Source organism: Camelus dromedarius, chromosome 6, assembly GCF_036321535.1.
Source record: "Camelus dromedarius isolate mCamDro1 chromosome 6, mCamDro1.pat, whole genome shotgun sequence".
In the NCBI taxonomy this organism is placed as follows: Eukaryota; Metazoa; Chordata; class Mammalia; order Artiodactyla; family Camelidae; genus Camelus; species Camelus dromedarius.
Window position 1 is genome coordinate 35,625,273 of NC_087441.1, and position 144,179 is coordinate 35,769,451.

Genomic DNA, 144,179 nt, shown 5'->3' on the forward strand with positions numbered 1-144,179 from the left:
CATCTTGTCTTCCTCTTCCTGGCTTGGCTTTAGCTTTTAAACTAAAAATAAAAATAAATGAAGGCAGAGAAAAAATTTTTACAAGCAAGTGTCTTAACAAGAAATAACTATAGTCTCATAAAGTTTTATCTTTTTTGATTTGTTGCAATTTGAGATGTAATAAAAACGTAAGGCAAGGTTTAACACTATGTCCCTTAATCTAAATACAGTACTTTCTTACTTACCTTCATCAGTGGAACTTACAAGTTTCTAAATTTTAGTACATGAAGAGTTTTGGAATCTTAGAACTGCCAGTCTCTGCTAGGATTCCCCTTAGAAGTTTTTCAGGGGGACTGAGACTGCACATAGGAAACTTGGCATCACTTCTAATGCTACCAAGTTAGATAGTGTGTGACAGAATGTCCAGTTTTTCAACAAACACTATTTTAATAAAAACCTAACTTGAAGATAATCACACTGCAATCTGAAGTACAACATTCTGTATCAGATTGAAAATTGTACATAGAGTTTTGATATTAAAAATATGTAGCATTTTATCTTTAAATACATTTTATAGGCTAAGCTTTAAACATACTCTTGGTACTTAATATCAAGTTATGGAAAACAGCATGCTAAGTTTTAATTTTCCAAATAAACATATACTCTGCAACCCTTAAATAAGAATATGTTCTGTTTCCCTGAAATGTATTCTGTTTTTAAATCAAAGACTTACTTGAAAAAATGAGGCTCTGCTCCTCACAGTGGAGGGGGAGGGTGTTTAATAGTCACTCTTACGTGGGCAATATTAAGACAAAAATATTAGAAATCTCTTAACATGCCAAGCTAATGTTTAGTAGTTTTATGAAAGGTCTATGAAGCATCTACAAACAGTTCTGTAGACTCATTTTTAAATTGAAAAAATCTTGCTTGTATACTAGAGAGAAGTTGAATGATCTGTGAAACTTGTTAGGTCTTTGGAAATTAGCTGTTTCTTGGCTAAAAAAAAACATGCCACTCGAGGTCATTCCTTCCAACTGAGTCATGAACTTAAGGGCAAAGCATGCTGTTTAAAGGCCAGTGGAGACTGTGATCCTTATTTTCATGATACAGTCTCATGTTTTGGATACTCCTTTTCTGATGAAATTCAAAGCATGTTTACTTATCACGATCTGGGAGCTCCTTATGTGCAGACACTGCATCTAGTTTCACCCTTGTATCTCCCCAAGGATCGCCATATAATAGGGGCTAATCACATGTTTATCAGGTCGAATTCATCTAAGGTGGGCTTTCTTCTCTCCTGATAATTTCACACTGGACTTCTACCCTGTTTTCTCTGTAGTGTGCCTGCATTAGAGCACCACTTACTGATTTTTGCACTACTTAACAGGAGCAAGATAGTACTATAATTGCCTACTCGATTCTGAGCCTGAAGCGAATAAACGGTAAAATTTTGGAAAGCTCCAGGAGGGGGTAGGAGGCAGAAGGAATGTGCTGTCAGGCAATTTTTCTGTCTGTTGGGGGATTTGGTGCAATGGAAGAAAATACAGGATTAGAAGTAAAATGGACTCATTTTCAAACTACTGCCATTCCCTAGAAGTGATAACTTTTCACTGAGCTTTGGTTTATCATCTGTATAGTGGGAAGAGTAAGGTTTACCCTTTGGGACGTCGAGAAGATAAAATGTTACATGTAAGACATTCAAGATAATGCCACACACACACACAAATGGTATTAGAATTTGAACTAGAAAGATGATGGTGCTACAAAATAAGAGATTTTCTTTGTAGGTCACATTCCCAGCTAGAAGTGGCTCAACCTGTCAAAGGAGGTTTTAAAGTGCTCCCTCCCACTTCACTGATATGTAAAGAAGGCTGCCCCCATCCAGAGAATTCAGTGGCCATTGAGAAGACAGTTGAGTGCTCAGTCACTACAGAGAGCCACTCCCTGACCTTCCTGGGATGGCTAGTCATGTCAGAAGCTGCATTTCTGATAAGCATGTTAGAAACAAGCAGCATCCCTTAAAATCAAACAATAAAGATGATATCCTTGGAAATCTCTCTGACAAAAGACAGAGCGTAACCCACTGGCTTGTAAAACAAAATCTAACCATAAACGCAGGTGTGCTTCCTAGGGTACAACTCCTTGAGGATAGTTCCTCTCATGAGGACAGTAAGGACCATGTCCATATGAAGTAAGGACACAGGTTATATACCCCCTTTATTAGTCAGGGTTCTCCAGAGAAACAGAACCAATAGGATGTGGGTACATCGTATGTATATGTATGTATATGCTCAGAAGTTCCAAAGGCCTGTCATTTTTGTACTGTCTTCATCTTTTAGCTGAAGCTGACACAATGTCTTTTAAAACATTGTGGTCTTCCTTCTTGTGAATTTAATTTCCACCCAGTTAGACAAAAGCCAAACTAACATATTTCTTCAAGACAGTCCCTCTTGATCTTGGGTTCCCTGGGCTGGAGGTGTGTGTGAGTTTGTGAATCATCAATGTAATAGATAGTAATTGAAGCTATGGGTGTGGATGAAACTGCTTGGAGTGACAGAATAGAGATTAGAAAAGTGCTTATGATCAAACTGATGCTGTCCAAAAAAAAAAAAAAAAAAAAAGTTTAACAAAAGTAAAAGGTAAAGACAAATTATGTCGTTTGTATTTGCAATGACTATGATAGGCTAAGATTTGATAGCCTTAATACATAAAATGTTCTTATAAATGAAATTAAAATTATTAACATATCAGAAGAAAAATGGTCAAAAGGTAGATATATAGACAGATAGATCTATCTCCAGAAAATGAAATACAGATGTCTCTTAGTAAGGTATCAATGCTTTGCAAAAATTTTTTTTTAAAAAAACTGAAAAAAACTAAATTGAAAAGATTCCTTTGAAGTATTGAACTCAAAGTCAAGAAAGGGTGAGGATAGATTGGCACTCACATATACTACAGGTGGGGCTGTATTTTTTATTAGTATAATTTAAAATTTTAAAAAAATTGTATAATTTTTAAAGGTAACTTTCCATTTACCGTTATTACAAAATATTGGCTCTATTTCCTGCGTTGTACAATACATCCCTGAGCCTGTCTTATACCTACTAGCTTGAACCTCCCACTCCTCCACCCCTACACTGCTCTTCCCCCCAATCACTGGTAACCAGTAGTTTGTTCTCTGTGATTCTTTTATGTTATATTCACTACTTTGCTGTATTTTTTAGATTCCACATATAAGTAATGTCATACAATATTTATCTTTCTCTGCCCGACTTATTTCACTTAGCATTATGCCATCCAAGTCCATCTATGTTACTGCAAATGGCAAAATTTCATTCAATATTTGAGCAATATGTAGAGTAGACATTTAGAAATGTGAATATTTATATTCCTAGAAAATAAACTTAGTGTATTTAAATATTTATGTGAGGGAATGTGAGCACCATTTTTATACAAGAATGATAGTTGAAGCTTCAATTTTAACAAGGAAAAATCAGAAACAATCAACATTTCCAACAATAGAAGCATGGTTAAGTAAATTATGAGACACATAGGATTAAGGATTAAAAACTAATAACAATCATACTTTAATGAAATAGAAATATGATGACAATATAATGCTAATTGAGGAAAGCAAGATACAAAACCATGTACAATATGATTCCAATTTAGTTTAAAATATATACACATTAAAATCCAGAAAGAAATATATCAAAATGTTAACACCATTTATCTCTGTGTGATGCAATTATAAATGCTTTTTATTTTCTCTTTATTCTATCTAGTGTTCTTTTTCATTTTCCCACAATAAGAATGAATTACTTTAATAAACAGAAAACAATAAAAACAATAAAAAATGAACCCAAAAGTTGTGGTACTTAAAGGCTTTTCTTTACACAACCGCACAAGCAAAGACAGTGTCCAGTAGTAAAGCCCCTAAGGAAAAAGTGGACATCCCAGCACAGATGGCAAGATAAAAATGCAATATGGGGAGCACAGAAAGAGATTCAGACTGAATCGAAACAGAGACAATTCCCTTAGGTGGATGGTTTTCTAAAAATCTGGCACAGAAACCACTTATCCATACTAGACCTGGCCCAGAAGCATTAAAAGAAACCAAACAGAGCCGCTCTGGCTGAAGACAGAGACGGGCCGGGGCTCTGCTGCCTGCACCTTCGATCCCCACTCTCGGCCTTCCCTGCCTCCCCAGGCCCCGACAGAGGGCTCTGCGGAGGCATGAGGTCTAAGAAACACAGTTTGAAAATCAAGAAAACCTAATTATGCTAAAGTATATGATCAACATCTCCCTATTAAAGACGACCTGGAAATCATCAGAATCTGCTGTGTAATCTTCATGACTGACTACATATTACAATGTAAGAAAACTTCTGCCCTTCTCGTGACGGGATATGTTGGTTTCCTAATCCACAGATTCATCCGCCCTCTCTAGTAATGTCTTTGTTAAAAATAACATTCTAGGCGGGGGAGGGTATAGCTCAGTGGTAGAGTGTGTGCCAGTACCTCCATTAAATGAAAATAATGAATCAATCAATTACCTCCCCTCCAAAAAAGAGTAAGTAACATTCTAGCTATTAACATCTATAGGTTTTTGACCTAAAAGGATTCTACCTCATCTTCAGAGTTATCCAGAGTAAGAAAAACAGGAAACAAACAAACAAACAAACAAACAAAAACACATGAGCGCATCTGAAAAGGGCTGTGGCACTGAAATGCTGGATCGGCTCCCTCACCCTTGGTGCTTAATGCCAGAGGGAGAAGAATGCTCCTCCCTGCACCCGGGCCACATTGCAGCCTGGACGGGGCACATGACAGCTGCAGCAAGAGCAGAGTCAGCCAGCGACACTATTTCAAAGCTGAGCTTAAACTAGCCGCTGCAGCTGTGGTAAGCAGGGCCTGGAAACCACTGAAGCATTTAGACAGGTTGTATTTATTGAATCAACGTAAAACTTCTCGGAAGTTTCAACAGATTGCCTTTCCTCGCTAGGGTTCCAGTGGCTGCTGTGAGGGCATCTCATCCCACTGTATGGAAAACTGTAGCACAAAAGCACATTCTAAAACAACACTGCCCAATGTGTAACCATCAGCCACATGTGCTTTTTAAGCTCTTAAAATGTGGCTAGTCTGAACTGAGACATACTGTACATGTAAAGTACACATCGTTCAAAGATTTAGTACAGAAAGAGGATGTAAAATAGCTCACTAATAAATTTTCACATTGATTACATATTGAAATGATACCTTTTTTTGTATTTTGTTTCAATAAAATATATGACTAAAGTTTTTGCACCTGTTTCTCTTACTTTTTTTTTTAATGTGAATACTAGAAAATTTTGAATTACTTAAGTGGCTCACATTTATGGCCAGTATTGAATTTCCACTGGATCGTTCCATTATAGAACAAAAAGAATTGGGGCTGAAGTTGTTAGTCCCTCTGGTCTTATTTGGGATTTTTTTGTGAGGAGAGGAGAGGAGAAGAGAGGAGAGGATTCCCTGTTCTATGAATAAAGAGAGAAAAAACAGCTTTGTCCTTTTGAGTCTTTGATATATCAATTGGGATTTGAGTTTCTTTGTGGAAGCAGGAAATACCAGTTACATTCCATAATAAACGAGGGAGATGTGGACTAGCCCAAAAATGCACCCAGAATGAGCCTTCTGTTGGCTTGTGCAATGGTTAGGACTCTGCTGAGTCTTTTGGTCAATCTGATTCTGTTTTGTTGCCAACATGAAAAGGAGAAAATTATCTAAACAGATTGTTTGAAAGGAATGTGGGTATTGCCCATCAAAATGAGCTCAGGAATGCTCTATATGATGAGAGCTAGTCCTAACTGTTATTCAGGGATATGTCCTCTTATATTCTGGTCTAAACGTTTATGCAGAATACTTTTCTCTAAAATTGAACATTAATCTTCTGAAGCCTATGAACATAACATTAAGTTATGTATTTCTCCAAGCATCTTCACTCATCATTTAAGTATATTTTAAGAGTCTGAGTAACATCATAGTAGAGTTTAAGGTAGAGTTTGCATTACACAGTCCCATACCTTCAAGGGCCTTAGTATTTTCATTTGTTTATTCAACAGATATTTATTGAGCACTTACTATGTCCCAGGCACTCTGTCAGGCAGGCATTAGGGATGGAAAATAGAATAAGATCACTGACCTCCTAGAAATTACAGTCCAGTGTGAGAGGTGGACTTTTATCAAATAATCATGAGTAAGAGTTCTGAGGAGCAGGAAGCAGAGAGACTTCACAGCTCAAGTGGGAGGATACATAGATGGAGTACAGCTTCTCCACATATAATGGGAGGAGTGATGCCATAAAGCCAAATAGCTACCAAAAAAGCCTGTGTATTTGGTATAAAGTGTGTGAGAAAAGGGGTTGGGGGTAATAGCTCAATGGTAGAGCATGAGCTTAGCATGCGCAAGGTACTGGGTTCAATCCCCAGTACCTCCAAACTTGACTAATAATAACAACAACAACAATAATAATAATGTGTGAAGAGAACAAATGTAGCTGGGATGCCTAATATATCCCAGCTACATTATCTACAATAATCACATATTATCTAGACATGGCTAACAGAATGGCCAGGACTTAAGAATAAACTCATCCTTTAGGGCTGAACTATAGGTTGGTACAGGGGCAGGCCCAGCCGATAGCAGCAAAAGGAGATACCTGGCTGTATAGACTGGGTTGTTGTCACCATCCAGGAAATTCATGATGTACAAAGACTGGGCTTCCATACTGGCAGAGATCCTTCAGTAGATCTACATAACAACTCAGGGTACCACTGCAAAAATTTTAACCATGGGTCAAGCTAGCGTTCTGGGCATGCAGGATGGCGGAGATGGGTCGTGGAATGATGAGACTAAAAAACCCAGCTGCAGGAGCTTTGCTGTAATATTCAGTAACAACTTTGACTTGGAGAACATTGCAGAAGCCCAGTGGGCAGTACCAGCTATGAACTAGATTATATTAGTAAGTGTGAGTGACACCAGAGCACCATGACCAAGGGCAGTCTGTCTAGGAACATTGCTTACTACCAAATTCCCTAATTTGGAAGGGGAGGTAAGCTCAGAGAGTCCCTAGTTTTTTCTGCTTTAGATCTGTGTTGCCCCCAAGTGACTCTGATACACATTAAGAAAAAAATGCTCATTAGATTCAAGTATCTCCTAGATAGATATATTTTTGTGTGAGACGTTGGGTGAGGGACTGGGCTAGAACTATTTCCTTCAGAGGAGACTCTTCTCCATGATTCTGATATGTACCCACCCCTAGAAAAGTAGAACTGCTCTAGGGACTGAAGGGGAGAATGATCAGTGATCTGATCACCAGAAAATTAGGAAATTAACTATAAGGAGGAGGCGATGACAGACAGAAGAGATACAAGTCATGATCGTGAGCAAATTGGTAAGAAGATGGTAGTTTATTTTTTTATTTTTATTTTTTGTATTTTTTATATTGAAGTATAGTCAGTTTACAATGTGTCAATTTCTGGTGTAGAGCATAATGCCTCGGTCCCTCAGTCATACATGAACATACATATAGTTGTTTTCATATTCTTTTTCACCATAGATTACTACAGAATATTAAATATAGTTCCCTGTGCTATACAGTATGAACTTGTTTATTTTATGTATATTAGTTAGTATCTGCAAATCTCGAACTGCCAATTTATCCCTTCCCACCTGCTACGCCCCTGGTAACCATACGTTTGTCTTCTATGTCTGAGAGTCTGTTTCTGTTTTATAAATAAGTTTGTTTGTCTTTTTTTTAGATTCTATATATAAGTGATCTCATATGGTTTTTTTCTTTCTCTTTCTGGCTTTCTTCACTTAGAATGACAATCTCCAGGTCCATCCATGTTGTGGCAAATGGCATTATTTTATTACTTTTTATGACTGAGTAGTGTTCCATTGTATAAATATAACACAGCTTGGATTGCAGGGACCCTCCATGCAAGTTTAGGACATAGTACTTTAAATAGGCTTTGAGAGAAAATCACAATTTAGAAAGTTGGAGGTGACAAGAATGCCATGTGTAATAAATGTATAGTCATTTAAATTCATATAAAAATTTTAATATCTGATACATGATATATTCACATTATAAAATAAACAATATGATTTTATACTTTTAATATATAAATCAAGGGTGTAAAAGTATGTTTCTTCTATTCCCTAACTATACACAATTGATCCTTGAATACTGCAGGAATTAGGGGCACCAACCTTTGAAAATTGATGTATAACTTATAGTTAGCCCTGTGTATTCTTGGTTCCTCTGTATCCACACTTCCTCATCGATGATCCAAAGTTTTGCATCCACAGATTCAGTCAACCATGGATCATGTAGTACTGTAGTATTTACTGTTGAAAAAATCCACATATAAGTAGACCCACATAGTTGAAAACCGTGTTGTTCAGGGGCCAACTGTATTCTCTAAACCTGGAATATCTTGCTTACCAAGTATTCAAATTTATAGTAAAACTCATTCATCAAATCATTTTAATGATTTAAAATCATCAGTGTATCTTTTGTTTAAAGAGCTAAATGATGCTCCTTTCTTAGCTGAGATTTTACATAGAAAATTATTTCAAAGACTTTTCCATTAAAGTGAATCTCTCTCCAAACACAGTCCAATAGCAAAGGACAGTGGCCTTTTTTCATAATCCTACTGATAGAAGTATGAAAGCTGGGTAGAGAGAGAGAAAGATGAGAGAGAAAGGGTGTGTTAACCATGTTTCTAGCTTCCATAAACTTGATGATTTGAAATCTGCCCTATATGCATGTGCCAAACACATCTTGTTCCAAATAACCTGACAATTTTGCTGAGTCACCTTGCCTTAGCTTTCTTTGCTTTCCTCCCCCTCAGGAGGAATCACCCTCCCAAGGCCACTCTTTTCAAATACTAACCAAACAATTCAGAGTCTACACCCTCAACCACCTCCCTTACCAGGTTCTTGCACTTCTGGCCACTATCCATCAGCCTTAATCACCGCAGGGCCAGATGTGAGACAGCTAGGGACAGCCCCTGTGCTCCCAAATCCACTGAAATGATTCAGACTAGCCAATCCCAAACCTGTTTCCCCGGCCTCACCTGTTTCTTCCCATGGAAAATATGATAAAGACTCTTGCCCACAGTTCTTTCCCTCTGCCTCCTGACTGCTCTGCCCCCGGTGGTGCTACCTTGTGGCCCTCAATGGCATGACATGTGTTCTGTCACTTGGGATCTGTGTGTATAATAAACTGTCTTTTCACTGGCCATTGCTCCTGCTCTGTTGGCCTTACCATACCTAAATAATAATAAGCCATATTAAAACAAAAAGGAGGCAGGAAGAGGGGACAAGGGGCGTGGTTACTGGACAATTCTAGTTCCCTAAGTTAAGAATCTGTGTTTTGTCTGCTTTGTTCCACCCAAGAAGGGTGAAATGGTTGCCTCTCTTCAAAGTCCAGTCAGGAAACAAGTCGGGCAAGCGGCTGAAGCACAGTTAATAAGCAGGACACATGCAGGAAGGGAAAGAAGAGGAAAAGAGAAACACAGGGTGATTGCTGTCCAGCTCAGCAAGTGCCACTGCTTGGAAGACTCACAGGAGCAGTCTGGGGCAGGATGGTAAGAGCCGGGTCCCTTGAGGTTTCTCCATGGGTAGAACTGACCATGGGCAGTGGGGAGGGGACAGAGACAAGGCTCTCCCTGTCACTTGATGTATTTCAGATTCTGTTGACCTTTGAGAGTGATCTCAGGAAGATATCCTCCTCGTTACCTCTTCACATGGTGCAGGGATGGTCAGTACCTCCCAGGGAAACATTTCCCAATAAAGCAAAGCTTCCCAGTCATGCCTGAGTGATGACTACCACAACCTGAAAGTTAAGCCCCATTTGTGCTGTCTGTGCCCCACGTGTCTCCCACACTCTTCGACCATTACCATGTTTTACCTTCATGTGACTGTGTGATCTCCCTTCTCCCAGCCAAGGACATTTAAACCCCAAAGAAATTCCTCAACACCTGAAATAAATAACAGGATCTTTAGTGGGACTTCCAGTTCTGTGCTCCAGTGCCCAGCCCCTACTCCCCTCCCCCGCAAAAAATCTTGGAATTGGAGTGGTATGTTTTCTGAGAAAAATCACATGTGCTGAAATTCATTAATTTTAGTGCTTATCATGTTTACTATTATACCATTTCCCAACCAGTAGAAAAATAGTTCATATTTAATAAGTAGTATGGCTGTATTGATGTGTCCCCTGAGTATAAGCCCTGATTTATTCTATTTAAGACAAACAGACTCAACACTCCAAAGAAGAGAAAGCTTTTATCAACCCAAAGAGATTTTAAATAAATATATATACATACATACATCGACACATAAACAGATCGTGTGTCTACACACACACACACACACACACACCAAACTGACACTACTCCAACTGTATCCACTATTTCTGAATACAGAAATCTCTTTCTTTTCACAGACTTGCAGTTTTGCAGTCCCAATGGTAGAGGTTCTCCATGCCAACAGGAGTGCTCTTCCTTGCGGCATGAAGGCTCTTTGTTACTGTGTTCTTGTGCTACTTTTCCATTCAGTATGTTGCAGAGTACCACAGCTATTCTCCATTCTGTCACAAATAAAAGAAAAGCAAACAGTGCTTCAGAAAATTGAGAAAATTGATAGAAAGAAGGGAATTTGTAATAATTTTACATTAAAATATTATGAATTCTTTTATTTAGAGAGAATTCAAGGTTGGGACCGTTCTGGAAAGGCTGCAGAGTCCTTGAGTATCAGGTCCTACAGCAGGGTAGAAGACATCTGTTTCCCACTCCCCAACACCCTTTGCTTGGTAATAACACAATCATGTGCTTTTAGGGGATCTCTCCACCCTTGCTCCCATTTCTAACCACCAACCCTCTCACTCTCCTCAAACTAATCTGATAATCCACCAGATATATTTGGGAAAGAGGAATGGTTTGTTTCTAAGGTAAGGAACCACTGTGCCCAGGTGTAAGCAGCTAAGAAAGACCGAGATGGAGGGAATGAGATTATGAGCTAATGTTCACCCCTAATTTAAGTTTACTCTCATCCATGGCTTTTGTCTACATCTTTCCACTCTGTTCTGTGGGGCACCCATTCTACTAAGTGCAGACTTCAGAGTTCCCCAAGATATTTTGTCACCTCTTGCTCTATTAAAAGGCTGCCTATGTAATGATAACACAATGTTATTCTCTGCCATTTCCTATATAGTCTTCCCTTCAATACCACCCTTAGACCTCGGCAGGAGGAGCCCCTACTCTGAGCCCTACCTTTAGAGGGCCCCAATGGGCTCTCTTTCAGCTGTCCTTCTCCCAGGGGGTTAAGTACCTATAGGGCCAAGCAGTATGCTTGTCCTTCCCCTCCTGGAGCACACTCCAGCCTCCAGGGACCACAGAAGTTCATGGTCCCTGCATAGGCCACTTCCTCTAGCCATACTCCAAAAGCACCAACCACACGACTGGTGTGTACAACTCTAGGTCCAAGGGGGCGGGCGGCCAGGAAGTGGTTGTTTGTGGAGAGTGAGGGCAGAGCTTGCAAAAGTGGACTGAGATTGGGAAGAAAAAAGGCGTGTGCCGTGTACTAGAAACCAGCATGGAACTCTAAGGAAGTCCAGATTTTTAAATTGGAACTGAGCCAAGAGGTGAAGGTGATTTTTTTTTTTTAATTCCCATTATTCTTTGTGGGTTTTTCTATATCATTGAATTGCCCTGCTCTTTCCATCTCTAATCATCTGACATCTCAGAATTATAGACAATCAGCATTATAAATTCTCCCGAGGGGATTCATAAGTCTAAGGGAACTTTACTCTGTATAAATCCATGACATTAATTTGAGTGTACCCTTGCTATTAACTGGAACACTTAATGCTTTTCTGTCTCCTAATGCAACTCAACAGAGTGAATGTTGAGTACCACTTACTTTACTGAGCACCTGTTATGTTAGACATCAGAAATTTGAATGACTAGGATCTGTTTTCTGCCATTGAGGGGTTCATAATCTAGTGTGTGTAGTATATGTTTTTAGCATGGTGTTTGTATGTGTGCTACAGAGTCTACAAAACAATGATTATAATATGTAACTATGAATGACTGAAGATTAATTAACCATAATTTATAATAATTTGGGGGAGGGAGGTAGGTAGGAAGGTCTGGCAAGGGGAAGAATGGGACTTGGATGGTTTCTGAGCAACAGTAGTAGTGTTCAAAACAGCATGCTGTGCTCAAGGAATACCAAGTAGCTCTGTTTTGCTGGGTTTTACAATTTAAGGGATCGAGAAAGACATGATTAAAAACTGGCCCCAAAAGTCAGGAGTCAATTCATGGAAGACCTTGGATGCCCTTGTATAACTAGGCATTGAGAGTTTACCCTATAGATTAGGAACACAACTTGAAGACTTTTTACAGAAAAGGGACATGGTCATATTCAAATTTTAGAAAGATTATTTGAAGGCAGAGGTAGATTTAAGGCAAGATTGATTCACAATCCTGGGTGAACCAAGGGTAACCACATAATTGTTGCCAAACTGGCACACTTTGAGACTGAAAAGGGAACACTATGATCATCCCACTTAGAAACGAGGTATAAACTGGGACCGTCTCTGGAAAACGAGATGTATATTCAGTATAATCTGAGGGGATTTAAGGGCACAGGGACCACTTATGAATTTTCTGACATGATCTAAGTTTTAGACAAAGAAGCTCCATGAAAACAAAGCAGTGGGGATAAAAAGATGAATTTAAGAGATGGTTAGAAGATAAAACTGGGAATCCTTGATAAATGATTGAAAAGGATGAAGAAGAGGAGAGCATCTGTGCTTTCAGCTCTGACATGTATGAAGTCTGGAAGATATCCCAGCTGTCCTTACAATAAGAAAAAGAAAAACTGAACAAACCAAAAACCAGTGAGTTTTTGTGGACCCATCAGAGAACTGAAATCACAAGGCAGACCTCCGCCCCAAAATCTGGCAAGACAGAAGAACCTAGAGTCATGGCTAAGGTATGTTTACCTAGGAGGAAGCCTCTGGAAACCTAAACGAGTTGGAACACAAATGGGAATTTTGATGAATTACTGGAGACTGAGTGTGGGCTGGAATGAGCATAAGAAACTTTTGAAGGGCACAGTGTTAGGGGGACCACCCACACTTCCTGGGTTCTGCTTCCAGAAATCCTACCAGGTTCTCTTTTGTGAAAAGCCAAGAAAATTCGATTATAGCTCTGGCAGTGGGGAGGGAAAGGCATCAATTTGAAATAGGTGCAGAGCTCTACTGTGTTCTCTGTCACAGAGGCCTATGTCCAGAGGAAAGAACTTTGTCAGAGCCTTATCTAACCTGTGGATAGGGGTCTCCTGCCCGCTCTAGCCCTTCCACCTGGAGAGGAGAGGAAAAAGGTGAAGAAGCACCTGTGAAGGGCACAGCCCAGGAGCTAAACCCAGTAAAAGACTGTGGTTTAGTCATAGGGTTATAGATTGCATTCCCTCCCCGTATCTTACCACCACACCCACAAGGCTCCAGTGCAATTAACAGCATTGAGTTACCGGTTAAAGAGCAGCAAGATGCAGATTCTATCTAAGGAAGAGTTCTTAGGGAAGCCCAAAGTCAACAAGAAAGACAAAATCTAGGAAGTTGAAGCCTCTGACATCTATAGCTAAAGTAAACACAGCCCAACCCAACGCCTAGCAGATTAAGTCTGTTTACTTCAATTCTTGTTATACAATACATCTTAGCTGTCAAAAAAAAGTTACAAGGTATGCTAAAGGGCAAAAAAGAATAGTCCAAAGAAACAAAGTGAGCCTCAGAACCAGACAAGGGTTTAAATTGACTATGGTTAATATGCTAGAAAGCTCTAATGGAAAAAAAGTAGGAAGCATGCAAGAACAGCCTGATAATGTGAGCAGAGAGGTTGGAAACCTTAAGAAAGAAATCCAGAGGAAATCTAAAAATCAAAAGCACCGTAACACAAATGAAGAATGAAGATGAACCCATGATACGCTAGATACAGTTGAAGAAAAAAAACATGAGCTTAAAGATAAGTCAATAGAAATTTCACAAACTGAAATGAAAAGAGAAAAGGAATGAAAAAGATACCAGAGAACATCAAAGAACAGTGTGACAGTTTCAAAAGATGTAAATAGCTGTACACCAAAAATTAACACAACATTGTAAACCAGCTATACTTCAGTTAAAAAAAAAGATGTAATAATGCATAATTAGAACACTGGAGGAGAAGAAAAAGAGAGAAGAAATATTTGAAGCAATAATGGCTGAGAATTTTCTAAAATTAATGGCAGATACCAAAACTCAGATCCAGGAAGCTCAGAGAAGCAGGATAAATACATAATATACTAGCCATATGTCAAAACTGCAAAAAGAAAAAAAAAAAAGAGAGATAGAGAAAAGAGAAAAATCTTGAAAGAGAAGGGAAGGTGAAAGATTAGTGATAATTCTCAGGCATCTAGTACGGGTGGCGCCGACAGCACAGGAAAAGCAGGCCAGAAAAATTTCCATCTTGAATTCAGCTCTAAATTATTTTTTTAAGTCAGTGTAACTTCCACAGCATCTGCTGGTACCCAGGCCAAGATCCCCTCACTCCAGACCTGGATTCCTACTCTGGTGTTTTAGGTCCCACCCCTGAATTCATTTTCTCCCTTCCCTTCTATTGTCCAGCTTGAGTTCTGCCTTATACCATTTTTTAAAATAATATTACTCCTAAATTCAACATTTTTTCCATTGCCACTGCTTTTTTACTCTTTGGGATCCTTAAAAAATGTTTAAATAATAAGGTAATTTGGTTCCTTTGAAGAAAACTAAGAAAGTCGAAACAGTATAAGAAAAACCAAATCATCCATAATCCTGTAGCCCAAAGTTAATCATGGCTGGTAAAAACTGATGTATTTTTTCTTTACTTAAATAGCCATGCTTCTCCTGCCTCTGAGTCTTTGCACATGCTGTTCTGTATGCCTGGAATACTCTTTTCTCATTTCCGTGCTTTCAGGACCAGTAGCTGAGCATGGTGACATGAACCAAAAGAGCGGTAACCTTGGCACATAATTCAGGGCATCTCTGCCTGGTGTGTGTATATATCAGAAGAGTAACCCAGTAACAGTACACAAACACTGGCCATCACGCTGTGCGGGCTGAGTCCTTAGCATCAACACTATGTGCCCGGGAGAAGCAATGGCAGAAGGAGCCTAAAGGCAGACAGTTCTCTCTCTGCTTGGCTTTGGAATCAGGCCAAACCCTCACACTCACTGTCTCTGGACTGGGTAAGTTCCGAGGGGTTTTGTGTAATTTTATTTTGAGGGGAGAGAAGGGCTGAAAGAGAGCTGTTATTGTTGCTGTTGTTGTTTTCTTACAAAGTGTAGGGGAAAAGTGACTGACTGGGGGAGCGGTTGGAAAGGACCGTATTATAACCATATCTGTATCCTGAACTTTAATGAAACAGGTCATGCTTGTCCGTAGTCTGTGCGTGCTCTTCATTCTCCTGAAGCTCAAAGGAGCAGCCTGTCTGTGGGAAGCATTCCTGAAAGCCAAATGACTACTCCATCAGAACTTAAGCCAAGTGCATCGCTGTCTTGTTCTAACTTAAAAACAAAACTTGTTTTTCACTGCTTTCCAATGCTAACGAAAATCAGGAAACTTCCTCTTTTTCTTCAAATGCATATTCCTTCATTCTTCTGAGTTAAATTTTTCTCACTTTCAGAATTGCAAAAGAAAATGCATAGCCCTTCATTAAACAGACTCAGTAAATAGCACTTCAGTTTAAGAACAAAGCCAGTATTATGACAGACAAGTCATGGTATACAATATTGCCCAATTAACTCCAACAGGTGCAATTATAAAAGATCTCTTTCATGATGCTGGTTGATAAATATTTAAAGATATTTACCTACTTTGCAAATAGATCTTTTTCTGTTTAAAGTCTACAAAAATATTAATTTCTAAAAATCTTGTAACTGGCAATGTGGTTACCAAAGTACATTAGAACATTTCAACGGGGCCTGTTGTTTTTGACTGAGTTCTCACAATTCTATTGCCTGTTTTGTAAGCTGTCACAGCATAATTTCTTTCACCCCTGAAGCTACCACAGTAAAAAGGATACTTCTTTCTCATGAAAAAAAGTGTCACACAGTTAAGATTTTCATGGTGTATCCAGTTGTACATTAGAAAAATTTTTTTGTTCTTAATTATCTACAATACCGTACAGGGAAAACCACCACCGTGATTACTCAGGGAACAGGTAAGCTTCCCCATGTTCCTTCTAAATAAAAACACTGCAGAAGAGAAAAAGAAGAAACGCTCTAGTTTATTTTGAAGTAAGCATCGGAAGAGCTTGCCTTATGGGATGGTAAAAAGTCCCACTTGGGTTGAGTTACCCAAGGTAAATACGCCACTGCACAGTGTGGCGGGGCTGGGGGGAGAGGCAGTCCTTTCATACCTTTGACAAGTTTGCAGGGCAGTCCTTGGAGCGTCAGAGGCTATGTTCAGCAACTTGGCTGGGACAAAGTCAGGGCCAGATCCACAATCTCAAGTGGATGCAGAAGGAAGAAAGAAAATGCCTGGTATTCAAGAGCCAACTCTCAGCTGAGCTTCAGGAGTGCCCTTTCTGGTTTTCAGGGATAGAGAAATCCAAATATGTTTGAGAAAACATGTATATTTCTATTTTGAGTGGAACACGGCTTAGTCCTTCTTTGGTTATCTGGTCTCCAATCTCCAATTTCTCCAATTGGAAAGGGGGAAAAGCAGATAAAGAGAGAGAAAGGCTGCCACGAGGCAAAATTTTTTCTCTCTCCTTTTTAAAAATTTGTGTTGTAATAGAGGTCAAAACTGAACTTGGGCCTGAAAAGTATTAGGATGGCAGAAGAAGTCTCCGTTGCAGGAAGTGGTGATATGGTGATAGATGTCCTCCTGATTTTGTTCACACTGTTGCCCACAAACTCTTGCTCAAAGTCCTGCCCAAGTCTAGCTTTGCCATGAGACGTTCCCAGACAACCTCAGCCCAAAGCGATCTTCTAGATTCATAGCACTGACCGCTGACAATGCTTATTTGTCATTAAACACGTAGGGCCTTAAATTATCATTTGGGTATGTTGGTTTGAAGTGGCTTTGAGACTTTCTGGTGAAGAATTTCACCAGCAAAATGAAAGCCACTCAAAGAAAAGTTCAGTGCAGAGATTTAAGGGTGGAAATCTTCAGAAAATAGGTGGTGATTGGAACCAGAAGAATGAATGTGAGAACACAGATAAAGGAATGTAAAGCAAGGAAAGAAGAGAATGTAAAGAGTGTTCTAAAGAGCACCATTACTTAAGCATATAGTAGAAAACTTAGTGAAAGAAAATTTCATGTTGTCAGAAAAGCAGAAAGACTGTTGCTTTCTCTGTGCTTTTAGCTTTCCCAAGGAGAGAGGAAGGAATTGTGTTACTGATGATCTCAGTATTTTCCAGAACATCTACCATAATTCTTTTGAATGTAGTATATGCCCTAGATATTTATTTGGTGCACAAGACATGAGGAATAAATTCACATAAACATTACTCTTATTTTCCTTTTAATTGTTATGTTCTTAATAATCATCCCAGTGCCAATCCTGTTCCAGTGTATTTATCTCATCTTTTCTCAGAAGACAGTGAGTGGCCTCCTTGGTTCTTGTTCGTGGCAGACTCTCACCTCTAGGGGGAGCTCAAGGAGAGGAGTACTGAATAAAGGTCAAGTCTAAGACCATATTGGGTCAGGGTAGTCGTGGATCGTGTTTTTGGTGAATTAGGAAGGGATTAGAAGGAATTAGCCTCCTCTGGGCTGAATATTTAATTCTTTTGAAATCACACCTTTTAAAAAATTTCACATGACAAGAAACAGATCCAGTCTTGACTCTCACTTGGAAAAATTATTCTGACCTGGCAAAACTAAACAAACCACCAGGGCAGAACCTGTGGGTTAAAAATAACAGCCAAAAGGCTACATATAGTCAGTGACACTTTTCACTCAAGGTATGTGATTCTGTGAATATCTGTTTGTGTGAACGTGTGTGTGTTCGAAGAGTTGAACAACTCTGAAACAGGCACAAACCTACCACTTCCCCACATTATCTACTACTCCATTCATCTGGTATCTGGCCCATGTCACAGATTTTTATCATCTTTTTGGTCACTATCAGCAATTGAGTTTGCAAATATTATTTACATTTGTAAAAGTCCTTTTTTATAACTGACCCTCTCAAAGCTTTCATGGTTAGTATTTAAGTGTTCAATCTCTCATAAATTGCTTCGTTTCACATCAGGAGAAGACCAATTTCTGTTGCTTTCTTTGAAGACGTGTTTTGCTCCACGTAGGGGAGCTTAGCAGGATAGGCAGGAACTCCTGTGCACACAGTCTGTCCTATCTCTTGCTTTTGGGTTCAGTGTCTCCACTTACTGTGTCCACCTCAGCTGAGTTGAAATCCCCGGAGCATCCCTCTTAGTGGGAAAAAGTGTGGATCCTTCTTATGGACCGTGAGTCGTTATTTTATTATTGTCACCAAAAAATTTAACAAGAAAGACAAGTAAGATCTGAAAACAAAGTATTCAGTACTACATGTTAGTCAAACCTTGTTTTTCTTACACTTGGAAAGAAAAGAAAGGGCCCTGAAGTAAAAGCCTTCCTCTGTGGTTCTATGACCACAGCCAAGGCAGGAGACTTCACATCCCAACACAAATGAGAATTACAAGCAGGCGGGATTAGCAACCTCCACAAGGCAGGCACGCTGCCACTGGTCTGGATTTCCCAGTGTAAAAAGCTCTTCTTCTGTTCTAAAAGGACAAACATTTCAGGTCTCACCATGGGTAACTGGGAAAATAGGGTAGTAAAGGGTCTTCCAAATGGTAAACTACCTATTTGTTTGATAATTATTTTGCAACGTCAGTAAACAAATCTGTTTAATTCATCCATCCAATCAAAAAACCATTCATCAATTTAAAAAAAAGGTTACATAATAGAAAAATACATACTGAGCACTGTGAAAGCAGTGTCATATCTTAGGAGTCTTAAAAAAAATAAAAGAAACCAATTTATGCCATCCTGTTCTCCTTCAAAAAAAAAAACAACAACCATTCATTAAGTGTCTACCATGCGTGGGGCTCTGCACCAGCACAGAGGCATAAAACAAGGTCCCCACCCTAAAAAGTTGATAGTCTAGCACTTCAGGCAAATGTGAATGGATTTCCTGTTTTCACTGTGGTTCACAGCAATGTTTAGTTTTGAACCCATTTACTTGAGAGAATTGTGAACACATTGGTCATAATCTCTATAGGAAGTACCTAATATTAGTTCCCAGGTATGAGGCATTCCAGACATATTTTTAAATGGCGATTTGCAGAGTCCCATGGCAAAGATTTTAAATGGATTTGATCAAAAGTCAAAAGGAGCCCTTTCACATGCTCTTGCTGAGAAACTTGGCATTGCGACTGTACCTAATTGAGAGGCTTTTCTGGCTGAAGTGTGCTGGCTGCAAGCCCAATCACAGGACCCCTTGGAACAATGAGTAAGGCCATTAGTTTGCATGCCTAATCCCAAGTGACCTTGTACGGGTCTCCCTCTCTCTTGGGCTTTGCAGGTCCCATGGTTTGGTAGCATGGGAGAGTGACACATTAATCCTGCTCTTTCTTCTCCCTCATCCTTACAGATTGCTACAGGCCACGGACTGTCCTGTAAATGGAGACTGAATCATCTTTTTTTTTTAACAACTTGACAGTGAAGCTTACATCAGAGCATGTTCAAGTTACAGGTGTTATTAACTTTGAACATGAATCTGTAATTTTTCTTTTGTCCTTGCTAATAACTCCCTTCCTTTTTAAAGATAGCTTTATTAAAATATATGCCAAATGTAACTAGCTTCAATATTATTAATTTAAAATTTTTTTTCTTAGTTACTATTCCTTCTTCTTAGTCATTACATTACTGGATTTGAACTTTTTTTTCCTTTAGTATCTACAGTGACTGATCAAATGCAATAACCAGCTGACTTAAACACACCTAGAGTATTACTTAATCCTTCAGAAATCCCCTCTATACTTTTGTCTTTAAAAAAGCAAAAGCAAAACAAGACAAAGAAACAAACAGACTCCATACAACAAAACCTTAATTAAAAAAAATTTTTTTGAGGGGGACATAATTAGGTTTATTTTTATTTATTTAATGGAGATACTGAGGATTGAACCTAGGATCTTGTGCATGCTAGGCATGCACTCTACCACTGAGCTACACCCTCCCCTCTAACAAAATCTTTAAAAGCAATAATAAATATGTATATATTTTTCCTTTAGGTAAAAGTAAAACCGAGGCAAGTGTAAATTATCTGAACTCCACTCTCCATTATCATGAATTGTCTTTGACTATTCCCTCTTGCCAAATTGTTTGTTTCTGGTTGTGTGGAAGATATTTCTATAAAATAACTTGGAAGAAGCAGGAGAAACAGATCTTTAAATAAAATTATTGTATATGGTTGTCTAAGACCATTAGCAGATGGGTAATAGTAAATTTGTAGGTTCAAAATGATGGAAGCAGATTTTAAAAAGGGGTTCCCAAAGGGTTTTCTGATGAGAAAGTTATCTCCCTGAAACCTGACTAGGGTTAGAGACGTTTGACTGACTCCTCCTTCTGAGGACTGATTCCCAGTGAGTTGAATGAGGCCATTGGAGAGTAACCACTGGCACAGAGATCTACCACTATAGACTTTAAGATCTTGCCATAAAGTATTATGAATTACACCTGTTTAAAACTTGTGAGGAAGAGGTCCCAATATAGGATTAAGTGGGAAGCACAGTTTTGTCCAAGAAGAAACCAAAGTGAACATTACCTTGAGATTTTTTTTTTCCAAGTAGAATTAATATTGTTAGTTTCAATGGACAATTATATATATCTTTAAAAATATTTTTGATTATTTAACCTGAAACAAATGCAGAAATGGCAAGTGCTTTCTTATCCTGCAACAATAACAAGTTTTGCCTATGACATTCAAAAGCCATTATTTCTGCAAGAGCTATAGGCTTACTTTACCCACATACCCAGTACTCCCCTCCCCCACAAATCACATCCCAACTTGGCCCTCACCCCCCCCACCCCTGCCCCACCTTCCCAAACAGGTGAGAGTTAAACTTGGAACAAATAGGATCACAAAGACACATACATCATTAAAGAGACTTCATATAACTAGATTCAAAATCCTAGCTCTGTAGTCAAGTTTCTACTGTCTGTATAAATCAGTCTTCTGCTGTTTGTAAAAAGGAAGTTTTGTTCTTTTTTAGTGCTGAATTTTAAAAGATGTACAAGTTTGGTAGAAAAAAATTAAATTAAAATCAGTCAATTAAATTGAGTTTATTTATTGAAAGGTTCATCAGAGAAATTCATTACATGCTTTTTGAAGTTCAAAACCAAAAAGCTAAATAATGGTATAAATGTTTTATCCTTTGGGGCAATTACGTAAATTATCAGGAGGAACTGAGTAAGAAAAGGCTGTATGGAAGCAGAATATTGGCTGATGGTTGTTGCATATTAAGTCACCAGAAGCTTACAAATCTGTTAAAAGCCAGGACATTTGTTCAATTGTTCAAAAAGCCAATTGATTTAGTATGGAAAAGAATCTTCTGCTTTTAGTGTAATCTTTGCATTTGTTTTTCCTTTTCTAATTGTAAGAATTTATAAGCTACCTTTCCAAGAGTTAAAATATTCCACCAGAAAAAAAAAAAAAAAGACGACTATTACTTATTTACAAGTAAAGACTCTAATTATAAGAAATTCCTTTATGAAGATTATGTCCTGAGTTTTTTCACATCTTTAGTCACAGATGTGTACTCCCTCTGGACAAAAACCAGGCGGCCCATTTCTGAGTGCCCTTTATCAGTTCTGACACATCATTGCTCCTGTTTCTTCAGAAGTATCACAGGATGTAAATGAATAGTGCCCCACCTCACTGTAATTAGTGTCCTTATCTAATAAAGGTGCCAGGGTTCCGCTTTGTGCTCTGCCTGAACTCACAGCCTACTTGTTTGTGGGAACGGAGAGGTACTGTCATCAAGTTCTGCCTTGTGGTTGCTGCCACCCTGGACTATTTTAGAGATTTTAACTCACTCATAATTCAAGGTGGCAAAAATGGAAACCATTGTTTTGGATTTTGAGTTACGACAAATGAAAAATGCTATGAAATATATAATAAATTATAAGAATTCTGAAATGGTGATTTTTTTCCATGGAGGCCATGAAAAGTAAGACAGAAAAAAAAAAAAAAAAACCAGAAAACACAGCCTTTGGCAAAATTTAAATTCATAGCTTTTTGATAACCTATCTGAAGTGTCTGTATCTTGTTTTCTGGTACTATAGTAACACAATTTTTAGTTTGCATTAGATGCATTTCTGCATCACGATTATTACTGTCCCTCTTCACCATAAAATTTCTTCCTAACGTTTTCTCTTCTCAGTTTTCAACTTCTCTGATTCATCTTAAGTCCCATCCACAAATAGTGAAATATGGTGTTCCTAAATCCTTCAGACTTGAATTTCTGGTTGCATATCATCTTCTCCCAATGATAACCACACAGTATTGCACCACATTTTCCCCTTCCATCTTCTCTGTTAGACTTGTGCTATCCTCCACAGTAGCCATCAACCACATGTGATTATTGATCCCTTGAAATGTGACTGCTCTGTATTAAAAATGTGTTCTAAGTATAAATTGTGCTCTGAGTCTAAAATGGATCCCCAGTAATTAGTATGAAAAAAGAATGTAAAGTATCTTAATCATTTTAATACTGATTAAAATGAAACTATGGTGGAAATATTGGCTTAAATGGATTATCTTAGTAAAATTATTTTTACCTGATTTTTAAAAACTTTTTTAATATGGCTACTAGAAAGTTTTAAATGATCTAAGTGGCTCACATTATGTTTCTATTGGACAGCTTGGGTTAGAATATCTTGAGTCCCTAGATAATATACCCCTGTGATTTCCTATATTCCTTCCTTATTCTGAATTCTTTTGATGCAACTCCTTTTTCACTTGAATTTCTCATCTCTACACACTTTGCAGCTTCATATGTCCACACTGTAGGCTCTGGGAACCCTCTTAAACTTACATTCTTGTATTCAATAAGCATGTATTGCATGACTACTTAGTGTCAGGTATTTTATCTAGAACTGTAGGCAAATCTGGGGCTGGAGCATGTGCTGGAAACCACAGGTACATCCTGTGACTAGAGATGAAGATGTAAGAAAGAAAGCTATGCGATACAAGGTACCCAATGCAAAGGAGCCCCGTCATGAAATGCTTGCATGAAATGATGGAGTTTGGTTTCTATACAGAAGGTGGTGGGTGGTCACTGAGGACTTTTAAACGATGGAAGATTTTTAGGAAGATTAGGTTTTAGCAGGATAAGAAAAGAATTAAACAGCTATCATAACCATAAAAAATATTTTGAAGCCTCAAACTAAAGCAGGGGCAATGAGGATAGTTGATTTCAGATTTCAGTGTCATATGAAATATAGACTCTGTAGAACATGCTAACTATTTAAATATGGATAAGAAGGGAATGAGACAGGTCAAGGATGAGAACTTGCCTAAAAATTCTACTTTGAAAGGTAATGGTCCCATTTACTGAAACTCAGAATATGGAGACTAGAATCTGACAAATTTCAAGTCTCATCCACTGAATCTGGGCTTCTTAGAAGGTACCCAAGTGAAATTATATGTTAGCAAGGGACAGAAGAGTATAGTACACAGGATTAAAATCCAGATTAGAGATATAAGTGGTATCAAAACATGAGAGTTAAAAAAAGTAACCATGGGATAGAATGGAAATTAATAATTCAAACTCTGTAAATCATTTCTTTGTGAAAAACTAAAAATAAAATATTTAAGGTTCCACATGTAAATATATTTACACACAAAAAAGTCCATATCCTGAAATGCTTCTGAGACATGGAGTTATAAATGATTTTTCTTTTCTTTTCTTGGCATCATTTTCTAAATTGTCTATAATGGACATGTATTACTTATAATGCTTTTCAAGAATTTTGTTTTAACAACAAAAGAAATAAGATTGGTATATTCAAGTCAGGCACTTTCAAACTATACTGAAATGCTTATGGTTAAAAGAAAACATTTTCCTTTGACTACCTCCAATCCTATACCCAGCACAGAATCAGTGTTACAAGTTCAGCTTGTATTCTTCATGCACTTTTCCAGTTCATTTACAAACATGTGAGAGAAGCAGTTTTTGTCCCTGTGTTGTGTTTTTAGTATTGGTTTATGCTTCATCATAAATAGATCCTGAGCCCTTGCTTCTCCTTTATCTGAATCTCTGCTTAGAAGATTTCTCCTTGTCCACTGGTTTTAAATGCTAGTCTCCATGGCTGATGACGCATACATATGCCAAAGCCATGACCTTCGCCCAGAGCTCCAGACTCACTCATAGTCCTTGTCTGTTTGACACTGACACTTGGCTACATACTAAGCACTTCGAACTAAATATGTCCATAATAGAATCCTTGATGCCTGTTCTTTCCTGTGGCCACAACCCCAAACTGTTCTTTCCGATCTCAGTAAATGGTATTTGCTTTCATTCATCCAGGCTAGAGCCCCAAATCAAGAAATTTTCCTCAATTTCTCAACTTCACATCTAATGCATCAGCAGAAACTGTTGGCTCTACTTCTAAAATATATTCTATATCCATCCATTTTTTTCCATCTCCACTGCCATCACCCTAGTCCAAATTGTCACGTTCACTTGTCTGGATTACATCATAGTCTACTTCCTTTTTCCTCATATCTTCTTAGAAAAAAAAATGGTTTCCATGCAAAACAAGTGATTTGTAAAAATGTACATCAGATCATCTTACTCTTTGATTAAAAACATCCAGCCGTTTCTCATTTCTTTCAGAATAAAACCCAGACTTCCTATCATGACCTGTAAGTCCCTCCGTGGTACATGCCTTGATCGCCATCTTCCTGGCTGCATTGGCTTTCACTTTGTTCCTAAAACAACAGCAATTCATTCTGGCCATGGGACCTTTGCATTGCTGCTCTTTCTGTCTGAAAAGCTCTTCCTCCAAATGTAAATAAGCCTGACTCCTTCTCTTCAAGTCTAAACCCCAGTGTCACTTTCTCAGGGAGTTCTTCCCTAGCCCTGTGCTCCCTTATTACACATGACCTTATACCTGTAAAGTATAAACTTAAAGCAATGCATGTAATCAACAAAGAACACTGAGATTATTATTATACAGTCATTACACATGACTTTGCCCACTTGAGGTTTTGTCACAAATGATTACTATTAAAAAATGCTCATGAAACAGATATTTACTCACACTACACTTTATAAAGGAAAAGAGGAAAAAAGAGAATCTTTTCTTAGTCTATTAACTAATCTGGTCTTACTCATGAGCCTGCCCCAACTCCACCATCTAATAGCAAGAAAAAAATAAAAAAAGAAGTTGTATGAATTATATTCCACTTTAAAACTTTATTCAATCCAACTGTTTAAATAGTCTTTTTAAATTTGGTTTGGTACAGTTATTCTGTTTTTTTACATGTATCTCCTCAGCTCCTTTATTTTCTCAAGTAGGAGAGGGGAGGGATTTACATCAACTCAAAGCAATATGGAAAGTGGGATCTCTGGCTTCATGCTAGTTCTTGAGTAACTCAACCATGTTTAAAGAATGATGATTATAATCTTAGCATTGTTCTAAATTGATTACATGCATTGCTTAATAAAATCCTTGCAACAATGCTGTAAGGTGAATATTTTTATTATCCTGGTTTTATAGTTGAAGGAACTGAAGCAGAAAGAGGCAGTGTTGTTTGTGCCAAATGACTACACTATGAACGGCAGAGCCAGGAATTGCACCCAGGCAGTCTGCTCTATAAAACCCATGCCCTTTTGGCCACCATCCTATGCTGCTTTGTTAGTGTACTGACTGGATCCCCTGAGCTATAGTTGGCTCTCTCCCATCCCTGTGCTTTTTGCTGGTGTCTCTTGGGGACAACTATACCTAGTGAACTTGTGGTTGAGTCTTCTTGGCTTGGCCGGGGACTAAGTTGTCAGTTCAGCATTCACATTACACAGGACTAGAGGAAGGTTCAGGAGGAAAAACAAAACCTTGTCTCAGCCTGCCTAGGCCACTCCACCCACTTACCCAGTGTGGGCCAGTCTACATTTTTGTTTGGCTAGTATGTTCAATGGGATCCTCCTAGACTCCTAATGGTGTATGGGATCAGAGCCCTTATGTCCTCCTCCATTAAAAGCCCATATCTGTCTCACTCCCCTGTTTATGTCTCATCTTTCTCTTTTTCTGCCCCTAAGCTGCTGGGCAAAGGGGATGGGCTGGCTGCCTCCTCTGTAACATGGATTTTCACTACTCCATGTCTTCTATCTTACAGTAGTATTTGTCACCACCCCCTTTGCATGGACTACACCAACAGAATCACTGTGATAAAACATGTTTATGAGGGAAAGGGATAAAAACACATTGGTTTAATACTTGTCAGATATTATCCATACCTCTCTCGTGTGTCTCCTCCCATAAACACAAGCTAACGGAGCAAAGGCTTCGGCTCCTTGTCTGTAGACCAGCTTGCTGACTTCTAAATCTTGGTTGTTTACTCCCTTAAAGCTTGTGGTCTATTTGTCATGAATATGACCCTAATAAAGACCCATGCAGTGCCTAGAAGAATGAAATACACTGTAAAACCTTTCATCCCTCAAATGTTTGTCATACTGCCAGGCCAGGTGGACTAATAATTGTGCTTGCGTGTATCAGCAAATGACAGCACTAACAGACGAAACTACTTCAAGTAATTAACTTACTCATAGCTTTTTTTTCTTTTTTTTTGACAGAAAGAGTTTAGAAAGACTGAAGTCATGAAGGGCAGGAAAGAATGAGGCAAGTAGAAAAGGTTGCCAAAACATCACACTGTCTGCTTGAAAACGGAAAAGATAAGGTCAGCATGACTACAAACACGTACACACACACACACACACAGAGCCAACCACCAGAAAAGAACTGTAGTTAATGAGTGAATAAAGGAATGAATGAATAACCTGATATATACACTAATGTTAAGGAAGGCAATGCAGGGTATATGAGACAGTTATAACTTGTCTACTGTGTTCGTTTTCTGTGGTTGCTGCAAAAAATTACCGAAGTCTTGATGACTTAAACCAACACACATTTATTCCCTCACAATTCTAGAGTCCTGAAGTCCAAAATCAAGATGTGGGCAGGACCATGCTCCCTCCAGAGGTTTGGGGGAGAGTCCATTTCTTGAGTCTTCTACCTCCTGGTGGATGCCAGCATTCCTTAGCATTCTCTGGCTTGTGGCTACAACCCTCCAATCTCTGCTTCTCTCTTCACATCATCTTCTCTGTGTGTCACATCTCCCTCTGTCTTATAAGGATACATGTGATGGCATTTAGAGCTCGCCTAGATCATCTAAAATAATTTTTCAGGCCAGGAAAGGAGGGGACACAGGTAAAGAGAATAGCAATATCTGATTTTCTGGCAATATATCCACCAGTCTCAAATGAAATGGCCTTTAGAACTTTCTAGATTTCCATGGCCAAGGAAATCCTGGTCTCCAATGTTCTAGCTCTATTATAAATGTGCTTACTACTACCCTTTCCCTAAATTTCTCAAATTAACTTACCTTTTATCATTTATATGCTCATGTGAAATTAATCTCTTGGTGATTTTGACCATTATAAATTAATATTTACCAAAATATGCAATGATATAACTACCTACAGTCACAATGCAAATGAGGCATAATTAATACACACTCAAAGAAAGGAGAGTGGAAACCAGTAATTCATGTTCATGTGTCCAGTTGTGTTCCACTTCCATCCCAATCCCACCCCACCAGTAAAATGTAGAGGGTAAAGGGAAAAATAACTATGCATGTGTGACTTTGGTACTGCAGATTCCAGGGAAAGTTTGGCACTACTTTTGAAAAAATAAAAAACACAGATGATCTCTAAATGAACACACAAATAAAACTGAAATAATTACATTGAATCACATGGATATTTTTTGTAAGATTTCTCTTCATTTAATTTACATCAGTTATCGTATCAGTGTGATGCTGGGATAGAAGGAGACCCCATATAAGTCATCTGGTTTGCATGGTAGCTCCATAAGCACCAAGAACAAAGGCTCCTTCTATTACATTGTTCTAACCTTCATGACGTGTGTCTTCCATCTGGTGTTCAGTTGATGGCACAACCCTCTCCTTCTCATTACTCGAAAAGACACAAGGACTAAGGGGAGGACATCCCTTTAAGGGAAAATCCAAGAAGCACTTTTCTGCTCTAAAAGCCAGAACCAAATCAAACAACCACAACCAGCTTCAAGGGAAGCTAGAATATGTACTCTTTATTTTGCATGGCCTTGCAAGAGTTAAAATTCCATTGCAATGTTTGAGGAGAACACATATAGGGAACACTCACTCTCCCACAGTCCACCCTTTTGCCCACCCAAATATCTGTACTCTTCTCACACATAGAGCACATTCAAGCCCTCTCCAAGTCTCATTCAGCATCTGCCAACTTATAAAATAAAAGACAAATTATGTGCGCCCTATCCTTGCTCCAATACCAAATTTATAATGGTAGAATGGGACTAGGATAACTCATACAATCTCTAATTTTAAACAACTAAAAAGAGGAAACACTGAACAGTCATTTGTCCATAGATTGTCGAGGGCTATTGGTAAGAACTGCAAAGATTCCCTGCCTTACAGTAAGTTCCTTTTATAAGCATTCTGACTGCCCTGATTCTTCTCTCTGTGAGAAGCCGCTGGCTTTGCCTACTGTAAGTTCTTTCCTTGTTTATTATCCTCTGAGTTATGTTTGAAGGCTGCTCTGCTTTTGTAGTCTGATTTCTTCTGGTATGGAATGATCTGATTTAGAGCTTGAATAATAGTAAGTCTTTGTAAGCTTAACTTGTAGATTCTTTGACAATATAGTGTCCTCAAAAACTTAGTAGGTTTCCTTTGTTTTTGCTTTTACTCACTTTTACTTGGGAGTAACCACAGCTAAAGTTTTGGACATAATTTTAAAACCCGAAATCGCTATTTTTTTATTTCCTAGTTTCTATGTTCTGTTCTCCCCCACCCCTGCACCTTCTTAATGTAATGGATGCCACTTAGAGGCTATTTGAAACATTCGCCATGGACGAGAAAGCAATATCCTTAATCTGATCTTTACCACTTGGCTGGCTTTCAATATGTAGCAAATATTGTGAGGCTGCAAATCACAAACATAAATATTACACATCCAGGAGGGTGATGATCTTGAGGGGGTAGTCAGAGAAGCATTGCAAAGAAAATGAAACCTTGAAAGGTGAGCAGAAGTTAGATGAAGACAGACTAGAGGAGGAAACAGGGTCAAGATGGAACTTCTTTTAAGGATAGGAGAGGTCTGTCTACAATATAAGCTAAAGGCAAAGGTGAGGAGAAGGGGAATGAAGGTTGGAGAGGGGGGAAACAGGGTAGGGTCTCAGTCCAAGAAGAGAGGAAACCATGAACATGGCAGAGGGATTGACTTTGATCATGAGAGAGGGCTCCCCCTCTGAGACTGGAAAGCGTGCATGTAAGTCAATGTGTCAGAACTGGGAAAAAGAGAGTTGAGGGATTTTATGCTTATGGACTCAATTTTGCAGCTGAGTGTAAAAGAGTTGTGAGTGAGCTTGATTTGTAGTCTGCGGCTCTCTTCACATTCTCTGTCCTTACACAAGATTTAGATCAAGCCCAAAGAAATGGGGGTTAAATGTCCTGGGAGAAGGCAGGAATATAGGAGAATGAGCAAGACAAAAACCTAGAAGTTGCTCCCAGCAGACGCTGCGTGGGGGCTGGAGTGCAGTCGCCTACATCTCTAAGGGATGCTACCTGGAGAAGTTGGAGCCTGATGCTGCCTACTTTCCCTCTCTTGAAATCTGCCATTACCTCCTGCTCTTACAGAATGGAGGTCCTTGAGTTCCCATTCAATCCATAATCAATAAAGAATACTCAGCAGGGGCAATCTGGCCCTAGTTATTTCTGAAAATTGGACTTTAAAAATCAATAGGATTTGACCAAATTTGTGCTAATTTTAAAATAACACTTCTTTGACAGTTGATGGCACATTGAGCACATTTGAACCGCCATGCCTAATAACCATTTTGTGGTGGTAATGTTTAAATCATTTTCTTATACTAAGTTTATCTGAGCTTGGTCGAATATAAGCCAGTAATAATACCATTTGAAAACCAGAAAGCAAAGGAAAAAAGGAAAGAATGAGAGAAAAGAGAGAGACAGAGAGGAGAGAAAGAAAAGGAATGTTATGAACATAAAAATTAACATATGAGCTGAACTTGCAGAATCAAAAATATTTCACCTGGGAGAGAAAGATTTTCTGAGCAGCTCTCCACAATTGCTTGTGTGGGCAGGAGTTTCAGAGTTGATGCCAAGGCTTTTTGGAACCCATACCAAAATCTTCTCTTCTTTCCCATTCTTCTTTTAAAACTAATTCATAATCTGAGTCTTTTGAGATCTATAATGAGGGGGGAACAAATCAAATTTGAGGAGAGTCTGGCACACAGGCAGTTTGTGAAAATTAATGCTAAGACTCTACAGAATTTCATTTCTTATTAGAAACACCTGCAGCTACTTCTGTGACCTGGAGACTGACTAAGGCTACAGTACTGAGTTACTTTCATACGGTTACCTAAAGAAAGCACAGTATCTTTATTTGAAAGCACAAGGTACATTTTTTTAAGTTTAGTGGTTTGTCTGACTATCTATAGCCCATTTAAATCATGTTCATTCTTGCTCTTACTCCTTCCCTCTAGAAAATTTTACAAGATTTTATCAATAAATGCAGTGCTTAGAAAATGTATCTAGAGTTAAGCGCATCATGGTTTGACTTTTTCAGTGTCTGCATTTTAATCTTTTCTTACCCTGATCAACAATATGACATCAGTTCAAACTTCAGACCAACACAAAGAAATCCAATTTCATCATTCTCCCATTTTTGTCTTTGGCCTCTTTGCCAAGGGGTAACCTCCGCTCTATGTAAAGGTAGGGTGAGTACATGACAACATACACAGTTACTCCCTGTACGCACAGACACACTCCCCTCCACACACACACACATACACGCACAAACACAAACACCAGACTCCTACAGAAAGAAAAGAAACACTAAAACAAACTTCTGTGACAAATTTCTCAAACTGGACCCAAAATAACCCTTCTGTACAAAAACCACCAATTCAATGCAAAATAAATTACCATCTGGTTACTGTCAGGTCTGCAAGTGCATGAAGGAAGACTCTGTTTTCATACTTGGATTTATTTTTCTTTCCCCAAACATGCTGGGTTTCTTCCCCACCGTGTGTATTGTGTCTCAAAAAGGCATATTTGATCCTCCTTGCTCATATCGTCTTAGCAGAACTGTATCAAAGCACTAGCACTAATTTGCACTTGTCGCTCCAAATGTGATGGGCTACATTCACTATTTTACATGACAGAGTCTCAAATTTTGACAAAGGCCAGCTCTGAAATAGCCTTTCTTACTGGTCTTATGCAAACTAAGGCCGTAATAACTTTACCCTGCTTTGGCATAGTGCTCTGGTACCAGAAACACGGCAATAACAACTCCAGAAGGGAGCGAGGCCCTGAGCAGTGCCCAGGAAGGGTCCCCAGTGGCCTTGTTTGAAGTTGCTCATGATGTAAAGCCTGGTCTCCACTGCCAGGTTTCCCAACTCCCGGAGTGTGAAGGCCTCACAGAGCTTCCCTCGTGCACAAGCCCAGCACAGCTGCTTTTATTTCCCTAATAATGAGAAAAGCAGAAACACATCTGTTTCCATGCTTCGCTGTTGACAGTTCACCAAAAAATGTGCATTCAACGGTTTTTATGCAAGTAGACAGAGACATGTTGGGTCCAAAACACAGAACGGTTATACGACATTTTGGTTTTAAGTTTATGCAAGAAATTCAATTTTTACATTTTCCGTCATGCTTAGAACAAAACTCTCTTCAAATTCTGACAATATTCTTAGTGAGGTTCCAGACTATTTCCTGGAGGGTCACTGCAGTGTGTTGAAGCTCATTTCTACTTTTTATAAGAGTAAATTTTGAGATAGTTATTTAACAGAAATGAATTATGCAACGTATTTCAGTCTTCAAAGCGGGGAATGGTAAAAAGTACAAACGCACATATCATGTGCATATGATGTAACGGAAACATGTGAGCAAAGAGATAATTGCTTCTTTATTGTTACTCGGCATATTTGCATCTGATCATTCTTTAGATTCTCTTCCCCTAAAAAACCCAGCTTGAAAAAATGTTATTTCTCGTTGATAAAAACTTAAGTATAAGAAACATTCAGTTTAACAGATGAATATTTTTCACAGTCTTGGAATAACAAAACAGGCAGTGTGATTTCACCACTCATGAAGGCAGAGACGAGGAGAGTGGGGAATGAGATATACAGCGTGTGAAACTGTGTATCCCTCAAAGGAAAGACATTTTCAAACATGTCTTTTCAGGACGCCTGTGTAGATGAGTGTCAGGTGAGTAGCTGTGATCAATGGAGAAGGTTTTGGGAGGAGAACAAAGAAATGAAATGTTGTTGGCTTTCATCTTAGAGTTTGTTTCAACCACATCAAATAGACATTTAAACATATATAACTATACACTATTTCATACCAATAATTATGTCATTATGATTAAAATTTTGGATTATTAGAATAAAAATATCTTAAACACACAGCTTTTTGACTTGGGCTATTAAAATTCAGTTTCAGAAGTAAATCTTCTGAGCAAGTTCTTCTTTTGTTCTTATTAATTTTAGCTCGTTACACCTAATAGTAGCATTTAATTAACTATCAAGATGAAGAAGAAACATAGTCTTTTGTTTCAGATGGAGAAACTAAAGAACTTAAAGGGAAATCTCATGATTATTCATACAAGTCCCAAAAGTTCGTACTGCAGAAGAACCTGTGTGTACCGAAATGAACAGCTGAGAAGAGCTGAGGTGCTTTTCTAATACACGAACAACTAACACATGTTCAAGGCATTGGGTTACTTTGAAGTAACTTAACTGCAAGAGCCAATTAATACACAAACATCTAATGCTTCTGGAGCAGAAGAATGCAGAAATATTCAAGCACTTTTTAGGGTAATGTTTTTTAAAGATTCATTTCAAGAGAAGTAGAAAAACGTTCACTGTTGGAACATGCTTTAGTCTATGTCTACACTCCTTTTTATCACATCAGCCACCATCTATGATCAATATTCATTTCCAAATCCTCATGCACCACTTGAACATGTTGAGACTCAATTTCGGGTACAGTGCCTAAGTTCTTGGGACAGGCATTTATTAGCTAATGAACCAGCAATAAGTAGTCACTGTCTTTTTATAACTGCTTGTTTAAAAAAAAAAACTGTATTATAGTGAAAATGTTTGCCATGTATTCACACCATGTATTGTACCCTGTACAGAATGCACAGATGATACCTTGCTCTCCAGATGACTAAGATTTAAATTTAAAAAAAATCCGAAGTCCATTCATAGGGTTAAAATGGAAAGACTATAAAAAGAAAGAAGTAATATAAGGACCAGCTTCCCCAGTTGTGAAGTAGGTGTGAGTGAGAGACCAGCAGTGATATTTCTGTTCTTGATCATAGAAATGCCTGCATTTTCCAGGAAAGGGAAAATCTAGAAATGGGAGAAGGAAGTCTTAAGCAATGTTCCTCTTTCAGTTTTTTAACTTCCCAGCCTGCTTCTTCCTCACCAGTTCATCTTTAAGCATTTCCTCCTGTGCAGAACGCTGTTCTCTGCAACTTCTTTCTGTAGTTTTGCTCATACAAAGTTAAGACTCCCCAATTGCGTTCTGCTAAACATTGTTCTCTGTGATGATTCATCACTGACAGAGAAGAAAGAGTCTTTCAGAAAGGGTTCTGCACTAAGAAACGAGGGACTTTAATTCTAATCCTAACTTCTCCTTTAGTGCGGAATTTATTTTGGCGAAGTCCACTGAACTGCTCCATGACTCAATTTAGCTCATTGATAAAACGAGCGCAATAATATTTGCGTTGTCTTACAAAAATGTTGAAAATAGAGAGCATTTTGTCCATTACATGTGTTCTATATTATTATTGTTAGTAAACCTGCCAAAAATTAATTCTAAATTTAAAACTAAAAGCCACAAATGAATTTTTTCAATTACTCAGTCATGGAATTTTAAAACACAATTAAAAGATCTCAAAGTGACCTTAGGAAATAAGTGGTAAAACAAACTGGTTTTGCCAAATACTGGGAGTTATAAAAACTTCACTCTGCCCTGAGCCATTCTGGTCTTCTTCCAGTTCCCACTCCCAGCTTTTTACCTAATCAATGAATTTGCTGATTTAAATACAAGTCGAGGGAAAAAAAAGTCGTGAGTAGCTGTTTTCTATGGTTCTTGCTTCCCTCTCCAACCACATCTCACAGCACTTCCCTGCCTCACTGTACTCCAGCCATAATGGGCTCCTGCTTTACCAAGCCTTTGCTGTGGTGTCAGTAGCCCTTTGGAAGATTCATTCTCCCTGGCCCCATATCTTCATCTGGGCAACTCATTCTCATGCCTCACATCCCTGCTCAGACATTACCTTCACAAGGAGCCTTTCACAACCATGCTATCTCCATATAAAGATGTCCCACCCATTATTCCTTATCACGTCATTCTCACAGTGCTCACCACTTTTATCGCTTTTTGTTTGTCTGGTATATGAACAAATGAAAACAGAATCATCCTTCATTCCTCTCTTTCCCTCACTCCTATGCCTGATCTATCAGCTAGCCACCTCTGTCTCCAAAATGCATCCAGCAAATGTTCATTAATCTCCATCTCTACTGCTATTATGCTATCTAGTTATCAGCATCACTACTTCAGACTATTGCAATAGCCCTCTAATTGAAAGGCTGCGCCCACATCTATCCCTACATTCATTTGTTTTGTAATAGTCATAATTATCCTTTTAAAAAAATTGTCAGATTCTTCATGTACCTATTGAAAAGCCTCCAGTGTTTTCCCCGTCACTTAGAAGGAGATCTAAATGCCTTACCATGGCCTGCGAGACCTGTCCACTTCTGTGACATCACCATCCGCCTTCCCTCCTCACCCCGCACAGCTGTACTTCTGTTGGCCTTCTTCCTGTTCCATCAGGGCAGTCAGTTGTTGCCTGCGCTTGAGTACATGTCTCTCTGGCCTTCACATGACTGGTTTGCTCTCATCATTCAAGTCTTATCTCAAATGACACCTGCTAACATGCCTTTCTTGACCATCTTCCACTTTCTGTCACTTTCCATCACATAACTATGTTACTTTTCTCCACAGCAGCTATTGCTATCTGAAATAATACTATTCTTTTATTTGCTCACTTGTAAGTTTTCCATCTCTCCCACTTAATATATTAGATTTTTGTGAGCAGGGACATTCTCTGTCTTACTCACTAAGATGTCCTTAGTACATAAAATAAGATCTATCAAAATAGTAGATGCTCAATTCAAGTATTAGCCAAATAAGTAATGAGTGATTTATTGCCTGTCTTACAAAAGTGTAACTTCCATGAGGGAAGGAACTTGCCTATCACATACATTGCTATAGTACCATTACATTACCCAGCCCAGGGCTTGATGAGTACTTATTAGTTATTTTTAGATATTTGTGGAATGCAAGAAATAAATGACTGAGCCTGCAGAAGATAATAAATGTAAGCTTTTCTAGGCCATAATTCAAAATTTATTTGTAATGAATAGTAGGGTAGCAGAAATTAGAAATGTTATTATCTTTTGGCAGCTTATACAAAGGGCAGGTAGCCAAGATTTCCTCTGAAAAATGTGATAGGGTCAGTAAGTATAGATTCTTATTTCAGGCCAAGGTACTCAATCTCTTAACTGCTAGGATCATTGCCAACTGATGGACCACAGCTAAGTGCCTCCCCAGGAATCGCTTCCACCCAGGAGAGCTGCATCACCCGAGGTCATGGTGCTCACATCCAGTAATTGTTAGATACTGGGATATAAAGGCATAAACCCCTTTGCCTCAAGTAGGGATTGTCTGAGAGCCTCTGTAGAAACTGCATCACATATTAATGTCCCTCTTCCCACTCTTGCTTCCCTCTCTCCTTTAGAGGTGTTGTTCTGGCACTTGAATTTCTATCAGAGCCTATTCCCTAGGAAACTCATTTAAGAGCATTGGCTCTAGGAGGATTACGTCCTAAAACAGGATTTTGGAGTTGAATCAAACTTCATCCAGCAGCAGTTAGGACGTATCACTGATACTGGGCGGAATCTGGAGAGCCTCAGGCATTCTGCCACTGTGCAATTGGGATGGGACACAAGTGGAAAGAAATATGCTGATGATGGAAATATCTCAGGTGTTTGAGGTTCAGGAGAAATTGTAATTATAAGGGTTATGGAATCAGATGATTGTTGCCAGAAGCTTCTGAGACATTAGGGAAAGAAAATAAAATGTTGTCGGCAATTAATTACCAATACAAGTGAAAGGTGAAAGCCAGAAGGCCTTGGCAGCATATACAAAGTCTTATTTCTGTAGCCAGAAGCACAAAAAGTTAAAGATCTGACCCAGGCCTTATACAAGGGTACAGCAGGGAAGGATGAGTTCTCAGCCTTCTCCTGCAGCAACCTGGCTGGGAAGGAGTAGGACCCTGATACTCACAGTGGGGGCATTAGGGTCAAGGTACTTGAGAATCTCTTTTCCCCAGATTCCCTTCAAGTCTGTGGGCCTGCAGAAGAAATCCACGAATCCCTATTAAAGGTGAGTGCTTAAAAGTGATGTTGAGGACTCTGCCTTACAATAAGAGAGCTATTCCAAGATGCAGGAAGCTTACTTACAAGGAAGAATGGATCTAAGCACCACAGGAGTGCACTGCAGTGAATGCCTTGGTGCACTGCCCACACTCCGTTAAGGGCCAAGGCTCTCATTCCCACAGCTGCTGGTGGTGTAGCCTGCTGACCGCTCTCAACTGAGTCCTCTCAGGGGTCACTCTGCTGAAAGGAGCTGCCTTTCAGAGTTATGCTCCTTTTCAAGGAAAGCCCACATCCAGTGATTGGTTGATGCAGCTGTACCAAGCTGGCCCTGTGGCTTCAGTCTGGAACCTCTCTGAAGTGCAGTCCCGCTCCCAGAGCTCTCTGTGGGTTGGCTGAGGCCTCTGCTGCAATTTTACTGCATCCTAAAGCCTCTCTCTGTGCCCAGTCCTACCTCTTACCTTTCAAAGTGCTGTTGCAAAGATGACTCACTAATAGACCACCTCAGACCAATTTTCATCTAAGAACAACTTTTTAAGAGAACCTGTCCTGTGCAATTATTAAACTAAGATTAATTTATGATGTACAGCTTATCTTTTATTAATATTAATAAATATTAAATGATATTAATAAATAATATTTAAGATATAAATATTTTATTAACTGGTTCTGACTCCAAATTCTGCTGTGTGTGGCATTTTTTTCCTACACCACCAAGCCATTCTCTGACACCAGCTAGTGTCCTACAATTCAACTCAATTCTGACACTACCTGGAGACAGTACTGATCCCACAGGTTAAGAAATCAGTCCCACAAGACCCTCTTCCTCTCCACCACCCTCTTCAAAGGGCAATCTCTAGCCCAGATTATCACCTGTCCTTCTGACTGACCAGTTACAGATCTGAGGTTCCAACAACCCCTCCTTGGGTTCAACTAATTTGCTAGAGTGGCTCACAGAACTCAGAGAAACATTTTACTTACTAGATCATTGGCTTATTATGAAAGAGTAAACCAGAGGAACAGCCAGATAGAAGAGATGCACAGGGAAAGGCAAGGGGGAAGGAAAGGGGGAGCGCCTTTCCTTGGGCACTCTACTCTCCCCACATCTACGTGTGTTCACCAATCCAGAAAGAATCGAAAGTTCCAACCCTCCAGTCACACGATTGATTCCTTTGCCAATCAGCCCCCCGCCTTAGGTGTGGTCCAAGTCATCTCATTTACATAACAAAAGACACCTTTGTGGCTCTCATCACTTAACAAGTTCCAAGAGTTTTAGTAGCTCTGTGACATAAGCGGGAACAACCAAAGATGTACTTCTTATAATAAATCACAACATTACAGTTATCATGATTGTCACTACTTTCTGTATGAGACTATCATAAGTAAAGCATTGCTGTCATGCAGGAATAAGCAAACCATGGAGGGACCGTTTTGGGAAGCTCACCCTTTTTGACTCTAGGGAAGAAGTCACGTGGTGCAATATAGCTGTATGACACAGCTAGATAAATAGAAGATGCACAAAACAATAGACCATAAAATAGATAATGCAGGCACTAAATTTAACCATCGCAGCACATCACTTGGTGTTTCACAGAAAGCATGTTCTCAGTATGGATGAGAATCTGAATATAAGCAAGAATTGAGAAGACACACAAAATTTTGTGAAATCCCAGCATTAAAATAACATACTATATTTGAAGAAAAAACTTTCAGGATTTGCTCAAAGCTTTTTCCTTGTCTGCCCCCTAATTCTAACAGCCTTGATTTTCTGGTTTGGGTCCAGCTAATGCATTAGAAATTTTAAGTTAGGTATATGTGAGTCGTCACGATTTGTTAGAGTAATAGGAAAATGAATGGACAAGATTGTTTTAGGGAGAGAGAGAGCCATAGAAATTGTGGGCAGATCAGTGGTCAGAAAGATGGGCTCTGAATGTGAAAATATGGGTTCATAATGTGGCTCTTCTGCCTCTTTGTGCAAATTATTTCACTTGGTCTCTTTATTTTTAAAAAATCTAGATAGTTGTGGTGGCAGAATAACAGTAAGCAGATAGGTTAGAGGGTTTCCAGAGAAAGAGAAACAGGCATGGCTTTCTTGATATAAAAGAAGCCATTTTGGCCTAAGCCACTGTGTGATCTAAGCCTGGCCATAATGCTTGCCCTTGACCAGATCTTAGCAATCAATGAGCTTAAGGGAAAAAGGAATTCAGGAACATAGAACAGGGAGTCAAACAACAGTGCAGTGATAAAGCAGAGTCCCAGTTCCCCCTCAAGGGTTATACATAATTATATATCTTTGAGTTCTGCAGGACCTAAGGCCCCACCCAGGTGGAGGATGGAATGATCATGTTGACCCTTGTGACTTCAGTCAACTAAAGCTTGAACTTTATCAACCTTGACCCCGATTCTATGCTGAATTCCTCTCTGTTCAAGCCCCTTCATGAATATGTATGTATCTTTAGCTTAAAACTTCCTCAATTTTGCATTTGGGGGAGAACGTTTACAGTGTTCCCTTACTCCTTACTCGTTGCAAGTAATAAATCTGTCTTTCTTCCAATCTTAGGCTTTGTTGCGTCTTTTAGTACCCACCAAGAAACTAACCTAGTTTTTGAATAATATTTTCACTAGTGATCCTAAAACACTGTTGGAGGGCAGTTGCTGGTCTTCTATGAATTTTTTTTACAAGTCTATGGATAAATGAGTAAATGAAGACAATGTAGTCATTTTTTTCTTTAATCTAAGTTTATTCCATTTAAAGGATATTATTCTGGGATTAAGTTGTTTCCATTTCTTGGTATTCAAATCCTTCTTTAATAAAATGATGAGACTAGTAGATGGTAGAAGTTTGAGTTTTTAAAATGCTCTTATTTAGCAAAAAGAGAAAAGTTTGACAGTTCAATGTCAATAAAAACTTCTTTTGTTTTTAGTTTTACTGACCCATGTATCACATGAGTCTGGGAGCTGCTGCTATAGTCCTACTTTTTTGGGTGGCAACCTCCCTGGGAGCTTCCCAGGTGTCATCTGAAACCAACCTCGTATGCAGAGGGCAGGGAGAGACCAAAGAAAAAGAGGCAGAGCACTCTAGAGTAGTAGGTGGCAAGTTTAATAAGCAAGGGAGCTTGACTTACGAAGTTTGTCTTGGGCAGCTCAAGGCAAGTAGATCTAGTTCCCACTCACCAAATCTTAAAAGTTTAAACAGAGGCTTTAACTGGGTCCAGTCACATACACAGTCCAGATGGTCTCAGTACCACAGGACTATCTCAAGACTATGTCCTTGGGTACCTTCTACTACGAAGAAGGCAAGCTAGGACAGGGAGGGTGAGCAGGCTCCAATGCCCCAGTCCAGCTCCCAGGTAAAACTGACAATCACGTCTTCTTAATGACCTTCCCCAACACACTTCTTCATTTTGCAGGGGAAAAAATGAGGCCCAGAGTGGTGAAACAGCTTCTTTAAGAACTTCCAATTAATAAATGGCAGCGCCAAGCCTCAAACTCAGCTATTTTCAGTCTTTCATCATTGGTCATTAATGTAACTTTCAGGGAGAATAAAAATAGCCTCAGTTCCATCCAGAATTTTTGAACATTTTTAAAAGAATAGAGTATTAAAGAAATTTCAATGTTTGTTGGCTGTACGTTGCATATCTAAATTTATTTGCATTTGAGCAGAGAATCAAATGTAAAAATATTGCCTTTCCACTTGTATTTACTTTAGAATTGATTCACCCTTTGAGAAATATTAAACGCACCAGGCAATTCTGTCCTAATAAATGATAGAAGCAAGTGACAACATATCAGCCCAGCAGGTGACCAACAGTCACATCCCAGGAGACAAGTACTTAGAATACTCAGTTGAATTTTAAGTGGATTTGGAAATGTTTACAGAAGTTAGAAACTCTTTCTAGTATCTTCCGGCAGCCTATTGGAAGGGCAGGTAGCCAAGAATTTTACTCTGAAAGATGTAATTGGGGCAGTAACTAGGGGTGATTTTTGTTGTTAATGTTACTTACCGGAAAGACAAGCAACATTTGTCTGAAGGCAATGTAAATATCTCTGCCCTGAGATAAGCAATTTGCATATCTGGAGAGATGACAAAAAGCAACCTCTCCAGGGACCTGACATTAACTTTTCTAGGCCTTGAGGAGTGACAAGAGTTGTTTCCTTAGCTGCTAGGAGCATGATAATAGATAGATTCTTAAATAAAACAAGGATGTAATTTGAATCCTTAGGCATGCCACACTTAGATTGGTTTACTGCTGTTGTCTGAAAATGAAAGTTTTTATAATTGTGTACATAATGTGTTTGAACTCTGAGTTTCTGCCAAAAAAAGCTGTTTCTAATTAAAATTAAACCCAAATTTTTCACTGGTGGAGAATCTATAGTAGATAAAAAGGAAAAATTGTGGGTGTTAGGGGAACTGCGCAAGCTCCAACTTTTTTCTTCTCACTCCAAATTATGTGCCAGAAGCCCTTGCTCATTTTATGTAGAGACATAGAAAGAATTTAATGTTAAAAGTTGGAAATCTCTGAAGACACAGAACCTCTTTTTAGGTAGAGTGCTAAGACTTCAACTGGTTCACTAATTAAAAAAATAAAAAGTATTTCAATCTTCAATAACAACAAAAATCAATGTGTAGTTGACTTCAAATGTTTCTAGAAGCATTTTTTTATGGTAATCTTGTTTGCGGAATTTATAATTCCTACTATTCATGAGAACTTTATGGCTACTTCTAAATTCATACTTTCGAGGATGGCTGGTCTTATGCGTCAACTTGGCTAGGCAGCACCCAGTTATTCAATCAAACACTGATCTAGGTGTTGCTGTGAAGGTATTTTGTAGCTGTTAGCACTTACAGTCAGCTGCCTTTGAGTAAAGGAGAGAATGTGGGTGGGCCTGTCCAATCAGTTGAAAGGCTTTAAAAGCAAATACTGAGGCTTTGCTGAGGAAGAAATTCTACCTAAAGATTTCAGAATCAGCTCCTGATCTTTCCACCCCACAGGCCTGTCTTACACATTGTGAACTTGCTAGCCTCCACAACAAAAGCCAATTCCTTGAAATAAATCTCTTTATATACATACATATACATGTATATATCTGTCTACTTGTTCTGTTTCTTTGGAGAACACTGACTGATATACCTTCTGAATAATAAAACTTTTGTTACGGATGAAAACAGCTCTAATATTTGCAAAACGGTTATCCCTGTTTATCATAAATCAGCAATCATTACAAATGAAAACCCTCTAATTCACCTATTTTCCCATCAGCATGATTTTTACTTCTACACCTCAATTCATTGGTTACCCCACTCTCAGATATATTTTTTATTAATTAATTATAGTGAGAAGTCAAATATCAAAAACAGAGGTAATTCTCTTAAATTTCACTCAAAAAAAGAGAGATTATGCCTACTTTAAATAGGAGGGAAATGATCATGTATTAAACTCATCAATAGTAAAAAATATAAAAATATAAAAATAGTAAAAAATATAAAAAAAACCTTGCTCCACTCCATCTTCAACTAGTTGTTTGAAAAAGGAAGGAGGGGAGGGGAGGGAAAGAGGGAGAGACAGACAGATGGAGAGACAGAGAGATTGAAAATAACTTTACACAGATTACTAAAATTGTAATAGACTATTATTACCTATTGTGGGGACCTGAGACATAGAAAAAAGAACATTTTATTAGCTACCAGAGAGTTAGTCCACCACTAAAAATGTGTTATAGGATAAAGAGATTAGATTATGGTACCTGTTCATCTAATTCAGATTACTGAAGATAAAGATGAGTAAACTGGGATCCCTATTATTAATAAATTTACAGAGAAAAACACTATGACACCAAATCACAGTGGCAATGTCACCATTTCTCTACCACAAGTAGCAGTTCTGCTATTTCTCTTATGCCTAAAGGATTGTACACAAAAAAGAAATGAATGGCAAATTTTATGACCTTAAGTAGCTTAAATGTTAGAACAGAATTGATTATGCTAGGGTTATTATTACCTATGGCACAACACTGTAAAACTTGGTAGCTTAAAATAATATAAATTTATTATTTTACGGTTGCTGCAGGAAGAAGAGAGAAGCTTAATTGGGTGGTTCCAGCTTGAGACCTCTCATGGGTCGTAGTCAAGATGTCATCCTGGGCTACAGTCAACTGAAAGCTTGACTGGGGCTGGAAGAGCCTCTTCCAAGATGGCCCTCTCACATGGATGTTGGCAGGAGGCCTTCGTTCCTCACCACATGAGCCTCTCCGTTAGGGCTTCTTGAGTGTCCCACACTGCCAGGTGGTTTCCCCCACAGTGCCTGATTCAAGAGAGCAAAGGGGAAAGTTCAATGTCTTTTATGACCTAGCCTCAGAAGTCATTGCCTGCCACTTCCACAATGTCCAGTCCATTATCTGGTTTAGCCCTCTTCACTACGGAAGGGTACAATGCAGATCATGAATATTAGGAGGGAGGAATATTTGGGTCCATCTTTGAGGCTGGCTACCACAGTCATGAAATAACGAGGACAAAGGCACATTTTAAATCAACAAATGCATATTAATAGAGATAAAAAGAACATATCAATTCTGAAATGAGAAGAGTAGTATAATCAGAATCAGAAATAATTCATCATGCAGGGTTTTCTGAAAGAGGTAAGGAGTTCTTAGGTGGATTTTGAAAGACTGATTTTTGATGGACAGAGAACATTTAAAGTGAGTGCATATTCCAGCACTCACTTTCAATGCATATGCTTATTTTCGTAGGCACCTAAAGGGTGAGAATTATCCCTTGAGAGAGTCTGATCACCTAGCATTAAATTAGAGTTTACAGCAACATTCTAACAGTGGGTAAAACACATCTCAAAGTAATCTTCAGCTATTAAGTTAGGAATCTGGGGCATTGCTTCCATAAACATCCAAATGTTTCTTTAAAATAAATGTTTTCTTTACAAAGATGTAAAAAAAAAAAAGAACACCACTGTTAACAAGTAACAAATTTAAGGAAATGTGCTTAGTTCAATGCAGGTTTTTCTTTTGCAGATGTAAAAGTTTATGTTAACTATTAATACCACACACACACAAAAAATACATTTTTTTAAAAGTATGTAAAACAGCTTCTTATTATATCATGGAAACTAAAATTTATGAATAAGCTTGAGTTAAAAATCAGGGTTATCAAGAGACTATCAATGCTAATAATTTAAATTACTAATTTGCCATATGCTGGTTAAATCACTGTGAGCAACCTCTCAGTTATAATTTGGCATCTCTTCTCTTTGCTATTCAGTAAACACAAATACTCTGTCCGCTTGGTTGGTAGTTTCAGTTTTCATTGTAAGTTAATCACCGGACTTTCTTTAGAAATCAGTTTCCAGTAAGTTTGTTGTGTGTCAATTCACAAAACTTAATTCATCACCCCAAAGCATACTGACAAAAACTTCTAACAATCTGGAAGGCTGGAGAACCAATTTCTGGAATGCAGTCTCCACTTTAAATCTTCCTCCTTGCCCAAATCTCTTTCTGGTTAACCCATAGGGCTCTCAAGAAAAAATAACAAAGGTCCCCTCCCAATTATTTTTAGTAATTATCTAGTAAGAACTGAAATTGCAGAAGGAAGAAAGACAGAAGCTTCTATGAGAGACGTGAGAGAAGACAAAATCCTTTACTATTCCACAGAAAAGACTCACTGTCATATTTTCTTTTAAAAATCATTAACATATCTGAATGTTTATATTTTGCATGGCATATCAGGAAGAATATGATGAAGAATTTTCAGACACAGTTTCAAGTCCTTGGTCTGATACTGTTTAGTACGTGGCATTAGAACATCACCTCTATTTTTTACATTTCAGTTTCTTCAACTCCAAGAATTAATGCTTTATATCTCTAAAATTCCTTTGAGTGAGAAACTCCTTTCATTTTTCTCCCAACTGCAGATCCTTCAGGAAAACAGGATTGTGTCAATAGTTGCAGTAGAAGAAAAACAGCCAAAACAACAAGAAAATATTATTTCCAAAAGAAAAAAAAAATCCAAACCTCAGCTGTTATTACAGATTGAATTAGTGTGCTTTAAAACATTCCATAATTATTATTAGCCTGACTAATTTATTCCATCCACATGGGGGTTACAGAAAAGAAGAGAAAAAAATTGAGGCCAGGATTCCACTAGCTGAGACATTATAGGGCAGGAGTCCAAAATGTGGCTAGATTGTGAGAGACACGTAGCGGAAAGTCGGCCAATTAGCCTTGGTTTTTAAAGTACACCTTGCTCATTTCTATTAACAGATTCAAAACCCCGGAGTGGGTCTCAGACATTTGTACAGAAAAAAATAAGGCTCCTACAAAATCAGGGTCACCCTAACCCTTTAAAAAAAAAAAAAAAAAGGCACTGTGTGCTTCTTCCTTATCTGAAAAATCTTAGCTATGCTTTCAAGATCACTTTCTGGTAGGTTTTATGAGAAAATGCCTCCCTCCAGCCCACTGTCTACTGCATGAGCCTACGTCTGTGATAAGCATCAGGCACTGTGAAGTCCCCTGACATCTTTATAAACAAATCTGTCTGCCCTTGGACCCAGTAATAGTGTGTGTTTCATTTACGAACGATCACTAAATGACTTTAAGAAATTGGGAAATTTGCAGAGAAAGCTGTAGGAAAAATTCCCTCAGTTTTTAAATATTCCTCTTTTAGGAAAAATCATCCTCCTGCTGGGTAATTCTTTTGATTTTAGTAATTACATTTTTCTTTCACAAATATTTCCTACCCTCATGGAATATAGCTTAAACTGCTGTGTTTTATGGAAAACACATGATGCCTGATTTTTCCTTGAATCAGAAGTATTTCTCAAATTGTCCCAAATATACTTTATTTCCATAAAAGGCAGCTTGGGGGGACAGATGGGAAGGATAAGGCCCTTTATAATCATTAAAAGTATTGGCCTCCCGTACGCATTTTTCCTTTCAGGTTCCTATCAGCATTTGTATCAAATAACCGAGCTTCTAGGCCTCAATGGAGATTTTTTCAAATGTATTGTTTTGCATAGTATGGCAATAGAAGTATGTACAATAATCTTTAGAGTAAAAACCAAAATAAAAAATTTTGTACAAGAGGTAATATAATGACATATCACAAAAGTACTATTTTAATGACCGCCAGTGGGGGAAAAATAGGAAAAAATACACTGTAAACTTGAGTGGGAAGGGCATTGAGCTCAGATTTGGGCTGCCATGGTTTCACTGCTGGCTTGCCTTGGAAAAACATTTGTTCCTTGAGCTATAAAACGAATAAGTGGAATCCAATTTCCCTTTAGGCTTAAAAAACTAAGACTATATTTTTAATTCATCCTGTATGTTATGAGCAGAATTGTGTCCCCCCTGCAAATTCAAATGTTGAAGCCCTAACCTCCAGTACCTCAGCATGTAACTATATTTGGAGATGGGGTCTTTAAAGAGGTGATTAAGTTAAAATGAGGCCATTAGGATGGGTCTTAATGCAATCTGACTGGTGTCTTTAGAGAAAGAGGAAATCTGAACAAAGGGTCAGCAGGGATGCATGTGCCCAAAGGAAATAGTATAGTAAAATTCAAATAACCCAGCTTCTGCTTATTCTTCTTTTACCTCACTGGGATCACTGTTTATTTTAAATCTATGTCTAAATGCAAAAATATGTAGTACCATAGGGGTTTGAGACTGGAACTAAGTCGAAGCAAGCTCAAATTATTCCTTACTGTTAAAAATTTACTCTAAAACAACAAGTTCCTACTGTATAACACAGGAAACTCTATTCAATACCTTGTAATGGCCTATAATAAAGAATATGAAAAGGAATATATATATATACACATATATATACATATATAAATGAATCACTGTATACCAGAAATTAACACAGCATTGTAAGTAGACTATACTTCAGTTTTTTTTTTAAAGGGAAAAAAAGAGAATTTACTCTAGCAATTAAGTCATGCAGTTGCATCCGCATGTATCAGCATTACTGTGTAACGGGAAGTTCTCTAAATTAATCTACATATAGAATCCAATTTTATGAAAGGGTAAGTAATAAAAATATGCACGTTTTAAGCTTACCCATATTATTAAAACTCATCAGTAAACACAACAGTTATTTAGAATGTAGACCACAAACTATAGTCTAAGTCAAATCATGCCTGCTGCCTACTTTTGTAAATAAAGTTTTACTAGAACACAGCTACTCCCAGCCATCTGTTTTGTCTATGGCTTCCTTCTCTCTACAGTTTCAAGGTTGAATAATTGTGACAGACACCTTATGTCCCCCAAAGCCCCAAATGGTTGCTATCTGGCCCTTTACAGAAAAAGTTTACTGACTCTTAACTTAGACCAACAAAATTTTTTTTTTCCTCTAGGAAGAGTATTTTAACACTGATACTGTTTAGAATTGCTGGCGTGTCGTGATAATAAAGAGCAAAACACCACAAAGTACATGCTTGCTGCCTGCACCCGGGTAGACCATTGCCACTGCCCTGTCCTTGGTATGTCACTGGTGTACAACAAGCTTTGACTGAGTAGGGACCCGGGGCTCAGACTCTGTAGATACTTGGAGTGGTGCAGCTCCCCACACAGCATATTGATTGGGCCTTAGATTCTACCTGGCTACTCCCACAGAGCTGTTTGAATACATGACTATAGATGAGGTAGAACAACTTTCTAGGAAAAAAGGATTTGGTAGGTACCATATCTTCTCTTTGAGTTTCAGATGATTAAAACAAATGGTAGACTCTTTGTATTTTATTTATCATTGCTTGAGCTGTGCCTTGGAGATAGAAAACACTCATATGCATATACAGTGAGACAGGGGGAGCTCCAACCAAGGAGAGATGTCAAGAAAGGATAAGGATGCTGGAGATGAGAACGTGGCATGGATAATTTTGGTTCTGGTCAACTTGGGGATGGGTAGTAATTCCCCACCCAAACCAGCCAGCCTGAAATTTGGGGTATACATGGGGGAAAATGGACTGAGTGGGTGAATCTGAGGGCCCACACCACTAGACTTGTAAACCCTGGGGGTCAAGTTGTGTGTATGTGTGTGTGTTCGTGTGTGTGTATGCACTCCTGACTGAAGGAAGTAGCATCGTCACTTTTGTCTTTTTTGAACAACCTCAGTTAGTGGGCACTGATGTCTGAGTCATGGTTTTGTGTTAGCAGACTCAAAGACCCAAGATTCAATGGCAGTGAGTCTGATGATGGACATGAAGCCAACAGGAACTAAGTCTATGAGTCTTTGAGGTTGTCAGGACTTGGCCCTTAGGCTGCCAGTTCAGGGACACAGTAGTCATGGAAGCTTCAGGAAATCTCAGGAAGACAGGAGAGTGGGGACCTCTGGAATACAGCACTGAGCAGTTGGCTCTCTGAGAGGAAGTGATAGTATAAATTCCTATTCAGCAGGAAGAGAGAGAGAGAGGAATTGATTTCTGAGCAGTGAGAAATATCAAGGTACTTGGGCAAGGGAGCCCTGAGCAAGATTGGAAATCCTATAAGGGAAGTAGGTAGATGCTCTAAAGCATGGCAATTGGGATTTCAATGTAACATGACATAAATTTTCAGTCTCTGAATAATGAGATGGAAATATTTAGGTTATAGAGTTAGGGATATATTTAGCCAAAATACCTAAGTAATTATTAACTGTTGCTTAATAACACCTAATTCCATCATTTCTCTCTTTGGATACACTGAAACTTGATTTAGGGAAATAACCATAGTCTGGTACACTTTGCTCTTAGAGGTTAATGTGATACTTTACTGGTGGCAGATGGCAGAGATAAGTGATGTAAGCTCAATGCCATCAGTAAAGGGAATCTTTCTGACTAGTATGTTACCTAAAATGGCTTTGTGTTCTGTTTTTGATGCTGTCAAAATACACATTTATTATCCATCTCCCATCTTTTACTCTTGGTGATATTCTTGTCTGGTAATAAATTTGCTCTGTAAATTTGCCACCATAGGTTAAAGAGTAAAAATTTTAAAGTTTTTTTTTTTTTTTTTTTTGCTTTGTTTACTTTGTAGTTTTCATTTCTAACCTGTTTTGGCCTGATTGGAAATGCAATAATCGCTGAAGAGTGTTAACATCCTTTGGTAGAGATGGTTACTTTTAGTTTCAAATTTAGGATATTCATTACATAGCTTTTCTTTTGGGATAGGATTTTCCAGTGACCACTAAACCTTGCCAATGGGAGTGAAGAAGGAAAGAGAGAGGGAGGGAGGGAGGGAGGGAGGGAGGAAAGGAATGAGGGAGGGAGGGAGGAAAATCAGGTCAATTGGTGTTCAAATTCTGTCACCCACATTTCCAAAACTCTCCTGAGCCTTGATTTGCATACTCGTAAGAAGATGATGCAGTGTGATGGTTAAATTAAAGATCAGACTAAAATGCTTAATAAATGTTTGCTCCTTTCCTCTTCCTTAATCCTAGAAATGCTATGTTGCTGACTTAGTTTCCCCATAAGAATAGCAATTGTCAGTTCATACATGTTTATTTGACTCTTTCTGAATGTTCAAAATTGTAGCAACAATTCAGGGAAACTTAATGAAAATTAAATATAACTGTTTTCACAATAAGTGATAGTTTATGATTTTAAAACAATGGAAATATCCTATATTAATTTGACTGTTCTAAGCAATAGAAGAGATGTGTATCAACTATTTTCTGAAGTTAGTTAAAGCTTTAATTTTTAATTATATTTCATTTATTAAATTAACTTTCTTGCCTTTTACACAGAGAAATTACTGTCCCTTTGAGGTGCACTGTATGTCACTTTAGCATCACAATATTTGATAGGTAAGTAGTAGTATTGCTCCTTTTCACTTGCAGGAGCCACATAGAGTTGTCACTGTTGCAGAGTCACACAGCTAATAAAAGCTGAGAATCAAACCTGGTCTTAAAGAGTGATTTTGCAGGGTGCTGTAAGGATGTGGTGATGAGAATCTTCTGACCCTCCGCCTTCTTGGAGCAGAGAGCAGGTAGAAGGAGCAATGTGTGCAGGCGGACAGCTGCCAGTCAGGCTCTGTGTCTTGGTCAGCTCTGACTGCTGTAACAAAACACCATGCAGTGGGTGACTCCTTAACCTCGGGAATTCATTTCTCACAGTCTGGAGGCTGAGCAGCCCAAGATCAGGGGGCCAGCAGATTCAGTGTCTGGTGAGAGTCCACCTTCTGGTTCTTTTTGCTGTAACCTCACATAGTGGAAGGGGCTAGGGAACTTTCTGGGGTGGGCCTTCCCTCATGACCAAACCGTCTCCCAAAGGCCCCACCTCCAAGTACCCTCACTTTGGGTGTTAGGTTTCAACATATGTATTTGTGGTGGGTGGTGGGGTGGAAATACACACATTGAGTCTATAGAAGTTTGGTTGAAATGAACTTTCCAAAAACTGAAAAACGAAAAAGCAGGAGGAGAAGAAAGAAGAGAAGAGGCATTGGAGAAACTGAAGGGATCTTTCAGAACAGAGAGGAAGTATAGGCCACCTCAAAAGGCACTGGGATAGGAATAGGCCAGCCACCCGGAAACAGGGCAACCTGGCACTCTGATTTTTCTCTTGGGGGGTTTTGATGTCCGTGTGCCTGAGGCCAGTTCATTTTCTCCTTGGTCTGCAGGCCAGCTGCTTTCCCAGCTTCCGCTTGCACACGGACCACCCACCCCAGCCCCTAGGGGCCATCCATTAGAATTGCCCATGGAGACCTGGGGGGCTGGGCGCTCACCGCAAATGCCTGCAGGAGAACACTGAGGAAGAGGAAGGCCAGGAGGAAAGATTATGGAAGGAAGGCTTAGAGCAATTAGGAAAAAGAAGACTGGGGAATAAAGGGGGAGCAAAGACTTTCAACAGTGACAAAATTATGAGGGCATTTCTCATTAAATATCAAAGAAAAGATCCCTGAATTTTCTTTTTTTATCAAGGCTTAGTTGAACTTAGAGCTACATTTTGTTTATTTGCTTTACATTTCTATAAAAATGGCACAAATTTGGCTTAAATTTATTGATACAAGAAGATATTTTTGTAATCCCTTTCTTGCTCTCCTTCTTCCTTCTTCTTTTTAATAGTTCTTGCCCAAAAGAGTTGGGAAATTGTAGCCAGATACCTCTTCTAACAAGAATAAATGCTTCCAAGCCAACTTGTAAATTATGATGTAAAATTGCACAGCACAGAGTTTTATTCTCTATCATCTTTATTGGCCTTACCTTTCCAATTCTGAGGTAAAAAGTACAAGCTGGACAACTCCTAATTTCTGTAATAAAAACTTGCTGTATCCACATTCATATAATTAAGTATTAAACTTCACAGTAAGCCAAGAGAGATTTTCTACAATATAATAGCTTGAAATGTGCTGCTATATTTTAGTTCTTTGTCTCAGGAAGCCTTACAATTGCTTTTGCCATTGTTTTGATGTAATTCGTTTTGTTTTGTTTTTTCAGAACAAAGTTATGTCAAAGGAAAAATTAAACTGTGTGTTTATGATATTCATCCTTTTTTTTTTTCACCTAATGTTTCAATGGCTTAAGAAAATCAGTGTTCCATGAGAATAAATGAAGTGTGTGGTACAACGAAAATAAGCCTTGGGTTATGTTGTAAGAAACTGAGTTTTGAAAAATGAGGATGAACTCAAGCTCAGATTTGATTTCCTGTAGAGTAAATCCATTCTCAGGCACCCGGGGATAAGTTTGTTATTTAGCACTTCACTGAGTCTGTTTTTGAACTTTACAAAGAAACAGACTCAGGGTCACAGGGCCCAAGAGCTTTGCCTTGTTCTCAGTGGGAGTGTGGATCATCCCCTGACACACAGCTCTGACCCTTTAATACATGGTCAATGCTTTTCGCCCTTGATCACTGGCTAGGAGTTATCCATGCGCGGAGAACTGCTTTTGTTAACTTTGGTCATACCGTACATTCCTGGTAAAAACTAAAGAACTAAGGAAGGATTACTGGAGAGAGAGGATAGAAGAGAAACTGAATTAGCTAGTGTTGTTTTTTAATTTTTTTTAATGCATTTTCTATGTAGGGCATATATTTTTTCTCACAAATAACACAAAATCATTTTGGGTTTTTTTTTTTTGGAGAATTTTGAATTTGCTAACCATTAATGTTAACTTTTTTTTTTTGGTTTTATCAATAAATACATCGATGATAATAAAAAACTTTTCCTTAAATAATTACAATTGGAACGTAGTAAGTTTGCCAGAAGGAATCTCCTTGGTCACCTGGTCCAATCTCTTTATCTCCTGGATGATGCATGTGAGGAAACCCAGGAAGCGAGGAATCTCTCCCAGAGTCAGTCAGTGAGTTAAAAACCTAGCTGAGACTTGAACTGAAGTCCTGGAACTCATGGCAAATGTTCTTCTCATAGGGCAACCTGTTGCCTCTAGGTAGAATGGATGATTGATCCTTTCCTGTCCGGGACTTTTGTGATGTTTTATGTAACACACCTCAAGCTTTTACAGTTAAGGATATCATCGATGAAAACGTGGAAATGATTTCATAGTCAGTGCTTCCTTTCTGGTATGTTCTGAACTGCTGATGACTGATTCACAACAGAACCCTGGCCATCTTTCAGCTCAGGTTATCACAAGTTTGTTGAATGGCCTCCAAGAGCTGCATGACAGAGGATCATCACACTGGCTAAATGCACTTTCCTAAATTCAGAAGCTTTTGATTTTCTCTCTTCATTTTGTATCTTCACTTCAGAAACAGATGTCTTTTCAGAAAAAGTTGCTATGGAATAGTAGCAAAGAATAAATTACTGTGAAGTTTTACTCTGTAGAGAATCTTCCATTTTACATTTTTACATAAGTGTGAGAGTGTCTAAAATAATTACTCAAGATATTTTCTTTGACTCGCTGGAAAAAAAAACACATATAATAGATACACCTTCCAATAGTAGACTACTTTAATATTCTAGAATTTTAATATTAAAAATTCTGGGAAATTTAGCAAATTTCAAAATTTTCAAAATACTGATAATTTGCCTAAATTTTCTTTTTCAAATTATGGAGAAAAATTTTAACCTCAAAAATTTTTTTTTTTTACATTCAGTTATATTCAGAAAAGAAACTTTCTGTAAATTTAGATATAATGTCATTTTATTTTAATTCAGTTCTCAGTGAAATTAAGCTTAGTGATATCTAAGAGAAGAAACCAAATAATTTAAAATATCTGACTGTATTCAATTGCCGCTTGGGAATGTTATGAGAATAATTAAATTCTCCAAAGATAAAATATTTAAATTTTAGTGGAAGTATGTCATTTAATTCCAAAAGTATAAGTATTAAAATAGTTTTTGTTTTGATCAATATTCCAAAAGGACATTGAATATTTCAACATAGGAAAATTTTGGTGAAGATTTACTTCAATTTTGTATCAATCAGTTTATAGCCCAATTTAAAATGAGTATCGTATACTGGTTGCATTAAATATCCATTCAAAAAGACCTCAGAGTTAATAGTTGAAGTTAAATATCTTGACTTAAAATATTCAGTAATGGTATTTTTCCCTCAATTCTGAGTTCTCTGTAGCAATACAGGATATAGTTAGTAAAAGTCTCCTTAGCAGTCTTTAGATTGCATTACATTCTCAAAGTGTAACAAATATATGTGCTTCCAAAAGTCTGTGTTTGTAGTGTTCTTTATTTGATGGTATTAAAAAAAATTCTTCACAGGAAGTTAGTAATTACATTAGGGATAGGAGACTCACCAGAGAACTTTTATCCACTGACCTTTCCCTTTGTTTTTATAATTATTACTGTTAAAAATACAGTTCCAGTACAGTTCCTGATCCAGCAACAGGACTTACAGGTTCAGCAGTAGGGCAGAACATGTCTTTCCTTAGTAAGTTTCAGCACTGCCGTTGCTTACCACGCAAGCACATGGCCTGAGAGAGCCTGTGTCCAGCAGCAGGGCAGGAACTAACGTGCATAAAACACACCTGACTCCTGCCCTCTGTGGAGCTTCCTGATCTGTTGAGTCAGTGAATGGAGTCAAAGATCAACATGTTGAAACCAAGGATAAGCCATGGGCAGAACTTCACAGGAAGAACAATGGGCCTCGTTCAATGTCTCAGTCAGCTTCCCTTCTTCCTGCACAGCTCCCTCAGTGTGAGAATCATCCTGCCACCTTCCTTTCTTAGCAGGCCTGCTTAAGCATTAGCTGATGTCAGCAGACAGTGCTAAATCAATGCCTCATGTCATTTGTTTCTTGATGCACAAATCCACCTAAATGCCACTTTCTGGATTCCCTCCATCCAACACACACACACATACAGGTGCCCAAGCATAACAGAGAGATATTTTAGGATTGGAGGACTGCTCTCTGCTGTACAAATTACACTATGTGTGGAGTGACCTTTCACCCAACTGTGTGGCCTACATAGGAAGCTTTCTCTTTTATTGCCAGATAACTCCTGCTTAATTCTCCGGCTCTTTCCTTCCCTTGAATGAAATCATAGAAAAATTCTAGGTACATGTGGAAATATAACTTCATTTTTATGAAGTTGAAATTTTAATAGATGAATTTTGCATTGTCAATGTTTTATGATTTTAAAAATAAAGGTCAACCCAGAGTTTTTTGTTTTGTAAGCTTCCGTATATTTTGAAAGCTAGAGGATAAAAAAATATAAAATTATTTTTAATGTCAAAGGCAAAAGAATAACAACAAAAATCAAAGAACAAGTGAGAAGGAACTTGATTTTATTTAGCTATTATCACAATAGGGAAAACACTCCAGGTCAGAAGGTCAGAGTGTCTTGGCAGCTGGTTTTGCCCTAAACTTTTTTGGAAAAGAGCAGACAAGTTACAGGAGGGATGATTTTACAGTGGGATTGGTTTTGTCCTCAGAGGGATCTTAGTCAGTCAGTTGATAAGAAATATGGGAAAGTTGGGTCTTTGTGGTAAAAACTGAGAAATTTTAAAAGTATTTGTTCATCAACACATTGAAAATAACAATAAATCTACCACCTGGGTGATTTCACAGTTAATATTAATTTACATAGTTAATATAAATAACATTTTAATGAAAAATAACTATATTTTTCAAGAAAAAATTAGTGAAGAGATTTTCATTTACATTTTTTTATTTTAAAACTTTTTATAATGTCTGGATTAATATAAGAGAGCTGGAATATCATATTGATTTCTGCATTCATTCAGTTCCAATATATTATTTCGGTTGAAGTCAATGAAGACTATCCAGCTTCACACAGATATGTAGTTGGAAAACAGAAGAGTAAAATTTTTGGAGAATTATAAATATTTTTCTCTGATACTACTCAAAACTCAACAAGCTATAGTTTCTTAAGATTATTACAGTTTCCTAAGATTATTACAGTAGGGGTTCTGAAACTGTATAATGAACATTCCACACTACATTACTTTATAATCTATTTGATGATGGTTGTATTTCAATCTGGAGGAGAAAAATATTCTCCATTTGATAAATAGTTTATGACAATAGTTTATTCATTTAGAAAACCTAATGATTAGACCTTTACATGTCATATAGTATGCAAAAATAAACTTCAAATGAATAAAAAAGCTAAACATAAAAAAGTAAGCCATAAAATAAATAAATTGTGGAAGAATATTTTTATAATTTGAGGTATTGAAAGCCTTCCTAACCAACACTTTAAACATTCCAGAAAACATAAGGAATAAACTAACACATCTGACCACATTTTTAAAAATAAACAAAAAACTTCAAGAAGACAAAAACACCATAAAAATGTTAAAACTCAAGTTTCAGTCGGGAAAAAATGTGTATGAGTTATTTAAAAACTAAAAATTAGCATCAAACTATAGAAGCAGTTTTTATTAAATAAATATAAAATTGGCAAGCAACCTAAGTTTTAAAACATGGGCAAAAAAATGTAAAAAAGATAGTTCCAAAAGTAATATAACTGCCCAGTAGACATTTGAAATTAGATCACTCTCCCTAGTTATCAGGAAAATAAAAGTTTTAATGACATATTTTCTATCAGAATAGCACAACTCAAAAATTGAAAACATGAATTATTGCTTAGAATTTGTTGAAAAGAATTTTCTCAAACTGTTAAAGACAGTCTAAAATGGGTGAAATATCTTTGGAAAGCAAATTAGCACTATCTACATATATTTTTAGTGTATATCTCCTTTGTTGGAACAATTCAGTTTCTTATAATCTTCTTTTAAAGGAAAGAGGTAACACACCCCAATGATCACAGCAGCACTATTTACGATTGTCAAGATATGGAAGCAACCTAAGTGTTCATCAAAGATGAATTGACAAAGACAATGTATTATTATATATACATATATACACACAATGGAATACTACTCAGCCATAAAAAAGAGCAAAAATTTGCCATTTGCAGCAACATGGATGGACTTGGAGGGCATTATGCTTAGTGAAATAAGTCAAACAGAAAAAGACAAATACTGCATTACATCACAAATATGTGGAATCCAAAAAAATACAACAAACTGGTGAATATAACAAAACAGAAGCAGACTCACAGATATAGAGCACAAACTAGTGGTTATCAGTGGTAGAGGGGCAATGTAAGGGTGGGGAGTGGGAGGTACAAACTGTTGGGTGCAAGAGAGGCTACAGAAATGTATTGTACAACATAGGGAATACAGCCAACATATTGTAATAACTATAAATGGAGTGTAACTTTTAAAAATTGTATAAGAAATTTTAAAGCCAAAAATAAAATAAAATAAAAGAGACTGGTATATGTGCTCAAAGATGTAAGTACAAAGATGATCATCGTGTCTTTAGCTGTGACAGCAAAACCAACCAAATAAATAAATTAGCAAAAAAGAGGTAAGAATTTAAGTGGCCATGAATGGGTATAAGTGGTTATTTAAATTAGATAAATCCAAGTCATGGAATACTGCATAGCTGTTACCAATAAAAAATGAGCTACTGCCATGAAAATATCTACTTACATACTGTCACGTGAAAAAAGAATATGATAGCTTCAGTAGGAGCAAAATGACCCGCTGTTTTGCTCACGATCGTTCTGTGTAATTTGAATTTTTCCAGTGAGAACATAGATGCTTATGTAACAAATATGTATGTTTGTTATATTTGAAATATATATTCCTGATGTATTTGAAAAATATTCTTTTTTCAAACTTTTATTGCATGCCTATATTACGGCAGACACAGAGGAAACCTTCCTAGCGTCTCTGATCTGCTGGGAAAACAGATGCGTTAACACATAACAGTCAGAACACACTGTGCTAAGGATCATAATCAAGGTGTGTGCAAAAAGGGATGGGTGGTATGGTTCGGAGAATGACAAATCTGTCTGGGAGGGTCAAGGAACAGCGTGACAGTGATCTGTCTCTTGAAATGAGAAGTTTCCTGGGAAGCAAAGACAAGGAGGACTTTTCCGGCAGCAGAAACAGGATGTGCAAGCGGGGACCAAGAGGATGAGGCTGTAGGAATCCATGGGGGCAAGGGCTGTCTTTGTCTTCTCTAAATAGCCTGAATCTATATTAATAGGTCTGCTAAATAATAGGCAAAAAATTAATAGTTAAGAATTTCTACAGTTCCCTCAATGTCTTCTTTAATAGCTTATTATGTATGTGTGTGTATGTGTTTCTTTCCTGTGGCTACTCTAGAGAATTTTCCACTGGCCGCCTTTCCACATTCTAAACAATCCTAGCTTTCACAATCTGAGTTCTTCCAACCCCTCTCTCCCCACATGTTTGTTCCATCATTAGTCTTTGTTTTAAAGTCGACTGCCTGGCTTCGTATTGCATCTTGTGAAGGCTCAAATGCCTGGAGTCATATTAAAATGTCCAATTTTGTGAAGTATGTGATGATCTGACAATTTCTCATGTCAATAGAAGTTAGAATACATTTCTTCTTAAAAACTAATAAACTGTAAGTTTTGTCAACAAAGCCTTAATATAAGGCTGTAGGTTGAGTAGTATAGGAGACACCCCGTGTGCGTGGAGGGATGTGTATCTCTCACATTCCCTGCATTCCCATCCATTTGTTCATCAATGATAATATTTATCCATTTTTCCTTGGTAACCATTCTATGCTTGGTTTCACTCGTTGTGTATTTTCTAAACCATTGGCATCTGCAAAAATGAATCACACAAATGTTCATTTTAACAATACAATCTTTTGGGCAAAAGAAAAGCCAGCCTCAGAGTTCTTGTGCAAAGTTTAGACAGTGGATGCCTGGAACCCTGTGCCCCAGACTCTACACTGGTTGCACAGCTGAGCGAGCCACAGGGACAAACTGAAAGCTGGCACCTTGCCTCCTTTTTAAAGGGATGCCACGCTAGCAACTTGCAGGTAGAGAAACCCCTGTGTTAGCTTCGTAGGACTACTAGAACAAACACCACAGACTGAGTGGCTTGAACATCAGAAATGTATTTTCTCACAATTCTAGAAGCTAGAAGTCTAAGATCAAAGTCCAAAATGCAAAGGTGGCTTCCAGTGGGCCTCCTTCCCTCTGCGTCCTCCCATGGTCTCTGCTCAGTGGGCATGCATGCCCCTTGTGCCCCTCTGTGCGTGTTCAGATTTGCTCTTTTTATAAAGACACCAGTCTGAGTGAATTAGGGCCCACTCATGTGACCTGACTTTAATTTAATCACCGTCTCTTAAAGACTTATCCTCAAATACAGTCACATTCTAAGGTACTGGGGGTTAGGGCTTCAACATATTAATGTTGGGGGTAGCACAATTCAGCCCATAATACTCCTGTCCTTTTTAGTTTTGAGGAGTGAGTGATTCTCCCTACACATAAAGAAAGCCAAGTCAGCATTAGGCTTACTGATTTCCCTTCATTGAGGGAGAAGTGGTTTCGAGTGTTCAAGTGTCTTATCAAGGAGGAAGGAAGCATCTCAACACATGCCAGGCACTGAGGAGGGTGTGCCACATACTTTTTTTTTTTAACTTGATCCTCAGAACAACTTTAAGAATGAGGTATGATTATTAGTCCCATTTTATAGGTTAAAAAAATCTGAGATTCAGAGACCTAAAGGAACTCACCCAAGGGCACCTAGTATCCACAGAGCCACTTCCCAGACCTTGCTCCCTCCAGCATCCTCCAAGTTCACATTCTTCCCACTACCCTAGACTCCACACAACATGCAGGGCACCTAGCACCTAGAGATAGGCTGCCACAGGACAAGCACGAAATAAATGCTAGGTGTCTTCACCACCATCAGCCATGGTCATCATCACCATCGCCACCACTATCATCAGTGGTAGGTGTCATCGTGGTCACTCTAAGTGTTTGCATTATTATTCCTACCTTTGTGATGAGAAAACTGAAATCTAGGGAGGAAAAATATGTGTGCTTGGGATTTTTGACACTTTTTTTTTCTAATTGCAAATCTCTTACAGCATATTGCCCCTCACAGAATTGTTTTCTTGCAATTTGAGGACTTCATACCTCACTGTTTTTATTCCTGTGTTCTTTCCTCACAATAGGAGTTAGGGGAATGCAAAGGAAAGTGGTGGTTAAAAGCTAGGAACTGTGAATCAGGGCTTGGCCTCCATTCTCTCCACGTATGTGAGTTTCCACATAGAATATCTTTCTAAGGATTCATTAGGCACAGAAATTTTGCTTGCTGTGGAATCCTAAGTGGGGCATTTCAATATATCATATTCCATTTTGGGATATTTAGTCTTTTCTTAGTCTTACAAGCATATTTGTGAGAAAAATGTGACATCCTTTGTAAGTCAGTTTCAAATCTTGACTTGTAATTTATCATGAAAATATAAATGTTATTTTCTTAACCATAGAAGGATTACAATTCCCTTGTTATCAGATTTCCACTTGGAGACTATGAATGCTTTTTAATTGCACTCAAAATCATTTGTACGAGTTTATGAATGAATTGGGTTCTGAATATCTATTATGGTATTTAACAGAATACTAGGGCCATAGTGAAAATAATCAACTAAATATTTCAGCCTAGATCAGTTCCGTTATGGATGTACATACAGTCTGATTCTTAAAAGATGTATAATATCCACATTGTTATGAATATATTATGATTCATAATACTTGCCATTTCTGACCAGTAACAAGCCACGTATTTCATTATCCACAACCATAGTTCATGTTCAGTGTGTATAGCAAATGATTCATATGTCTTTAAATAATCTTTGCTTTTTAAAAAATTTATCACTAACAAGTATCTGCACATACTATATATTTTATTTAAAAAGTTTTAGTACTATTAGCATCATTTTTCAGTAAATAGTTTAATAGAAAAAGATAAAATAGGTCTGGTCTTTGATGCTCATCTCATGGGCAAGCATGGCTTAAGCTATTTATGAAACTAGAAGATCAGCTCCGTGAGACCAAGAACTGTGTCTGCCACCTAACATGATACACTAAATAAATATATATTGAATGAATTCAACCGAATGTCTGAATAAATACAACTCACCTTGGTATATAGAAGTTCCAGCCATTTCAGCAATTAACTCATTTCATTTATCACTGAGAACTTTTATAACAGAGTAGGAAAATATCAGCGTCCCTTGGGCTGTTAGCAGTGAGGAGCTGAGAATGTTGTTCTCAGTAAAATGTGGTGTCATGCATGTGTATTTAGAGGACTTTGGGGTTTTTATACAGCCTGTATAATGCAAACAAAAATGTTCAATATTATTTCTCTTTCCTCCTGTTTTAGTACATTTCGAGTGTTTTATTTATCATCTTTCCTTTCCAAAGAAAAATAGAAATACCACAGGACACATGTCAATATCCATAGTATTCCATCTGCCCCGGCTGAAGACAGTTGAGTCTGCTTTGAACCGGGAGCTAACCTCAGGCTGACTGAGCATGGCAGCGGAGGACCGTGGCTGAGTGCTCACCACCTGGAATGCAGAGAGTCAGCTCTCTGGGTTTTCATTCCGAGCAAACCCACTGACTCATGGTGTGACCTTAAACAATCCTTTTGTGACTCAGTTTCTCCAGGGATAATAGGTCTCGCATAGCAAAGTCTCAGCTAATGTCAATTTTAAAATCTTAAAAGGCAAACATAAGTTATTTTAAAATCTTGACTTTTCTTTACAAATGAGTCATTTAAGGTTATATCATATTTGTATTTATTTTTTTCCCTTGTCCAAAAATTAGATACAATATATATGCAAATACATACGTGTGTGTGTGTGTGTGTATATATATATATATATATATATATATATATTCCTTTCTTGTAAAAAAAAAAGAGTGGTTTATATGGGACACTCCAAGAACTCCTGAAAATACTAGACCCACAACGCTTAAAAGCTGTAATTAGGTAATAGCAACAAGATTGATATTCTGGTTATAATACAGTTATTGAACAACAATCCATATATTTTTAATAATTGAATAAAATATGGTACTCTCTTATGTCAACTGTTTTCTAAAACTTATGGATGAAATCTGTTTTAATATAGTAAGGCAGGAAGATGATTTTGCAAAAAATCCCTGTCATCCCTTTTAAAAATATCCTTTAATTTTGATTTTAAGAGTATCCTCAAGTTCAGAGACCTTGTGAACTTCTGTGCCTAAAGTTCATTCATTCATTCACTCCTTCACTCATCCTACAAATGTAGTTATCCTCACTATGTGCCAGATGCTGCAGATGAAGCAGGGAAGGGAACAATAGCAGGGAACGGAACACTAGCAGGGAACACATGGTACGTGAACACTAGCAGGGAACACATGGTACGTGAACAGGCAAATAAAACGAGTGCAAATTGTTGTAAATGTGAACAAAGAATCAAAGTAGGGGCTGAGATAAGAGATAGAGAGGTGGGTCTTTTTGAAAGTATGATCAGGGTTCACATTGCTAAGAAATAACAAGAAAGCAAGCCCAACAGGAGAAGTGGCCTTCCACGGAGAGGAACTACTGAACGAGGAGTCTGAGGTGTGAAAGCATGTGTTGTGGCCCAGACACTGAGGTGGGGTCAACAGGGCTGAAATGTAAGAAGACAGTTAGACAAGCACGGGGTCACTCAGGGGCCATGCAGACCTAGCGAAGCTACCAGGAAATTTATTTTAAGTGCAATAAAAAGTTTTCGTAGAAGTTTATAATACAAATTTTCATTTATTTATTAATAGTATTTTAAGTTCTTCTTTTGATAGACTTCAATGGTTATTCTCTTCATTTCATAGCAAATCAGTCTGGGCAAAGCCCCTTTTCATTTTGATTTTCCCCTTTTTTTCCCACCCCCCTACTCCCTCTCAACACTTGTTCTTCACCTTGCAAGCAGCCCCTCTCATGAACCTGATTTAAACACTTGAGACATATAGTATTATTTCATGTGCTTATGTGGTTTTGCACAAGTTGAGCTAAAATCTCATTTTGTCGTCTTCTCTTCTCTTCTCACTCAGCTCTGTGCTTATCCACGTTGCTGTTTGGCCACCTGGTCCACTGTCTCTAGCCCTGCACAAAATTCCACACAATGCATCCACATTTCACACTTCTATTCCCTGAGCTAGTGAAGGATTCCAATTCCCTAACAATGCAGAAAATTCTGAACCTTCCTCTTCACGGCTGCTTGCGTCATGAATGGGAAATTATCTGGGAAGTACTCTCAGGGGTGGCTTGCCCATGGCCACACGAATACCTAACTTACTATGGACTTTTTAGATTGGCTGTCTTAATTGGGACTTCCAACAACAGCACACAAAAAAGTTCTTGTCTCCTGTATCTTCACCAAAACTTTGTTTTATAAGCCTTTATAATTTTGTTATTCTGATGTCTCAGCAGTGGTATCTGATATTTTAAGTTTCCCTTTGTATTTCTCGTTACATAACAGTGAGTTTGAGCATCTCTGTATATATTTGTTAGCCATTTGGGCTTTCCCTTATGGGTGGTGTTTGTTCATCATCTTGTACCCTTTCTTCCCTCAGCGTTTTCTCTTTCCCTGTTCATTTGTAGAAAAGCATTGTATATTCTAGATGGTAATTCCTTATTGCTATTTAATAGTCCGATTATCTTTGTCCATTCTGTTCTGTTTGTTGTGTTTTTTGTGTGTTTGGGGACCTAAATCTTTACTTTCAATATAGCAATCTATTAATTCTTTACTTTAGGATTTCAGCTTTTAGCGACTTTGTGAAGAAATCTTTTTTTACTCCTAGGACACAAAAACATCCTCCTAAATTTTTTTCTTTCTATTAACTTAAGAGTTTTACCTTTCATGTTTAGGCTTATAATCCATGTGTGGTATAAGGTAGGGGCACAACTTTAGTATTTTCCAAACAATGAGCCATTTTTTCCAACATCATCTACTAAAATTAACTTACCCAATTTATGTTACCTTTTGTTGCAATTACATATAAGTTATGTCCTATATGTCTTCTTCTGAGCTTTGTTATAGTCCATTAGTTTATTTTTCTGTTTCTATTAAAGCCATGCTTTTTAAAAAATTAATATGTCTTTGTACTATCTCATAACACCTGATGAAATAAATTTTCCCTCTTGGTTCTTCTTTAACAGTATTAAGAGAGTAGTTAAATCCATTAGACTTCCTCATCTCACACAGAGAGAGAAGAGAATAAGAAAATAAGAGGATTTAGAAGAAATCTAATAACTCTTGAAAGGGGACAAAAAAAACTGTTGAAAAGGGAGAAAAAGGAGACTGTAATTGGCTTAACCATTGACCTAGTTGCTGGACAATTTTTGTGCTAATTCAAATGTGGTAGATATGTATAGAATATGGATACACATATATGAATACATGTGTATATATATACATCTACATTTATTTGCATTCATATACATAGATGTAGGTCTACAAAATGTGAAGGGATTTGAATTCAAAACCCAAGAACATCTTACCACCATTCTTTTCATGATGCCTAAAACTCAACAGTTAAAAATGTATTCTTCTGGGCAAAGTTGTTTAGACAAATGCCTAATGGGGGGAGCAATATCAATAATAAAGGTGAAGCCAATTTAATCTACACTTTTCAATTGGTTAATTATAGGCATCTCTACTTGACTGCTGTCTAAGAGTATTTTTAAGAGTACAGAGAAGACGAAAGAGAACAGAGGATAAAAGAGGGGAGGTCCCTCCATTCCTCTGACCCCTACTCTTCTAGACTATGTCTCGAAATGACAGCCATGGCCACCACCACAATATTAGTATCCCCAAGCATGGTGTTGTATTCTTTTAGAAGAAAACAGTGACTTTTGCTATTTGGGATGCTGGAAGCATTACTTTTCCATTTGCGGTCAGAATTAAAATATTTAAAACTGATTGCTATTTGATAACTATCCTTTTTACTATGTCACTTGCTCAATACCTTTGTTTAAAAAATAAAACAAAAAAAACTAATTCCTGGTTTTCCTGACATCATAATTGCCCAAGAATCCCCCAACTAGAGTTCAATCTAGATATTCTATGGTCCCTGTGGAAAGGTCTGATTTAATTAAATGCTTAGATGTCAACCCTGTGGTGTATATGCAACTACTGTCATTCCTTTTGGGCCACTGCTCTTCTCATCTTGCAGGGTCATGGGATTCCATGAAGCAATGATTGTTTTCTTTATGTAAAAATAACAAATGGGAAAAGAGAAAAAACTGGCACATAGAGAGGGAGAAGGAAGAAAATATGCAAAGAATATAGAAGAGAACTGAGACATGTTGCTACTACTTTTCCTTAGTAGAAGACATGTTCTATAAAGTATGTGTCCTGCTTTTATTTAAAGTCCTTGGTAAAGGAAAGTTGGCTTCACCAAGATAACTTGACCTTTGTTATTTCTATTATGTCTCCTAATTTCTTCATTTGTAAAACAAATAAATCTAGTATCTGCATCCACATGGGGGCATGTGGAGAATAAAACCATAATTAATTAACTAGGAGAATATACTCTATGAGGAAAATGTATTCCCTAATTCAGGGTTTTATTTTTATTACTCTTACTACTATTGACAGTTTCCATTGTTTTAAAAATAAAGCATAGATAAATCAAGTATTAGTTTCTCTCTTTTTTTTAATAAAGTACTGGGGATTGAACCCAAGACCTTGTTCATGTTAAGTATGCACTCTGCCATTGAGCTATACCCACTCCCTGAGTATTAGTTTTTTATGGACCTTTTTAACCACTTGTTTTGTTTTGTTTTTTAACTCCAAGTTACTGTATCCTGAAGATACCAGTTCTTTGAAGTTCCTGTTATGTTTTTGAGATGATTAAGTTTTAAGCTATCATGTGTGATATTTTTTCTACTGTTTTTTTTTTTTTGGTTTTGTTTTTCTTAATTATTATAATATTTTACAATCATGGAAAGAATAGAAAATAAACCACTTTTCTGTTTTTAGAGAAAACTTTACATACAGCAGAGTACTTGTCAATATTTAGCTTGCCCCTTCTCTCCAGGGTCTTGCTTCAAAAAAAATTTGTGAGTCAGAAATGGCTTTTGCTTTAAAGTTGCTGAATTAGTCTCCACACAATCTACATGACAGTGAGAGGTTTGTTCCTTCCACCCCTTTCAAAGTTTAAAATGTTACAATACATACAGAGATATCTTTGGGTATTTTTATTGGGCTTAAAATCTTTTAATACCTCATTTCATCATCTAGGTGTAATTCGTTTATTTTTACTTTGCACAGAGAGACTCCAAGCGTGAAAATGGAGAACAGTACTGGTACTTTGTGAAGATTATAGATTCTTCACAGCTACTCTTTTCTTCCTTGTACTCCTCTTATTTTATTCCAAAAAGGATTTAGGTGCCTGTATTCTTGGGTGAGGTTAGTCCTGTTCTGGCTTCACTGACCCAAAATGGTATTCTTATGTCTTCTGAGTCATGGTGGATAATGTGATAATCGTAAAAATTAACATCTATTTGAGGCTTTAGCATTCCCATGTAATGTAGTGCTAATATAAGAGATACAAATGCCATAGGATTAAGAACCACAGAATTTCACATTTAACTAAGACTTCTGGCCTCCTTGGTATCCCACATACCACAGATACCCCTAAAACAATTATTGTTTGAATGACTTGTTTAAAAATTCCTAAAGTAGTGGTATCAATGAGAAAGGTAGTATCTTTCCCTATGACAGGACTTTACTAGATTTGATTTAAATAAATACCCTCTTCAAACTATGTCATGGAAGTAACTACTTATTCTGCCTAATTCTAAAGTCAGGTCTAATATGTTTTGTAATTTCTTTAACAATAATGCCTTTTACAACACAATCCTATTGTAATTATCCATTGATGCATAAACATCATGGTAAAAGAACAGATACATTGTTGATGAGATCCATTCATGGTGAACTTCTTTAGGATCCACAATATTTTCACTTTTAGTGTTTCTAATTTATGGCTTTTATATGCAACTTCCTTTTCCTTTTGGCAAATTGTTATAATACCTGTCCATTCTTTATACTTACTTCTCTGAATTTTCGCATTTTGAATAATTACCAAGAATGTTAATAGAACTCAATCTGTGATTTATGTCATTATTTTGGAATGAAATTTAGCTGGACCTGGAGACCCAGTTCACATAAGGCAATTACAAGTTTTCTTTCTCTGAAGCACAGAAACATAGTGATTAATTAATTAGATGCTAGAGCCAAGTAGTCTGGGATTAAATCCACTAACTGTGATCTTGAGAAAGAGATTTAACTTCTCTCTGCTTCAGATTTCATCTGGAAAAATTTAAGGATAAAACAATTATAAAACAAAAACGTGTACCTTGTAAAATGTGACAATTATGTAAAATACTTACAGCAGCCCACATCTGGTGATTAAGCAAATCAGGGACTGACCTAGGACTCTCAGGCTAACAACACCCATTCCAGAGAATCCACAGTGTGGCAGAGGTCTTGGTGAGCCCTCATCACAGTTCAGCTTCTTCCTCTGTCCAGTTCTCTTCCTCCTCTTACCTTTTACTAATGTTGATCTCTAATAAACAGTTTCAAACCCAAACTCTATCTTAGCATTGGAATACAATCAGATGTTTCCAGAGAACCTAGCTTGCAACATCAACTCATCAGAAAACTCCCAGAAGTTTCCAATAGACGTTTCCCTTCATATTTGTCATTGAATGTTCATGATTGAAGTGAGAGTTTGATTTTCATAGTCTCCCAACATAATTTTGTTAAGCAGATAGATAAATGGGGGCACTGAGTAGACAAAGTAGAAAAGAGGGAAGATGGTCCAGGAGATGGTGATATGCCTGCCTGTAGCATAAAGGGCTTTACTTCCTCCAAATGGGTGCCAGCAAGAAACTGGTTGGGACTAGATGGCCACCACTGCACAGTAGTGACAAGGACCTAACTGGGCATGACCCAGTGCTCATTGTAATTTAATTAGCATTGCTGTTTAAGACCCCCGTGGGCTTTTCCGTGTGCATCATGGGCAAGGACATGCAAAGAGACAGGCATGGCTAAGCACTCCAGGGGCAAAAGCCGTCAATCAATCAAGAGACTGCCTCTAAGCGAGGATACAAGGGAAGGGGGCCAACAAAGACTAGGGCTGCCATCCTCCTTTGGATCAGAGCGCCTTCCACTCCTGGAGGTGTACTTTCCTTTGCTAATAAAATCTTTAAAATCTTAACTACAAAATGCTTTTGTCTCCAGTCTGAATTCTTCTCTTTTAGTTAAGACAAGAACTGAGGACTTCCCCTTTTGGGGTAGCATCTTTAAATCAAATTCATACTTTTAGTCTAAATTCATGGAATTATTCCATGTCCTATTTCAAATGTTTACTTATATGCAACCTTAATTTTTCAAGAAAAAATATCTAATTTCCCATTATAAACTAATATATGTAGAATACTTAGAAAAAAAAATTTTTAAGAGTATAAGAAAAATTAAAATAACCAGTAATATATGTTTCAATATTAGAATTAGGCTATAGGTCTTATTTGTAAGACATTGTTCTTCTGTTTTACTTAAAGTGAGCAGAGTCCTGTGCTATGCATTCATGTAGGGAGTATATCATTATGTTTTATGACTGATGATAATTGCTAACATATATCAAAAGCTTAAGTGACAGTGCATTCTAAGCTCTTTTTGTGTATGTCTCATTTTGCATATCCAGTAAGTCTATGAGATAATAACTATTATTTCTTCATTTTAGGGGTGAGGAAAGTGATGCCCTGAGAACTTAAACCATTTGCCAAAAGTCACACAATGTATGCGTGGCAAACCTAGCTGCATGACTCAGTCCATCTTCTTTCAAGTCTAAAAACTATAACCTTTTTTCTGCTTAAAGCACTTGATATTTGACATTGTCAGATGAGAGAACAGTATAAAATCTTAGGCTCTTTAAACATTTCTAATTTCATATTTTCTGTTATACTTAAAGTTCTGCTTTTCAGCACCATAGGTTACAGTGAGGCATGAGACATCTTACAAGTCATCTAGCAAGAAAGGAAGATGAGAAAAATTGACCTGAATATATGAGAGTAAAGTAAGTGCTCTCATAGGGGGAGCAAATTGCAGTTTGAGAAAAAGGGGGGGGGGAATACAAATGGAGCTTCAGGGAGAAGGAAACCTCAGGAACTGCTAAGCTATGAAGGAAGAACTTTCCAGAATGAGGTATGCATGACAAAGCTATGTGAACATACAGGGTGAAGGCTAAGAATGGTGGAGAAACCTACTCAAATACTATAGATTTATTTTACTTTACTGAACTGATTACTTCCTGAACTATGAAATTTGAATTTTTATAAGCTAAATCACATTTAAAAGTACTGGGGCAGTATCTAAATGGAATCATTTAACCTTAAGTAAAGCTGAGGAATCCTCATTAGAGTATAATAAGATCATGCTTTTTCTTTTTAGAAAAGCTGCTTAGTATTCCCATCCTTTCTTATGCCTGGATTTTAAGTCAATGGAATCTGTACTTTATTATTTTATGTAATTTTCTTTGTAATTCATGATTCTGCCTTTCTTTCCTTTTTGCAATGTTTTCTTGGGTTTTTGTTTTTTTTTTTTGTCACTGTTGGTTGTATTTCTCATGTTTCCTTTTATAAGTTTGCAAATACTACATACCAAGAAATAACACCAAAAAGGAAACAATCCCAAAATGATTTCAAAATCAAATTTAATTTTCTGTAATTTGATTTATAGGTAATGCTGAAGAAAGAATCATGGAATATTTTTTAAATAACTCCTAATTACTAACAGATGAAAATGTATTGGCTAAGTTAGGCATGGAATTCAGGCAACTGATTATGTTGGAAGCGCAACTGTGTGCTTACATAGGTGGATACACCCTTCCCCCTTTCTAAACTGGCCCACCCAGTGCTTCGGTGTTCACATTTGTCAGTATTCATATTTCCATGTACTTACATAGTATTGGCCGAAAGTATTACAGAAAATAAAATTATCTAGCTAAAAATACCTAAGAGTTTTCAACCTTTAAAACCTGATTGTTTTAAAAGACATTATTGACATAGTAGCTTTGAAAGGCATTGTTGTACTTTGTAAAAGCCTTGTCTTTGCTTTTTTCATCAATTTCATGGATAAAAGGTGATTCTGGTCCTGAAGAATAGTGTCTGAAGAATAGTGTCTGAATAAGATGGACCTTTGCACTCTCTAGAAGGTACTGATCTTTAACTTTGACTTGCTTCACCCTTGCTTTCCTGTGAATAGACCTAAGACCATCAGTAGTCGAAAACTCTAGAGATAATTTGATACCACAAAACTGTGCAAAATATTTTGGCATATTGGTATTAAGGGTATACCTATGTGAGATCTGGATTGGCTGAAAAAGGCTGTGCTTGATACTGGCTGATGCTAAGTAGTATGGATGTTTAATACAGATTAGCCAAGGTTATAAGGAGAGAGAAAAAAATCCTTATAGGAATCTCATTCCAGGGAATATTTTCCAGAAACATGAAGAAAGATGGGAAGAATAGAAGCAACAAATTGGGCATTTTCCTCCCACCCACAACACAGCATCAATCTGGGTGATTGTCTGTATGGACGACCATTCAGCTTCTTAGTTCCTATATACCCTAACCGCCTCTCACCAGTAACGTTCAGGAGCATTTTCAGTAATCAGGAGAGGATCAAGCATGTTCAGTATATTCAGAGACTCAAGAAGCATAAAAACCAAGATAACTGTGGTAGCCGCCTGCAGAACATGTATGTTCATTTTTCCACTTGACGTGGTAACCAATTTACTGTGCTACAGAGGGGGCAGAGTCAGGTTTTGTGGGGTCTTAAAGTTTATAATATTTGGGGTACCTCTATCTTACTTAAGAAAAATAATTTTAAAAAGTATTAATAAGAAATTGCTAGGGGTCTTCTGGGGTGTTAGAAAGGACTCAAGCAAGTGAGGGGTCTTAACACTAAAGAGTCTTAAGAGCCTCATGAAAACTCCACTTTATGCCGAAGAGCATGGAAATGCTTGATAAAACTACTGTTGTCTTCAGCTTATTGGGTAGGATAAATAGCTACCAGGCAATGTGGCAATATTTTTAAAAGGAAGCTGTTGGGAAAAAGGGAGATCTTATGGGAGTAAGAGGGAGTGTCTTATGGGGTTTATTCACAGTGGTATGCTGGAATCAGCTCATTCAGGCTCATAGGAGCCAGTTGTTAAATTTTCAGGCATTTTTGTGACTGGGTGATGTCACATTGGTAGCTTGAAATCTGTCATAATGGGAATATTTATAACATGAAAATTGGCAAGTGCTATGATTCAGGACTTCTTCCTCCCAAGGATGAAGTTGTCAATATCAGTATATAACTGAGTTTATGGGAACTCAAAATCCATAAAGTTAGTAAGTGGAAAATATGATAGTATTTTGGGAAACAAAACTGTGCCATTAGTTAGTTATACCAATAGAAATCTCATTCCAGGGAAGGCTTTTCCAGAAATGTGAAGAAAGAAAGGCAAAAATTAAAACACATAAATCAGACACTTTCCTCCCACCTACAATCCATTACAAATCTGGGTGATTGTCCATATGAATGACCATCCAGACTCTTAGTTCCTATATACCTTAACCTCCTCACACCTCCTGAAGTAACCTTCAATTCTCCCCCACATTTATGACCACATTTTGGACCTTCTTATCACCTACAGATTTTCTATCATTAAAATTCATATTTCAAACATCCAAGACTCTAAATGCAAACTTATTTATTCACTATGTCAACAAATATTGATTTCACATTTAATATATGCTAGGCAGTGTTATATATATTATGTATAATATATATTAAGGATAATGTGATGAACAAGAAACATACTATATGGGAAAACAGACAATAAGAAAGTAAACTGATAGTTAAGAAGACAATTTCTGATATTTATAAGTGCTAGAAAGGAAATGTAGAAGGGTGGTATAACGCACAATAATGACACTGAGGGAGAGAGGCAACTTTACCTGGGTTGGATTGGGCACAGCCCCTCTGAGAGTTCACATCGACCAGGATATAAGGAGTAGAAAGAACCACACAAACAGAAAAGGAAGCTATACAAAGAGCAGTGTGAACAGCATGTGCAGAGGCCCTGACATGGAGAAATCTTGACTGTTTTCAAGAACAAAAATAGATAAAAGGTTAGAGTAGAGAAGTAGAGTAGAGAACGAAAATGAGATCATTGTACAAGAGGAGGGCAGAGAATTAAGGAGAGACTTGTAAGGGATGGTAATTTTAAAAATTTTATTCTAAATACAGTGAAAAGCTTTTGTAGGACATTAAGCTGGAGAACAATGTGATCTGCTTTTTATTTTCAAAGGATTACTCAGTCTGCTGTGTGAAAGTTGCTTTACAGAGGAATAAGAGTACAATCAGTGAGAAGGTCTTCGTAAGTGTCCAGGCAGATATGAAGGTGTCTGGAACTGGGTACAGGTGGTAAAGATGGAGGGAGATAAGTGGATAGATTTGGGAGATATTTTAAAATGTAACTAAAGAAATGCCAAGATTTGCTGTTGGACTGTGTTTTGGATATAAAAGAGAAGATGTGAAAATAAATAGCTCTTAAATTTTTACTGAATAGCTGGGTCAGTAGAGGCTTCTTTCTTTTTTTTTTCTTTCTGATTTTTAGATAGAAAAGACTAGAAGTTAGGGTGGAAGATTGGGGTAATCAAGGGTATCAGCTTTGGGTATGCTAAATTTGAGCTGCTCCTTAAAAATGGAGAGAAATGTCAAGTAGCCAGTTGGCTGTGTAAGACTGGAGCTCAATTAATCAACACTGAGCAATTCCTATGTGTTCAATACTGTGCAAAAAGTGGTTGAATAAACAAGAATTTTTAACATGAGGGAAGGCATGATATTTGAATGATTACCAAGTAGTAGAAATAGCAGACTTATGATGCCTGTCCAGAAGACAGACTCCAGTTTCAGTGATGAAACTTTATAGATAGGCAGATTATGGTTTTATACAGAACTTTCTAATAATTAAAATTTTTCACCCATGGAAAGAATTTTCGTTGGTTGAAATTTAGAGTTAATCACAGAGTAGTACATTTTCTTTCACTAGACTTTTCCAAACCCAGAACTTTGGGGCAGGATCACTGCATTAGTTGAGAGGCTGGAGGAGACTGATACCCTTTTGGAGATCTCTGCCTTTAAAATTCTGAGTGCTTTTTAGAGCAGGAACATGAAAGAGACAGAAAACAACTTCAACTCTTCACCAAATATGAGCCAAGCATATGAAAGCAGCATTCATGCTTAATGCCAGGTAATTCTTCCATCAACTCTGAGGTTAGATGGTTCCTATCTTATACATAGTGAATGTACATGATGCAATTGACTAATAAATACAGAAAGCAGGTAGAATTCAAAATGTCTAAAAGCTTTTATGCTGCTAGCTCTGGATTGGAGAATGTGAATTGGTCCTAGGACCAGATGCATTTCTCATCAGGGTCTCACCTCAGCATAACCCCACCCAAAGGAGACACAAATTCTGCAAGCTTGACTCCTACCCAAATATCCACAAGGGGACGGTTTATTCTTTGTGCCCGCCGGGCTCCAGCACTGGGGACAAGAGTGATGAATTCCCCAAATTGCCTCTAGCACTTGTGCTTGCTGCATAGAAGCCGGAACAGAGCTGAACACATCCTGCCCAGAAATGTAAATTCTACCAAATGCTCTGTCTGCCCATGACCAGATAAAACAATTCTCATCTTACAGGAAAGAGTGAACAAGGAATGAGAGAAGCCACAGGTGTTATTTTTGCGGCAAGCCTCTAACAAAAACAAAGGAGTGATTGTCTCTGAATTGGAGAGATTTTAGATTTCTTTACTTTCTTATTTACGTATTGTTTGACTATATTATAATAACGTATATTTTTAATAAAACGGTAAGTGCATATGTTCTCCTATTTTGCCTTTCAAAACTTCTCATGTGTTCTTCCAACAGAATGTCTGTTCTGTGCTTACCCTGCCTAGCTGCTACAAAGCACCAGTATTATCATTCAAAGCCTAATCAAACTATCACCCACTCTTAAATTATCTCCTGCCTCCAGCCGACTGTAATAACTATACCTACCATACATTGTAACTACCCTGTATACTTGTCTTTCTACCAATCAAAGAGACGTAGCTTCCTGGGGGACTTGGTCTCCATCTTGCATGTCTGGGACCACAATTAGTGCAAGTACATAGTAGCTCCTCAGTATATTTTTATTGAACTGAATTAACTGTTATTCCTCAGCTGGATGCCAATGGGCTGATAGGCAAGAAAACTAGCCATACCAAGGTCTCAGGTCTCTCATCTAATCCCCCAGGGTTTTGGCCCCACTGGCATATCAATACCGCCTATTCAGATGCTACCCTTTAACTTGAATTTGGAGAAAGGCAGCATTCTAAACATTTCTGAGAACTAGTGTATGGCCACTGGCCCAGAGAACAGGGCTTGCCTCCTGATGAAACTTTACCAACACTTTTCCTTCCTAGTATTTGTCTCTCAGACTAAGCTGCTTTTGAGACGGAACTCTGTGCTCTCTGAAAGTACAGAGGCAATTGACATTCACCTCTCTGTTGGTGTATTTTTAATTAGAGCAGTGCACTATGTTTTTTTTTCAACACTGAAAAAAAAAAAAAATCACCCATAGGGCTGAGAGTTTCACATTCTCTTCTTAGCTGAGCCATGCACTTTTTTAAACACGTCAATAAAATTTTATTTGGCCACTTAAAAAAAAAAAAAGCAACTTGTTGAAAAGCAGTTGCAGTTTGCTTGCCTTTTCTGGTAAGAGCATGTTTTTGAGGGGGCAGTACGCTTAGTAATTAGGAGGCCAGACTCAGAGCCAAATTGCTCAACAGCCTGGTTCCACCATCTCCTTGTCAGACTAAGCAAGTCATGTGATCTCTATGAGCCTCAGTTTCCTCCTTCCTGGGATAAACCCACCTCACAGCATTATGATGGGATTAAATATTGAGTATGTTTAAAAGTGATTGGAATAGAGCAATGATCGCTAGATGGTGGGCACTGAGGGTTAGCTATTATTAAGATTCTTACCTAGAAAATGCGATTGACCTATTTTAGCAGAGTTTCAAAGAATAGGTTTACAAATTAGAGTTAAATATGTCCATAAGACCCATTTTGAACACCTATTTCTTCTCTGGTTAAAATGGAAGAGAAATTTAACAGAAATCGTTACTGAAGTGTGCTTCCATGCCATAGGTTCTTGTCTCTGTTCTTCATTGGGAATGTGCCCCATGGTTAATGATATCCCACCTGGTGTCCAGTCTGTTTACTGAATGATTCCTGCTGTTAATGTCATGGCATAAGAAGTGTCTTTTGCTATCAGTGTCAGGACATAAGAACTACTTTACAAGTCAACCTTAAGATTCAATATGTAGTTATACCTTTGTATTAAAACTGGAGAGAGTTCAGCCATTAAAAACTAAGTGACGGTTACCAGGGGGTAAAGGGGATGGGAAGGGATAAATTCGGAGTTCCAGATTTGCAGATCCTAACTACTATACATAAAATAGATAAACAACAAGGTCCTACTGTACAGCACTGGGAACTATATTCAACACCTTGTAACAGCTCATAATGAAAAAGAATATGAAAAGGAATATATATATCTATAACTGAATCACTATGCTGTACCCCAGAAATTGATACAACATTGTAAACCAACCATACTTCAATTGAAAAAAAAAATTCAGTGATGAGAAAAAGCACAACAAGTGTGCCCTGAGGATTATTTTCAACCACAGCCAAAAATAAACACTCCACCTGAATGACTTCCCATGCATTCTTCCATGCACCCCCCTGTCCCCCATTATCTTCTGTATCCTGACCCCATGGGGCCTTGTACAGTGCAGAATATGTAAAAGAAGAGAGAAAAGTAGCCTTTGCTCTATCACCTCCCAATCTCCCTTTAAATCACTCTGACTGGGTTTGTGTTGTCACATGCAACTGAAACTGCTCTTGTTGAAGTCCTCAGCAATCTCCCTTAGTTTCCTGTCCCCATCTTACTCCACCCGTCTGAGCCGTCAGCAGTCCTGGCACAGTTTTCTCACTTTTGTGAAACACTTTTCACCTCTTGGATCACTGTCATTTTGGGACACAGGGTTCTCCTGGTTTTTCCCTGACCTCCAAGGCTTTACCTGCTCAGTCTCCTTTTCAGACTCCTCTTCCTCAGACAGACTCTACATGTTGTGTCCTCCAGGGCTTCATCTTTGGCCTTCTTTCTCTCCTAACTTTAATCTCTCCCTAAGCTATTTCACTCCTTCTAATGGTTATAAATGTCATCAATATGTCAATGACTCACAAAATTATTTCTTTAGCTGTGATGGTTTTAAAACATGTCCACAAATAGTTTGCTGCACCTCTGACCAAAGATGGAATATAATTCCCCTCCCTTTGAACATAAGCCAACCTCAGTGGCTCATGTCTAATGAACAGAGGCTAATATGAAGCTGTGAGATTTCTGAGACTAGGTTAGGAAAGGTGATTAGCTTTACCCAGGTTCTGCCTCTCTCTTGAGATATGCACCCTTGGAACCCAGCCCCCAGGTTGTGAGACAGTCAAGCCACCATGTGGATAGGCCATGTGTAGGAGTTCTGGCCCTGCCTGAGCAGATGGCTGATGGCCATTATCATCAACCACCAGACATGAGTTAAGTGAATGTTTAGGTGATTCTAGACTGCAGCCTCCCAGTGGCCCCAACTAAAGTCAAATGAAGCAGAAACAAGTCCCCATCAAGCCCTACTCAAGTTGCAGGTTTGAAACAAAACGCATGTTGCTGTTGTTTTAAGCCACTGAGCTTTGAGGATGTTGTTACTCAGCAATGGATAACCAGAGAGCACCATTGAGACCCTTCCTCTGTACTCCAGAACCTGCCCACTCAACATCCTCACTTCAGTGCATTACAGAAAATTCAACTTCTGATGGCAAAAAAGAACTCGATTTCCTCCACAAAACTGACTTCTCCCCTAGTTCTTCCCTGTCTTAGTCTAAGGCACCACCTCCGAGTCTGCTGCTCAGGCAGAAACCTGGGAATCATCCTTGAATGAGGCCTCCTCCTCATACTACACACCCACTCTATCAGCAAATCTTGCAATAACTACCTTCAAAATACACCACAGATGGCCATTTCTAACTGCCTGTCCCAGCACCTCTTGTAATCAACGCCACCGTCTTCTTATGAAGTCGGGAGCAGTGTCATAAACTTCTAAAGTTCTTCCCTAGTTTGCCCTGATACAGGCTACTCACTGGACAAGCACCTTCTGTCAGTATGCTTGAATGGCTTCCCATCACGCTTACCATGTTGTCCGGGTCCTTACTGGCCTGCACTGCCTTCCACTACACTCAGTCTCCTACCACTTGGCCGCTTGGTTCACTTGCTTTTGTCACACTGCCTTTTTCCTTCTCCTGGAGCAGGCTACACTCATTTCTGTTTTGGACTGGCTGGTCTTTGTCCGTCTGCAAGGCTCTTCTCCCCACATCACATGATGCCAGCTGATCCTTGAACAGCATGTGTTTGAACTGTGATGGGTCCACTGATACGTGGATTTTTTTTTAATAGTAAATACTATAGCCCTACATCCTTGGCTGGCTGAATCCCAGGATATGGAATTGCAAATACAAAGGAACCGCATACACTGAGGGCCAACTCTAAGTTATATGTGGATTTTTGAGCGAGCTGAGGGTTAGCTCTGTTAATTCTGCCCCCCTCCCCCATTATTCAAGGGTCAACTGTATATATTTTGGGAACGCTATCCTTTGTTTGTAATGTTAATTGTGCCCATTCTTACATAAGACCCTACAAATTTGTTTTTATATTTGCTCTGTGTTATAACACTCTTCTGGAAAATATACCCTGCTGGGTTTAATAGGAAAACTAAAACTCCCCATCTTTTACTGAGCTTTCCTGGAGATCCCTGTAATTTAAAAGTTAATGCAAAACTCTTGGTCAAATATTTAGTTTGACCCAATTCTTCTCATAGGCAACAGATAAGATTTAATGAAATTTCCAGGGCTTTACCAAATCCACAAAATAGATTTTAGTGTTGTCTAGTATATCCTCTCCAGATGCAGAAGCCCTAGGCAGAGACGCAGAGTCGAGGACCACTCAGCTACTCAACAATGCCAGTTCGGGGACACAGGTCCCCAGATTCTCAGGTGCTCTCAGGATTATAGAACCAAACAACAATGTTCCGTTGCTGATGCTACATTTTCCTTCCTAACATCAAACTAGTATCACTTTATTATTAAACATTTTTCTCTTTCTGCTTCAGGAAAAAAAAGCATAATTTAGACAATAATGTAGAAAAAATCCCAGTATTATAAGAAATATAAGCATAGTGAGAAATTTTAAAATTAGACATTACAACAGATAATGGATATCATTATTTTGATTTCTGTCTTATTTTTTTTCTAGGCATAGACAATTGAAAAATACATAAATGTTTTGAGCTGGATTGTTTATTTTAGAGCATAGACTAGAGCTTGAGAATATGTGAATTTTAAGCAATAATGCTACTCAGTACTGCAGCCTGGATTTCATGCTGAGAACCCGGATCATTTTATTTTAAACAGATACCAGTGTCCCTCTTCCAACTGGTCTGGCGTCGATCCCGATGTTGCCATAAGTCTGTCATCCCCTAATGAATATCCCAGGCTGTGCACATTCCACACAGGGACCCTATGTGGAAGGTAAAACGTGATACATGACACTGTGACATTGTCTGGAGAAGGATGTCAATTCTTTACAAATATTCCCACGGAGAAACCTGACCTCTGTTCATCACAAACAGGAACTTTTTTTTTAACCGGAAGGTAGAGTGAGAGAGGAAACAATGTTGATTTCTGGGAGAAGTGGTTTTCGAAGTCCAGTTTGCTGGCTCTCGGAACAATTATGGGAAGCCCCACAGAGCATGTCCTTTTTACTCAAAATAATGGAAAGCACTTCCACTCCTCGGCGGAAATAGCAGTTCAAAGACAGGACACAGAGTCCCTAAGTTCTGGCAGCCTCTAAATAGTGGGTTTTTTTCACCCTGGCTGGTAAACCAAAAGAAGACTCTCCCTGTAGGTAAATGCATAGGTGTGGGTCTCATTTATATCCCACCATGCTACTTGCCTTTAGAAATGAAACAGACTGGCCTATAGAGTCCCATTCATTTATTCATTAGGTAGGCACCAATCCCTTCCTCTACACTGAGCTAAGCAATGTGGAAACAAAAATGGGTGAGACCCTCTCCCTGCCCTCAAGAAGTGCATAGTGGAGACAGACATATGAATTGAAAAACATACCATTCTGGAGAGCACTTAGGCAATCTGTAATCAAACTGCCATGAGTGAGCAATCTTTCTCCCATTAACTATGCCAGAGAAAGGCTCATCTGACCTCTTGAAAGTTTAGCAGTGAGTTGGAGGCAACATAGGTTCCACTGAGGTGGAAGCACACTATGAGAAGCTTTGCCACAGTTAGAAGAAAAGAATTAGATTTAACAAGATAACATGAATGCACCTTAAAAACACACAATGCTGGGTAAACTAAAAAGGAAAAAACAAACAAACAAAAAATCTCTAACAATGCCATACGTGTAAATGAAGATGCAAACACACAAAGCCAAGATGCCCACTTACCATACAAATAAATGGACATATGGAAACACATTTAAATATTTGCCTTTGGTGTGGAGGGGCATGGCTCGATTACAAGGGATTATGTAAATACATAAATAAGACAAGAGAGGTCTTTGTAGATTATTGATGATTATGTGACACAAACTGAGGCGTATGAACAAGTCAATCCTCAACCATCGAGGAGAAGAGAAAAGCTGACCATTTATCATAGAGAACTCCATCTATTCTTCCTCGCTAGACCTCCCCTCTGGACTTTCAGCATTGTGCCCTCTTGTTTTCCAACACTGATCGTGTATATCTTTTTTAACTTTAGTCTCCTCGCAACTGCTCCATCTGCCAGTTGGGCCTCTCCCCCATACTGTGATGCTGGGGCTGCCCCTGAGTGAACCTGACACGGGCTGGTCGGAGAGACATGATGCAAACGTTATGCAATGGGAACCCGAAGTCAGGCTTCCAAGGTGCAAATTCAGATGTTCAACTAATTCACTGTACAAACATAAGCAGGTTATTTAACCTCAGTGTGTGGATGGGGAGAGGAATGTTGTATCTCAGGATTTGGGTTTATATAACCATTGAAAGAACTCATATGTGCAAAGTCCTGATAGCAATATCTGGGGTGAAGCAAGTACTCTGGAAGTGTTAACCGCCCTGTTCTTATCTCCAGGTTTTGTCCTCGTTGGGATCTTGTCTCACTCCTAACAGCTTCAGTTCTGGCTCTGGGAACCATTAGGGAAAAAAAAAAAAAGTTAAATGAAGCCCTTTTTTAAAAAATACTAACAAGAATTGTTTTTTGGGGAATGAAGTACAGTATGGTGGGAACAGACCAGAATCTGATTTCAGATGACCTGGGTCAAAGTAACAGCTGTGTCTTCCTCACTGTGTGGTGCTGGGGAAGTTTATCTCTTTTGGCCCATTTCCCTGTTTATGGAATGGAAATAATAATGACCTCTACTTCCCAGGACAGTAGTGAGGATTCATCAAGGTAAAGCTTGTGAAAGCTCTTCTGTAAGTGGTGCTGTGCTAGTATTTGTTACTTTAGTCACTGTTATTTATCGTTTGTTTCATGCCACCAGATACTATGTCATACTACTTCCTTTAGAGTCAATGAGTGATAATCCAAGTTCAAAATCCCAGGAACAAAGCTGGTCTTTTAATTCTCATATTTTGAATTAGCTCACTCAATTCACTGTGACCCTAAAGGAAAAAAAAGATCAGTGTGTGAAGCTTTTGAAATGTGAAAAACAAGCACCACATTTGTGCACACACACACACACAAATTTAATTTTCCCTTTTGTTTCTCACTTACCTCATATTCTTTATCAGTTAGTAGAATCAAGAGAACAAAGCAACCCAGAAAGAAACAAGACTTTCCTAGAACATCCATTGGCCATGTCATTTAATGATTACAGCAATCCTAGGAAGAAGACATAGGTCTCTAACTGTGCAGACGAGACTCAGGGGCGCTGGGAATTTTCATCAATACTGTCTAGCTAATTAGTGTTGAACTGAAAGCTAGAAGCCGGGTGGCTGGACTTTTTCACCCCACACTGAGAAGAAACTCTAGAGTTATTTTTCTATATAAATCAAGAGGAATTGATAGCTATTAGCCTCAGCTCTTTGCAAAGCAATAAGCAGAACATAGTAAGGGGATGTGTATTTATTATTTGCAGGCAGATATGGATATAGAGAGGTTGAATTTCATATAGATACCTGATCAGATATAGTCTTCCTCCCCTGAAATACACTGCAACGCATTAAGCACTAGCCCAGCCTCACTAAAATATATTCCCCACAAGACCTATGCCTGGAATCAGTCTTTTTTGTCCTCCCATGCCCTGCACCATTTTTATCAGATGAATTTATGAAAACTAACCAGCATGGGGTAATCCTGGCAGCTCCTTAACATGAACCATTCAGGAGCGTGAGCCATGGGCACTAGGCCATTAATATGCTCAATGCTTTTTTGGTACGAGTTCCATGTATTTCCTTGGTTGGCTCAGTTGGGTCTAATAGAAGGGAGGCTTTCAATCAGGAAGACTGTTCAGGGAAGCCAGAGAAAGCAACCTGGATAAAATGAAACTGAGTAGGAATTCTAAAATGATAAATAGTTAACTCAAAAGGTCATGATAGCAAAAGGGAAGGAGAATAGTGGTCATTTTTTAACACAATCCACTGTAGCTACAGCGTTCCTCCTCCTTAACTTCCCTCCTACTTTTAACTTCCCAAAGTCTCTGTGGATTATTTCCTGGAAAAAAATTTTTAATTGCAGAGTTATTTATAAATAGACTGATTATTTCTTAGAAACAAAGTATTGTTAACTTGTCTTTATAACACTCAAGTGTGTTTATGCACATGAAAAACTAATTTCCAACAGCTAAATAACACCTTTTGTGTTTTGTGTCTGCTCTACTTTTTCTTTTTACTAGAAATAAAAATGGTGCATGCAGATAGATATTTATTTGAACCAAAGACCCATAATTGTATAATAGTTTCAATGAATAAGCTATATGTATTTTACCAATTTATGGAATATTCACCCAACACACTTCTATTTAGAGTTTTGTCTAAACATTATATTATTTTTCTTTTCATACACAGGGTTTTTGAACAACTACAGTGTTAAAGGCTGAGCTGTGCTTTACCTGAATATTAACATACAGAAACAATGGCAAATGATTACTTCTTATGTTCTTTAAAAAAATGTAACAGGGATTCTGGAGTCAGACCATTTGGATTTAAAGTCAGGCTCTGCCACTTACAAGCTTTGTGAACTTGGTTAAGCTTCTTAAATAATCTGGGCCTCAGGTTCTATCATTATAAACTGGGAATAATAATACTATCTACCTTGTAGGATTATTATGTAGAATGAATGAGTCAGTCTTTGTAAATCATTTAAAACAACTCTTAACATATAAGTCCTAAATAATGTTTGTGTGTGTGTGTGTGTTTGTGTGTGTATATATATATATATATATATATATATATAAATGATTATTTATATTTTTGTACATATATTGCACATACGTGAATAAAAAGACTATGACATCAAATTTCTCAATATGTCTCATTGAAGTCCAAGCATTCATGAACCTACACATTTATTAATGCTTAGTCTTTGTTGAAATTTGCTCTTGGGCATATAAAAGTCCATTGACAGATGACTAGATAAATAAGTTGTGGTATATTTATATGATGGAATACTACTCAGCCATAAAAAAGAATAAAATAACGCCATTTGCAGCAACACAGATGGACCTAGAGATCGTCATTCTAAGTGAAGTAAGCCAGAAAGAGAAAGAAAAATACTGTATAATATCACTTATATGCAGAATGTGAAAAAAGAAAAAAGAGGACACTAATGAACTCATCTACAAAACAGAAACAGACTTGCAGACATAGTAAACAATCTTTTGGTTACCAGGGGAAAGGAGGTGGGAAGGGATAAACTTGGGAGTTTGAGATTTGCAAATGTTAGCCACTAAATACACAAAATAGATTTAAAAAAAAAACAAATTTCTTCTGTCTAGCACAGGGAACTATGTTCAATATCTTGTAATAACCTTTAATGAAGAAGAATATGAAAATGAATATATGTATATATACACATGACTGGGACATTGTGCTGCTCACCAGAAATTGACACATTATAACTGACTGTACTTTAATTAAAAGAAAAAAAACTAATGAAATAAACAGTGCATCTGAGAATTCCTGACTTTTGTTATGTTTATTGTTAAACACTGAAGTTTAAACTTAATTCTTTATTACTAAAACATAGAAAGGAGTATAGATATTACTTTAAGACAATTTGAATTGGACAAAGTCTATATCCAGAAATACAACCTTTAGCCAGTATTAAAAAAATGTAATGAGGTAACCATTATTGGCATTGTTTAGTGTATAGAACATTGGAATGAGTTCCTATATATTTTATGTCCTTTCCACAGCACCCAGTAATCAGCTGTAAATACCAATAAGTCCTCCCTCACCTAAATCTGTTCAGTCACCCACGCTTGTTCCTTGCATCCAGAATCTTTTGAATCAATCTCTTTCCCTCCAGTTGTTCTGACACTGTCCTAGTTAAGCTCCTGATCATTTCTCACATGAAGTACTTCAACCTCTTCTCTCTGATCCGTGCTACCACATAGCCACAATTTATCTTGCTGACACACATGACTTTGTCGCTTTAAAAATTCCATATCTCCCTACTGTCTCTAAAGTGCAAAGTCTAAAACCTGCAGCAGGGTACACCAGGTCTACCAAAACTTAGCTCTTGTTCATCTTTGTCTCTTTGTCTTATGCCGCTCTCCTCCCCTTCCGGCCCCTCCCCAACCTGTCACCAGATGGAATCAGTCACCATTCTTTGAACAAGTTATGCACACTTAATACCTCTTTTTTTTTTTTTTAACTCCTATTGTTTGCTCTGTTTCCAACACGTTCTTTCTTACACTCAATGTGTAAAAAGCTTAGCTGAATTTTAAAACACATTTTAAAATGACTGTTTCTCTAAAGACTATCCCTAAATTCCTTTTGAACTTTCATATCAATTTACTTATGTGTTTTTTATAACAATTCGTATTGTAGTTGATTGTTTTATCTCTTTATCTCTCCCACTGTGTGTAAATTCCAAGAACCAGGCATGTCATAAACATCATGTAACCCCCAAAGTCCATACTGACCTCGGTCATAGCACAAGTGGGATGTATGTGTGTATGCCTGTGTGTCTGGGTGTTTTAGCAAAGAAAGTTCCAGTTTCAGCTCTGATGCTAACTGGCTGCATCTCCTGAGATAAATCTCTAAGTTTCTCTTAGTTCTTTAAAATGAGATTACATAATGGGCCCTTTCTGACTCTAAAATTTTATGATTTATAAAAGCAAAATAGAAAATAATTACAAACATGTTGGAAATAAAAACAGTCTCTCACATGAATAAATATAAATGTTCTTATGTATAAATAAACCAGTATTAACAAGTTTCAAGTAATGACTTAATCAGGATAACACTGAATGGAGATTGCTTCTTTATTGTATTTTAAAAAATCTGAAACCTTTCCATGAACTTATTAATAAATGTGATGAAAAGAAAGAAGTGAGGAAGGAAAAATGAGTTTATGTGAAATAGTGGAGAGACTAAGAACACAGAGATCAAATAGAGTGCTATTTTACATATTGATTTGTAGGGTGATTGGCATTTTATTAGGGTTACAACTGCATTTGGAAGGTGAGGTCTGGGGACAGCGGGTTTCTACATTGTACAGGTTGTTTTCCATAATTAAATGAGACATCAGGGAAAAATGATCCTTAAAACCTGTGATTGACAAATACCTTTTTTTCCAACAAGGCTACAAATATAAAAGAAAGAATGTATAAATTTTTGCTTGGCTTGAACTGGATAATAAAAATAAATTGCAAGGAGTTATAAATGTCTCCAGATAAGATTCAGTGAAGTTTCCATTAGCTCCTCCAATTAAGATAGGGTTCATAACAAAAAAAGAAAAAAGAAAAAAGAAAAAAAGATTTCGCCAAACCACAGTGAAATTTTAGATGTAGAAATTTTTTTAAATCTGATTTTGTCATCAGATCCAAAATATTATAAATGACAATTCAATTTGATACACCATGGTTAATTATTATCATGACCCTTAAACCAAAGATAACCACCTAGTCCAGAGAAACAAAGCTGAGTTCAAGGGCGTTTCTTGGTATTCTTCTCCTGTTTTCAAAGCAGTATGCTAATTGCGTTGAAGAATACTTAAAAAATTGGAAACAAGGTCACTGACCCGAGACAAAGGTAACACACAGACAACAAATAGACAACATAAGCAAAGCCAAAATAACATACCTACAAATACTCCAGTGCCAAGGAATACAAAGCCGGGAGCTGATCTCATAGGAGGGAAGTTAGTCTGTTAGTTCTAAGAGAACATGAGCCTCTAGCAAGGTCTTGAAGGAAGCAAAATGCAGGTCCTGCAGCTGAGGAATGAGGGTCTTCCAGGCAGAGCAGCAACCATTTGCAAAACACACCCAGAGGTAGTGCTGGACCAGATGTGTGCATAAGTTGCGGGTAGCTTGATTAAAGTGAAGAGACTCTGAGATGTGACTTGGAAAAAGATAAGAATGGCAGGGATTCATTTGGAATACCCTGGGATAACATTAGTATTTGTTCCAAGCAGCAAAAAAAAAAAAAAAAAAAAGCCAGAGTTTACACAATAAACTTTTCACCCCTGTACTCCCATAATCAAGAATGTATCCCAAGTTCCTTGATGAATATTATTGCAGATTTCAACTCCTTGGCTTAGCCTTCCAAAAGTTCTTCTGAAAAGCCTGAGCTCCTATCCTATTATTCAAGGCTCTGCACGACATGGTCCCAACTTACTATTCCAGTCTAACATCCTGTTTCTCTTCCATGTAAACCTCCCACACAGCCGTGATGAAACTGAGTGTAGCTGAGGACATTGCTTTGGGTTCTTTCGCACAAGAGTAAGGGTTTTAGCGTTTCTGCCGTTGTCCCTGTTTTCACTTCTGCCTGAGACCTTCCTCACTGCTGTCATTCTGGGTCCTCCGCATCTTTCTAAGTCTGGCAGAGTTCTGTGTCCGCCGCAAAGCCTTCTCGACCTCTCCAGCCCACGATGATTTCTACCCTAAACACTTTTGTTCTCTGCTGATTGTTTATAACACTTTTTTAGCGCTGAAAAATTGACTTATTATATAGTCATCTTTATATATACAATTTATGGGCATAGATGTATGTATACACATAATATAATAGGGATATACGTGGTATAAAAGGCTAACAAACAGCTGGAAGGCAGAGATTTCTCATATTTTTTGTTTCCCATAATGCTTTGTACATTTTAAGTGTCCAGTGCAGATTAATATATTGACTTTTTAGAACGTATGAAAAGAGGACTATTCCTATCTTTTAGTGTTTTAGCTCACCACCTGTGTAGCTCCTAACATATCATGTACTATCTACTTCTTCTGCATAAATAGATTGAACAAATGATTATGCAGTGAAGTGTAAGAAGCACAGGCTCTGAAATCAGACAGACCTATGTTCAAATTCAGCCCTTCCTACTGCAAGCCTTCTGACAGCCTTGGGCATATTGTCAACCTCCCTAAGCTGTCTTTTCCTCCTTTACCAATGAGAGTACTAAATAACTAACTTGTGATATCTTTCTAAGATAACACGTATAATTCTAGCCATTAATAAATGTAATCTATTATTAAAGTTTTCCACCTGAAATTTCCCCATTAATCATTGAATGTTTATCCTTCATCAGAGAAATCTTTCCTTGCTCATTTCACCATTGTAAGTTTTCCCACATTTTTTAGAGATAAATATCTTATCCTTTCTCTAATGGACCATGTCTCCTCCTTCTTCTTTCAAAATACCCCTATTGTCATAAGGTTCCCACTATATGACTTTACAACTCACTACCAGCTGAACGTCGTCACCTTCTGATATCCAGGGCATTTTCCCTTCTTCACTGGAAACCAGGGCATCTGGCTCACTTTCCTCCTCCCCACTGCCATTACTATCATCATTTTTGGCAAACGCAACTCCCTCTAGGAATGGACCTGATATTCCCTCCTCTCAGTTCTCTGACCTCCGTTCCAAAGCTTTTTTTTTCCCCTCTTCCCCCACCTTGGCCACTGAGTCCCTTGCTTGTACTTTAGACCTTGGCACAGGCTGTCTGAAACACTGATTTCAAGCGACTCATCCTGACCACTACTTCTTATTTTTTCCAGTTGAATTATCGTAGGTCTCCCACTCTAACAATTATTTAATTCCACTGGAGCTCTTATCTTTGACTCCACAAATACCCACCCCACAATGGGCCTCACTTTCCTCCTAACCCAGCACACATTTCTTGCTTTTTCACTGAGATCATTTCTTTGCATACATTTAGTTCTCCTGCCATTCTATTCTGTTGTAACCTCTTGCAAAACCCCAAGTCAAATTAAAGCCTCTTCATTACCTACCAGAGCAGTTGAATACGACTGCAGAAAGACACACAAACATGCTGAGACTTCACTTTAATTATATGACCCCAAATCTCTTGGGAATATTAAACAGTTCCTGGAAATTCCACTATACTTCCTTGGCAAAATTGCTTTTCCACTATCCAGAACAAATCTCCTCGCATGTCAGTCATCTAATGTCTTCCTTACCTTGCTTCTCATCCAGCTGAAAAAATTAAAATAATAAAACAAAAATCAATCTCCTGTCAGATTTAACTGTTCTACTGCATCTGTGTTTATGAACTTTGCCTTTTCCCCTATCCCACTGGATGTTATTAGGACAGGCAACCCCTTCCTCTTGTGTACTGTATCCTATCCTCTCTTACCTGATCAAGACCTTTATTTCTAAAATAATCCCCTTTATGCCCTGTATTATCAATTTTCCATTTTATATCTTGTATATATGTCATATTCCTAAGTCTATTTTGTACATTGAAATAGACATGCTTATATTCAAATTTCTGACCAGCTCCTGTTCCATTCCTCTATTGTACAGAAAACTCCTCAAAACAGTTGTCTCTGTGTATTTTTTTCAATTCCTTTCTTCCTAATTCTCGCTTTAGTTCACCCAATCAGTCTCTTGTCTTTAGTCATGGTCAATGTCCCCATTGACCTCCATCTTGCCAAATGTAATGGTCAGTATTCTCTTTTCATTCAGCCTGTTGATGGAACCTAGCATTCTTGATTCCTCTTTCCCATTCAGTCTACATTTAACCCACCTTCAAGATTTACTAGCTACCTACAAAAAGCTGATTTCTTTGTTTTCATTTTTAACTTGATTTATACCACAGTCAGAATGATCTGCTCAAAACATAAATGAGGTCATACTCATTCTCCTTTTTAAAAATCCTTTACTTTCTTCCATTATACTTAGCCAAAGAAGAAAATCAAATTATCGTCTGAACTTTTTATTACTTCTGTCAGGAATCCTCTTCCCTAGATGTTACGATGTGCTAGTCTTTTTCATCTTTCAGGTCTCTGCTCAAATGTTACCTCTGCAGTAAGTATCCTCTGAATACCTGATGTGGAACACCTCTTTGTGCTCATAATTTTCCATCTCCTACTTGCTTCATTTTCTTCATACCGCTTACTGGTATTCAAATTATATTTTTATTTACATCTTTATTATCTGATTCACTATAAACTCCGTGAGGGCAGGGACTTAATTTCTCTTGTTTACAGCCAAATCATCAGTGTCTAAAACAGCAGCTTGAGAAGTTCTCATCAGAAGAAAAAAATTTTGCTAACTATGTGTAATGATGGATGGGAACTGAACTTGTTGTGATGAGTGCATATACTTTGTGATATATACAAATATCAAATCATAACATTGTACACCTGAGACTAATATAACGTTATGTCAATTATACCTCAATTGACAAAAATTAATCTTTATATCTAAATCAACTTTGATAATTTTCAAAGTGATTTTTCTTGCATTATTAAACTCGAACATTCCATCTGCCAAACTCCAAAATCTTTAGATTCTCTGCAGACTTAAAGTATTTCACATGACATTCAAAACTTTTTATGGTATATTCCCAACTAACATTTTGGGTTTTAGTTTAGAAGCTATCTACCCTAGATCAAAAGTGGTATCGTCTCTGTTCTGAGTTTCTCAAGTGCATTGTATTCACACAATCATATGACCCTTTCACATATTACATTATATTGTTTTTATATCTCCCTCTGCTTGCAAATTTCTACAAAAAATTGTATACATAGTTGCATCCTTTATAGTAGCTCATAAAATGATATATTTATACCAGTGATCAGTACATAGCTAACCCATGATTTTTTTCTTTACATTTTTATTGCCATATTTAAAATATTTGTGTTAGAATCCATGACGTAAAATTTTGTAAGGTGTATGTATTCAAGGTTCTGTGAAAGGAAAATTGATTTTATCTTGTAACCTGACAGTTTGGATTACTAGTAGTATGACATCTAGTCTTAAGGACTATGTATCACATGAGCAAAAGGACAAGCTCTGTAGCCAGACTCCCTGGGTTCAAATGCCAACTCTTCTACTTATTGGCTTCCTGGCTTTGTGCCCTTGGGCAGGATGATTAACATCTTTTTTTGTATATCTCCTTCATATTTAACAAGGGGAAGGCAATTAATAACCACTTCATAGGTTGTTCAGAGGATTACTTGAAGTAGATATGCAAAGCTCTTAAAACAGTGGCTGGCACATGGAAATCACTCAATAAATGTGAGTTATAATTAGTCTTCCAACTTCTATACCCAAGTATTACTACCTTCTACAAAGCTGCCCAGGAGAAAATCACTGCTTGGTGTTTCCATTGGGATGAAGGAATTCATGTTTAGGGGATTAGATAAATGTTCTTTATCATGCCTAAAACTACAGAATCCTTCATGCATAACATAGATTTGCATCCCAAGCTCTTACTTCAGGGTCAAAGGCGGGGGGCTTAATGTTACATGAATGCGACTTGACATTAAAAGGATAGGCACAGAAGATCAGCCAGCTCCTGATCCTCACTTTAAGGCTGACAATTTTGAAAGCACACCATTATGTATTCACAGTAGCCATAGTTCAAATTCAGCTCCTTAAAATTAAATTTACTCGCTTGAGAATGCTCAACTCTAAGCAAATAATATCAGACCGATTTTTTTCATGGTAGCATTTGCTAATGGAGTTAGAGACTTGACACAAATATTATCTTCTGCCCTAGAGAACAGGTTAATAGATAAGTCTCTAAAAATTAAAATCAGTTAACACTAAAAGACAAATGGCTAGAATATGATCACACTGATCTGTTAGGATTGTTAAGTGGTTTTAAAAACTCTTGTCAAGATTCTCATGGAAAAGACTAGTCCTTCAGGGTTTGTCCGGTGGAAAATCATATCTCCCTTTTTTTATTCACCAATTATGGAAGAGAAGTTTAAAATTTCGTTTTTGTTTTATATATCAAACAAACAAATCAACCTCACATGATTAAATACATTACAACAATTGCTCCCAACTTTTAGATTTTCAGTTCGCTTTTATGGTATGAATACCAGTAAGTCAAATGGCTGTATTTCTTTCACAGAGCCACTGTTTGAGAAACTGAGGAAATTCACTTTGCTTTTCTTTTTGATACCAGAGTACTACTAAATGATCTGTTTTCACTAATGTGTCCCTCAGCCCCAGAAGGGGCACCATTTCAGCCGCCTATGCTGAGGTTACACAGCATCTAACGAAGGGGTATGGTTAGACTGACCTCAAGCTAAACAGAGCTATAACCAGGTTTTAAGAGAAAAAGGAAGTGGAGTATGTTGTGTACCATTTCAGTCTAGAAAAATAAATAAATAAGGAAATGGGATAGCCCAGCAAAGAGAAGCCCCAACATTTTTGGCTATGCAACATCTTTTGTTATGTAATAATCTTTCTGCTGTCTCCATCAATTCCTTTCTCATGTCCTAGAAAAAAGAAGGAAAAAAGTATGATAAACTGTATGTTGAATTTGACAGTTAGATTCAACCAAAACTATTTTGCTTGGAGCAACTGTATGCGTCTCCTCTCTCCTGTCCTACCAATTCTAAATGCAAATACCAACTTTTGCTTTAGATGAAAAATCAGGTCATAGTCATCGGATTCTACCCATCCAGGTACGTGCATCCAGTGGAATCTCGCTGAGATCATACTGTTTTAAGGGCTTGGGGAGACAGCAATGCAGAGTAGAACTAGTGGCTCAAAATCTGTACTACCTGTTAAAAAATAGAAATACATTCATGACGCATCCATATTTCTTTATACAGATTAACTAAACCACACCATCCCATGTCCTCACACTGTTGCCAAAATGGGGAATAAAATTTTATCTACTTTGATCTATACTGATTTTTTTTTAATCTGCAAATACATATGATGCTTAAAATTTCACATTTGTATATGAGATTATTTATATCCTTGAAGACTTTCACAGCTATTATGCTTGGGAAAGGAGAAAATATGCATAAGAAAAGAAGTAGCAACACAAGACAGGACAAATACTGACTCTTTACTAGCAGTATGTGATGCAGGGGTGGAAGTGAGCATCAACAGCTGGGTTGTAATATATACATAGAAGTTAATCTACGTGTGTGTGTTTGTGTGTGTGTGTGCAGTCAGTCCTTTGTACCCTCAGATTCTGCAGCCACATATTCAACAAACAGCAGATAGAAAATATTTTTTAAAATCCCAGAAATTCCAAAAAGCAAAACTTCAATTTGCCATGCTCCAGCAAGTATTTACATAGCATTTACATTGTATTTACAACTATTTGCAAAGCATTTACATTGTAGTAAGTATTATTAATCTAGAGACAATTTAAAGTATATAGAAGGGTGTATGTAGGTTATATGCAAATACTGCATCATTTAATATAAAGGACTCGATCATCCGTGGATTTTGGTATCAGTGAGAGTCCTAGAACCAATCCCCAAAGGTTACCGAGGGATGACTGTAAATGTAGTATAATGTATATATTATATGTATAATGTATAAAATATATAATGTATTTTATGTCAATTCCAATTAATACAATTTTATTAAATAGCTAAGTTGAATGTTGTCTGTACTTTGGAGCCACCAAGGGAGACATGGTGGGGCTGCGCTCCAAGTAATCTCTACCAGCCTCTTCCAGATTCCCTCCAAATCAACACGTCATCAAAAAAAAAAAAAAAGTGCTTTGCTGTGCTATCATAGCCCGAATATAAGGTCACCTTCAGCCAGGTCTCATACCTAAGTTTTTTGTTTAAAAATGTAGCTATGCCTGGACATTTTACCCATTTTAACCCAAAGTGCATGAAGATGAGGAAAATACAACCTTTCTTCAAGGAATTTGTTTCAAATTTGCCTGTCCGTACATATATGAAATTTTAATTCATTGCTTAAAAAGAACACACCTTATCAGGGATCAGCTTCTAGGATAGACACTACTGTGGACATACACACAATTTCTGAGATGACAAGACATTCTGGGGGAAAAAAACTGCACTATAGGTCTCTTGGACACATGCACATTATCTCCAGATTTCAGTTGCTCATAAACTGTATGAAGACGTTAAGCCTCACCTTTCTCATGTCTTGGTTCTCAGAACTAACAGGACTTTGAGTTTAACGTTATTTTAAAATAATTACACTTTAGGAAAATCTATAATTAGATGAGAATAGCTCAGCTTCTTTCCCCTAATGAGGTACTGACGTTGTCTGAATCACCCAGTCTTTGACACTCAAGCTTTTTCATATAAATCCACTCAGCAAAATGCTGTTTGCTTATTTCATGTAATCAAATTGCCTGTGTCATCTCAGGAGACCAACAATTATGAATATTAATGAACCCTCAGGCCTTGTGAACTCTCAACTGTGTATGTGTGTCCTATTCTGTAGTAAATATGTTTTCAAAAATAGCACACTGCTCATCTGCCAAGAGTCAACTCAAAAAGATCTCTGGGCATTCATTCCGGTGTTTCTCAAAAACCTATTTAAACTTAGTCCAGGCCAGGCAGAGCTGCCCCTCATTACCCCTGCTCACCCCACTCCTAGGAAAATTGCTTAATTTGTATTTTTAAGATAAATACTTACAGTATTAGGTAACCCAGATGGATTCTGTTATTTGGCTTCAAAGAAAGAATATTTTATTTTTATTAACCCAGAATTCTTTGTACACCTGCTTAGTCTTCTATCTTAAAATAAATCTTTTTTTTTAAAGGCAAATGGGCCTAATTCTTCCCTCAGATCTAACCAAAGGCAGCATAAATTATAGTTCCCATTGAGGAGGATTTAAATGGAGATGGCTCTTTACTCAGTCTTTTTTGGGGATTATACCACAGAAATCTTCCAGGGCCAAATTTAAAACACATTTGTTTTAGAGTTTGCCAAGTCTGGTATTATTTTGCAATGTTAGTGCCATTTGATTTCTATGGAAAGTGTTTTTCTGTCTTCACTCTGCTCCTCAAAGCCCATTTACTTCTTTCTGTCTCTGATATCCCTTTTCAACAAAGACAATGAAAAAGGATGGGAAATTCGAAGTGGCTCCACTTTTGTTTGAATAATATTATGGTTCTTTCTGTAAAAAGGAATCAAAAGCTTCCTACATTACTACTCACTTTACCCCATGGTAATGGGCATAGTCTGTATTGTTTATGGAGCTACTGAAAGCATCCTGAGAAATGATTCCAAAATGCTTGGTGGTTGGAAGCCTGTTTCACTATTCATCTCTATGGAGTGAGCGCCTAACTGCATCTGCTGAACAAAGTACACTCCTTAGGAGTTAGATCATTTCTTCTCCTCAAAGGACTAATAACACTTTTGTATTCTTTTGTTTCACTTAGTTTATAAGCTCTTTATCTAAGGAGATCAGCAAACATAAATTGCTCTCAAAAGTAGAGGACACTCCCTGTAGCCTGGCCCATATTGAAGAGGACCTATGTGATTTATGGCTCTAAACACACTCTGATCATAGACTGGGGATGCCAGATACCAGCAATCCGAAAGTCCAAACTTAACATGGTACATTTTGTTTCATATCAAACCTCAGGAATTCTCAGTCCTGGTCCAGGAGAATTTGCCCATTTGAAGTCTCTGAGAAAGCACTTTGCAAAAACAATGACTAATGGCTCACTCCTGGAATAAAGGCTCACTCAATGGCTTCAATTATTTGTAAAGCTGCTTAGGAACTCACTCAATGGACACCTGAAAGCTATCATCAGAGTATGCTTAAAATTCTCTGAAGAATACCATTCCCCAGATATATTTTAAATTAAATACATTAAAAAATCGACAGAAATTTTTTTTTAATGATCGTGATTGCACACTGAGTGCTTGTAGTGATCTTACACTATGATGGGAGTGTCAGATACTTTGTTTCATTTGCCCACCTCCATAACTCTGTGAGGTGACTATTACTGGCTCTACCTCAATAGCTTTTAGAAATCTTACAGGAGGCTTTAGTGACTTGTTTATTTTCACATGTTCCATCAGATTCACAAATGTTCACAAAGGGGTCAAAAATTCTTAAGACCTTCCTTACCTATAAGAAAGGGACAATAATACTAACCTCATACAGTTTAAAATCATGTTCTTGTCAACCAGGAGACAATAACCTAAAAACTGGTGTACGAAGGACTAGAGGAAAATGTGAAGTGAAATGGTTTTTTCCAATGGGTTTATGGAAATTTATTTCAGTATATCAGCTTCCACATTAAGCCACAGATTTTAAAAAGGATATCATTGTTGAAATTATTCTTTAAGAACAAGCCTTAAAATTGCCTTCCAGATTACCTTTATGATAACGTTTAGTGAACATGAGAGTCCCATTTAAAATAACCTTTGTTTTGTTTGAAGCGTAATAGCTTACTATCAAAATCACATGCTGTAAAGGCTTATGTTGGAACCATCAAAAGCATGATAGGCAGAACAAAGTTCTGCAAGAAATCACTGACAAATGAAAATGGGACATCATGAGCATTGCACTTTATAATCATCCTCATCATGGCCTAGTTTGTAGACAAAAGCAAATTCCTCAGCCCCCATGGGTCTCAAGTCTATGAGAAAGCAATTGATTCGAGAATGTGACTCAAAGTTTCTTCAAGTTCTCTAAGTTTGTTTGTTTGTTTGTTTTGGGGGGTATTTTTTTTAGATGATTGAAAAGAGATAATAGCCACATCACAATAGTGGGCAGCAGTCAGTGGTGTCAGGGGTAAATCTGTTCAGGATAGAAGTAAAGCACATGTACCCAAAGGCAAGTCCACTTGGGCCAGAAGACTTGGTGTGGTACCTCTAAGTGATGGGGAAGAATATATTTCAGTTTTTAAGTTCTACTTATACACGTAAGTAGTAACATCTTTAAGAGAACTCTTTAGACTTCCTATGAAGAACAAATAAAGGACTATTTGTGATCTTGAAGGCAATATTCAAGGAAAAATGTATATTGTTTTCAGATTTTAAGCAAAATCAATGTTTAACAGTATCTTTGGCAAAGGGAAAATTGTGAACAACATGGTATGCAGCTGTGTATGGAAAAACTAAAAATGGAACTGTAATGTGGTCTTAAATTAGAAACACATCTGAGTTTTGTTAACAATTTGAGTGATATTAATTTGTTTCTTTCACTCCTTAATTGTGTGTATGTGTGTCAGAGAGAAGACAGAAGAAAGAGGAAAGTAGGGGGAAAGAGAAGGAGAAAGAAGAAAGGAGGAGAGGGAACAAAAACAGGAGAGGGAGAGAGAAAATATATGACAACTAAACACAGATGTCACGGTTCATACGTGGACTTCATTCTGCTTACAGTTAGGCTCTGAGATGGCAAGGCACTTCACCTCGAAAGAGCCAATCACTGAAGTCCTTTCAAAACTGACTAAAAAGGCAACATGTTTAAGAGAAATCTATGACTTCTTAGCTGTATAATCTAACAGTGCTCCAGCCTTATCACTGCTTCCAACAACAGACACACAAATACAAAGCCAAACAATGAGAAATTCCTGTGAGATGTACAACCATGAAACCCATATTTGACTATATTATAGAATCTAAGGACATGAATGGATTTATACTTATTACCTGAGCTCAGCAATGATTACTGAACAGTCATAAGTTTTTCTCATTTAGACCCAACAGAATGGATTACGAAAGAAGAAGAAATAACATAAGGAATCAAAGCAACTGATGCCACAGAAAGAGGAAGAAGAAAGAAAAAGTAGAAAGCTTGTAAACTGAATAGACCATAAGAGAAATTGGCAAAGAATGAATTTTGCTCTAAGTCCTTTGATTCAATATAAGGCTTTCATCTCATTTGCCTTTTTCTCTCAATTTTTTTTAACCAAAATTTCTACCACTTTCTAATTAAGTCCTCTAGAACAATAAATCAAAGATTTTATTTCATTAAAGAAGCTAGATTAGCAATGTGTCTAGATAACTAACTCATAATATTATTATCATCCTTTTCTGTAGTTACTGGCTTCCAAATGTTGATATTTTAGGTCATTCTGAATTATTTGGAATCTGTTGTTTATTTCCATTTCTTGTTTTCTCCTTGGATGCTCTAAAACAGAATGCTTTGAACAAGTTTTAAACACTTGGCAACACTTACTCAAACTCTATTCTCCTGTACAACAACTAAATTGAAAGCAAAACTGGGCCGTGATATACATATTGTGTGTTTGTGTGTGTGACTGAAAATGTGAGTTGATTGTTATACCATCCACAGAAACAGTTTACCATCCTAAAGTCTTTAATAAATTATGCAGAAAATGCTATTCAGTTGCTAAACATTTTGCTTCCACTGCTGTTGTTGTTTTTATCTTTTTTCCAAAGGAAAAATATCACTTCAGCTCTATTAACCAAACTTAGAAGAATATCTTACAGGGAAAGCAGGAGGATAAATCTTTTTCTTTTTCTCTTCTTTATAAGAGTTTTTATTTAATTTCTTTATATATAATTCATATATATGTATATATTATTCACATATATGTATTTTTTATAAATGAGTAGATGTGATCATATGCATGCTTATTTTTAAATGAATTTATTTATTTTTCCCTTCATATCTTTTTGGTTTTCCTCTCTCCTTCTCTTCTTTATTATACTAACACACTTCACTAGCTCTTTCTAAAATGACCCATATCAAAACCTAGTGTCTTTGTCCATGTTATCTTCACAGCCATATAATCTTACACAGATATAGCTACACTTACAGACATACATGTAAGTCTGACTTCTTTCATTGTCTATATATTGTGGCAGACAGATGTTCCTGTGCTCCCACTCACCCTGACTCCTGATGGTCTTACCCTTACACAATTCTTTTTTTTTTTTTTAATGGAGGTACTGGAGATTGAACTTAGGACCTTGTGCATGCTAAGCACACACTTTACCACTGAGCTATTACTCTCCCCTCTCACCTTCATCTTCTAGAATTTAGGGATTTATGGCTTGCTTCTAATAAAATGAGCATAGCAAAGGTGAGTGGGTGTACATGATTACAAGTACGTGATTGTGTTACATAAAATTGTATTGCCTATCTCGATCGAAAAATTTTCCTTGCCGACTTTAAGGAAGCAAGTGGTCATATTGGAAAAGCCCACGTGTCAAAGAGTTGAAGGCAGCCAGCAGCTGACAACCAGAGAGAAATTTAGGCCCTCCATCTAACAGCTCACAAGAAACAAATACTGTTGCTTCCTGCCACCACACAAGCCAAGCTTGGTGGTGGGTCCTTCCCCAGTGGAGCCTCAGATGAGAGCTCAGCTCCAGGTGACACCTTTATTACAGCCTTGTGAGAGCCTGAAGAGAGGACTTAGTTAAGTCACACCCAGACTCCTGACTGACAGAAACTGAAATATAAATCCCTGATATTTTCATCAACTAAATTTGTAGTACTATCGTTACACAGCGATAGATAACTAATCTACATATAAGTGAGATTATAGCAAACACATTAAAAGGTAACTATTTCAGTTTTGCCTGAGGCCTGACTACCTCATCGTCTAGGCAGGATGTGCGAAATGGAGGACTGAAAACTAAATTTCAGACCATTTCCCAAACCTTTGTTAGGATACAAAAGGGCTGCAGTTGAAGAGGCAGACTTGGAGACTGAAGACAGGATTTCGCTAGAGAGAGCTATCATCAGCTGAGAGTGCCAATTCCTGTTCCCACAGGAGACTGGGTGGAAGGGGTTACCCTCACCTCAAGCCTACTGACAGGAGCTTCAGAGAAACCATTTGGAGAACTTGATATATGACCCCAGTGCTGACAGAGCTAAAAGGTGAGAGAATTCCTGAAGAGAATTGGGTGAGCAGAGCAGAGAGTTCTTACTGGGAATGAACTGTGATCTATCACAGAAGACCAAACGTGTGTCTTTCCTGTGGACAAGATGCAGGCCACAGAACAGAGAGTTGGCATGGAGCTGTTATAAATCCTGCCTGAGAGGGCTATCTGGAGTGGTGAAGAGGCCTCACTGTTGGAGGCTGAAGTGCAGCAGCAGATGCCCAGGGGACTAGGAAGAAGTTGGAAACTACCAGACAAATATTTGCATCAGGCTAAGTCAAGTGAATTGCAGGAAAAACATGTCCAGTAATGGGAACTTCTCCAAAGAACCTGCAAGCCATCCATTAGAAGTAGTCAGCTTTAAACATCTGCCAAGCCCAGGGAGTGCCAACTCAGGGTAACTTAGTCACGTAAAATCTTGCCTGATCCTTTACATATTTTTTCCCCTCTCTTTCCATCACCACCCCTTTGATGCAGGAGGAATAGGGAACCATGGTTAGCCAATTGTGGGAACAAGGATAGAAACACAGGCAGGCAGATAGGCTTCCCTTCAGCATCAAACCAGGGCTGGGTAGAGGAGAAGGTCTAACTTTGAAGTCTTTAATTATTACACTGACTGGACATATTATTTAGAACTGAGTCTCTTTTAAGCCAAAATGAATAAAAGATGTTTTATTATCTAATAGCAGTAAACTGCAAGTTTGCCCTAGATTTTATCCAGCAGCAGAAATTCTAGGGCTGTACTAGTTCTGTAAGAGCAGTTGTGGGTGAGAAACGCTATCGACGACTGCGTCCCATAAATCCTGCTCTTTCAGTATTTTTCTGCACTTTTCTCACTCAACTAAACTTCAGGGATGTTCTCACAAGTCATCGCATACAATCCTAATGCACTCATTCACAATGGTTTGAATGAATCATAAATCTACCTGACCTGTTAATCAATACATTCTTTTCTCTCATCAGATTTTATTTGCCTTTTTTGCTCCTGTGAACAGAAATTTTTATATTAAAAATACCACAATTAACATACATATATTTTTAAAAGAATAATTTTTGAGGAAAAAAGAATCTGTATTAAGTGGCTATATAAATAACACAGGAGAGTTTAGCATTAATGGAATACCAAATAATGTAGAAGATAAGGAGCAAATTGCCCTTAAAATGTTTAGAAGAACTACATTCACTCTGTACATAAGCCACTCCTTGGAAAGATGTTGTCAGACATTAGGTGACCTCAGGAATCAATAAGGTTATAATCACTTAGTGGATCACTATTTTGTGATAACAAGTGGAATGTTTAAAAAGAATTATTAATGCAGCAAAATCTGATTTGTCCCTTTGTGTGGGACAAATCTACATAGGAAAAATCCATATGTATGCTTTTTGAGAATTATTAAGAATGATATAAAATACTATACACATTTAAATGAGTAAGATGTGTATTGCACAGAATACAGATAATTTTGTATTACTCTCGCTCAAAATTTCCTTAAATATTGTATGGAATTCTGAAATAATGCTTCAAAACAGTGAGAGAAAAGTAAAAGGAACAGAGAGTCATATATGAAAAATAAAGATTGAGAAGTCTATAAGATTGTAAAAGGGAGTACGGAGTGAGCCTGTAGTCGAATGGACTGTCTGAAGATATTAATGAAATAGAAATAAAAAGAAGCTCGGTTTCAATGGAGTATGGTCAACATAAGGAATTTTCATCCCTTAGAGACAGTTTTGAAAATAATCTCAAAAAATTATTTGAATTCACACATGAGAAATGTATAATTTAATTTCAAATCCAGAGACATTATTATGCACAAAGTATGTGCCAAAGATTTTGATATGCGTTGGATAGTCAAGCTTATGAAACATGGTCTTTACTTTGATGTGACTTAAAATTTTTAAGATAAATAAATGTTTGAGTACACTGCTTATTAACAACAGCATTTGCTATTAAAACAGTACTTTTGTCACTGTCAGCGATAATTTACTGAGATAGATGTATCTCTTAACATGATAGTTTTCTTCATGTTATTTTATTACAGAACAATGTCTATGTCTCTCATTATATGTTTTAAATGTAGTTTATTTTTTCAGGTAGGACATGCCTTCTTTCTCCCCACCCCTAAACTTGAAGGACAGTTGTTATCTGTACTATTTACTTAGCACTACTGATTTTTTGCCTTTCTTTCATTCATTCAACAAGTTTATAGAGCATTTATTATGCTCACTCACTATACTAAACACCTTTTAATATTGCTGCTTATATTACATGGCTGTAAATTTACAGTAGTATCCAACTCTTAAGCAAGTTGTAAGCTCTGTAAGCATAAATAAATATTTATATATTTATTATGCACATATATTACTAGTCAATGTATCTAATACCTATCTATAAGGGCACTCTTTAAATATAAGAAAATATCTGGAATCAAACTACTGTGGTTCAAATTCTGGGTCCATGATTACCTAACTGTGTGATTTTTGATCATGGTATTTGACCCAAGCCTAATTTTCAAGTCTTCCAAATTAGGATAATAAAAAACATACTTCAGAGGTTATAATGAATAGTGAGATGATGTGTGTCCAGCTGTTTGGCATGTAATTGATTTATAACACATATGTCAGTTACCAATATTAAAGTAGGAAAATAGTTAAAACATTTTTAATGTAACATAGGCACTTAAATTCAGAATATAGAAATCAAGGCAGCCTCAAAAAGTCCAGCAATAGAGAGAAATTTTAGGAAAAATAAAGGGCAAATCACTTACCTTTTGGAAACTTATGGTCTTGTTTGTATAACACTTAAAAATAGATAAAATTGTCTTCAAAGTCCATTCAAACTCTATCATTTGATTCTTTTACTCAAAGAGTACTCCAGCCTCTAATCATAAGCTGTAGCAACAGTCTGACATACAAAGTGTGCATGTTGTGTGATGATAAACTCGTAACACCTTAAGCTCCTGCTTCTCTTTGTGCATTCGTTGCTCACCTCTCTAAGGTGACAGGACACAGTTAAATAAAGCTTATGAAAGAATAAGGTAGTGCCAGAAAATAAGGCATTATTTATTACCGAAGGCAAAATATTGAACCACTGGAAAAGAAACAGGTAACCCTCTCACAAACAATCCAGTATTATTCATTTGGAATACATTTGTTAGAAAATGCTTTTATCATAGTGATTCAGGAAAAAGTAACTGCCAAATATTTTCTCAAACACTTAAAAAGAGAAAAAAAAAAAAAAACTCAACAAAAACCAAAGCTCTGTGAAAGGCAGATGTTGGCTAGAGGCTGTTCTCTCTTTTCCTTTCACATCCAGCCATAAATCACACATATCACAATCTTTAACTTTACAATGTTTAAACATTTTAACCTTTTCACTATGAAGAAAGGATTGTAATTTCCTAAATTTCTATAGCCTGTAGGAAGTTTTTCCCTAATAAAATGCATTTGAATTATCTGTGTAAAATAAATCCCAATCTTCTCCCAGATAGTAAAAGACAAAACAGTGTTATCTGGATCTCATTTCAATACTGCTTAGCTCAGCCTAATTGCAACAAATTCCATCATCCTTTCCAATTCGATGGTCTCTATCAAATATTTTTGAATCTCAATCTGTGCCTTGGAGGAAAACCTTGCTCATTGGCTTCAATATAATTATCAGCAGCCATCCATGAAGCAGAGAATGTATTGTACAAATATTTGGACTGATCATCTATTGTACCAGAAACTTTAAAATTTGTCTTGCTTCACACATGATTTGTCCTCTAAAAATATTGACAGACACTGTTAACGCGACAAGAGAGCGAAAGAAAAAAATAACAATTAGATGCGGATGGGTGAAAGGGAGTGGCACTCAGTGTTTGAAAGGCAATTTTGGACCATCACTAGTTACAGGAAAATGGAAAGAGTCAGAAGCAATGGAAATGTCATAATTCGGCATTCAAAGAAATCACAGGAATAAACAGAAAGGCCCTACGATGATTCCTCTCATTTGAACATTTCTTAGTTTCCTGTCTTCAAAGCTTATTAAAGGCAAAAGAAGTAATTTCAATGAGAATCAAAGAAATGAAGTTTGTTAGTTTAACCTTCCTATTGGCAACTCAAGAAAAGAGACCCAAATTAGGACTAACAACTGGAAGGAGTCACTTCACCACTTACACTTCAGTTTTTACAACTTGTGTTTTGACTAGAAGGTTGCCACTGTCTACGTCAGTTCTAATTTCTAGGATTTGTATATGCATGGCTGATTTGGCTGTCAAGAGAATTCAGTCATCCAAACAACGGATTAAATTAGCTATAGCAATTTCTAAATCAGCAAAGCAATTATTTGAGTTTTTTTTTTTTTAATTTTAACTAACTTGGTTTTTCTATTAGTTGAAGAGAACATACATATAAAGAAGTGGAAACATGCATTCTCAGAGACTTGAGTAAAAAAAATCCCAAGAGAAGCAAACAAAAATAATAGGGGCATGTGATGATAGAGTGGGGTTCAGAATTTGAAATACAACCTTGAAGATATCGGTGTTTCCAAGAAAGAGGGTCTATTAAAAATCAAGAGGATATAAATAATCACAAAACCCAATTTTTCCTTTTATCTTTTTAACACAATTAATTTCCAATAGAGTCAACCAAAAATATACCTCTGAGAGTAAGAAGGGAAAAACTAGGGGAATTTAGAACAGGAAATTAGAACATAGTAGAAGCCCCAAAAGTATTTGTTGAATGAATGAATAATAGGTTTATCTGCTACTAAGATGATGAAATAGGGCTTTTGTTCTTTGTCTGAGCATGTCCCCATCCAAAGTCAGAATCTTTGAGGTTATCCTGAATGCTTCCTCCTTCTGAACTGTTGACACTCTCATGACTTATCAGCAATCAACTAATTTATTAAAAAATGCATTTTACATCCCTACTATTCACTCACTGCTCCCTCTCTTACAGTGAAGAACTCTGATGAAGCTCTACTCCCTTGCACTCAGCCTCAGGCCACTTATCTTCTACCTCGTGAGGCAATGTGCATGCATCTTCCATCCCAAAACCCACCCAGAAAAACTGAACAAGTAGAAGTGATTGACTTAAAGATACTTTTATTGATTTTTCTATAATTCAATAATAGAATGGGGTATGGGTAAGACAACTATGATAATTTTATTTGATTAGATTGAATTGTGGCTAATCGGTCAACACACATTTATCACCCGCCTAACATATTGAAAATACTTGGCTTACCACTTTAAAATATAAGAGACAAGCCATGGCCAAGGAGCTCGCAGTCTATACTGTTCATGGAGATAAATATAAATATATAACAAGGTAAGAAAAAAAAATGTAGTAATTCAAGTGTACTAAATGAGTAATTGGCCAATGATTTTACACACACACACACACACACATAGAAACAAACACAAGCACAATTCTCTGAACTGAGAGGAGTATTAAGATCGCTATGAACTATAAAGAACTGCTAATGTTTCATGGAGAATAGTCTTGATTTAGACGTTGAAGAATTAGTGGACTAGCTATCAAGGAAAAATGAATTTATACAAACAGATTGGCACTACTGAATATTTTAGACAAGATAATATTGACTATAAGATTGGGACTATTTAAAACAACAGCACTTTGGCAGAGGAGGGTATAGCTCAGTGGTAGAGTGCATGCATAGCATGCATGAGATCCTGGGTTCAATCCCCAGTACTTCCTCTTAAAATAAATAAATAAATAGAAACCTAATTACCTACCCCACAATGGCACTTTGTGGAGGAGACAGGTAGAATCTGAGAGGATCATTGTGAAAAACCAAGTAAGTTAGAAACAAATTCCATCTTTGAGTTACCTAGAATAAATCTAAACTTTTTAGTAAACAAAGCAAGTAAGCTGAAGTAAATCACTGAATTATTGAGAATAACTAATAATACGTAAATGAACACAAGCTATAACAGACATATCTAGTTGACAGATTTAGCAAACAGATGAAGAGCGATCTAATGAAAAGTGATCTAATGAAAAGCAGGAAGCCTGGATCCAGTTTCAACATTACCATCAACTAACTGAATAACCTCTGTTTTTTGATAACCACTTCCCAACTCTCAGAACTGTTTCTTTTTGTAAAAGATTGATATTGGAATAAATGACCATGAAGGTCACTTTCTGTTCTAAAATTCTCATTCTGTGCTGAATGAGAGTATTAGTGGAATTTCTGAAAGAGGCTAAATTAACACTCAGTACTTCAGTTCCTGCTCACTACAGCTGGAATATGGCATAGGAGACTGAAGCAGGTGTTTCCTAAGATATTTCAGACCCTGGTAAAAGTTGTACCACTGGAAAATTCACTTGATTTATTCCTCACACACTGTGAGGACATCATTAAACATTATGGTCAACTAGTAAAGAAAAGTTAGACTTTTATAAGTTGGAGAAAAGATATTACTGCTCTACACTATTGCTATGAAAGAGCAACAAAAAATGTATTAAGTACTATGTGAACTTGCTGATATATTATCATTTTTGACTTACAAAAATGCCATTTCATATAGCTCCGTCTAATATTCCATTTGATTCATTATTTTAAAAGAGGATGTTTATCATTCAGATAGAATGCTACAAAGGGAATAATTAAAGTTTAAAGTCTTTTAAAAGCACAATCAGGACTTTAAAAAATAGAGTGACCAATTTTTTAAAAGTTACTGAAATTTCAAAGAAAAAAATGTAATGAAGAAAACATATCAGACATTAATTTAAAAAATTGAAACAGCTTATCACTTTAGAAATAGATTGCTGTGTGTATGAAAGATAACAATGAAAAAATTCAGTAAATGACAGATTTCGGAATGTGTAAATTATTAGACCCTGAAATCAAGAAAATAAGTTACTGGAGCTTGTTACTGAGACTACACTTTCCCCTTCAGCCTCAGATGTATTCCATTCTCCTAATGGTTTTGCTTATTTCTCCAGTTCTCATCTCCCAACTAACCATTATTGCTATGTAAGATCTGAAGGCTTAAGTGAAGCATGCAGTTATCTTTTATTTGTAAAGTCTAAAAAGCCAAATTACTTAGTCACTACACAGTTACTTATCTGTGCTTGTGTTCTATTACTTACTAAAAATTAGTGCCATCAACTAACAAGCTGGGAGAAATAATTTTCACAAATAAGACACATAAATATATCCTTACTATATAAAAAGTTCAAATAAATCAATAAGAAAAATCATCCTTCTCCTTCAGTCTGCAATTACACTATAAATATATGATGTTCCTTTATTCTTGGTGTTATATTTCTATGCCCGCATCCCTGGATTTTTTCATATGTTCCTGGACATCAAACACTTTTCTTTCCTTATCGTTCATCATTAGTGCAAGACTCATCCTTAAGCTGGAATTCCAGTCTACACCAACATAATGATATCACTTAGTAATGTCAATATTAAGATGGTAATGTGTCAACTTTTGCATATAATGCCTAATGACTTGATGATATTTTACTATTGGGAACATGTTTTTAAATAATAAAATATATAATTATATATAATAGATATATTCATTAAAATATTTTTTCATCTATTATGAGAAAAAAACACAGGGTCACAAGGCAGATAAAATCAAACAATTTAGGAAAGGATCTAAAATCAAAATTAAGAAAAAATAATCAATATGAATTTTTTTCTACATAGAGAGTTTTCTCTATGTCCAAGAAAAAAAAATCCTTAAGTTATAATTCTAATCTTGTAATGTAGAACTGCATTTTTTCCTAGGCTGAAAGTCTATCCTTTAAAAATCTGAGAGGAGAGTATAGCTCAGTGGTAGAGTGCATGTCAAATAGGCATGAGGTCCTGGGTTCAATCCTCAGCACTGATATAAAAATAAATAAATAAATAAATCTAATTACCTCCCCCACCCCAAAATAAACACAAACAAATAAAAATCTGATACTCTTACTCTAGGACCATTGTCCTAATTTTTTATCCCTAAATTAAGGATCAAACCCAACTATTACTAGGTGGCAATATGATTCTTGTATCATAACAGAAAGTAGTAATGAGCCAGTAAGATAGACAACCATCCATGGTGACAGTTGAAAGAATTTTCTGGATCCTCTATTTGTCTCTTCTATATGACCTGTAAATAAATGTTCTGGGAAGGAAAGAGTTGTTGGGCATTAATAACAGCTTTAATTTTCTTTCTTTCTATCTATCTAATCTATCTATCTATCTATCTATCTATCTATCTATCTATCTATCTATCTATCTATCATTGATACCACAAAGTGTTTTATCAAATGCTTTGTCCATTTCACAAATGAACATATGCTGCTGTCACATTCATCAGTTTACCTTTTTAAAAAATGTATTGAATTTGAAGTGGATCTTTCATCAAAGAATCTTAGAAATTGTCCAGTCCAATCACCTATGTAGTATAATAATCCTATTATTAACTTTTCAACCCGATTTATTTTTAAAACACATGCTAACTCAGTAATGAAAGAAGGAAAAAACAGGAATGGGAAAATCAGCAGATGAATAATACAGAATTATTAGAAAGAACAAACTTTTTGAAAAAAGTGTTTCAAAGGTGATTATGTTTAAGATTCTCAGATCATCTTTGTTCTCTGTGAAATGCTCTAAAAGTAAAATTTGACTTAAATTTAGACTCCAGATCTGTGACACATCCCAAATCAGGATGGGTGGCACCATGTGACTTCCTGACTCTTAATTTATTCTAAACTACACTTCACAAAGTTGCAACTTTACTTATAAATGAAAAAGTGATTATGCTCAGGCCCTAAAATTAACTTAAATACTAACTAGATGAAAATCCACTATTTCTTAATAATGAGAGTTAGTTGTTTTAATATCGGATTGTTTCCAGGATTTTATATCATGATTAAAAAGCTTCTTACAGCTCCTTTAATATGTATTGTAATCTCTCTCTCTTTTTTTTTTTTTTTTTTTGGCTTTAAAAAGGCTGTTTAGCCTTTGTCTCTGATTTGCTTTTTGCCTTTTCCTTCCTGAAATATTGGTCTCTTTTATCTTTTTCAAACTACACCACAGCAACTAATAGGTGGGGTACATGGAAACATCTTTTTGCCATCGGTCTTTAACATAAAATAAAGATGTGATAAATATTTAAAACAATTTCTCCATACTGAAAGGACAGCAAAAAAAAAAAAAATTGGAGAATTTTTATGAAATTTAGAAGTTGACCCGATGTGCTTCACTTGGGTATATCAGCCTACTTTTAAAACAGTCAAAGATACTGCTGGCTATGACAGAGTAAATCGTCCCTGACTTGTCCTCCCAACAAAAACTAGAAACTGGAAAAAATATATAAATCAACTATTTTCAGACATTGAACAATAAGAAGTTCAGGACTCTGATCCTTGAAGGAGGAGAAACATAAAAGTGGGTCCCACCATCTGTTTTGGTTTTCTGAATGGCTTTCCTGGGATGGTGCAGTGAGGTGGAACCAAAGCTAAACAGCCTTATTGCTATGCTTACAAGGCAGAGTAGAGCTATAAGCTGCTAAAGTAGTTGGAGATTTCAGAGCAGTGTACCAGACAAGGGAAAGCTGCACTAGTGGCCAGAACTATAATGTATTATCAAAAACAGTGGGGCAGTGAGAGCCAGATAGCAATGAATAACGTCTTCAGAGTGCTAAATATATGTAAATATATATGTGTATTCTTTTCAGCCGATGAAGAATGACCTGGGATGAACTTGGCTACGAGGAGCTGTAAAGAAGTTGTGCTGCTAAATTCACTGTAGCCTCCCTACTACACTCTTCTTGTGTTACTTTCTTGCATTCACAGGGGGTTAAAAGTCATCAACAAAGAAAGAACTTCTACTATATGTCATAGAATAAATATTGCGATATCTGTTGCAAAAGAAAAGTGAGATTTTTTTTTTAACATTTATTTGGGAAGGGACTGATCATACTAAATACTTGGAGAAAGAATACAAACAACTATTAGTACAAATTAGAGTCTATTTGGTGGATGAAAGTGGTAGGCTTTTAATATCTGATGATCTGATGAATTAGTAATTTTTAAAGTAGTTCACAGTCTACATCAAGGGTCTAACTTTAGCACTTTGCAAGCTGCAAATTCATCCACCATCAGAGGAAAAAGTTTGAAATGTTTGCTGTCAAATATTGACTTCATAACTTTCAAAATCAGAAATACTGCTATTTCTATTGTCATGAACTTGGGGTAGGTACCTGATCAAAACTGATGTCTGGGCAAACTGTAATTATCATATAGACCAGCTTTCAAGACTAGAGAATTAAAACAGGAATGTTCCTTTCAGAATTATTACCAAAAGTTTTTATCATAGGAATCTTTCTAATACTTACATATAGTGACAATCAAACTTGAAAGGCAGCGGAGTTCCTGCAATGGAGTTTGGTTAAAGTAGGCAATGAGTATGTGTTGATTAATAAGTGTTTAAGTAAATAAATTTAATAAACTAACACTAGAGGAAGAGCCAGAAGACTCAGGTCTATTCAAAATCACATCATCTCTTTGAGATTTTTTTTTCACGTACAAAATAAGAATAATTTTTGCCTTACCGATCTCAGAAGTCTACTATAAATATCAAAAGAAATAGTAGATGGAAAAGCAATTTAAAGCAGATGGAATTATAAACTAATCCTTTTGAAGTTAATAGGAAAAACTCCTATTTTTGACTACTTACAAACAGCGACTCAATAGAAACTTCATTTAGCTGAAACATTGAGATTCAGAGGAAATTGGTGCTTGTGAAAAATGCCCACTTTGTAGAACTGAATGCATACACCTCTGGAATGTGAGCTTCACACAGACCTTTGTTATCAACTGGACAAAGAGGTGACAATAGTTCCTTTATTTCTTAGATTTACTGCACTAACTTAAACAGGGTTGTTTTCTACATCTGAGGAAGGAAAGGATTCTTCAAGAAATACATTTTAACCAAATGATGGAATGATCCTTAGTGTTTTCAACAAAACAAACAAAAAACCCAAAGCTATTGTGAAAGAAAACCAAAGAAAATAACTCCTCTATTATCTTTATTTTAGGTCAAGCTGTGTGGAAACAAGTCTCCACACTTTGGCTCAAGCCAGATAATATCGCCCACCAAGTTTACCAGGATGGGAAACACAAAGGTTTGCATTTTAAATGTCCACAATTGCTTTCCTTTAAACGACCAAATGATCCCTGACCTAGACCATAACCTGGTAGTAAAAGAGTCGGAAATTAGCCTGTTTTATAAAATGAGATGATACTAGTATAGTGCCTAATACAATTATATTTATTTCCACTTTTCCAAATATCGGAGCTTCCTAAAGAAAAACCTTTTAATATCTGTTACCTTAATCTACTAAATTGTTCTGGAACAAACAAAAGAGTAGTGTTACTAACCTACTTAGATAGAAGAATCCGCAAGTACAAGGGATTCAGATTTTTCCACAGTTGTATGTATCTCTTTATTTGGCAGAAGAAATTTAATCCAAAAACTACCTCACCAGTTCTGTATTAACCAGGATGATGATAAAACTCTGTGCTCCCTACTAAGGCAACCCTGAGCATGTTGGAGTATATTATACATATGCAACTAGAATGGTGTCTAACAGGCATGTGCCTGATAGGGACTCAATAATTATTTGTTAAATAAATGGATTTATGAGTAATTTTTAATCTTAAAACAAAAATTGTAGTCTTTTTTTCCTCAAGTTGCATTTAGTCTGGAGTAATTCTAACATCAGTTGTTAATTTTGTTGACTGTCTCTCAGCACCGCACATCGTCATGTAACTTGGATTTGGGGTTTGCGAACATAGCTTCAGTGGGAGATTCTTTATCATTTTACTTCTGTCTTTGCATTTCTTTCCATTTATGTTTGTCAATATTTAAAAAATTATCTCCCGAAAGTTCAAAAAGTATTTATTGTGTTTATTTAATCATTTTCTTCTTTTCTAAGTTACAATTCCTGATATAAAAGAAAGTTATTAGTTTTCATACATTGATATTTTTATCAATCACGACACTAAAATATTTTTAAGTTTTAAGAGCTTACCTATAAAATCATAAGTTTATCCATGCAAACCATGGTATACCAATAGTTTTGTCCCTTTTATAATTTTTATTCTTCACATTTGTTTTTATTAATTATGACATTGTCTAAGCTCCCGAGTATAGCATTGAACAGCCAAAATGTCTTTACTGGGGATGTTATATTATCATATGTTTTGTTTGTTGTTGAGTTTTTAATAAAGACCCCTAATCAGGTTTAGAAATTAATTCCTATTCTTATGTTGTTGGCTTGTTTTTTAATAACTGAATTTCATTAAATGCTTCCATATCTATTAAGAGGATATTCTGTTTCTAATTGAATCAATGGTGTGGTGCATTGCAATGGTAGATTTTTTTTTTTAATTTTGAAAACCACTTTCTTCATGAAGTACTGCTATTGTTCAATATACAACTGAAATAATTTGAAAATATTTCTTTTGGATTTTTACATCTATGCCCATGAGTGACTGGGTCTATAGTTTTAATTTCAAGTACTTTTTCCCATCTGTTTTGGAATCATAGTTAAGATATCCTTAGTAAATAAATTCAAGGATTTTCTCTTTTTTTCTGTTCTTTGAAACCATTAATATAAGATCTTAATTATTAAAATAACAATAATGAAATGTACTTAGAGTTTATGTACCAGGCACTAAATGTCAGCTCATTTAATCCTCACAATAACACTGTGAGATGAGTGCTGTTATTATCTTTACTTAACATATATTAAAAAAAAAAAAAAGAAAGGTTAAATAACTAGAATCAATCAAATCACAGGAAACTCCCTCCAATCAGAAACTAATCAACACTGTTCTAAGTAATTCACGTGTCAAAAGGAAATCCAAAGGAAAATCAAGAAATACATTGAACTGAATGAAAATGAAAGCACAATATGACAAATTTTGTGCGATCCAATTAAAGCAGTATTGAGAGGTGAAATTGATGGCACTAAATGCTTACATTGGAAAAGCAGAAAAATCTTTAATCAATTATCTAAACTCTCATCTCAAAAATCTAGAAAAAGAAGATTGAAATAAAAACAAATCAAGAAGGAAGGAAATAATAAAGATGAGAGGAGAAATCAATGAAATTTAAAACAGAAAAACAATACAAAAGCTATTTTTAAAAAAAAATTAATAAAATTGACAAATATCTAGTAAAACTGACGATGGAAAAAAGAGAAGACATGAATTACCAATATTAGGAAAAAAACAAGAGCTATCACTACACACTCTGCAAACATTAAAAAGGTAAAAAGAGAATGCTATGAACAACACTGCACACATAAATTTGACAACGTAGATTAAAAAAGAACATTTTACTCAAAAAAGTATAAACTACCACAATTGAATCTATAATTTTAAAACTCACACACACACAAAAGTCATATTCAAGTAAAGATGGTTTCACAGCAGAGTTCTACCAAACATTTAAAGAAAAATTACCACCAATTCTACACAATCTCTTCAAAAAAATAGAAAAGAAAGGAACAATTCCTGATTCATTTTATGAAGCTAATGGTACTCTGATACAAAATATGACAAAGACAGTACCAAGACAAAAGAAGAAGAAGAAGAAAGAGGAGGAGGGGGAGGAGGAGGAGGGCAACAAAAAGAAAAACCATAGACCAATAAGCTTTATAAACACAGATGTAAAAATCCTCAAGAAAATATTAGGAACTAGAATTTAGCAACAACAAAAAATGGATTATATGCCATGGTCAGTGGGGTTTATTCCAGGTATTCAAGACTGGGTCAATATTTGAAAAGTAATCAGTGTAATCCACCATATTAACAGGCTAAACAGAAAAAGTCTCATGATCATGTCAATTGATGTGAAAACAGCATTTGACAAAATTCAACACCCATTCATGACAAATTCTTAGAAAAACAGGAATAGAGGGGGACTTCTTCAGCTTGAGAAAAGTCATCTACAAAAACATAGAGACAGAATTGTACTTAATGGTGAGGGATTGAATACTTTCACCTAAAGATTGGGAGAAGGGGAAGGATTTCTGTTCTCACCACCCTTAATCAACATAGTATACTGGAAGTTGTAGTCAATGCAAAAATACAAAAAGAAGAAAAAGAAAGCACACAGATCAGAAAGAAAAAAAAAACTTTCTTATTTGTAGAAGACATAATTGTCTATGCAGAAAATTCCAAAGATCCTACCAAAAAATTTTCTTGAACTAAGTAAGTAAGTTCAGCAAGGTCATAGGATACAAGATAAGTATGCAAAAATTAATTGTATCTCTATATATTACTGATGAACATGTGGATATCAAAATTTAAAATACAGTATTATTTGCAATGAAATACTTAGGTACAAAGCAATGAAACATGTACAAAATTCATATACTGAAAACCACAAAGCACTGTTGAAGAAATCAAAGCTCTAAATAGGTGAGGGAAGATATTGTGTTCATGGATTAGAAGGCTCAACAAAGTAGATGACAGTTATTCTTAAATTGATATTTAAGTTTATTTCTCTGAAATTCCTGGCAGGATTTTTTGGAGCTATATTATTTAGATTAGGCTAGATTATTCTAAAATTTATAAGGAAAAGCAAAGAACTAGAATTGTTACTAGATAAATTTCCAGAGAATTATCCTGAGAGAGAAAAAATTCCAAATGGTGACAAAATGCCATTTATATAACTTCCTAAAATTACAGAATTATAGAAACGTAGAGCATATTAGTGGTGGGTAGGAGTAAAGGAGGGAAGGAGGGAAGGGAAGTAGGTGTGTCTGTAAGAGGGTAATATTAGTGATGAGTGATCTTTATGGTGCTGGCAATGGTCTATGTCTCGACTATATTAATGCCGATATATTTTCCTTTCTTAATATTTATTTTCTATCTTAGCTTTTCTTTCTGACACTTAGTTTCCATAAAGGCTGTAATGCTCTCACTAATAAATGTAGTTTAGGCCAAGTGTTAGTATTGTTTCCTTTTATCAGACAACAAAATAAAAGCTCTGAAAGTTCGTTCAACTTTCCCAAGGCCACACAACTAGTCACTTTCACAGCGAAGATTTGAGCCCAAGTGTTCTGACTCCAGAACCCATTTGTCTAACCACCACCTAATTTTAAGTCTCTGATGATCAAACATCATGATAGATAGATACTATGTTAACTGCTAACTGATTATGTTAGTCACGTTACACAAAAGGGAAAGCTACTTCCCATATGGTCTATAGTCATATTCAGGATGACCCAGAGACTCAAAATAAATATTTTAAGTAATTCGAGTTAGAAAAAAAGGGAAGGAAGAAAGGCATAAAGTGAGAAGGTCAATCAGATTTATGTTGGAAAGACAATTCATTGGAGGGGAAGGAACATAGTTTGGAGAAATAATGACTCATGATGTCCATGATGTAGATAGGAAACAGATTAGGAAACAAACCACGGTTCTGAAATGGGAAGCCTTTGAGACAAGCACTGCAGCGTTTTCTCAACTTAAGTTCCATGTTTCCTACAAAGTACTTGTATTTATAAATTGTAACTTCGTATTTTGTGGACTAAAACCGTTCTTTTGAAAGTGAAAAATCATTGACTGTCCAGTAATAAAAGTGAACTTAATGGTGGACTCTGAGCCCTTCAAGGACAATTTCCACTTCTCTTTCCTCTTTAGTTTCAGCTGTGATGTTGCTCTTCTCATTAGGAGTTTACATTGTTCTCATTACTTCTCTTAATTTAATGAGATCCTTCCCTCTTTTGAAATGTATACTTGTACTTTTTTTTTAAAAAATCAATTTTGGCCATTTAGCTGGCTAGATATTAAACTCAACTCCATTTAAATTTAGTGAAATATAATCTGGGATATTTTTGCTAAATGGTTAGCTATTTAAATGGTTTAGATGGATAAACTACAAATAAATATGATTATGAAAATGTTTTTTGAAAAATTAAGACTTGATTGCTCTATTTTAAAAGAGAGAAGTAATACATAAAGCTGAGCATTTGGGGAAAATAAAAATTGAAAGCATTTTACTCAGTCCATTGCCTATAAATTCTACAAATATCATCTATTGATTCTAGCCGTTTTTTTTTAAGCAGGCCAGTGACCATAAAGATGAAAAGCCTAGTTACAAAAAAAGCCTTGAAAATATTTTTAAAGGGAGCTTTCTTGACCATGAGTCATATTAGAGTTTAGTAATAATACTATGGTTTCCCTACTAAGCTTAGTTTTTGTCTATGGATCCTTTTAGAAGAAATAGCATTCTGTCTGCTCATGTTCATAAAAGAGGGAAAGAGGTGTAGTATCACTAGGTACTCAAAATAATTTTTCATTGAAAGTAAGAAGATAGTTTCTTAGTTCCTTGAAGCATGATACAGAAACCTGTGGTTCTCAGTGAGAGGCAAACTGTCTTGACTCTTATCACTAAAGAAAATTAAATTAGAAAGATCTGTGCTAGTCACTAACAGTTGTAAGGTTTGTATAAGAGTGACAGTTTGCTCTACGAATTACTTAGTAATTGTATCACATCGTGTGTTTCCAGGTGCCAAGCAACTGTTCTGGTTTTATTATAGATTCACTCCCTGCCAGTTTATTGTTTTTTGAACAATGGGTGATGCAGACCATGGGAACTTCAGCTATAAAGTATTCCCTGACAGTGTCCAGATGTCATACATACGTTTCTGGTGGGAAAACAAGGTGGATAAAGCAGTGTCATTGAACAAGAAACAAATAATATTTAAAGTTACTTAATTAGTATGAGGAAGTTTATGCTAAATTAGGAAGCATGTTTGTTTAGGATAGAAAATGATATATATTTTGAACATAAAAAAACAAAAAAGCAATTTCTTCTGTCTGAAAAATTTAATAAAGAAAATACTTAGGTTTTCCATGTGTTTGTCAGAGTTAAACTGGTTTTCTACTTAATCTTCATCCTTCTATTCTAACAGTGTTCATTTACTTTGTCTCATTCTAAGGGGTGATTGTAAAACTTTTTTTTTAATGTCCAGGTTCTTTCTGTGTTACAAGAGGTGCTAGTTAAATTTAAATTGTATTTCTACCCCAGAACATTTTTCAGAGAAATACCAACATAAATTTTATTGCAATCTTATTAAATACAAAAAAGGGAAGAATTAAAAGGGAGATTGTCAAGTTTATCAAGAGTAAATGCATCTGATTTTTCACTTTCTTATTTACGGTTATGGAAAGAACACTGGGCAGGTGTACTTGGCTAACACAATGCAGCAAATTAAAATTCTCATTTAGATCTGAGGAAAAAGTAAATAATTTCATGTCAGGTTAAATGAAGATTTCTACATAATTGGTGATTAATGTATTTTCAGAATTTGTTCATACAAGTAAAAGTTTCATGAGATAATATTTAGCTTCAAGAGTATTTAGTGCTTCATAATACTAAATTAATTACTTATATGTTAATAGTATACTAATATGATTTAATAGTAATTATCTATAGTAATATATTAATAATAGTATCAAAGTGCTTTTTATTTTTTTTATTGCTTGTTGCCTCAATTCCTTATAAAAAAATTAGGTCATATCCTCTACATCAGTGTACTCAAAATAAATGCATGCCAGCTGGGCTCATTCACACAGTCACTCCACAGAATATCAGTAAGCAGCTACCTGTTCCACCTTGGGCAACACAAATGAAAGTTCTCTGGGTCTCTAGTAGGTCCCATGGGTTTGTTTGTGTCTGTGTTTGTTTTATGTTCTCCATTAGTTTAGTCTGGACATTGTTAAGTGATGGAGGCAGTGGTCCCAAGAGACAATGTGAAACTATGTAAGGCACAGTGGCATACTTGCTGCGTTCTCTTTGTAAAAGTGAGTCACAGGGCCAGCAGAGGAGAAGCTGTCAAGTCACACAGCAAAGGGCATGACTATAGGGAGGTGTGGAGAATTGTGGCCATTTTGCCATCAAATATACCATGTGTTTAATAGTAAAGTGGGGCGGGACAATACTAATCTTAATATTACTAGCATGCATTGGATATTTATTATGGACCAGGTGTACACGATTATGCTTCATAAAAATTTTATGAGCTGTTTTATGGCTCCCATTTTACTAATGGGGAAACTGAGGCAATACAAGATGATGCTTGTGTTATACCAAAAATACTAATGAGAATTTATTATGCTCAAAATTAAATAACCTTGAATTATTCTGAGCCTTAAAAATTAATTATTAGAAGAAAAAAATCAACTGTTAGGAGGAAAAAAAAAACAGAATCATCTTTACAAATAGGTGATTATATTACCTAAAATAGAAATGCTATCACCTATTGATGTCATTCAAATAATTCTGTCTTCCTGGACAAAGAACTCTGTCTTTAACCAACTATTGTAATATTGATCAGTGATAATCATATTTTAATGTCTTCCTACCTACATAATTATTACAGGGAATTCCTATCAGTGTTCTTGCTATATTCCATAAATGTCACCAGGGTTTTCTGAATGAAGATGAGCAATGGTACCATTTATCAGCACCTGTTTTCGTTTGTTTTTGTGAAGATACATACACATCAAATATATTTTTTAAAATGTTCTCTTATTTACTGACTCACTTAGCTGCAGCTAGTTTACATGCCAAAGAAATGAAAGAGAGAAGGCACAAAGTTACTGAAAGTTGGAAGGGTTTTATATCGAGACCGGAATGCTGTAAGCTCATACTTAACCATAAAATATGGACGATAACATGAAAAGAATTCCTCACTGTATTATTTAGCAACAACAAGGCTCTTAAATGTTTAGAAGGATATTTAGTTTATCTTAAAGCTCTTGCTGTCTGGTAACCATGATTAATTTTACCACACGGCTCATGGTCATTAAGAATTAGGGAGATTAGACAAAAATGTCTTTGAAGTCAGAAGACTCTTCGGAACACTGCTCCCCATTGTAAACCATGTCACTGCATGCAAATTAATTTTTGAAAGCCTCGGTTTTCTCTACAACATTGAAATGACAATACCTGCCCTGCCTTCCTGACTGGATTTTGCAAAATTCAAAGTTGATTATGTTGTGATGGTGTTTTGTAAACTGTCGAGCACTAGACAGTTATCAGGAATGACAGATGATGGCAATGTGACTTGTGTGTTTGTACCTCTGCTGCCCAGACCATGAGTTATGGAAGTTTATGAGAATTCCTACTTCAAAATGTGCGCTCAACCTGTTTCTAATTTAGACAATGCTCTATTATTTATATGGTAATAAAATAGAGGAATAGATCAAAACATTTATATTATTAGAAGTTAATAAAAAATAAAGCCCCCATCTGTGTGGGAATGTGCTATACAAATGGAACAGTTTTGAATCACAATAAGTAAACCATAACTGCCAATGTTTCTATTCTTTTACAACAATTTGATGGAGATATCATGGCAGATTTTATCATTTTCTAAGCAAGGTAGACTATCAACAATTTAAGAAAAGCAGGGAAGGCAATGAGTGATAAAACTGGGGGGAACAACCATGCCCCTGGAGAAGTTTCAGAGATCCTGCTTAGTAGATGGGAATGTAAGTTTTAGCTAAGAAAAGGTAGTCCATCACAGACAACAACCAACAGTAGATATCGTGTGCTGAGCACGTTCTCTGCATCATTTCTCTACATGTCCTGCTTATCCTTAACAATGTCAGTACAGAGTATTATTCTCCCTTTACAAATAAGAATACAGGTTTTAAAAGATGATGCAATGTGGCCATACAATGCCATGCAAACTATGCAGTAGCTGGCTCAGTCTTCCAACTCAGCTCTAGCAACTATTTCAAAGGGGCAAAGGATAGTGAGAAAATATCGGAGGCTTCAGTTGTGCTGTTTATTTGGAACCATCTTGTATGTTTTTCACTAATTCATTCTGGTTTTGCACAGAGTTATACATCGTTCAGTGAGAAGGAAATTCCTTCTCCCACGTAGAGAAGTTAATTGCTGGTGAAAAAATTAAAAGTTTAAAGTGTTGAGGGCTGTTTCATAACCTCATTAAGTCTGCACAGAATTGATAGTAAATTCAAAAATTTACTCAAGTACTTATTTAGTTCCTTCACCAGGCACTACAAAGAATAGAAAAAAAATGAATAAAATGAATTACCATTTCTTAGAGGAACTCAGGACTTCCTTGGCAAGAAGACACCACAAATTATAATTCAAAACTTAAACAATAAGTTTTGTTTTAAATAACAATCTTAAAAGTAATAGATATAAAAATAATAAAAATAAAACATTTCGATGTAGTAAAAGTCAAAGAGAGAAAGGACGTTTCCAATGACAGGTCAGAAAGAAGAGGCAAGTGCAGAAAGAAGAGATTCTGAGGGCTTGGATGCTTCCATAGCATTATAGTTGAACCGGAGGGAAATTATTTTAGGTATAAGGATTCACATGGACTGGAGAGGCAATGAATGGTCAAGCATCCTCACTCTTTAGACAGAGGAATAGCAAGCAGTAATGAGGAAAAGGTAGTGGAGGAAATTAAAAGTTATGTTAGGAAATTGTGACTGTATTAGTTTACAATGATAGAATTTGAGTGAAGATCTGAAAAGGACAGATCTATGCTTGAAAGAGACTCACCTGTTTCCTGAAAAAAGGAGAGACTGGATATGTGGGGCCTAGGGGGGAATTTCTTGCAAGGGATCAGTCAAGAGGTAATTGGGATCTGTTCCAGAATTGTAGGAGGGAAAAAAAACTTTGATAAAATCGAATGAATGGTTTCCAAGACTTTTTTCCTTTAAACTATGTATATACAGCCCAAGACTTCAAGTCTGGCTCAGGCAATCAGATTTGAAATGATAAAAATGCTTATTCTTTGAAAAATTAAATTCAATCTTGCAGTCTTTTAAAATAGGAACAAGAGGAAAAATACTCAACTGAAAGAGTTCCTACAATTGACCTTTTTTAATGGTGTACCATAGGGAAAGAACAGAACAATGGGCTAGTCTTCCAAAATGGAAAGAACGGTGGAATGGAATTGCCTGGTAGGGGCAGTTGTCACAGGAAGTCCAACGTAGGTAATGGTCGAATTTATTGGGGAAATGATAGATTATAATTTAGTGTCTATTATGGAACATAAGTATAGCATTTATCAAAAAAAAATTTTTTTTAAGAATTGCTCCTTGCTCATTTGAAGTGACAGGGCCAGAGGAAATTATAGCAATCTGCAGAAAATGTACACAGTTGCCAATGTTGACCCACTATTAAGGAGTGTCCAAATGTGAACAAAGAGAAGCAGCATGCCAATACTTCTTGTCCTTTTAGGGACATTGAGAGAGTTTGTGAGCACGTAACTTAAGCCTCTAAAATAGGCTTGCATAGCATCCAAGAAATTCACACGGGAGTGTCAAACAAACAGTTACATGCAGCATCAAAAAAAGCACTGGACTCCGAGGTGGTATGTTCTCTACAGTCTGAAGATTACAACCAAGCATCTGTTTGTTACAAGGGTCACACCCTTCTCACATGAGACTCTTCACCTCTTTGTGCTTCCCAATCACAAGAATCACACCACTGATTGAATGAAAACACACACACACACACCTTTGTAAATGATAAGTTTTCCTGATGGTCAAATACATTATGTGTATTAATAAAGAAAAAAAGTTTTGATGAATGAGCTTTCACTTCTTTATCGGTTGAGTATCACTTCTTTAGCTGTGTCATCAGCAAGTGACAGAAAATCTGAATTAGACTAACTGAAATATAAATTAAACCTATTCACTAATAATTTAAAAACCTGTGTATATGTATATATATATATATTTAATTTCAGATGAGAGTTGATCCAACGGCTCAGATGGTTTGACCAAAGGCCCTTTATTCTCCATCTCTCTGCTCTGCACTGTCCAGTGATAACATTATCCTGAGGCTTCAAAGTTATTAGTCCCTTTTGCAGTTTTTGATTCCCCTCTCAGGGTAAGGAGCATGGCTTCAGCAGGTCTTGGCTTCAAGTCTTCAGACCATGCTCTACAGGGGAAGAAGAAGCCATTTTCCTCCCATCAGTCTCAGCAAAGGTTCCCTCACATTTCATAACCTCTGATTGGATATTAATCCAATGTGTCAATCACTGTGGCTGAAGAGTGGACAAACCAGTGATTTAACCAAATCCGACTCCCAGAATGTGGAATGGAGTGAAGAGTAGAGTCAGTCTCAAATCACTTACCAAGCGAATAGGAAAGAGTGATTCCCAGAGCAACGTTGTCCTGCTGGTTTACTCATCTCTCCCTCAAACAAAAACAAAAACAAAAAGGGGGCATGAAATAGTGCTGGTGACAAAAACACTAACACCAGCTGTTCACTACTATCTTTCCTAGACTCACTAGTTGAGGGAAAGTCTAAATAAAACATTATTCCTCACCAGAGACTATTAATAGCTTCATCATATTAATACAAAGTAGAGATTAGAGCAAACTATAGACCCATTTAATATATCAATCAAATACAAATATTGAATCAGAAGGAAAGGAGGTAATTTGGAAAACAGAGTACTATATTGTTGGTACTCACCTAAGGAAAAAGTTATTACCAGCCAAGATAAGGCTCTAGTAGATTTATTTCTCTAGGCAACTGTATTGTCTCTGATAATCGATAAATAAATAAATCGATAAATTGAAGATATAGCTGAATACCTGCTATGGCATAAGCTGCCTATCAGATTCTGAGATCTGTATGGCTAAGAGGGCAGATTCTGTGGAACTCGGATGAAAAACAAAACATGAGGCTTTTTTCTGACTTTTAATCTGCATGTAATGCTACTACAAGAAATAGTCCAAAAAAAAAGAAAAAAAAGATACAAATTCTTTTTACAAACCAAAAACATACTCATGGACAGAGAAAGCAAACTATGGTTACCCAAGAGGAAAGTCTGGGGGGAGAGATAAATTGGGAGTTTGGGATGAACAGATACACATTACTATATATAAAATTGATGACCTCCTGTATAGCACAGGGAACTATATTCAATTTCTTGTAATAGCATATAATAGAAAAGGATCTGAAAAGAAAAAAATATATATATATGTATGTATATGTATAACTGAATTATTTTGCTGTACACCTGAAACTAACATTGTAAATCAACAACACTTCAATAGAAAAAAAATTTAATAAAAAACTTTATAAAAGAAATATTCCACTTCTACAATAGGAAATATGCTGGAAATTTCAGGAAACTGAAAGATTTACATTTATAAGCCAAATTTTCTCATCAACTCTCATCCACCTGTGAATTCAGCAAAAATGAGGAGAAAGGATATTTGATATGTGATGGAACACCATTCCAAAGTAACATGAATCTTTAAATGTTGATTTTAATTTTAAATATTGCTAGATAAGGATCAAGGAGGGGAAAAAAGTCTTTGTACATCATAATGACCTGAGCAGAACACTTCATTTTGGAAACTTGGTCATGTAAATATTGATTCTCATTTAATTCTGGGTTCTAGATTCTATGGAGGAATGCCCTTAATTCTGTTAAAATGGTGGATCACATTGGTTGATTTCTGTATGTTAAACCAACCTTAAATTCTTCTGCCTCATTGTTCTACCTGTTACAGAATGTGGGGTATGGAAGGCTCCAAACGTTATTTTTGAATTGTCTATTTCTTCCTTCAGTTCTATCAGTTTTTCTTCATGCATTTTTGAGGCTCAGGTTTTAGTGACATACATGTGTATGATTGCTACATCTTCCTCATAGACTTAAACTTTTATCACTATGAAATATCACTTTCTCTAGTAACATTTTTTGTTTTAAAGTTTATTTTGTCTGATACTCGTATAGTCACTCCTGGTCACTTACGGTTGCTATTTGCATGGTGTATCTTTTGCTATTCTTTTCTTTTTAGTTTACCTGCATCTTTGAATCTAAAGTATGCCTCCTATAGACAACACATATTTGAGTCATGTTTTTTCATCCAGTCTCTAATCTCTGCCTTTTGATTAGGTTTTTGACTCATTGACGCTTTCTCTTTCTCTTTTTCATTAAGACTTTATATTTTTTTGAGCAGGTTTAGGCTTTTAGAAAAATGGAGGTGATGGTATAGAGATTTCCCATGTATCTTTGGTCCCCATACATGCATAGCCTTTGTTACTATCAGCGTCCACACTAGAGGGGCACATTTATTATAACTGATGACACTACACTGACACACAATAATCACCCAAAGTCCATAGTTTGCTCTTGGTACTGTACGTGAGTTTGGTTAAATGTGTAGTAACATGTATCCATCCATTTCTTGTGAATGGGTTACCTTTTTCTATTCCTTTGCATGTCTCACAATTTTTGGCTAAAAATTAGAAACTCTAAGTGTATTATATGCTAATCCCCTCCCTCATGGGTTGATGTTGCCACTGTTTGCTTAGGTGTTTATGTATTTGTTTATTGAATTGACTGATCTGACTCTGTGATGTCTCCTTCACCTCAGTGTGCAGCCTCTGATGTCCCTGTCAGATAATCTTTCCTGTTTTTACCTCTTAGCCTGTCTACCTAGGGGTTGCCTCAGGGACTGTATAAGCCGCATGTTGTTCAAAGGTGGCACTTAAGCCTTCTTTGGCCAGTTAGAATTTTGCACTTTTTTCTTGCAGGTCCACGTGGCTTGAAGGCTGTTATTGCAGTTCAGGGAGTTTGTTTTTGCCCCAAGCCCAACCAGGGTTTAGCAGCTTCTATTTAGCCTCTCTGATAACTTCTGAAAAGGCGCAGTCTCAGGCATGCACACAGCCTCCACACTGCTAAGGGTGCATGTGATTTTATTTTTAAGCCTGCCATCCCAGGAGAGGCCTTAGTGGGTAAGAGTAGTTTATTACACAATTAGGGCTTGGTCAGAGGTTGTGCTTAAGGTCCTAGAGCCAGTGAGACTTCTGTCCTTTATTGATTAATCTGTATGCTGCTTGGGGAACATTTTCAATTCACCCTGTTCCCTGCTCTGATTGCCCCCGAGCGAAAGGTGCCTAGAGCTGCGCACAGCACTCGCTGCCAGCAGGGTTGACTGTGATCCCAGGGCAGCTCTTCTTGGGTGTCTCTCTTCCTGGTTATCTCTATGAAACTTCTGATTGCTTTGCATTTTTCCTTATTTCTAGTCGTATTAGGGAGTTATGAGAGTCCTTTTAATTACTTTCACCAAAATCTTTTTTTCTTTTCCCAAAAATGCCCTTAGGCATGGAGTTCTCCGCACTCTATTCCACACAAAGTTGTTTTCCTCAGGGAGAACTGTAAAGCCCTTTGTCTTTAAGTCTGGCCTCTCCTCTCCCCAGCCCCTCCCGGGGCAGAACCTCTGTGGTTCCACTCAGGAGCTGGAGGCAGAGACCGTGGCCTGCGTCTAGCGGAGTGACAGCTCTGGTTGACCGGTAAGTGCTGGGCAATCTCTGGGAGCGTGGCATGGTGGTCCTTAGTCTCCTTGGTCCGCCTCTCTCAGACTGAAATCTCTGACCTATAAATGAACAGGGCAGGAGCGATTGGGTCACTGGGTTTGTTTGGCCTGCCCTAACTGGGTACTTTCTATTTTATCAATAAGACTTGTGAGGGAAGAAACACCTGATTCTCTCAGCCTCTGTTTCTTGCCTGGAATAAAGCTTCTGCAACACGGGACGGATGCAGGGAGATGTGAAAAGCTGGCAGCCTGGTCCTCATCAGTGGAAACTGTTGCCCTAGTCGGGACCATGGGGAGGAGGGAGCCCCCACCCTCTTTACTGCACTCACTGGACCCAGAGCTCCGGGAGTCGTTTTCATAAGAAGGAGCTTGTGGGGGGAGGAAGGAAGTGGGTTGTGGCTCAAATGCCACAGACTCTCACTGTTCTTACAAGATTTAGTAGATTTTCTTGAATGAGTGTTTCTCTATTTTCTGTATGCCCTTAGGGCAGTTTCCAGATTCTTTAAGTGATTGTTTCAATAATTTTTTCCAGTAAAACTGCTGTGTGTTGCGAAAAGAGTCTGCCATGTTACTCCCTCCTCTATTCTGAACAAGGCTCACAAACCTCTTTGAACTTTGAAAGTCAAGATCATAAATACTCCAGTAAAAATGTTATTAAAGAACACATGGATGAGCTTGTTTGGAATAATGATTTATCACAGGTTGTAAACCAGGGTTTTCTCTACCTGTTTAGGCAGAGTTGTGCCCTGTTTTTGAGCAGCATATGGCACGTTTCTATGGTGTGCTTTTGGTCACAGAGAATCAGAGGGAAGGGAAGTTGGGTAAACTTCCCTTTCTCTAACATTACTGCTCTGTTTAGCACAGTGATGTCAGAGGCAAGGAAGCAACTGTAGGCTCCATTTCATCTTTAAGGGAGGGTGTCATCAAGGCTTGGTAAGGCTAAATAACCATAGACTGCCGCGTAACAGGGTCCACCCTGTGGGAAACCACTCAAGCACCCTGAAGCGGGTCCGCCAGGCTCTGTGCACTTCCATTCCCAAACTGGTAACCAAATGGCATCCAGTCGTCTGCAAAATTGACTGCTATCTCAGTGATATCGGAAATCAAACTATTTGGGTGATGGCCTGTGGCTGAGGACTGGTTGGAAAGAACAAATGGGATTGTGTACACTTATTGGCTCAGGGGAAGGTGGAGTTTCTGTGGGACACTAAGAGGATGCCATGAGTGCTGACTAACTTCATCCCCACGCACCTGCCCAGGAATTGTCTCATTCCTCTGTAACAAGTCAGGCCTAAGATGACATTATCTCCTGGACCTATAGGACCATAAAACTGAAAATGACTTTACAGGATGTGGTAGACAGAATAATGACCGCCTCCCCAAAAGATGTCTATGTCCAAACCCCCAGAATTTATAAATGTGTTATGTTAATGGCAAAGAGGAATTAAGGTTGCCGATGGAATTAATGTGATAATCACCTGACTTAAAAAAAATAAAATTATAAAGATTATCCAGGTATGTCCAATGTAACCACAATAGTCCTTAAATGGGAAAAAGAGAAGCAGAAGAGTGTAGGTCAGAGTGATGCAATGTGAAAAAGACTTGACTCAACACTGCTGGCCTTGAAGATGGAAGGAATTCATGAGCCAAGGAATGAATGTGGGTGACCCAGAAAAGCTGGAAAAGACAAGAAAAGTGGTTCTTCCCTAGAGCTTCCAGGAGGAATCCAGCCCTGCTGACACCTTGATTTTAGTCCAGTGAGACTCATTTCAGACTTCTGGCCTCCAAAACTGTAAGAGAATGAATTTGTGTTGTTTTAAGCCATGAAGTTTGCCGTAATGTGTTAAAGAAGCAATAGGGGGGAATAAAGCAACACGAGGTCACTGAGCTCTACACTCTCACTTTACAGACGAGATGCCAAGGCTCCCAGATGCGAGGTGACTAGCTTCCCAGCCCACAGGCAGCGGAGGCAAAGCCCATTAATCCAGCCTTCCACACAACTCAGACATCAGCCGCGTGTTTATCTGTGGCACGGATAGAATGGGAATGGTAACATGTGGCTTCCAGGGTGAACTGTGGGTTCAGAGATTGAGTCCCACAGCTGGCAAAGACTTCATCACCCTCCAGTGTTAGCCTGTTAGCCAGGGGGGTCCCCTGCCCAGGGCTCTCCTTTTTCTACCACTACTGTTCTAACAAAATCATTCCTAATGTCAAACCATAGTGTGTCTCCAATATCTCATGCCCATTGTTCTTTTTTTTCTGCAAAGAAGTGCCTTTATTTATTTATAGGGCTTAAGAAAGGAAAAAGCTCTAGAAAAAGGAAATTCCAAAATAGGTCTTCAGCAAGGGTAGATGCAGTGACAAATTTTGACCTAGTCCAGGCTGGAGTCTTCTGCTCTCGCTGATGGTCACTTCCAGGTTGTGAGGACAGTTCTCCCTGAGTCTCTCGATCGGCCTCTTGAGGCCCCAGCGACTGGCCCAACTAACTTCTTAGTTCTCGGTTGGCCCCGTCACACTGTGCCAGCTCAAAGTGCAGAATTTCCTAATTGTCAAGAGCTTCCTTTGGGGGTGACTCGTTTCAGTTACAGTCTGGAATTTCGCCATTAGGGACCGTGATATCGAGCGGGTCATTCATCAGGTTATATGTTGTTCTCATTGTTCTTAATTCTACCCTTCATGTCATAAACAAAATCTCTGTACCTGCAAGTATTTGATACTGGTAAGAATCTTCCTGGATCTCCATTTTCAGGCCAAACATCCTGGATTTTATTCTTCTTCTGCATGGATCAGAATCTTTGCCTCCTTGCTCCTGTTCCACAGAATGAGCACTACTTTGCTCAGAGGCATCCTTCCTAAGAGTGACATCTAGATTCATATGCAACATCCATGCATCTGCTGACAAGGGCAGAGAGAAACAGGACAATTTCCAACATAGTCGTATTAGTGGTTCCTAGATCTCACACTGGGCTGCATCTTCCCCATTACATAGCCATGTAGTTGGCTTGGGGTCTTCAATTTCTCAATAAATTGTACAGCATTTGTGCATTTGTTGAAAATTCATCCTGTAAATTGTGGTCCATCTTTCCAAACTATTAAGACTTCCGTAGGTTCTCATTTTGCAATCCCATATACCTTGAATCTCCATCCACCTGCCAGGCTGGTATCATCTTAACTGTAACACAATCACAGATGAACATGTGGAATAAGAAAGAGGTGAGTGTTAGGAACTCTAGAGAGGTCCCGATACAGTGGATCCCAGAGTTTGTGACTCGTTGGATCAAGAAAAATTTTAAATAAAATTTTGGAGACTGACTAAAGTTAACAGTCTTTTGATAAACACCATTCAATAAATAGACAAATATTAATATATACAATTACTATAATATCATAATTTTAATATTCAAAAAGTAGAAAGAACAGAACTCTCAAATAAATTAGCCCTTTAAAAAAATAATTGACATTCATGTACAGAAATATACCCAGTCACAAATAAATATATACATTCCATCCACAATAATTGTCTACATTTTTTTCACTTATCCATAGATCAATAAAAACTTCTTCAACCTGGCACAGTTGGAACCATTTTGTAACCACATTTGTAATTCGGTTAACTCTATCCAGCATCCTAGATATAGTTCTTTCTTCATTCATTAAAATATTTATTAAGGTGCTTGATGATTTTTTTTTCAGTGTTTTCTCCATCCTCTGGGATGTGATGTATCTGGGTGGGAAAACTTGAAACTCTGTAGGGTCAAATGTTTCTGTAAATTTCTCATCCATATTGTACTTCAATTTTCTCTTTCCAATATTTATTTCATCCTATTTAATACCAAAGTCTTTTTCATTGACAGGAAACATATATGCAAAATACTACCATGTGGCCACCTCCTTGATGGACCACATGCATGTCTGTAAAATACACAGGCCCTAGTTCACTTTAATTTACTAAAATCATGTGAAAGTGGGGGAACATATTGATTTACTATATAAGGCACTACTTGGGATTGAAGGATAAAACATACAGTTTCTGCCCCTGCATAACTCACAAACTGCATCAGCACATACACTTAAAAATGAAATGGTTTCATGTACGGCTTCTCGAGAGAATGTGGAGGATCTGTTACCACCAGGACCCCAATCTGGTGTGGCAACACTCAAGTGTTGCTGAGCGGCTGCCATGCCCTTGGATGGGACAAGATCTTTCCATTTTGCTCCAATCCCTGCCATTCCGGGGGGGGGGGGTGTCTACACGGCGAGGCTGAGTGTTAGTTACATCACTCACGCTATGCACATGTCCCTACCAGAAGTGGTAGAGACAAATAATATTGACTGACTTTTCTTAAAACTGGCCTCACTTCACTCACCTATACTACTTGGTCTAAAAAGTAAACAGACAAGCCAAGAAGAGATTGCAATATTGGGACAACATGTGCAGTAATCGAAGTAAACATAATACCATGTATGTGAGGAGGATCAATCAACAGAGCCATATTTTATAATCTAGTTCAGTGGAGCTGTGTTTAAGAGTCAAAGCAATGCTGTGAATCCTAAGTGCCTGATAAACCACGTTCTGGCCATGGCTGCAGTGCCAGATAAACTGTGGCCTTTGCCTGGCACAACCTCAATGAAACAAGGGGGTTTTTTGTTTTTGTTTTTGTTTTTGTTTTTTTGTCCCACTCAGGGACTGATATTTTCATGGTCATGGGTTTGCTTCTCACAGGTGCTTGTTTCAGTCCCAGTGGTGGATGTCATAGTCTGGCAGGAGTCACTGCATGAAAGTTTTCAAGGCTAAAAATGTAGCTTAGAAAAACATGCAAACAATGTGCTGTTGTGGATTTGGATTTCTTCTTCTGGAAAGAATTCTGACATTTCCACCATATTCCCAGCAGGAAAGACTTCTTTTTTTTTTCCTTCCTTCCTTCCTTCCTTCCTTCCTTCCTTCCTTCCTTCCTTCCTTCCTTCCTTCCTTCCTTCCTTCCTTCCTTCCTTCCTTCCTTCCTTCTTTCTTCCTTCCTTCCTTCCTTCCTTCCTTCCTTCCTTCCTTCCTTCCTTCCTTCTTTCCTTCCTTCCTTCCTTCCTTCCTTCTTTCTTTCTTTCTTTCTTTCTTTCTTTCTTTCTTTCTTTCTTTCTTTCTTTCTTTCTTTCTTTCTTTCTTTCTTTCTCTTTCTCTTTCTCTCTTTCTCTTTCTCTCTCTCTCTCTCTTTCTCTCTCTCTTTCTTTCTTTCTTTCTACTTATTGACATGGAACACCAAGCATTCAGGGGAGCGAATTGCATCAGTCTGCCAATTTCACAACCATGATAATTTATCATTTCCCTGGTTGGAAAAGTGAGATTGACTAGTATGGAAAAGATAAAATCTCTTTTTTCTTTTTAATTTTTCCATTGTGCTTTAAGGAAGCACAGGTGCAAAGCTTTTGCAGTCAAAAAACAAAACAAAAAGAACCAGCAAAAGTTATCCATACTTGAAACCAAGACCACTTTCTTATGAAGTAAAATTGTCTTATCCAAAGTACAAACTAACTTACATGTTGATAGAACAAAACTGAGATCCTTGTAATTTTTGTGAATTATAGCTAACAGTCAAAGGTTATTCCTGAAAAGTTACCCCAATCCTTCTCTAAGCCGTGCTCAGATGATTGAAACATTAGCTACCTAGAGTATTTCTGTTAAATGTATGCCCACTAAGTAGTCAGGGAAGAGAGTCTCTCTTCCTTCTGCCACTCCCTGTTTAGGAAGTTTAGATCTTTTATTCAAGTGAAACTGACAATTTAGTAAGATAAATCAGGCGTGTGGAAAGACTGAGTTAGGTCAGTCCTAGACTTGATGTTGAATCTCCACTTCAGCACAGTGTACGCTGTCTCTTTCCAGGCTCTAGTCCTTAAAATGGTCACACGCCACTTCTGATCTGCTCGTCTAGATGTAAGAATGACCAAATATGCCCTAGCCTAGAGTTAGAGGTTATTGTCATGTTCCTTTCTGGCCATCCTTACTTAACAGAGATTGTAGGTTTTCGAGGCAATCATCTAGTTTTCATCACAATGTCTGCTGCACTTACTGTGTTTTTAGGACATCGGGACCTGTTCTTCCAGCATGGTCTTTAATCTCTAGACCTCATATCTACCCTCCAACTGCTGCACTTCAAGTTGGAAAGCAACACACACTGCACAGCCTTCAATTTCTGATTCTTCCCTTCCTTCTTTCCTTCCTCCTTCCTTCCTTCCTTTTTTTCTTCCTTTTTTCCTTTCTTTCTCTCTCCAAATAGGTTGCAAATTTGTAGATGAGTAGCAAATTTAACAAAACTAATAACTCCTTTGCTGAAAATTCACCAGTCTCACTTTGAATAGAGCTTTGCATAAGGAGAATTGCATAAAATTACACACAAGATTTAACCATTCTATACTAAGTTTCCAATAAATGATATTACATTACTTTGTGATGTATCTTTAAGCCCAGTTGTCTCTTAACTATTTTAAAGCATACAGGATATATGTATAACTGTTAAACCAAGTACCTGGAAAGACAAAATAAACAATTAAAACGGGGAGGTGACATCAACGAGACAATCAAATAGAGAGCCTTGTACCCTCCTTCCCTCTCATGGATACACAGATTCAACTCTTAAATCAGTTCCATTTGTGAGAAATCCAGAAACCAGAATCCAGAAGCACCCAAGTCCAAGGTGCATGTGAAAACAACCACACTGAAGCCAGTAGGAAAATCTGAGATAGTCCCTCATCATAATCCCTCCTTCCAACACAGCACCGTATGATTGAGAGGAAACCTCCAGCTCCCATTTTCTCTGTGGGGAGGGAAGAAAAGAACTGGATCTTACATTTAACATTCTGATTTTTCTGGGGGCTGCCTGAGGGATTAGTTTCTGTTTGGCCTCAATCTGAGCACTACAAAAAAGGACTCCAGATTAGGAGCCACCGGGAACAAAAACAGCAGTTCAGACTAGCATGTGAGCCCTTGCCATAGCTCTTCCTCCTGTCCCAGTGCAGAGCGAACAGGTTAAGAAAAAAAACCAAAAACAAATCCTAAGCTTCTCCTGGAGAGAGAAGGATATGAACCATGTATCCAATGTTCCAGCTTTTCTAGGAGCTGCCAAAGCATTGACTTCTGTCTCTCATTTCTTGGAGAGCTGATGGTCCCATGAATACTCTAGATCCACCAGATGCCTCAGGAAGGTTTAGACTAGTACACACTCACCAGAGCCCCTTTTCCCAGATCAGTGCAGCACAACTGGCAAGATTCCCGCTCCCTGACTTATCTCTGGAAAGGGAAAGAGAAGAATGAAACATATGCCCAAGCTTTTACTCTAAGATCAAGAGCAGAGCAGGGTTACCCACGCTTTCTATTTCTATTGAATAAAGTGCTGGAAGACTTACCCAGAGAAACTGGACAGGAAAAAGAAACAAAAGCATCCAAGTCAGAAAGGAAGAAGTAAAATGATCTCTGTTTGCGAATGATATGATCTCAATATGTAAACACCCTCAAGTTTACGCACACACAAACACACACACACACAGAACTATTAGAGCAAAAAACAAGTTGAGTAAAAGTGTAGCATACAAAATCAACATACAGAATCAGTTGTTTCTATGTACTAACAATGAATTATCTGAAAGAAAATTAAGAAAGCAATCCCTACTATAATAGCATCCAAAAGAATAAAATACTTAGAAATAAAATTAACCAAGGAGGTGAAATACTTGTATGTGGAAAACTACAAAACCTTATGAAAGAAATTAAAAGACACAAATATATGGAAAGATATCCTGTATTCACAGATTGGAAGACTTAATATTACTAAAATGTCCATACTACTCAAAGCAACCTGTTCATTCAGTGCAACTCTTATCAGAATTTCAATGGCATTTTTTAAAAATCATAAAATTCATACAGAACCACAAAGGACTTCAAATAGCCAAAATAATCTTGTCAAAGAAAAATCAAAGCTAGAGGTATCACATGTCCTGATTTCAAAATATAACACAAAGCTGTGGTAACTAAAGCAGTATGGTACTGGCATAAAGGCAGACATATAGACCAATGGAACAGAATAGAGAGACCAGAAATAAACCCATCCATATATAATAAACCAGTTTTTGAGGGGAAGGTATAGCTCAAGTGGTAGAGCACATGCTTAGCATGCATGAGGTTCTGGGTTCAATACCCAGTACCTCCTCTAAAAATAAACAAATAAATAAATAGACCTAATTACCTCCCCCCATACAAAGATATTAATTAATTAATCAGCTAGTTTTTAACTAGGTTATCAAGAATATACAGTTGGGAAACTGGAAATCCATATGCAAAAGAAAGAAATTGAACCTTTATCTTATACCATTAGATTAATTAAAAAATTAACTCAAAATGGATTAAATACATAAACGTAAAACCTGAAACTGTAAAACTCCTAGAAGAAAACATTGGTTAAAATCTTCTTGGTACTTTTCTTGGCTATGACACTGAAAGCATGAGTGACAACAAAAAAAAAAAGAGACAAGTAGGGCTATTTCAAACTAAAAATCTTCCACACAGCAAAGGAAACAATCAACAGAGTGAAAAGACAACCTAAGGAATGAGAGAAAATATATACAAACCATATATCTGATAAGAAGCTTATACTTGGAATATATAAGAAACTCCTATATAGCAAAAAAAAAAAAAAAAAAAAAAAGCACTTGCCAAAACCACCATCACCAAATAATCCCAAATAAAACTGGGCAAAGGATCTGACTATATATTTCTCCAAAGAGGATGTGCAAATAGCCAACAGGTGTGAAAAAATGCTTAATATCACTCACTGTTAAGGAAATGTAAAGTCAAAACCACGATGTGGAGAAATTGCAACCACTGCACACTCTTATGAGAATGTAAAATAGTGAACCTGTAACAGGAAACAGCATGGAGCATCCAAAAAAAATTAAAACTACAACTACTGTATGATCTAGCAACCCCTCCTCTGAGTATTTTTCCAAAAGAATTGAAATCAGGCTTCCAAAGAGATATTGCATTCCCATGTTTTTTGCAACATTATCCACAATGGCCAAGAGCTGGAAACAGCTGAAATGTCCACTGATAGATAAGTGGATAAAGGAAATTTGGTATATTCATGCAATGGAAAATTATACAGCTTTAAAAAGGGAGGGTAATCTTTCCATATGTGACAGCACCGATGAATCTTGAGAACATTATGTTAAGTGAAATAAGCCAGTCACAGAAGGGCAAATACTGCTTGATTCCACTTGTATGAGGGAACTAGTCAAATATAAGCAGAGTTCCATGGTGGTTCCCAGGGGCAGGGAGAGAGGGAAATTCAGAGTTGTTGTTCAACAGGTAGAAAGTTTCAGTTTTACAAGATGAACACATTTCAGAGATCCACTCTGCAACATCATACTTATACTTAACGATAGTGTGTTGTACACTTAAAAATTTGTAAAAGGATAGATCTCATTTTAAGTTTTCTTAACACCATTTAAAAAAAGAAATAATTGAGGTATATAGAACTCACTTTTGAATTAAAAGTTTCATCATGATAAGCTTGTAATATAACATAATACATGTTATTTTCATGCAAACTATATATATAGTTTTGGACTATTCCACCTGAGAGTAGAATTTGAGGGCCTATTAAAAAAAGTGTAACTACCGCTTTTGTATAATACAATAGTTACCATAATATTTTGTACAGATACATTGATGAATACAAAGATATAAAGATAGAGAAGAAAAATTTCTGACATGAAGAAACAATTGGAAGAGAATGCAGGATGACAAGAAGGGTGGACATAAAATGTACCTCACATTTTCTTTCTGCCAAGAGCTGTCCCAGTTATATGATTTCTGTGATGAAAGCTAAGAGCTCAATAGGTACTCTTTGTAAAATGAGACTAGAAAAATAGAATTTTTGATTCTTTGTGATTTTGAAAAACTGAAGATTTATGGACATGAAATACAAAAAGTCTTCTTTAAATGAGGAAATGTGTAACCAAAGTGAACTGTCTGTTCCCTCTCTCCCACCTCTTCTTTCCTATCCACCCCCATGCCCACCCCCACCCCCACCCCCACCCCCACACACATACACACATAGAACTATATGTAGAATGGCTGTTTGTACTTCTTTGTCTCAAAACATTATGCAATCTCAGGTTTTGGTATAAACATCACAAGTTGTTTTATTTTTCTTTATCCCAGACTTGCACTTGTTTCTTCACAGCTTATCTTAAGAATTCTAAGACCTTGGTAAAATTTCAGGGAGAGAATGGTGGTTGCCTAGGAAATGTCCATGAGCTAGCTAGGTATCTCATTTCAGCTAATTTGATAACAGAGTGAACAGTATGGAATGCAGCTGTATGATTTTGTCTGTTCTCATTCTCTTCTCTTTGTGATGATGACAATCAGCTATGAATGTACAAGAAGCAGCATGTTTCTTTTTTTTCCCTTTAACAAAGGCAGTGGGATACTGAAGTAATTCTGAAGATGTACAATCCATGTGATTTTTTAAAGTTCTCTAGATATAAAACCAAATTTTGAACCCATTCCTTATCTGGCATAAGGAATAGTGCTGTATCACATTTGTGGATATTTGAAGGCAACTATAGTAACAAAATTATTTATTTTGTTTTCAATAGATGAATACAACATTCAGAATGAAATGCTAGGAAAATACCTTAACTTTCCTATACAGGGTCATTCACACTCAAATTAGAAACCTTCCTAGCAGCATTGCAAATATACACTCTCTCTTATGCTACAGAATTTATTATCTGCTTGTTTACTGCTTGAATATTCTAATCTAAATTTGAGGTCATCCTTCCTGGAGCATATTAATTAATGTGTGGAAAAGCATAAATACCAAGTCCAATGGCCAATTATGATGGTGATAATATTTCTGAAGCCATATGTATTATGCCCTTTTGTTTTTTTACTTTCTGGTCATGACTCGGATATCCACAATCATTTGCTTGAACTATCTGCACTTAAATGAGGATGGTGTACATGCGAAACCATGTTCTACCCAAATCTGAAACTTCTTCGCCTTAATCTATCAAGAGTTGAGTCTTTAATTTGACCCTGAGACAATGGTTATTTTTCATCTTCAAGAGATAATGCCAGAACCACAAACAACATTTAGTTGATTCACTCTTATCTTGCCAAGCAAAGGTTTCTCATCGCCTCAGTTTGACACAACACCCTGGCACCATAACCCTACCCAGATAACTAAGAATACCCTCGGAAAGCACTTGATGTAAACATCTTCATTCTTTCTGGTGCCTGTTTTCCTGTTGGCCAAATACTTGAGGGCACTAGAGCCATTTTCCATCCATTGTTCAGGGTTCCCATCAATCATTACAAAATAATTTTAAATTTAAGTCAAGATTGTTTATGTTGTGTGAGACATTTAAACAATCCTAAGTTAACATAAAGGAAAGCAAGCAGAATATATTTTCTTAATTTGTTCCTGTCAACAGAGGGCTTATAATTATCAACCATAACATACTGACACTTTTCACTATTAGAGAACAGAAAATACCAATAAACATAAGACGCAGTCACCATGGAAACTCAAGATTTAGTGTGGTAGATAAAGCACATAACACTTTGGTGTCTGTATTATACAGGGTACCAATATAGTAACAATCATGTTATATGCCCAAAGACTGGCATTAAATTAGAGGTCACAAGATTCAGAGAACAGAAGGAAGGAGTAAAGGAAAAGGAAACAAAAGCTGAGATGGACCAGTGACATTTACTAGGAGGAATGGGTCTCAGGTTTACCTGTGAAAAACAGGTTGGCTTAGAAAGGTGAAAGATAAGGTGTTATAGGCACACACTTTAAATGTAACAACGTAAGTTAAGTGGGTCTGTGGAAAAGTAGACTAATAATTTCAGTATGTTTTTCAGTCTGGTATTAACTGTGGTGATAACTAGACAAATGTATATGTGTGTTAAATGATATATTAAGGACACGCTATGAGTAAAATATGTGCTCAGTGTTGAAAGGGAAAAAGAATACACAATGTATTTACTCAAGACACATATTTATGTAACTTTCAGTCCAGCAGTGTTTAAAAAAAATTGGGTAAACCCATAGTGCTATCCTGGAAAAAACAAAACAAACAAAAATTAAAAATTATATTGGATTATATAACATAGGTATCTGTAGCACTTTTGTTATCAGAGAAAAATCAAAATACTGAGAGAATAAAGTGAATGAAAAATCATTGTCCTGAGTGTGCAGACAGAAATGGAAGAAGGGAGGTGGGGGAAGGGAAAGGAAAGGAGAGAGGAAGAAAGAATAGGACTAAAGGACCCTGCTGGCCATGGTAACAGGGTTGGTGACAGAACCAGTAGATCTCACACCCACCAAGCTCAAGAGAAATTGGTTCTGCCTCTATTTGAATTTTCTGTATGCATTATACCCAATTTTAGTTGATTTCCAGCGAATCTCTATAAAATTTTATTCCAGGTTTTCAAAAAAAATCTTTTCTTAGATATATTGAGCCAAAAGGAAGATATAATTATCAATATCCAAGTTCAGGAATTGTTAAAACAATTTGTCCAAAAAGAGAATAAATCAAAGACGTAACAGAAATATATTTTTAGGAATAAATAAAATGTTATCAGGCATGAGTATTGTTTTTGCTGTCTTTTAGGCAAAAACAAGAAGTGTTTCTGGAAGAAAAATGAATCCAGTAGGAATGTGTCAAACATTTTAATCGACAGTCTAAGTCGATGGAGAAATAATAAATTCTTCTTAGAGAAATTAAAGTTTGAACTTCCATACAGATTTTAAAATTTTTGTTTAATTGTTTAATCTGAATAAATAATAATTTCATTTTTCCCAATGTATTGCAAATAGTGTAAATGTTCATTGGCTGAATTAAAATGAAAAAAAGGTGTAAAATGTGCTTTGAAATAGTAGCATCACAGAGTGAAGGGGAAAAAGCCTTCCCTTCCTGTTCAGTCTCTTCCCCCACACGTTTTCATCAGTCATACTGAAATACATAAGGGGGCCACGGGTTTCTTTCTCACACAGTGCTGTTTGTGGTTAGGGAAACAATAAAGGATATTGTTACAAATAGATAGGCAACATAATGAAAAAAAAAGGAGTGGCCTGTGGTCATAGTTGCAGCTGTGCAGGCAAGACATAAAGTTTTCAAGGGTGTAAGAAAGCAACTAGAAATACCCATTGAAGAATAAAGAGGCTTTTGACTGCTGTGTACAGTAACAGTAACATGCTGGAACATGTTAGCTACCTGTAAGGTTAAATCTCTGGCCATAGATTTACAGCTTCTAAGTAATTTTTTTATTTACCTTTTCTGTGGAGTGCTTTTGCTTTTTAGTATGGTTTCCTTCTCTGAATGATTTTTCAGTTCTTGGCAACAATTACGGATTTTATATCAATAGTTTGACAGAGGAAGCATGAAGTTATGATCCTTGTACAGACTTGACCCACGTGGAAGGTGGTGGACTATGTACCACTACAGGGAGCTAGCGCAGTAGCATTCATCATAAGCCCCAAACGATCACAGAATTCAGCATCTCAGCCTGCAATTCATGAATTTCAGGCACGACCATGAGAATCAGTCCAAATGCACCCAATTTGGAATTCGTAGTCATGGTAGTGGGTACTGGCTGACTGTGCAGCATTCTGAAATCAGGAAGTCAAAAGCTCCCAGCCTAGTTTTCTTAGGAAGTATCCTTGAAACACAAGCCAACACTCTCGCCTCACCCCCCACACAAAATATGACCAGGGCCTCAGAGGACAGAAGTGTCAACTGGACTGTGGTTATATCTGCTACATGACTTCATGACCATTTGAATCAAGAGATACAGGAATGTGCGCTGGTTAAGAATGTACAACCTAGAGTGAGATGCTTCTACTTGATGCCAGTGACTTGGCACTGATAGTAGCTGTTGACCCTGGAGAAATAACTTAACTTCTCTGTACTTTGGATTCTTACTTGTAAAATGGGATTAACAATGATACTTGTATCATAAGCTTGTTTTAAGAGTTAAACAAATGAACACATATTTTTAATAAACTTTTTGGTTTTGAATAATTTTAGATAGAAAAGTTGCAAATAATGTACAGAAAGTTCCCATACAACCCTCACTCAATCCTCCAGTGCTATCCACTTACTTTCCCATAGTAACCTTGTCAAAACCTAAGAAACCAACACTGGTACACTGCAATTAACCAAATTTCCAACTTTATTCAGATTTCACTAGTTTTTCCACTAGTGTCTTTTTTTCCATTCTGAAATTCAATCCAGGATACCACATTATACTTAGGAAAATGCATATTTTATTTTTCAAAACATTTTAAACAGTGTCTGGAACATAGTAAGCACCTGCTAAATACTATTCAATCTTATTCGATGATTTTCGTGTGAGTGAGATGGACTGTTTCTACACTGTTGTATCATAACAAGATTTGACTCCTAATTTCTTATACTGAGCACTCATATATTACAAAAATAAATAGAATTGTTTCACTGGGATATTGCCAAGAAGCTAGTAATACAGAATAATAGGCAATCTATGTTTGTACTAAAAACTGTAGATTAACTGCTTTCAAAAGAAGGAGTTCATCTGTAGGATATCTTCTAAAAGTCTGAAAAAAAGTCATGTCACAGTCATTTAACTCTGTTAACTGACTCACTAATTCAAGAAATGTTTTGTGAGCACCTGTAGTATACAAGGCAGTGTGCCATGGTTAAGGTACCATGATAAACCCGACTCAGTCCCTTATTCATCTGAAGCTTATGGTTTAAGGAACTAACATAGTATAGTCTTAATTACAACTTGACATGGAATCTGATTCGCCCCACCATGAAGCAGACAGGCCAGAGAATTCCCCGCCCAAACATAACCGGTGAGGGCTACTCAGACATGGTGATGGAGACGTTAGGTGAAAGAGGGAAACAGGCACGGTTCACTTTCGTTCCAGTTACCCAGATATGCAGGATCAAAGGGGGACTTAAACAAAGATATGTGTGCAGGGATGTCCGTGCCTGACTCCAGATGCTTCCATTCCAGCCACTCTGGGGTTGCTTCCTGAAGGAGCAGCCTTGCTTATGACTGATACTATTAGCTAAATGCAGTCAGGTCCTTACTCTATACCCGACACTGTTCCAAGTGTTACATGCATTAATTCAAGTAATTCTCACAACCACCAAATGAAGTAGGTAATATTGTTCCCCAATTTATAGATGACAAAATGAGGCAAAGTGATCTAATGCAAGAAAAATATAAAGAAAGAATTTTAAAAATTGTATTTTCACAACTTTCTGCAGAGGCATAAATTTCCCCCTTGACAGAAATATTAAAATCAGCTTAATTTCCACTTCACTGAGAAAAAAAATTGAAATGAATCACCTTGACTTCAAGATTCTGAAAGACAATAATCCTTAGGACTAAAATCTTGGATTATTTTCTAAGATGTTTCAAATAACTGCTGAGCAAATGTATGTATAAATATGCACCAATACAACTGGTGTTTTTCCACAAGTCAGTAAAGCCAGCAGTAAGTAGACATCTCCTACTGCCTGGGCACCTGCCAGGTACTGCTTCAAAGACAAATGCGAATAAGGCAGTCTCTCCCCTTAGAATAATGTAATAGATGCCTTCCATTTTATTTCACCTATGAGAAACCAAAATGTATTAAATAGCTAAAGTACAAAGTGGGAAAAGGTAGGACCCACTAGAAACATGCAAATACAACGCTACTGGGGGGAAAAGATAGAAGAAACAGAAGGAATTGCACATGGCTAGGGTGCATGAATATAGCATTTGAAGAATGAGTAGTATCTTAACAAATTGAGACAGATGACAGGTGAGATATTCTTCATGAAAGAAACAGCATTGGTGAAGGCAAAAACAGAAAATCACAGTCTGTCCCAGGAACACCAAGCACTCCTGTCTGAAGTGCAGACTACTATGGGAGGAGGAGGCTGTGGTCGGACCGTGTTTGGATAGACTTGAGCAGTAGGACAAGAAGAGTGTACTAAGACGCAGAAAATGATCAGCTTTTAAGGATTTTTGGTAGAGAACTGATATAATTAGAAGTGCACCTTAGGAAGATGAATTTGTACGTGTATAGGATGGATTTCAGAGTGGGGAGAGACAGGAAGGAAAGGCACCAATTACATGTTGATACAGGTCCAGGGGAGAAATAATGACTGTCTGAAACAAGGGGAGGGCAGAAGAAATGGAAGAGAGAGGGTGGACACGGCAACAGGGGGACTGATTTAGGAACCAGAAGAAAAGAAGGACATCTGAGATGTTTGAGGAGCCTGGATGACTAACACGGTATTGTTATTAAAATCTGGAAAGTCAAGAGGAAAAGTCAGGATTCTTTTGAAGAAAATGGGATGTTTGTATTGTTACGGCGCTCGTAGGGGAGTTGAACGAAGAGCTTCAGCAGATGGGAAGAAATGCAGCACAGAGACAGACTAGATACGTAGACTCCGAAATCATCTCAGCTGAGGTGGTAATTGAAACTATTAGGGTGAAGAGGGAGAGATCAAAAACAGAGAAGACAGAACACTAGGGGAACAGAAGAGGCGAGGACAAGAGAGATCAGATGGAAACAAAGAAAGCAAACAAGCTAAAGTGAAGACCCAAAAGGTAGCAGGAGAACCTAGGAAATGCTGCACTGTGTTGCATCAGGAAAATCAAGGAAGCCAGAGTTTTCAAGAAGGTAAAAATAATCCACAGTCTAAGTAGCTTCATGAATATAAAAGCAAGTTTCTTTATTTAAAATATCATTTTATTTTACTATGCTTTATGGACCACGGGTTCATTGAAACAACACTCAAGCAAAAAATTTAGGAAAAAACTTACCCTTGAAAATCTAAAAATAAATTCATTAAATGACATTTAGCAAATCTGTACAGTTCTGTTAAGCAGCCATTAAAGACACATAAGTCACCACATGTATTTGAAAGCTTATGCTTATGACCAAATATTTTGTTGGAAAAGCCATTTTAGCCTCTTAGGGTTTTGGAGAAAATATCTTTGTGATTACTCCCTTACACTGCCTAACTGCAATTTGTCTTCATCCTGGGGACTGGAAAGAATAGTTTTTGAATTAGAACTTACTTCAATTTTAGCATGTTTCTTTGGTAGCTTTCTATCCATTTCTTTCTTTCTAAACTTCTAAAGTGGAAGAGGTTGACAAATTTATCCTAAGCCTTCCTGTAACCAAAACCAAAAGAGTCAGAAGAAAGCTGAAATTACTCTGAGAGATGAAGTTCCTTCATACACTGAACAATTGGCATTACTTTGAAAGATTCACAATCTAAGTACAAAGAATATAAAGTTCAAAAAATGAATTAACTATGTGGATGAATGGTAGAAGGATGGCAAGAGATTGGGACTGATCAACTTAAAATTTTCTACATTATTGGTGCCGTTTACTTCCAAATGCCAGGCCACTCTAATCTAGCAAACTAAAAAGGAACTTGTCTAGCAATTTGCTTTCTGTGATGCGAACACAAAGATGGCACACAGACACACAGAAATTTCTTCATCTTCAATGCTTGTCCACTTCCACCCCACCTAACTTTTTGAGCTGTTGTTACCACCAAGAGCAAGAGAATACACAAAATCATGTTCCTAAATTCTAAGTTGGAAATAGGATGTATTTTTCATAAAACAGCTGTAGGTCAAAGAGCATTATTAATATTCCTTTTCATGGGCACTTTGGATTAAATAAGATTTGATGTTCTAATATTTGAGAGTTAAACATAAAATTTTACCTATAAAAAAATACACCCTAAACTCAGAATGATTAAAGTATAAAGGACATTCTAAAATGTAGTATGTTCATTCATAAACTATAAATTGAGCATTTATAGATGTATACAGGTATGCATATGAATATCTGTAAAACTGATTTTTTATAATATTAAAAGCTAGTGTATTTATATCTTTTTACAAAGTATTGAAACTAGTGCTTATTGAAGAAATGCATTTTATGAAACTTAAGTTGCATAATAAAGTACCTGCAGACTAGCGTATAGTATCCAAACTCAGGAAAACGTAGGAATACTGTGTTTAGATGAGTCTACATCTTGAAAAAGCAACATAGCAACCCAGGCAAACCCAGTGAACGGCTTTTTGTTTTATTGTCATTGGAACCAAGGAACAGAGAACTACTTTTGTTTCATTTTGTATATGTGGTAACTTTCAAAAGACAAAAGGAAAGTTCCAGCAGCCTGAAGCTTGCTATTTGCTGACACTTCATACCTCCGTGTACTCCAGTTCTGTGTGATCCATGCTTTTGTCTAATAACCACGCATCTCCCGGGGAGCTTTATGTCTAGCCCGTCTTACTAAGACATTTTCCTGAATATGTACAGCACTGCGAAGTTTCATAAAAGAAAGTTCAGAGAAATGAGAAATGGAGAACCAGGTTCTCTGAGCAACTCTTCTTGACACTTCAGACCGCTCTGTGAGGTGAGACGTTTCCTCACAGAACGAAAGGTAGAGTAAGGTCTCACACAGGCTCTGATCATACTGAAAGTGTATTATAGAAAGAATTCTTGCCACGCAGCAGAACCAACACCCCTCTTGGGTGGTCAACAAAGATTAACTCTCAACTCTTATTTTAATGGCTTCCTGTTATTATTTGCTACCCTAGCCTATGAGACAAGCAATGCAGAGATACTGACCCGAGGCTCTTAATAGAAAACAGCTTAAACAGGTAGCTGCCACAGTCAGGGTATTTCCTTGATAGGGAGGGTTGGAATTCATTTGTAAAGATTTTCCCAGATAACATAAATCATACTTCCTCAAACCACAGGCCCCTTAGACACACACACACACACACACACACACACACACACACACACACACACACACACACACACACACACACAGGATTTTTGCTAAATAACAGTGGTCTGTTTAAAATGACTACAATTTAAAGCTGCATTATGTAATCTCTGCATTTATTTTCCATGTTTAAACTGTGCCCCCCTGGTCTGTGATCCAAAGCAGGAGGGTGGCTGATGACTATGGAATCCATTAGCCTTTCTGATTTCATGTGCTTACATTACTGATTAGCTATGGTTCTAACTCGCAGTCTTAATGGAAACCACTGGATTGCCCGATTGCTCAGTGCACATGTATGTGTATGTATGGTACTTAAGAGAAAAATTCACCAATTCTTATATATTGGCTGAAAACAACAGTACTTTTTCATTTTGCCCTCTGTCCTTTATTTTTCCCCTACACAGTCCCTCCCTCACCATGATGGACCATCGCTCTTCCCCTTGACCCCTTTAAACAAGATCCCCAAATTCATTTACCCTTGGAAATTCAAGAAAGTTCTTCCATTTATTTAATTTCTCATATAACTTGAATGAAAAAAATAAAGGGAGATACAGGGCAATTAGTCTCTTCTATAGAGCGGCTTCTCTTTTTATTGCAAAGATAACTTTCATTTAAAAAAAAGTTTGTGAACAATAACCATGAAACAGAGCTGTTAACTCATTTATATATTTAATCTATTTATTTATATTGGTCGGGGGGTAGTTAGGTTTACTTATTTATTTTTAGAGGAGGTACTGGGGATTGAACCCAGGACCTTCTGTATGCTAAGCTTGTGCTCTACAACTTGAGCTATACCCTCCTCCCACCCCTGTGAAACAGAGCTTTTAAAACTCACTTTTATTTCCCTAAATTATGTGTGTCCCCTAATTAAAAAGAGAGCACGCTGGCCCGTGGTACATCTTTTCATAGTCACTGATCCAAAAAAAGTTCTTTGAAGGTACTTTGAAGGGTAAGAGAATGGTAAATTTACAAGCAATCTGTTACAGTTTGTCTTGCCTTCCTTCAAGCTGTCATCTTCACAGTGATTTGTGAGGGGGCTTACTAGTACGCATTTCAGAACAGATTTCTCCTGAGCTGATGTTCTGATCACCAGAGATTTAAGCTCCGTTTTACCCTACGTGGTCTGTCACCTTTTATAGTGAATCTATAGCGAGTGTAATAAATCTGTTTTGAAACCTACCCAGGGCTCCTTTCCCAAAATTAAACATATTCGTCTTCACTTTAAAAAATATAATCAAGAAATATCTTGATTCTTAACACCCATTGGTCTTCCTAAAATGTAATCGTCTGTCCATCATTTGTGCATTTCACTGGGGGACTCATCTTCCACCTGGAGGGTAATGAGTCCTATCTGTCCCTTCCATCAGAGCCAAGTCAGATAAATGGGGTGAGGTCAGAATGGTGGAGGACAGATTGGACATGAAAATAATTGGTAAAATGTTAGTGCTCTTACTTTAAGGGGAACAGTAAACTATAGAGAAAAGTTAATGAAAAGTCAGAAAAAATTTTAAAAATATTTTTAATTTTAAAAAAAGTTTAAAACACACAAGCCAATACATTTCACTTTGCTATTTCATACATTTGCCTCATAATCTATAAAGTAGAGGTGGGGTGATTGAAGAGGAAATTAGAGTAGGTGAGACGTTGGTTAGGGGAGGACTGAATTTTCCTGGAGGGGAAAAACTGTCAACAATACCTTAAAACAAAACCTTAAAATATATTTGAAATAAAAATACATGAATTCAAGAAGGTGAATTGAGAAACATGGTTTTATTTGTTCTGCAGTAGTGTAGACCTCAGACATTTTTCAGGTGGGTTTTCAAACAATTTAAACTCTGAAAATTTTTTCTCAGGGAAAAAACCCGAAAACATTACCCAGAAATATGAAAAAACAGAACCTCTCACAAACAGGACTGCCTTAGTACACCACACCCAAATCTGCCCCTGTCTTGTGTCAGCCCCCACAGGCTTCCTCAGACTTGTAACTTTTTCTATGAACATGGTGTCCATTTTACTGAGATTCAAAATAAAATCAGAGCAAACTCTAGCTCTAAAATACTACTTCCACAAAGCAGGATGTATCAATTGCACCATTTTGGAAGAGCCCCATCGTTCCCCCTACAGCTAATCCCCATTTTAGCCACACTGAGATATGGGAACAGACACTCAGGGATGCAGAGTGGCCTTCAAATTTGCGTAATACTAATTGAACATTTTAAAAATATTTGTTTAACTTTTATTTAGAGGAGAAGTTGTGAGCCATGCGGCGGGGGGGGGGGGGCGGTTAAAGCTCTGCACAACCTACAGAACAAATTAAAGCTCCCTTTTAAATTGAACCCACCCTCCCAGGGACTCAGTTTAATGACCATCTGTTTTTACTCAAAATATT

The 144,179-nt window shown here is 37.1% G+C and overlaps 1 long non-coding RNA gene across 4 annotated transcripts; it reads left to right on the plus strand.

Annotated features, from left to right (window-relative positions):
• The first annotated feature begins 15,127 nt into the window (after positions 1–15,127).
• Positions 15,128–107,447, plus strand: LOC105088357 (uncharacterized). Of its 4 annotated transcripts, XR_004138299.2 has the most exons (5): positions 15,128–15,288; positions 68,117–68,208; positions 69,273–69,345; positions 79,113–79,257; positions 107,263–107,447. It is a non-coding gene; the product is annotated as an uncharacterized LOC105088357 (long non-coding RNA). The 4 variants fall into 4 exon arrangements; XR_010381250.1 differs by lacking the exons at positions 68,117–68,208; positions 69,273–69,345; positions 79,113–79,257 and adding an exon at positions 26,884–26,987; XR_010381248.1 differs by lacking the exons at positions 68,117–68,208; positions 69,273–69,345; positions 79,113–79,257 and adding an exon at positions 97,468–97,574.
• Positions 107,448–144,179: the final 36,732 nt, after the last annotated feature.